The 121,896-nt window shown below is 43.1% G+C and overlaps 1 protein-coding gene and 2 long non-coding RNA genes across 3 annotated transcripts in view; all 3 read right to left on the bottom strand.

The window, feature by feature from the left end:
- Positions 1-3,582: 3,582 nt before the first annotated feature.
- On the bottom strand, positions 3,583-82,137 carry LOC134347330 (zinc finger CW-type PWWP domain protein 1-like). The gene is made up of 11 exons (XM_063049726.1): positions 82,050-82,137; positions 80,468-80,581; positions 76,441-76,650; positions 69,106-69,222; positions 58,812-58,932; positions 49,205-49,280; positions 45,149-45,253; positions 21,322-21,393; positions 9,253-9,343; positions 6,595-6,662; positions 3,583-3,693 (listed from the first exon to the last, which is right to left on the bottom strand). Exons 1-11 carry the CDS (start codon positions 82,135-82,137, stop codon positions 3,583-3,585), a joined length of 1,173 nt encoding a protein of 390 aa, XP_062905796.1.
- A 6-nt stretch (positions 82,138-82,143) lies between these two features.
- On the bottom strand, positions 82,144-109,327 carry LOC134346264 (uncharacterized). Its single transcript, XR_010017883.1, has 3 exons — positions 109,260-109,327; positions 82,435-82,492; positions 82,144-82,180 (listed from the first exon to the last, which is right to left on the bottom strand). It is a non-coding gene; the product is annotated as an uncharacterized LOC134346264 (long non-coding RNA).
- Positions 109,328-112,662: 3,335 nt separating this feature from the next.
- Positions 112,663-121,896, bottom strand: part of LOC134346263 (uncharacterized) — a 16,306-nt gene continuing 7,072 nt past the window's right edge. Inside the window, exon 3 of the long non-coding RNA XR_010017882.1 lies at positions 112,663-112,701. This is a non-coding gene — a long non-coding RNA (uncharacterized LOC134346263). The remainder of the gene's footprint in view (positions 112,702-121,896) is intronic.

The following is a 121,896-nucleotide window of genomic DNA, read 5'->3' as shown; positions in this document are numbered from 1 at the left end:
TGGCTTATAATGGGGTCATCAGTGTCAGAAACAGTAGGATTTCTGGCAGATTCAATGCAGGAATGCCAAAAACTATTTCAGCTGATACATTTGCATCACACTCAATACTTTACTTAGGCCGGAGCTCAGCAAAATTCACCCTCTGTTTATCTGACCTTTCCTGGTGTTCTTTCTTTTTAATGTTGGGTCTCTGAATTCCTTGGGCCGAGTCAGACGATCTTTCTTCACCAACTGTACTGGAGATTCTTGCTTCCTTCGCCGCTTTAGTTCACTTTGAATTAGGTCCATGTCTACATTTTAAAACAAGGTTATCATTATAGTTTGTGTTGTTAATGAGGCAAATTGGTTTATTATTGTCAAATATATCAAGGCACAGTGAAAGACTTTGTTTTGCATGACATCCGTACAGATTATTTCATCATATCAGCACACTAAGGTAGAACCATTATTATTATTATCATTATTATTATTGTGATAGAGCACGCAATAGGCCCTTACAGCTATTTGAGCATCACCACCTGGCAATTCCCTGAATTTAACTCTAGCTTCATCAAGGGATAATTTACAATATCCAATTAACTTACCAACCAGTACGTCTTTGGACTGTGGGAGGAAACTGGGACACCCAGAGAAACCCACATGGTCATGGGGAGAACGTACAAACTCCTTATATACAGTGACGGGAATTGAACCTGGGTCACCTACACTGTAAAGCTTTGTGCTAACCACTTTGCTACTGTGCCACCCCAAAATTATTATAGAAGTAATGAGCAGATCTGTAGACAGAAGCTTGCAATAAGTTGCCACGCTCCAGAACTTGAAGCCCTTGTTACAAATTTTATAAGGCACTTTTTAATCTGTCCCTGGCCCAGGAAGTTGTCCCCACAAGCTTCAAGATTGCCACCATCGTGCCAGTGCCGAAGCATTCCACTGCCATGGGCCTGAATGACTTCCGCCCAGTTGCACTCACCCCCATCATTGCAAAGTGCTTTGAAAGACTGGTTCTATCACATCTGAAAATCTGTCTGCCCACTGCCCTGGACCCCCATCAATTTGCCTATCGCATCAACAGGTCAACAAAGGACGCCATCTCCATGACAGTTCATTCTGCCCTGACCAACCTGGACAGGCCCAACTCTCACGTCAGAATGCTGTTCATTGACTTTAGTTCGGCATTCAATACTGTGATCCCCTCCAAGCTGATCGCCAAAGTTCGCCAGCTTGGTATCAGCTCATCCCTCTACAACTGGACCTTGGACTTTCTGACTAACAGACCCCAATCAGTTAAGTTAAACAACCTCTCCTCCTCCACTCTCACCCTGAACACCAGCGTGCCTCAAGGCTGTGTGCGGAGCCCTCTTCTGTACTCCCTTTTCACCTATGACTGCATTCCCTTACATGGTTCTAACTCCATAATCAAGTCTGCAGACGACACTATGGTGGTTGGCCTGATCAGAGAGGATGACGAGACGGCTTACAGGGACGAGGTCCAGCACCTGGCCGTGTGGTGTGCCGACAACAACCTGGCCCTTAACACCCAGAAAACCAAGGAGATCATTGTGGACTTCAGGCATGCTAGGAGCCACACTCACATCCCCATCTATATCAACGGAGCTGTAGTGCAGTGTGTATCAAGCCTCAAATTCCTTGGTGTCCACATTTCCGAGGATCTCACCTGGTCCCTGAACTTCTCCATCCTGATCAAAAAGGTGCAACAGCGCCTTTATTTCCTGCGGAGCATCAAGAAAGCTCACCTCTGTCCCAGGATACTGACGGACTTTTACCGCTGTACCATTGAGAGCATACTCACCAACTGCATCTCAGTGTAGTATTGCAATTGCCCCGTATCGGATCGCAAAGCACTCCAGCGTGTGGTGAAAACTGCCCAGTGGATTATCAGCATCCAATTGCCCACCATTGAGAACATCTACTATAAACGCTGCCTGGGCAGGGCGAAAGGCATTATCAAGGATGCATGTCACCCTAACCATGGGCTTTTTACTCTTCTCCCATCCCGTAGGCGCTACAGGAGCCTCTGCTCCCTCACCAGCAGGCACAGGAAGAGCTTCTTCCCTGAGGCTGTGACCCTGCTGAACCTCACATCACAGCGCTAAGCAGTATTGCACACATATTGTACTGTCTCAGTAGTTTTATATTTGTGTGCTGTAGTACTTACTTTTTATTCACAGTTATTTTGTAAATAACACTATACTTTGCATTTCTGGTCAGATGCTAACTGCATTTCATTGGCTTTGTATCTATACTCGGCACAATGACCATAAAGTTGAAGCTAATCTAATCTAACACATGTGGTGGAAGGACACTCCTCTTCCTGTTTAACATGGTGTGGGGTGAAATTCAACTTCATGGTGATGCAAAATGGCTACTGGTATCCGTCAAATGATCTGGCCGGTATTTAGTGTCGTTGTTTTCATACCTTCAGACTGGGGTGTTAATCATTGACGCAAATGATGCATTTCAATGTTTCAAACAAAACAAATAGAGCTAATCCTTAAATTTTACAATGTACTATTGTGGAAACTCATGCCGGTTAAATATTTTTAAAACCATTGTTGTAATGTAAGAAATACACACAGCAGGATCCCACAAACAGCAATGTCACAATCACAATATAATCTTTTGCAGTGATGTTGGTTAAGTAATTATTTGCCAGGATGCCAGAGGGAAAATCCCTGCATTCATTATGTCATGGGATCTTTTACATTGACCTGAAGGGGAACTGCATCTCAGTTTATTATCTCACCTGAAAGAATATAACTCTGACAGTGCAGTGAATCTTTATAATACACTGAAGTGTCTGCCAAGATTGCAGGCTCAAGATGCTGTAGTAGAATAACAGATACTAAAATCCCATGAGAATGTTTTCTTCACCATTTTACTTTCCCTCTGAGTCTTGCCAGACACACTTAAACTGGATCACAGAATTGCAGCAACTTTTACACCTTGTGTTAATGCTACTAATTCAGGCAATTGAATCTGGCACACAATAATAGAGCTGGATTTAGCAGTGGAGAGTGTTGGGACAGTCTTCAAACTAAAGATGTGTCAATGTAGAGATATTTCCAGACTGAATAGGTTTGGACTTTATTCCTTGGAACATAGAAAACTGAGAGGAGATTTGATAGAGGTATACAAAATTATGAGAGGAATAGATAGGGTAAATGCAAGCAGGCTTCTTCCACTGAGGCCATGCGTTAAGAGCGAAAGGTGAAAAGTTTAAGGGAAAATGAGGGGAAGCTTCTTCACTAAGGGGGTGGTGAGAGTGTGAAACGAGATGCCAGTGCAAGTGGTGCACGCGAGCTCGATTTCAACATTTAAGAGAAGTGTGGATAGGTACATGGATGGGAGGGGTATGAAGGGCTATGATCTCAGAGCAAGTCAATGGGAGTAGGCAGCTTAAATGGTTCAGCACGGACCTATTGGGCCGAAGGGCCTGTTTCTGTGCAGTACTTTTCTATGACTCTATGACTGCTCTTAAATTCCCTTTAATCAAAATTTCTAGTTATATCTTGCTTTTTTAAAACTTTTTTTTTGACACTTGGTTGCACCACATACTGCTGCTCATGGCACATCATCCAGATTTTTCAACGTATAAACTCGATACTTCCCTTCTTCCTTCCTGGTTTTCTGCTGATGACTTCCAGTCGCAATAGGCACCCTGTCTGCACTATCCTATAAGTAAATATAAATTTTATTTCACATTTATATACCGTAAAAAGATTTTGAATATATTAGGACTACATGACATTCCATGTTATTGCAATTTTTCTCCTAATTATATCTTATGGATAGTCACAAATAGAAATGGATGGGGAACCAGAACTTACTTTTTGGAACTGAAAGCAGCAAGCCTTTAAGACTGCATTGGAAAAAAAGAATACTTTAAGTAATATAGGATCACTCAGAAACTACAAGTAGCAGATTACTCCTGGGGCTGAGAAAGTAACCTTTTAGATCTCATCTTCTGTCCCATCTATTATCACCCAACTTTGACCCCTCAACAAGATAAAACCAAAATTTTTACTTCCTACTTTTTGCCTTCTGTTTTAAAGGAACACTAATTACAACAGTTACAATACTACCCTCAATGTACTGAATTCACTCCTGCCCACTGGTACTGGAAACTCACCAGAAGATTTATGGATACCATTTGTTCTCTCTTTAGGAACACACGGCACAGGTGCATCCTTAGAAGAGGAGGCAGTCTGCACAGATGGACCATTCAAAAACCACTTAATAATGCCATTTACATTGTAAAATACATGCTGGCATTTATGCACGTTTTATTCCATATCTGCACTTTAATCTCTAACTTTAAGTTTTATATAATTCTTTATTCTTTATAGTTATTGAATGTTGCTGTTTTGTTTTACACTTTGCCCCCGACACACCACAGTAAATTCCAAATACATGTAAACGTATACGGTGAATAAAGCTAATCCTTGATCCTTCAAAGGCCCACTACAGACCCAGGAGTGAATGATCAAAGAAGTCCCCAGGATTGAATAACCCCCCCTACAACTGGGTGCCCAAATATCTGGCTAAAGTGCTGCCAAAACCTGAGGACCAGCAGCTTAAAATAATTAAAGTGGTGCTGTAATCTCTTACATTTTGCATACACATGGGGTACAGAAACAGCAGGCAGCCCAGGAGTCAAGAGAATCAGCTTAAAAATCTTCTGCAAGGCACTGTTTTGTGCAGTGCCCTCCACTCCAGATCTCCAGTCTAAATGGGAGGGACTCCCACACAAAGGAATCTCCACTGACGATACCCTTCTCTCTAAGTGGGACATCCTTTTGCAAGGGTTTCCAACCTTTTTTTATGCCGTGGACCTCTACCATTAACTGCGGGGTCCATGGACCCCAGGTTGGGAACCCCTGGCTAAGCACCAGTTGAACAGACTGACACAGTATGTGAGATGTTAGACAAGGGTGAAGAAGTGGAGAACGACATGGTCAGAAAATGCCTCTGTGCGATTTGAAATGGCATCGGGAGGTGGCTCATGTTGTGTGACAGGTACCCAAGGAGGCTTTCAAGGACTGGAACTGACAAACATGTAGAACAGAACAGAGATCAGCTTATTCAGAACTGTCCAAATAGCCCTAAGCCATCGTAACTCCTATTGCAACAGGACTGTCAACCATGAGATTCAGTGGCATGCAACTTACTCCTCCAACACCTTGTCCGTTCCTATATCCAGTCAGAGTGTCCTCCACCGTGAAGGCCTAAACACGAGGACTGTTAACACCTTTACAACTTCCAGATGTGACATTTGTTCTCCTGGATAACTTTAAAACCACTCCTCTTCAAAGATTCAAACTCATTGAATACTTCACTGTCTCATTTATTAATTTACCTCCAGTTTTGTTGTTCTTGTATTCACTGATCTGCACCAAATCCTGACTCTGGCAGTTTAAATTTTGTCTAGAATCCTTCATTGGTCTGATCTCTCCCTTTCTTTAGAACTTTCCCCAGATCTCAAAGGTCTCTGCACTATGTAATTCTAGTGCAAGACTTACTCCCTTTTTCCACCAGTACTGCCAAATCCCTCAGCCCTGGGCTTGCAATTCTCACCCTGACCCTTAATGCTTCTCCACCACTCTTTTAAATAAGTTTTGACTACTTGTCCTGATTACTTCCAACAAAGAAGCTTCAACCGGAGATATGAACTTGGTTTCTCATTCCACAAATTCTGCCTGAGCTGCTGAGTGTTTCCAGCATTTTTAGTTTTATCTTCTAAGATCTCTCTACATCACTTAGTAACAATTTGCTTACTGTTAATGCTCTTTGATCTGCTGTGTTAATAGTGTCACGTCAAAGCAAAGTGTTTTTACGTTCAAGATTCAAGATTGTTTATTGTCATTCTTCAGTACTTACTTACATACTGCCTGTTACATCGTTGGCACTTAGGGCAGCAATGAAGTTCGACCATCACACACAGATATAGGATTCTTCATTGATGTTTCTGTAACAATTTTTTTGACCAGTCAGTGATGTTACCCCTCACCTGAACCCCTGAATCCAGAAAGCCAGTGGACCACTCGAAGTCTGGCATCTATCCTTTGACCTGCCTGGCATGGGTGATGCTACCAAGAGCCAAAGCATAAAGTCCTGACTCCAGCCTACATAGCTTTCTAGGTCACTGAGGCATGCAAACCTCCAAACCCTACGACAAGCTTGTGGTCCGCTCGGAGGTCTTTCTTCGGTACAGGAGCGTAAAGGGGTATGAGATGATTGTTACTCCGGATTCAGTCATTTCGCTCTGTACTGAAGAACAACAATAAACAACCGTGAATCTTGATTCTTGCTTTCAGAACATTCACAATCACACAATTTCCAGCACAGATTAATTAAGCATCACCAAAGGTGAGTACTATATGCTGGAGCACAAACAATCTGCTGGAAGAACTCAGCAGCATCTGTAGGGGGAAAGGAATGGCTGAAATTTCAGGCTGAAACCCTGCATCATGAATATCCTAACCCAGAGATGCTAAGATCTAACTGCAGTATTCATACAGCAATCTCCACAGAGGTATTTAGCTCGGACAGGTGATATTTTTTGCTATAACTTACCTCATTCCAATCATCTTCAACGTTCTTGGATTTGGATCTTTTTGTTTTCTTGTTGTTACAAGGAGCTTCTATGGAATGAAACAAATATTTCAGTGGTGGTGATTCATGACATTTAAATATTGAGTAAGAATAATCACGTTCTGACTGCGTCATAGCCAATCAGAGTCTTGTCCTCAATTTTCATCACCTAAATTAGCACAACACTTTACAGTACCAGTGACCCAGATTCAATTCCCGCCGCTGTCTGTAAGGAATTTGTACGTTCTTCCCATGACCACGTGGGTTTCCTCCAGGTGCTCCAGTTTCCTCCTGCAGTCCAAAGGTTGGTAGGTTAATTGTCCTGTGATTAGGCTGGGGTTAAATCGGGGATTGTTGGGTGGCACGGCTAGAAGGGTCGGAACAGCCTGGTCTGCACTGTATCTCAATCAATCAATAAATAAATACAGGAAGACATTTAGTCTAAGCTGATTCCCAATAGTGTTAGTTATAAGAAAAGACTGGTCACATTTGAGCATCAGTTCAACTTGTAAGTAATTATCTGTGATCCTTTTCCAGGTAGTCTCAATTCAATGAATCAGTATGTAAATGATCTACCCTATAAACAAATAAATAAAGTCTCATGAAAAAGCTGAAGATATTAAGGTGAAATTGTTCTCATCATATTCACATCACATTTTAAAAATCCTGCTACAAACAGTGAATGGAGGCATTATTGAAGATGCATTGTCAGCGGAAGAATTTTTATCCTGTTATCAGTTTTTATCCCCAAAAAATTCCCAAGATCTAACTTAATAGATGCGTGAAAAAAAAATCTGATTCGTACTTCGATGGAACGATTTCTTGGGGCATAGGCAAATTAAGCAGATCTCTTACGTTAGGTCTTTTAGGAGTTTGAGAATTGGTATGTCACCAAAGACACTTCCAAATTTCTACAGATGTACCATGGAGAGCATTCTAGCTGACTGCATCACTGTCCGGTATGGAATAGAAGTGCTACTGCACAAGATTGAAATAAGCTGCAGAGAGCTGTAAACTCAGTCAGCTCCATCATGGACACTAGCCTCCCCAGCATCAGGACATCTTCAAGGAGCGGTGCCTCAAAAATGCAGCATCCATTATTAAGGATCCCCATCACCCAGGACATGCCCTCTTCTCATTGCTACCATCAGTAAGGAGGTACAGGAGCCTGAAGACACACACTCATTATTATTATTATTATTATTCAGGAACAGCTTCTTCTCCTCTGCCATCTGATTTCTGAATGAACATTAAACCCATGATCACTACCTCACTACCTTTTTTAATTTCTGTTTTTGCACTATCTATTTAATAGAACTTTTATACATATACAGCATGTCACTCACTTCAATTGTTTGCATGATTTGTCTTTTTTTCCCCTTTCACTTGTGCATCCGGTGTTGGTCTTTTATTTTTTAATTAGGTTCTTTCAGGTTTCTTGCTTTGTGGCTATGTGTAAGCAAACAAACCTCAAGGTTGTATAATTTATACATTCTTTGATAATAAATGTTCTTTGAATCTTTGAATATATATATGTGTGTGTGTGTGTGTGTGTGTTTCTCACTGTAATTCACAGTTTTTATTATTATGTATTGCATTGTACTGCTGCTGCACAACAAGAAGTTTCACAACATATGCTGGAGATACTAAACCTGATTCTGACTCTACTTGTTCAAGCAAATGAGGAGTTGTGTGCTTGTTTTGAAACATCCTGGCAAATTGATGTACAGCTAGCTCCAGACCACTTTCATCAATTTCATTGTTGTGGTCGTGGCTTAAAAATCATCCAAGATTGAAATGGTCAACTTTAGTAATTTTCTTTTAAAATTCTTCACTTTATTTTTAGCTCACATTCTGTCTATACTAATGGACACATAAGTGACTACACATGCTGGAATATGAAGCAACAGAACAATCTGTTGGAGGAACTTAGCAGGTCAAGTAGTAACCGTAGAGAGAAAGAAAATGTTGATATTGCATTTCGAAACCCTGATGGGTTTCTGATGCAGGGTTTGTCCCAAAACTTCAATAACCTGTGGAATTCATTGCCATAGGTGGCTGTGGAGGCCAAATCACTAGATATATTTAGGCAAAGATTGATAGATTCCTGATTAATCAGGGCATGAAAGGATATGGAGAGAAGGCAGGAGATTGGGGCTGAGAGGAAAATGGATCAGCAAAGATGAAACAGCAGAGCAGACTCGATGGGCGAAATTTAATTCTGCTCCTGTATCTTATGGTCTTATGATCTTAATTCACTTCCTCCCACAGATGGTGTTTGGCTTTCTGAGTTTCACCAGCAGCTTGATTTTTCTGTCCATAACAAGGCATTTCAACAAGATTATTTATATAAGACCCATCCTTCAGCAACTTTTTAGCCTCTCAGTTTGGGTTTATTTGAATCCTGCATCGGCACTTTCTTTCCCAAATGTTGGTGCTGACGATTGCCCCACTGTCTTCATTATTGGTCATGTTTGTTTCTGTTATAAACCTACTGCCTTATTTAATTTAAAATGTCACACCTTTGAATAAGGGTGATTTGTAGAGAATGTATGTACCAAAGAAAATATTAACTTCTACTTGTTCTGATACGTTGGAGAAGCTGTGAATTTTGTCAAATTGAACACAACCAACAGTTACCTAGTGATCCTTGACTGGAATTATGTTCGGAAAGTTCAGCACCTCCATTTCTCTTGTATCGAACAGCAAATCCAAACAGAGAAAGGCGTTCCTGCCACAAAAGACAAGGATTGAAGCCAGAAGTGCTTTAGTATTGTATGCTCCTTCGTATGTGAGCAACTGACACATTTGTATTCTCACAATGATTATACAATCCAAATATACTTCCATCAGAAAGAACTTCCCATACTGCAGGTACATCCTTGCACTGTGAAAATTAATGCCATATCACACACTAATAGTATGTAAGCCAGCAATGTTATGCCACGCAATATCACACAAACACACTCCCACTCTGCTAATTCACTCCCAAACCGCAGAATACTGTCATTCCAATTACACATTTTTCTCTATTCCGTCTTTCTCTGACTCCTTCATCATCTGAACTTTTATAGTCCGTGTCTCTCTTGGATTATGAGGCTATCAAAATTATGGCCTTCACCCTGCTTTGTGCAGCTAGATCCTGGACTTCCTGTCAGATCACCGACAGCTGGTAAGAGTGGGCTCCCTCTCCTGTGTCCCTCTGACCCTCAACACAGGAGCCTCCCAGGGCTGTGTCCTAAGCCCCCTCCTTTATTCTCTGTATACCCGTGACTGTGTCACCACCCACAGCTCCAATCTGCTAATTAAATTTGCAGATGATATTACATTGACTGGCCTTATTTCAAATAATAACGAGGTAGCCTACAGAGAAGAAGTCATCACTCTGACCCAGTGGTGTCAAGAAAACAACCTCTCCCTCAATGTCACAAAAACAAAGCAGCTGGTTGTGGACTGTAGGAGGAATGGAGACAGGCTCATCTCTATAGACATCAATGGATCTGGGGTTGGGAGGGTGACCATTTTCAAATTCCTCAGTATATACATCATCGAGGATCTAACTTGGTCCGTACATACCAACTGTGTCGTGAAAAAAACACAGCAGCACCTCTTTTATCTCAGAGAGTTGAAGTTCGGCACGAGTCCCCAAATCATAAGGTTTTTTCTACAGGGGCACAATTAAGAACATCCTGACTGGCTGTATCACTGCTGGCATGGGGATTGGCTTCCCTCAATCAGAGGGCTCTGCAGAGAGCAGTGTGGACAGCCCAGTGCATCTGTCGACGTAATCTTCCCACTATTCAGGACATTTACAAAGACAGGTGCATAAAAAGGACCTGAAATATCATGGGGATCTAAGTCACTCCAACCACAAACTGTTCCAGCCGCTACCATTCTGAGAAAAGGTACCGCAACATTAAAGCCAGGACCTACAGGCTCTGGGACAGCTTTTTCCACCAACCCATCAGACTGATTAATTCATGCTGACACAATTGTATTTCTAAGCTACATTGACTGTTCTATTGTGTATCTTGCTGTACATACTATTTATTACAAATTACTATAATTTGCACATTGCACATTCAGATGGAGATGTAACGTAAAGATTATTACTCCTCATGTATGTGAAGGATGTAAGAAATAAAGTCAATTCAATTCAATGCAGGGAAGATATGTTACCCACTCTCACCCCACAGTTCCATTTCTACTTCTGCCTCTCACTCTCTCATTATCTACATTCTATCTGAACAGAGGAATTTTCAATTTCTCTTTAACCATCTATTTGTTGGTTCTTTTGGAATTCCTGATGTACCTGCCTTTGTTTTCCATCACTCTCCCTGGTCCTGCTCTCTGCTGACCTTCATTCTTCCCTTTGAGTTCACTTCACCTGTCTCTCCACACTCTTTCACACTCTATCTCAAAGGGTGGGATTTCACTTCATGCCATAGTGTGAAATGACCGAGAAAGGTATAGGATTTTGTCCTTATATTACCCTTAAGTTTCATTATTAATATCGTACAAAGGGGTAGAGATAAAATATCAATTGTTTAAAAGTAATTGAACACAAAAGTGCAGAAACAGGCCCTTCAGCCGATCTATTCCATGCCAAACGATTAATCTACCTAGTCCCATCGGCCTGACCAAGACCACAGCCCTCCTTACCCCTGCCATCCATGTGCCTATCCAAATTTCTCTTAAATGTTGAAACCGACCTGCATCCACCATTTGCGCTGACAGCTCATTCTACTCTCATCACCCTCTGAGTGAAGAAGATCCCCCTCACGTTCCCCTTAAAGATTTTATCTTTCATCCTCAACCCAAGTCCTCTGGTTGTAGTCCTACGCAACCTCAGTGGAAAAAGCTGCTTACATTTAACTATCTATACTCCTCGTAATTTTGTATACCTCTATCAAATCTCCCCTCTGTCTTCTATATATATGTACATACATATATTATTCAAGGAATAAAGTGCTAACCCATTCAAACTTTCCCTATAACTTAGGTCCTCAAGTCCTAGCAACATCCTTATAAATTTCCTCTGCAGTCATATTTTACATCTTTCTTGCAGGTAGGTAACCAAAACTACACGTTACCAGAATCAGAATGAGGTTTATTATCACCGGCATGTGTCATGAAATTTGTTAACTTTGCAGCAGCATTTCAATGTAATACATAATATAGGTGTCCCGCTTGGTGGCGCAATAATATCAGTGCCGGACTCCGGAGCAAAGGTTCCCGAGTTCCAATCCAAGTCGGGTTGAGCGTCAAGCTAGCAACTCGGCCTCGTAAAAACAAGAATAGCTTGCTATGGAAACACCATCATGACAGTGCCCCGATAACTCCACTGCTGAGATAAGGGCTATTCTTCTTCTTCTACATAATATATGAAGAAGAAAAAAAATAAGCAAATCAATTACAGTAAGTATAGAATAGATTAGAATAGTGTAAAAACAGAAATAGTATATATTTTTAAAAAGTGAGATAGTGTTCATGGGTTCAATATCCATTTAGGAATTGTATGGCAGAGGGGAATAAGCTACTCCTGAATCACCGAGTGTGTGCCTTCAGGATTCTGCACCTCCTTTCTGATGGTAACAATGAGAAGAGGGTACGTCCTGGTTGATGAGGTCCTTAATAATGGATGTCGCCTTTCTGAGGCACCACTCCTTGAAGATGTCTTGAGTGTTATGGAGTCTAGTACCCAAGATGGAGCTGACCAATTTTACGAATTTCTGTAGATTCTTTTGGTCCTGTATGGTAGCCCTCCCCGCACACCATACCAGACAGCAATGCAGCCTGTCAGAATGCTCCTGTGGTACATCTACAGAAGTTTTCAAATGTTTCAGTTGACAAACCAAATCTCTTCAAACTCCAAATGAAATATAGCCAGTGTCTCGCCTTTATAGCTGCATCAATATGTTGGGACCAGGTTAGATCCTCAGAGATCTTGACACCCAGGAACTTGAAATTGCTCACTCTCTCCACTTCTGGTCCCTCTATGGTATGCGTTCCATAGTCTTACCCTTTCTGAAGTCCACAATCAGCTCTTTTGTTTTACTGACATTGAGTACAAGGTTATTGCTGCGACACCACTCAGCTAGCTGGTATTTCTCGCTCCTGTACGCCCTCTCATCTCCATCTGAGATTCTACCAATAATGGTTGTACCATGAGCAAATTTATAGATGCCATTTGAGCTATACCTAGCCACACACCCTTGACGTGCATGCCAGTGTTGATCGTCACCGAGGAGGAGATATTATCACCAATCCACAGAGACTGTGGTCTTCCAGTTAGGGAGTAGAGGATCCAACAGCTGAGGGAGGTACAGAGGCCCAGGTTCTGTAACTTATCAATCAGGATTGTGGGAATGATGGCATTAAATGCTGAGCTCTTGTCAATGAACAGCATCCTGACTATGACAGAACAGATTGGCAATGCTAATTCTCCTGCTAACCTTGCCACTTTGCCCGGTTAGTCACCCCTCTTCGTTCTGTCCCTGGTCTAGTTTCCTCAGTAGTTCACACAACTTTGCCCTCCCATTCTGCAATTCTTGGGAGTTCAGCATTTACACACCCCATCAGCAAAACAATCGCTAGCTTGGCTAATCAAAACAATCCCTTCAGTTAATGTGCTCTTACTGGTTTATAACTCATAAAAATGAGGATTCTAGACACAGACATTCCAAACAATTTCATTTATTTTTACTCACACCGGTTTATTTCCATTGGTTTGTAGACTGCAGAACGGTCCCAAAAGACCCAAGGGCCAGCTTGGGGCATCCTAAATTAATGCCTGGGTTAAACAGGCAACACCACCGGTGGGGAGACAATATCCTTTTATATTCATCTGAGCATGTGGGTTTAACTAAGGCATTTGTTGTGGAATAAAACTATAACTGTAGGATGTTAGAATCCCTGTTTAAAATATTCCAGTTCTGCATCTGAAGTAATTATTATGGTCTGGTCACTTGATTATCATTCCCACACCCCCCCCCCCGCAGACAATTAGTAGAATTCCTTGGTCCTTCTAGGCCAGGAAGTGACAGATTTAAACCCTCAGTCAGACTTTGCTAGAGAGATATGGAGGTTGGAGTTGATGTTTAGTGGGTAGTTATATTGGAAAATTAAAGACAAAGTGTGTCGTGGGGAAAGCCTCTGCATATTTGTAATTTTTTGTTCATACATGTTTGTTTTGAATTTGTCTATTTGTAAATATTTTTCTTCTTCACAACCTTTGGGCAGTTTTTGCACTTTTTCCACCTGGCACCTTTGCACTTTGTGTTGTTGCAACTTACTAACCGGTGACCCTCATCAGACATGCTTACCTGCACCTGATTGTCCAGGTGTGACACTGAAAGAGGTGCTTGTATTGTGCATATAATCTAAGGGTGTGTGAAGAGCCATTGAGATTGCATCTGCTGTAGATCTGTTGTGGCGATAGGCAAATTGCAGTAGGTCCAGGTCCTTGCTGAAGCAGGAGTTCATTCTAGTCCTGACCAACCTCTCAAAGCATTTCTTCACCGTAGATGTGAGTGCTACTGAGCAATAATCATTCAGGCAGCTCATGCTACTCTTCTTAGACACTGCTATAATTGTTGCCTTTTTGAAGCAGGTGGGAACTTACAACTGTAGCAGTGAGAGGTTCAAAATGTCCTTAAATATTCCCGCCAGGGACTTCCGGTTGGCAGCCATATGGAGTAGTCGCAGAGAACGGGCGCTCCATCCTACTTTTTATCTTCACACTCCTTCTTCCCCCTTTTCTCATACCACGCTGTTGAACTTCTTGCTCTTCCCCCTGCCTGCGACTATGCTCGCTTCACAATAACCTCAAAGAGTACTAAATCCAGGAAAAAAGACGATTCAGCGGCTGGCTTAATAGTAGAGGCTATCTCCACGCTACTAGACCAACACCATGAGGCGTTAGCGACCGAATTTAAATCTTCTTTCAGCCTGCTGGAAACAAAACTCAACCAAATCCAATGCAAAGTGGAGGACCACAGCCAACACCTACCCTCTCTCGAGCTCACTACGGACGACCTGTGCCAGTGCGTCAGTGAGCTGGAAAACATCTGCTCCAGCTTATGTGAAAACAATATCAAGCTAATGGCTAAAGTTACTGACCTGGAGGGCCGGAGCAGGCTGCAGAACCTACGCACCCTGGGCCTGCGGAATCTATTGAAGGCGGGTGTCCTACTGAATTTTTTTCCAGTCTGCTTTGTGAGATCTTCGGGAAGGAGATGCTCCCATTCCTGCTGGAGATTGATAGCAGCTAAACCAGCCCCAGGACAGAGACCGCGCCCGGTCATTCTTCGCCTGCACCGCTACCAGATTAAAGATCTCCTGGTTAGAGAGCCCCGGCAGAGGGGGAAGCTAGAACACCACGACCAGCAGATTCGGGTTGTGGAGGACTACTCTCCCGAAGTTTTGAGCCTGCGAGCCGAGTACAGAGAAGTAATGATGGAGCTATACAACTGAGGACCCAGGCCTTCCCTACTATACCCTGCACGGCTCCGTATCACACCTCCCGGTGGTGACAAGAAGTAGCTATGCTCGTTAGACGAAGCATGGAAATGTATCGACAGCCTCCCCACTACACCGAATTCTTCATAAACTACTTTTCTCCCATACCCTCTGCCAGGTAATGTTAGTGGTGCTTGGATAGCGAGGTCTGGTCTGACTTGGCCAGGTTAGGTACTGACTACTACGATAAGTGGAACAATATTCACTCTGACTGCTCTCTCAAGAGAGTATTTCCTTTTACCTCCAATTCAGTGAACTCTACAACCTTGTGTGGGAAGAGCACTGGGTGAAGTCTGTTTATTTTTTAAATTTTTTTTCAACTATCAGTTTATATTTCTGTCCTATGGTTCATTTTTCAGAGCCATGTTTAATAAACTTTGGGGGAATTGTTTTGTCTCTCACTAAGCACAATGTCAGTTTAGGAGTGTTAAATGCTTACTGTTTCCTTTAAGTATCAATAATGGAGTTGAAGATGACACTACGAATGGCAGGAAGTTGTACTGTTGGATGACTATTGTTCTTAAGAGCTTGCTGCTATGCTCTCTGGCAGCTGTCTTGTTGTGAGTTGGGTGGGGGTGGGGGGAGAGTACTCCATTGCCAGTACTGTTTTAAGAACCCTTAGTAGTCCTTGTTATACAGGATTTATTTCTGTCCTGTTTCTCTTTGCTTTACATTTTTGCCTCAGTGCTGATACCTGAAATCTTGACATTGCTTATGCCTATCAACCTGTATCTCTTTTAAAGAAGAATGGTTAGTTCGTTAAATTTTGTGAGCTGGAATGTCAAGGGGCTGAATCACCCTGTTAAAAGAAGGAAGATGTTCTCACATTTCAAACAGTTTAATACAGCAATTGCATTTCTACAAGAAACACACATTCGCAGTTCTGACAATTCCCGTTTTATGTCACAATGGGCGGGGCAGCACTTCCATTCCACTTTTCAGACTAAAGCCGGGGGGGGGGGTCTTAATTCTCATAAATCAAAACGTTCCGTTTGAGCTCCACAATACAATATCAGATACAAACGGCCATTTTGCCATTGTCTTGGGGAAATTACATAATACATTGGTAGTATTGGCTAACATATATGCTCCTAACTCGGACAATGTGGACTTCTTTGAACGTTTTTTTACTGTTCTGCCTGATCAGAGATCACACTCTCTCATACTAGGTGGAGACTTCAACCAACACACATAAAAGTTGCTGGTGAACGCAGCAGGCCAGGCAGCATTTCTAGGAAGAGGTACAGTCGACATTTCGGGCCGAGACCCTTCGTCAGGACTAACTGAAAGAAGAGCTAGTAAGAGATTTGAAAGTGGGAGGGGGAGGGGGAGATCTGAAATGATAGGAGAAGACAGGAGGGGGAGGGATGGAGCCAAGAGCTGGACAGTTTCGGATCTCCCCCAACCCCTCCCACTTTCAAATCTCTTACTAGCTCTTCTTTCAGTTAGTCCTGACAAAGGGTCTCAGCCCTAAACGTCAACTGTACCTCTTCCTGGAGTTGCTGTCTGGCCTGCTGCGTTCACCAGCAACTTTGATGTGTGTTGCTTCCAATAATTTACCCACTATTGATGTCAGGTTCACTGGGCCTATAATTTCCTGGATTATTCTTAAGAGTTTTTCTTAAACAACGGAACAACATTAACTATCCTCCTGCACCTCACCATGGCTAAGGATGATTTAAATATCTCTGTGTGGGTCTTGGCAATTTCTGCACTATCCTCTCACAGGGTCTGACGGAACATCTTGTCAGACTCTGGGAATTTATCCACCCTAATTTGCCTCAAGACAGCAAATACCCGCTCTTCTGTAATCTGTATATAATCCATGACCTCATTGTTGCTTTGCCTCACTTCTATAGATTTTGTGTCCATCTCCTGAGTAAATAAGATGCAAAAAATCCATTTAAGATCTCCTCTATCTCTTTCAGCTTCATGCATAGATGACCACTTTGATCTTCCAGAGGACCAATTTTGTTGTTTGCTGTCCTTTTGCTCTTAATATATCTGTAGAAGCCCGTGGAATTCCCCTTCACTTTGTCTGCTAAAGCAACCTTATTTTAGCCTTCCTGATTTTCTTCTAAAGTATCCTCTTGCCTATTGGCATACAGAGTGGAATAGGCCCATCTGGCTCTTCGATCCTCACTGCCCAGCAATCCCCAATTTAACCCTAGCCTAATCACAGGACAATTTACAACGACCGATTAACCTACCATCTGGGTACGTCTTTGGACTGTGGGAGGAAACCCACAGGGAGAATGTACAAACTCCTTACAGACAGCGGTAGGAATTGAACCTGGGTGGCTGGTACTGTAAAGTGTTGTGCTAACCACTACGCTACCATGTTGCCCCTCCTCAAGTGTCTCATTTGCTCCTTTCTGCCTATACCTACTATGCTCATCCTTCTTATTCTTTACCAGCGCCTCACTATCTCTCAAAAAGCAAGGTTCACTAAACCTGTTAACCTTGCTTTTTTATTCTGACAATACGCTATGCAATTGTACTCAAGTCTTTTGTAGTGTGCTCTCCCATTTCTCAGCTCTCTATAACTTTTCAATAGCAGGTAAATGAAGTTGGAATACAGCCATGATTTAAGACTATTGGAAAGGCTTGAAGGGTTGAACGGCCTCCTCTCATTCGTGTGTGAACCAGAGATCCTAGACAGAATAGAGAGTGGCTCATGAGTTTGGTCAAGTTGCAGCTCTCAGGTTGGTGCTGAGACGTGAATGTAAGCACATTACAGAGATAGTTTAGCTTGATACCTAACCTGTTTGGTAACTAGCTTGGGTGTGTTTTATTCTGCAACTGGATGCCCGAAATAGCTGTCTCCTTCACCTCCTCTAATATCCCCTATTTCAATTAATACATGTTAAAAGATTTAAAAGGCTTGCTGCTGCTGTGATCAGGTCAAGGAAAATGTTTTAGTTTAATTTAGATAAGTTCTTTTTTGCAATGACTTACTCAATGAAGTTCAGATCTTATCATTATTGTGTGCAGTTTGGTCACACCGTTACAGAAAGGATGTATGGAAAAGGTGCAGAAAACCTTCACCAGAAGATAATAGATATAAGGCGAGGTTGGACAAACTTGAATTGTTTTCTCTAGAGCACTGGAGGCTCACAGGAGACCTGATAGAAATTTACAGTATAACATTATGAGAAGTATAAACACAAGAGATTTACAGGTGCTGGAATTCCAGAACACACACGAAATGCTAGAGGAATTCAGCAGGTCAGGTAGCTTCTATGGAGAATAATTAACAGCCAACATCTTGGGCTGAGACCCTTCATCAGGGTTGAAAAGGAAGGGGGAAGAAGCCAGAATTAGGAGGTGGGCAGAAGGGGGAAGATTACAAACTGGAAGGTGACAGGTGAGGAGGAAGGTAGGTGGATAGAGGAAGTGGGGATGAAGTGAAAAGTTGGGAGCTGATAGGCAGAAGAGATAAAAAGCTGAAGGAGGAGGAATCTGATAGGAGAGGAGCATGCACCATAGAAGAAAGTGAAGACAGAGGAACACCAGAGGGAGATGGTGGACAGGTGAGGAGGATAGGACGGACAGTCAGAATCTTTGTCCCAGGGTAGAAAGTCAAATATGAGAGAATATACAGTTAATGGGGGGTGGGGGGGGGGAGTTTAAAGAAGATGTGTGTGGCAGGTCTTTTTTAAACATACTGTATAGTGGTGATATAGTGGCATCAGTGCCAGACTTCGGGACGAAAGGTGCCGAGTTCGAATCTAGCCGGCTCCCCTGCATGCTTTCCATCCGTGCTGGGTTACGAGCTGGTAATCTCTTTGGAAACTCACCCAGCAGAAGGCAATGGCAAACCACTGATGTAACTTGCCTCGTACGTGGTCCACTTCAGAGAGGCGTGGAGGGAAATCGTCCGCTAACCGGAGAAACTCTGGATGCAATGTACCTTTCTTTTCCTTTTTGTATAGTGGTAGGTGCATGGAAGGCACTGGCAGGGGTAGTCATGGAAGCAGATAGGATATCAGCTTTCAAGAGGCGTTTAGATAGGCACATTGAATTGAATTGACCTTATTACTTACATCCTTCATATACAAGAGGAGTAAAAATCTTAACGTTACGTCACCATCTAAATGTGCAATGTGCCATTTATAGTCATTTATAATACATATTATGAACAACAGGACAGTCAATATCACATAGAAATACAACTGTATCAACATGAATTAATCAGTCTGATGGCCTGGTGGAAGAAACTGTCCCGGAGCCTGTTAGTCCTGGCTTTCATGCTGTGGTATCGTTTCCCAGATGGTAGCAGCTGGAACAGTTTGTGGTTGGGATGACTCAGTCCCCAGTGATCCTTCGGGCCCTTTTTTACACACCTATCTTTGAAAATGTCCTGAATAGTGGGAAGTTCACATCTACAGATGTGCTGGGCTGTCTGCAACACTCTCTGCAGAGTTCTGCGATTGAGGGCAGTACAGTTCCCATACCAGGCAGTGTTGCAGCCAGTCAAGAAGCTCTCAACAGTGTAGAAAGCTCTTAGGATTTGGGGGCCCATACCAAACTTCTTCAACTGTCTGAGGTGAAAGAGGCACTGTTATGTCTTTTTCACCATACAGCCGGTATGCACACGGTATTGGGGGTAAGGTATTGGTGTGGGTGGAGAATTGGTTAGCAGACAGGAAGCAAAGAGTGGGAATAAACGGGACCTTTTCAGAATGGCAGGCGGTGACTAGTGGGGTACCGCAAGGCTCAGTGCTGGGACCCCAGTTGTTTACAATATATATTAATGACTTGGATGAGGGAATTAAATGCAGCATCTCCAAGTTTGCGGATGACACGAAGCTGGGTGGCAGTGTTAGCAGTGGGGAGGATGCTGAGAGGATGCAGGGTGACTTGGATAGGTTGGGTGAGTGGGCAAATTCATGGCAGATGCAATTTAATGTGGATAAATGTGAAGTTATCCACTTTGGTGGCAAAAATAGGAAAACAGATTATTATCTGAATGGTGGCCGATTAGGAAAAGGGGAGGTGCAACGAGACCTGGGTGTCATTATACACCAGTCATTGAAAGTGGGCATGCAGGTACAGCAGGCGGTGAAAAAGGCGAATGGTATGCTGGCATTTATAGCGAGAGGATTCGAGTACAGGAGCAGGGAGGTACTACTGCAGTTGTACAAGGCCTTGGTGAGACCACACCTGGAGTATTGTGTGCAGTTTTGGTCCCCGAATCTGAGGAAAGACATCTTTGCCATAGAGGGAGTACAAAGAAGGTTCACCAGATTGATTCCTGGGATGGCGGGACTTTCATATGAAGAAAGACCGGATGAATTGGGCTTGTACTCGTTGGAATTTAGAAGATTGAGGGGGGATCTGATTGAAACGTATAAGATCCTAAAGGGATTGGACAGGCTAGATGCAGGAAGATTGTTCCCGATGTTGGGGAAGTCCAGAACGAGGGGTCACAGTTTGAGGATAGAGGGGAAGCCTTTTAGGACCGAGATTAGGAAAAACTTCTTCACACAGAGAGTGGTGAATCTGTGGAATTCTCTGCCACAGGAAACTGTTGAGGCCAGTTCATTGGCTATATTTAAGAGGGAGTTAGATATGGCCCTTGTGGCTACGGGGGTCAGGGGGTATGGAGGGAAGGCTGGGGCGGGGTTCTGAGTTGGATGATCAGCCATGATCATAATAAATGGCGGTGCAGGCTCAAAGGGCCGAATGGCCTACTCCTGCACCTATTTTCTATGTTTCTATGTTTCTATGCACAGACCACATGAGAACCTCAGTGATGTGTAAGCCGAGGAACTTAAAGCTGTTCACCCTCTCAACCCCAGATCCATCGATGACAATAGGGGTTAGCCTGTCTCCATTCCTCCTGTAGTCCACAACCAGCTCCTTTGTTTTTGAAACACTGAAGGAGAGGTTATTTTCTTGACACCATTGTGTCAGGGTGATGACTTCTTCTCTGTAGGCTGCCCCATTATTACTTGAGAATATGAGGGAATGGGGGGGAATATGGATCATGGAATATGGATCGCAGGTAGGAGAGATTTTAGTTTAATTAAGCATTGTGTATGGTGCAGACATTGTGGGATAAAGGACCATTCCTATTCTGTGTTCTGTTATGTTCTGTGATCACTCCCTTAAGTATCTCCAAAACATACAAGAGATGACAGTCAAGACAACTTTAAAGCTCAAGTATCAGAGAGTTTAAAGTACCTGTACTTTCACCCTCTGAGCTTCTTCCGCCATCTTCTTTCCAGCATTTATTCTCTTTTTGAAGTCATGTTTCTGGATGTAAGACAAACAAAAGTATGCCAAGTTCTCGTTATACAGGTTCACAATCCCTTATCTGAAATCCTTGCAAATGCACGTGTAACCAGTACGAGCGCTGAGCCACAACTGACATCTGGCGGCCTCTGCTCGTGCTGCCTCGTCACACCTAAGTGACGTCAGCTGTTGGCGAAAAAAACTGCGGTTTTCAGAGCTTTTTGGATTTCAGAATTTCGGATAAAGGAATAGCACATGTACTTGGGGGGGTTAATGGAAAACATTTCAAATTAGCTCCTCTCATTTATACCCAATCCACTCCCCCAAATTAACATAAATATGCCCTACAGTATTCTAAAGGAAATAATAAGGATATTTAAATGTTTAAATAGTGAAAAGGAAGTGACATTATCTCACAAGCTATTTCTTTTGAAGCTTATAATCAGAGATAGGTTTTGAAATCGCAAGATTATTGTTCCTTTTTGCACCTTGTGGTGCATTAGGCAGCATATTTTATCATTTCCTTAACTTTTTTTATGAGGCCAAGTTGCAAGCTCAACGCTCAACCCAGCATGGATGAAAAACCTGCAAGAGCCAGCTGGATTCGAACCCAGGACCATTTGCCTTGAAGTCCAGTGCTGACGCCACTACACCACAGTAGGGTAAAATCACAAGATGCTGCTGTGTAAACAAATACAGCTGTCCATCAAAATTACAGACGTCTCAAGTCAAGTTTTCTGTCACCTAACTATATACCACACATGAAGACAAAGTTTCTCTAGACCAGGGTGTAAAGCACAGTAGTACACATAACACACAATAATTTAGGAAAGTAAGGATAAAATCTACAGATGAATTACGTATAAATAAACAAACTAATGTGCATACATTAAATATTGTCAGGTACAGAACAACCAGTGACACTTTGAATGTGATGCGAAGGGGAATTCAGAAGTCTAACGGCCTGAGGGAAGAAGCTGTTTCCTATCTTATGCACACTACGTCCACACTACGCCGGATAATTTTGAAAACGCCGGTTTTGTGTAAAAACTACGTGCGTACACACTAAGCGTTCTTCAAAGTATCTCTGTCCACACTAACACGGATATTTAGGCGAATCTCCTCTACCGGGCATGCGCAGGACACACACAGAAAACAAGTGAAGAGGAAACGGTATACTTAGTGCGCATTTGTCCAGTTACAGAGTAGAAAAACTTCAAAGGAATTGCTCTTGGCTCTTGCACAGGAGGACTTAAAACTGAAATGAAAAAACAAATACTGGAGCGTATGGAGGCAACCGACAGGGAGTTCACGGACAGTATGACCCAGTTGACGACGAACATTGAAAAACTAACTAACTCTGTTGCATTAATAAAGCACCTTGTTAAATGTATAAAACATGTCTGCATCAGTGTTATCTTGTATTTCCATACAATGTTACATTAGGCTGTTACACATCTATTGTCAGAGAAGTACTTGCATAAGTAGGTAAACCACCTTCATACAAGCAAGGACACAAAACAGGGCAAAGTGAGTATACTTATTTACTCAGTAAGCTATGGGTCAAAGTATTTGGTGAGTACATTTCTAACTCTTCTGGCTTCAGTCTCGTTGCCGTCTGTTCTGAAATTGTTTGGTTATGTGGGGGATTGCGTTCAAGAAAACAACAAAATGCTACGCTGCGGCCGTCTGTTCCGGCACGTCATGACAGCGTTCTTAAATAGTTAAAAAAGCTCACTTTACAATTTCACTCTCGCACCGTTCACACCGACTGCGCGTTATAACAGCCATATGGCAGTGCTTGCGCAGTACCAAGCAGAAGCAGAAAAAGCATTGTTGTTGTGGTGTTGTCATGACAGCGTTTTTAAATCTCTCCGTTTACCCCGTACACACTACAATGGATATTAGGCGTTTTCAGATTTATTCACTCTGGAGACCATTTCTGAAAATCTCCGTTTTCAGGGGATGAAGACGCCACTTTAATGTGGACGGAGGGTCAAGAAAAAGCTTCGTTTTCAAAATTATCCGGCGTAGTGTGGACGTAGCCTCAGTCTCCTGCCTGATTGTAGAAAGCCAAAGAGGATGGGTGAGACTCTTAATATATCTAAGGGCCCTGTGTACACAGCACTCCTGATAAGTGCTCCTGATGCTCACTGTTCCCATAACAGATGGAGATGCAACTTGTCAGGACACTCTCAGTGGTGTTCCTATAAAATTCAGGAAACATGTGGGGGTTGGGCGAACCTCATTTGCCTCATTCATTGCCTTATTCAAAGAGCTGATATTGAGGGACCAGCTGAGGTCATCTGTGGCATGAACTCCCAGGAACTTAGTGCACTTAACTCTCTCTATGTGGCAGTCATTATGTATCTGTAACTGATCATCATATCTGTATAATAACTTGTTTTTCAATGTGTGCAAGTATGTAGACATATTTGCTAGTTTGGGGAATGTAGGTCATATGTATGCAGATCCATAGGCAGCAAATCAACAGATAACAAAAACTGAGTGAAAAAATAGGCTGGATTATTATTATAAAAGTCTTTTTCTGTTCAACAAATAATGCATATGTATATGTGTCATATTATACAATCAATAAAATGTCTTAAAGCATTTCAAAATCAAAATGAAACTAAAAGCAATACTCTTCTGAAAGTAGGATGTACTTTAACCCATGCCTGCTATATAGAATGTAGGCAGACCACTTCATGCTTGCCCTTTCACTGTTGTGATGACGCGGTCCAACTTATGCTGGCCATCAGTTGCACACGTTGGGCTGTTGGTTGGACACATTGGCATGAAGCTAACAACATGAGTCATCAGCTCAGGTTAAAATCCACCTGCAATTCTTGGAATGACTGGAGCCACTGTTAGGAGTGGTGAATCTGACTTGGGATCACTAACAAATACCTAACACATGGGACTCCAAAGCTTTCAGATGCTGTGCTGTATATTTTGGTAGAAGAACTGAAATGAAGAAGAATTTATGAAGAATTCGCCAGACACAAACTCTGAAGGTAGTGAAGCAGAGAGTCATAGAGGCCAATGCCAAGAGCCATGGACCTGAATGTCGTACCCTGAGAAGTTTAGTAACTTCACAAGTGTCACACTCAATGAATGCATCTTCAAGTGATATATCCGTGAGGCCCTTCATTGGTCGAGGTCATCCACAGATGTTGCGTCCTGGCTGTCTACGTGGTACATAAACCAGAGCAGTATGATAGGGAGAGCAAGCTGTTGTCCATGCAGCAGGCTCCCCCTCTCCACGCACCTAACAAACCAAAAGGAACGGCAGAGACCAATACAGGAGTTGTCAGTGTTACGTACCCCGTAACTGGGTTGCCAAACCAGCAGAAATGGATCACTCAGTTGGAGTCTGGAGTACTAGAACTAAGAAAGTTTTATTAAAGAAACAAGCAACACAGTAATCGAAAGGATAATAAATGCAACAGTTCAGCGATGATAAACACACATGTGCACAGAATTAAGATAACAGCATCAATCAAGCTCTATCGTTGTCTAGGGGGTAAATGACCAAATTTCAAAATGACTCAAAGTTCAGTCCAGTTCAGTTCGCAGTAATCGTTGCCATGGCGAGGGACAACGTGGGGGGAGAGAGAGAGAACAGGAACAACTGATCATTCAGAACACTGCTTCACTCACAGACCGGCGAGATTGCTCACAAGCAACTTTTTGGGCGGGTCCTTGGTGATGTCACCTGAGGTCACCGACTGTGACCCCTCCTCCAGATGCGGTCGATCCTCTGCAGTGAACCCGGCACCCAGGCAAGGGCGGACACACATCGGGTTCCCGCTGATCGTACCTTTCCACCCTTGTCGTTGTCTGGCACTTCTCACCCACTCGTGAGAGGCGCACCGCTTCCAGGGTCTCGTTACCTCGGGTGGCGTGTGTGTCTGTCTTAGCGAACCTGTCCCTTTTTATCCCCCTGCTGGGGTATCGCCTGTCCATCACTTCAAACAGTTCAGGGTTCAAAGGGGGAGCCGCTCCAGACAGCTCTCTTTCTCCCACGTCCCTTCATTACACATCTCCAGACGCTGCTCCATTGTTCCTTATCTCTCCTTCCCCTGAGGGCAGGTGGCAGACCAACTGCTGATGTCACTGATGCTAACCCAGGCCAGCAAACATCTTAATTTTATGTGTATTCTCGTAACATCAGTCAGCACTGAAATCAACGTAGGACTGCCTTAGGGACTCCAGCTATGTTTTTATCCTCAAGATTTACCTCCAAAGCCTTCCCCATAAGTGGGTATAGCCGCAAGGCAGCGGAGGTTTGAGATCAAAGTTTTCCTTTTCCTAGCTGAGCTGCCAACCACGGCTGATGAGCCCTATCTGCCTGAAGCAACAAGTTTTAAAGTACCAGTAACATACCTTTGCCCCTACTAATTATCAGTAGAAATGGTTCCACCGGGCTTAGTAGCTAAGCCGCACATGAAGGTCAGGAACTGGACTTGTTTGTCAGAACACAAACGAGAAAATTTGCAGGTGCTGGAAACCAAAGTATTACACAGAAAATGATGGAGGAGCTCAGCAGGCCAGGCAGCATCAATGGAAAAGAGTAAACAGTCGTTTCAGGCTGAGACCCTTGGTTGTCAGGGGCAGTGGTGCAGTGCTAGCCAGAGCGCATCCGGCACCTCTTTAAGAAAAAAGCCAAAAAAAACAAGCTAATTAATTAGGTGCTACCCAGGGTGATTTGAGTAACTCAGAAATTGCTGATCTCCTGGGATTTTTACACACAACAGACTCTGGGGTTTACAAAGAATGGTGCCAAAAACAAAAAAAATCCTGCGAGTGGATTTAACAAGATGTTTTTGCTCACAGAACAGCCTTTTCTTCGGCTTTTTTTTTAAGAGCTGCTGGACGCGCTCCAGCTAGCACTGCAACCCTGGTCAGGGGCTATTTGAGACACATACCATTGGGAGAATTTAATAGTTAACAGGAGCATATCCCCATTAACACCCCCAGCTACAACTATTGCAAGTCTATGACTTGCAATACTACTCAAAAACAATATTCAGCTCACAATGCCCAATACTCACTATCAATTAGGATTTTGATCTAACATCTATATGGTGCAATTCACCCTCATACATTTAGTACTACACAAACCTCAAGATCACATTTCACAACTTGCAAATGCTGTCAATTTTTCAGTGGTGACAGCTAGTTCACCCAGCTTGATTACCCCATCATTTGCAAGACAAGGTGGTACGCGATTTGAAGCCAGCCAATGAGATGGGAACAGGTGTATTGAACATAAAATATAGCAAGGTGTAGCACAGTCCAGGCCCTTCAGCCCACAATGTTGTGCTGACCTTTTTTTATTTTTTATTTTAGAACTATAGCACGCAACAGGCCCTTCTGGCGCAACGAACCACACTGCCCAGCAACCCATCTATTTAATCCTAGTCCGATCGCAGGACAATTTACAATGATCTTTTCATTGCCAACTGCCCACGGGACATCAACTGTCTCCACTCCATCACTTCTCTCTGCAACTCCAACCTTACTCCTTCTGAATGCTCTGCTCTCCACTTCCTCCACACTAATCCTAACCTCATCATCATAATCCGCAGAAAAGAAGGGGGGAGGATAGTGCTGTCATAGTCTGGCGGACTGACCTTTACCTTGCTGAGGCCCAGCAACAACTGTCAGACACCTCCACTTACTTATTTCTCGAACAAAACCCCACTAAGGAGCACCAGGCCATTGTCTCCCACACCTTCACTGAATTTATTAACTCTGGGGATCTCCCATCCACTGCCACTAACCTCATGGTTCCCTCACACCTTCTGTTTCTACCTCCTATCCTAGGTCCACAAGCCTGCCCATCCAGGTAGATCCATTGTTTCAGCTTGTTCTCGTCCCACTAAACTCATATCTGCATACCTCAACTCAGTTTTATCTCCCCCTGGTTCGGTCTCTTCCTACCTACATCCGTGACATTTCATACACTCTGGATCTTATCAATTATTTCAAGTTCCCTGGCCCCGAGCCTCTTATTTTCACCATGGATGTCCAGTCCCTATACACCTCCATCCTCCACCAGGAAGGCCTCAAAGCTCTCCCTTTCTTTCTGGACACCAGGTCCAACCAGTTCCCCTCTACCACCACCCTCCTCCGACTGGCGGAACTTGTCCTCACTCTCAATAATTTCTCCTTTGGCTCCTCCCACTTCCTTAAACAAAGGGTGTAGCCATAGGTACTCACAGGGGTCCTAGTTATGGCGGCCTTTTTGTCAGCTGCGTGGAACAGTGTATGTTACAAGCCTACACTAGGGTTACTCCCCAATTTCTCCTACGCTACATCAAAAACTGCACTGGTGCTGGTTCCTGCACCCATGTGGAGCTTGTTGACTTAATCAATTTTGGTTCCAACTTCCACCCTGCCCTCAAATTTACCTGGTCCATTTCCAAAAGCTTCCCTCCTCTTTCGCAATCTCTCTGTCTCTATCTCTGGAGACAGGTTGTCTACTGATGTCTATTATAAACCCACTGACTCTCATAGCTACTTCTTCCCACCTCATTACTTGTAAAAGTGCCATCTCTTTCTCTCAATTCCTCCGTCTCCGCCGCACCTGCTCTCAGGATGAGGCTCTTCATTTCAGTATGATGGAGATGTCCTCCTTCTTCAAAGAAATGGGCTTCCCTTCCACCACCATCAACGCTACCCTCAACCACATCTCGTTCATTTCACACACGTTTGCCCTCACCCCATCCTCTCGCCACCCCACCAGTGATAGGATTCCTCAAGTCCTCACCTACCACCCCACCAGCCTTGGCGTCCAACACATAATTCTCTGTAACTTCTGCCATCTCCAATGGGATTCCACCACCAAGCACATCTTTCCCTCCTACACCCACCCCAACTTTCTGCTTTCCGCAGGGATCGCTCCCTAGGCAACTCCCTTGTCCATTCATCCCTCTCCACTGATCTCCCTACACCTCCTTCCTCACTACCATTCAGTGCCCCAAACAGTCCTTCCAGATGAATCAACCTGTGAGTCTTCTGGGGTCATCTACTGTATCAGATGCTCCCGGTATGGCCTCCTGTATATCGATAAGACCCAACGTAGATTGGGAGACCACTTCGTCAAGCACCTAAGCTCCATCCACCAGAAAAAGCCGGCTCTCTCAGTGGCCATCCATTTTAATTCCACTTCCCATTACCATTCTGACATGTCAGTACATGGTCTCCTCTACTGTTGGAATTAGGCCACACTCAGGTTGGAGTAGCAACACCTTATATTTCGTCTGGGTAGCCTCCAACCTGATGGCACAAACATTGATTTCTCGAACTTCCGATAATGGCCACCACCCCCACCCTTTCACCATTCTCCATCCCCTTTTCTCTCTTTCACTTTATCTCCTTGCCTGCACTCTCTGGTGCTCCTCCCCTTTTTCTTTCTTTCATGACCTTCTGTACTCTCCTATCAGATTCCCCCTTCTCCAGCCCTGTATTTATTTCACTAATCAATTTTCCAGCTCTTTACTTCACCCCTCCTCCTCCCAGTTTCACCAATCATCTGTGTTTCTTCCTCCCCTCCCCCACCTTCTAACTCTGACTCTCATCTTATTTTTCTTGAGTCCTGATGAAGGGTCTCGGCCCGAAACATCAACTGTACTCCTTTCCATATAGACGGTGGGAGAAAACCGAAGCACCCGGAGGAAACATACGCTTTCATAGGAAGGATGTACAAACATCTTACAATGGTATTGAAATTGAACTCTGACACCCTGAGCTATAATAGTGTCGAGCTACAGCAGTGCCCCCTTAAACCTACTCTAAGATCAATCTAACTCTTCCCTCCCACATAGCCCTCAATTTTGCTATCATTATGTGCCTATCTAAAAGTTTCTTAAATACCCATAAAGTACCTGCCTCTACCACTACCTCTGGCAGGTTGTTCCACGTACACACCACTTTCTGTGCAAAAAAACCTTACCTCTGACATCCTCACTATACTTACTTCCAATCACCTTAAGATTATGCCCTGTTGTATTAGCCATTCCCACCCTAGGACATATCTCTGGCTGTCCACTCGATCTATGTCTCTTATCATCTTGTACACCACTATCACGTCACTTCTAATCTTCCTTCTCTCCAAAGAGAAAAGTCCTAGCTCAGTCAACCTTTCCTCATAAGACATGCTCTTTAATCCAGACAGCATTCCGGTACCCATGTGGAGGAGAAGTTACTAGTTTTCACTGAGATTATTACCAGAGGCAGACAGTGGGAAATGGAGGGGCTGCAGTGGTTCTGAAGCTATTAATGATGCTCTCATGCCCAATTTTCCTTCTCAGATTCCATTTCCCCTTCACAGTCCCAAGGCATTTTGTGCTGGCTTGGCAAGCATATTTTACTTCCATTGCAACCTTTTACCACCTCGGGAATTTTACTTCAAATTGGTCAGTCAGTTCTGCACCACTTCACTCTCACAACCAACAGCTCAAATAACAATACTTTCTGTAATAAATGATGACGAAAGAGAGGCTGGATTCACGGATGGAAGACCGTGGCCACAACTGGCCTTGAACCACAGAAGGGGCAAGCTTGCTAGAAAACATGGAGGCAGATCATACCTTAAAGTGGGGGAGTGGTTCTGTAGAGAACCAGAACCCATCTACCATTTCCTTTTCAACATGTCTTTGATTTCTAGCCTGCCTACTGCTCTGCCACTGAACTTAGCACTGAATCCAGGCATGAAGTTCTGACACACTACGCTGGAGAACTGGACACACTTCTTTCCTGGCCCATCAACATTTACAGCAGCCATGGCTTGAGTACTTAACATGCCTCCATTCAGTGGATCATTAACCAGAATATAAGTGAAGATGGAGACAAGAGACTGCTAACGCTGGAATCCACAGGGTTCTGATGCAGGATTTCAACCCAAAATGCTGACAATTCTTTTCCACTCACAGATGCTGTTCAATCCACTGAGTTCCTTCAGCAGGCTCATACAAAATGCTGGAGGAACTCAGCAGGTCATACACCTTCTATGGAGGGAAATGAACATTCAAAGTTTCATGCAACCCTTCATCAGGCTCAGCCTGAAACATCGACTGTACTCTTTTCCATAGATGCTGCCTGGCCTGCTGAGTTCCTCCAGCATTTTGTGTGTGTTGCTTGGATTTCCAGCATCTGCAGATTTTCTCTTGTTTGTGATTCAATGTTTCATATTGAGGCCCTTCAACAGACCTGATGAAGGATCTCAACCAGAAGTATTCACTGTTATTTACACTCTACAGATGCTGCCTGACCTACTGAGTTCCTCCAGTATTTTATGTGTACTGCTCCATATTTCTAACATCTGCAGAAACTCTCTTGACCTCCAGCACACTGCTGATTATTCATGATACAAAATATTCACAGCTTCTTTTCTTTATTTTAATTAATATTATTGGCTTAATTTACTTATGTGGGTAGTGGGTAGTGGCTCCATATGTGACTACTACAGGGCATGAAGACCCTGCCTTACACGAGTCCTGGGCTCAGCGAGCTCCGGCTGACAGTACCCGGTATGGGCCCCTATCCAGGGTTATGGATTCCACTGCCTTGTGGGTATCTTCAGGAGAAGAGAAGGCTAAGGAGTAAACCCTACACAAATCCAGAGTGGAGCCCCTAAGGCGGTTGGATGACGTATTATGTCACCTCCCGGCAGCTCCTACAGCCAAGCTGATGCCAAATGTACTGCTTTGCCTTCCTTTGGACCACATCCTCAAGGCCAAGAGGGGGATCTTGATGTCTGGGCAGCCCAGGATCTCCATATTCATCCCCCAAGTCTGCACCCCAGAGAGGTCACTCCGGTACTGCTGCAAAGCAGCAAAACCAACATGGGAGGCAGCAGTTACGAGTTATAAGTCCAACCTGATTGGTGTAAGGTACGGGCGCTACGGGTTGCCTCCGACGGTGGAGGAGGTCATTGCATCTCACTGATCAGCTACCGCCCACCTCCATCCGGGCAGCCCCCGGACAACAGGGTGCTGACTCGCCACTGTCTGCCTGCTTCATTAGGTGCTTAGAGCTTAGATTTGCATCCAAAAGCAGACAGCTATAACTGCACCAGGCAAACCACAAAGAAAGAAGAAACCACCAGTCATGCAGCTGGCCACCTGGAACATTAGGACCATGTGCCCTGGCCTCTCAGACGACCTGCAGCAGAACAACCACAGCAGGGAAAAAAGCAATCATTGACTCTCAGCTGAGGAGGCTGGACATCGACATAGCAGCAATGCAAGGGACCAGGCTTGCTGCAGATGGCATGTTGCGGGAGAGGGACTATACCTTCTTTTGGCAGGGCAGACCACCTGAGGAACCCCGACTGCATGGCACCGGCCTTGCTGTCAAGAACAGCCTGCTATCCATGATAGTTCTTCCCACCGGCAGGTCAGAATGCATCCTTTCCCTCAGCCTTTCAACGTCGTCTGGTAAAGTGAACATCTTGAGTGTCTACGCTCCAACGCTAGGCTCACCTCAAGAAACAAAAGATCAGTTTTACGAGGACCTCGACGCTACCATCAGCAAAATATCAGAATCTGAACACATCATTCTGCTTGGTGATTCCAATACTAGAGTCGGATCTGACCACAGCTCATGGCCAGACTGCCTCAGACGCTTCAGCATTGGCAAGATGAACGACAATGGCCAGAGACCGTTGGAGCTTTGCTCCTATCGCAAGCTGTGCATCACCAACACATCCTTCAGGACAGAGCCTTCCATAAAGTCTCCTGGAGACACCCAAGGTTCGGACACTGGCATCAGCTGGACATGATCATCACCAGAAGAGCTGCCCTCAACAGTGTGCTTCTAACACGCAGCTTACACAGTGCAGACTGTGACTCGGACCATTCCATGGTGTGCAGCAAAGTCCCACTGAAACCAAAGAAGATCCACCACACCAAGCAGAAAGGATGTCCACGCATCAACACCACTAAGGCAGTGAACCCAGAACTTCACACGAAACTCAACGACCAAATGGAACAGGCTTTCAAAGCAAATACAGCCACAACCATGGAGGAGAGGTGGCAATTCATTTGTGACACCATCTACAACACCGCCATGTCATCCCTCGGGAAGAAGGAGAGGAAAAACCAAGATTGGTTTGAATCTCACCTGTCTGAGATGGAACCTGTCATCGATGCCAAGAGAGAAGCTCTGATCAACTACAAAAGAGACTCATCAGAAAAGAATCTCACTGCACTGAGAATGGCATGAAACAATGCTCAAAGGACAGCTAGACGCTGCGCAATTGACTACTGGCAGAACCTGTGCCAGAACATCCAGACCTGCGCCGACAATGGCAATGTTCAAGGCATGTATGAGGGAATGAAGAAAGCCTTCGGGCCCACCGCTAGCAAGATCGCTCCGTTGAAGTCCAAGGACGGTGAAGTCATCAAAGCCCGTGCCAAGCAGATGGAGAGGTGGGCCGAGCACTACCAGAACCTGTACTCTACTGAGAACATGGTCACTGAGTCAGCCCTTGCCAATATCCCTGCCCTACCTGTCATGCAAGGTCTGAACCTACCCCCAACAGAGGAAGAACTCAGCAAGGTCATCGACTCACTTGCTCACAGGGCACCAGGCAAAGACAGCATCCCTGAAGAAGTGATCCAGTGCGGGAAACCAGTGCTCCCAAGCCATCTTCACGAGCTGCTCTGCCAGTGCTGGGAGGAGGAATCAGGTCACCTAGACATGCGAGACGCAAACATCATCACATTGTTCAAGAATAAGGGAGACCGCAACGACTATAACAATTACAGAGGCATATTCCTGCTCAACATCATTGGCAAGGTGCTTGCCCGAGTGGTTCTGAAGTGACTGCAGACACTGGCAGAACGTGTCTACCCTGAGTCCCAGTGTGGCTTCAGAGCAGAGAGATCCACTATCGACATGATCTTCTCACTCAGGCAGCTACAGGAGAAGAGCCGGGAACAGAGACAGCCTTTGTATGCTGCCTTTATCGATCTGACCAAGGCTTTCGATCTAGTTAGCAGAAGGGGCCTCTTCGCACTCCTGAAGAAGATCAGATGCCCTTCAAAGCTGCTGAGTCTCATCGCCTCTTTCCACGACGGCATGCAGGGGACAGTACAACTCAATGGATCATCCTCAGAGCCCTTCCCCATCCAAAGTGGAGTGAAGCAGGGTTGCGTCCTTGCCCCGACGATCTTCGGGATCTTCTTCTCCCTCGTACTGTTGTACGCTTTCAGGACATCTGATGACGGAGTGTACCTACTCTTCAACTTTGCATGTCTCAAAGCAAAGACCAAAGTGCATCAGGTCCTGATCCGGGAGATACTCTTTGTTGATGATGCCGCCCTGATGTCACACACACAGTCTGTTCTCCAGAGGCTAGTCAGTTCCCTGGCACATGCTTACCAAGAGTTTGGCCTCACCATCAGTCTGAAGAAGACAGGGATCATGGGCCAGGACGTCAGTGAAGCCCCCGGCATCAGCATCAGCGACCACATCCTGCAAGCGGTAGATGAATTTACCTACCTAGGATCAACAGTCTCCAGCAACCTGTCCCTCGATCCAGAGCTCAACAGGCGAATAGGGAAAGCCGCCGCTGCTATGGCCAAGCTGTCAAAGATGGTGTGGAAAAACAACAAGCTCACCACAGCCACCAAGATTGCAGTGTACAGAGCCTGCGTACTGAGTACTCTTCTCTACGGCAGCGAGAGTTGGACAACCTACGCACGCCAAGAGCACTGCCTCCACAGCTTCCACCTATGGTGCTTGCGTCAGATCCTGGGCATTTCCTGGGAAGAACGCATGCCAAACAAGGACGTCCTGGACCAAGCCAACATGCCAAGCATGACTTGGTCCAGGACGTCCTTGTTTGGCACGCGTTCTTTCCAGGAAATGCCCAGGATCTGACGCAAGCACCATAGGTGGAAGCTGTGGAGGCAGTGCTCTTGGCGTGCGTAGGTTGTTCACACAGCGATGACTGCGCTGGCTTGGCCATGTCTGTCGCTTGCAGGATGGCTGCATCCCCACGGACATCCTATACGGAGAACTCGCCACAGGATCGTGGCCCATAGGGCGCCAACTGCTGCGTTACAGAGACGTTTGTAAACGTGACCTCAAGTCTGCTGATATCAGGGTAGACACTTGGGAAGAGACAGCTGTAGATTGCTGCACTTGGCGACAGGCTGTACGTACAGGCATTACCAATTGCAGAGGAAAAACGAACTCGACTGTGGTCGGAAAGAAGAGAGAGAAGGAAAGCTGTGGCAGTGACTACCCAGCCGCAGCCATCAGCTTTCGTGTGCAGCAGCTGTGCCAAGCACTGCCGCTCAAGAATCTGCTTAATTCAGCCACAGCCAACGCTGTTCCACACCCAATTGAGTTCTAAACCAGGCGCATCCATTGTCTACTTAGACAGACGGAGCCATTATAATTTACTTATAGTACATCAGTTAAATGTGTTTTAAGAACATCGCTTTAAAATTTTGGCGATATGTTTGGATATTAAAATATCTAAATCCGTTTCAACTACATGGTGCTTTCAGAGATATTTTTAAAATGTTGAAAAGAGCCTTCAACTGGTCAGCTGCTTGAACTGAAGGGTGTTATCACTGATTTAGATTTGAATTTTAAATCCAACATAAAGAAAGTGACCAGAGCAACATTTCTACGCTTAAGAAATATTGCAAAGGTACATTCGTTTGTCAAGTGATGATGCTGAAAAACTAATTCATGCCTTTGTATCAAATGCACTTTTTATAGGCCTTCCCAAATAATTTATTGACAAACTTCAACTCATTCAGAACACAGCTGCTAGACTTTTAACCAAAACCAGGATGAGGGAACATATCACTCCTATACTAGCTACTCTGTATTGGCTTCCTGTATCTCTTAGAATTGATTTTAACATTTTCTTACTTGTTTTTAAAACTCTCAATGGTCTGGGACCGGAGTACATCACAGAATTGTATTTGTATTATAATCCTGCTCGAGCTCTCAGGTCCTCTTCTGCCGGTCTCTTAAATTTAAACAATCTCCCTCAAATGATAATTGCTACGCGCCTAAACTGTGGAGTTCAAGACCTAAAATTATAAGGAATGCAGACTCAGATGACACTTTTAAATACCAGCTCAAAACCTATTTATTTAACCTTGCTTTAAACTAACATATTTTTGCCTTTTGTCTATTTTTACTTTTTATTTTATTTTCTTGTTTGTACTTTTATCCCATTGTAAAGCACTTCAAGCAACATTATCTGTTTGAAAAATTCTCCATAAATAAAGTTACTATTATTATTACTCACAGACCATTCCACTTCATGGTACAAATACAGCAGAATAGGCAGCCGTCGATCCTAAGGATCATGAGTTTGCACCTCTGGTGGACTGGGTTAAGCAGCTGTGACTGTGGAGTCCAATGCGGGAGTGACAGTCCTTGCCACACTGTGTACAGCAGAACACTGAGGCAGCTCTGACGTCTTGTGCAGCTTGGGCACAGAACTTTCAGCAGGCTCACTTTTCCTCTGCGTGCTACATCAGAGTGGTCTTATACCTCAAGAGTCCCTTTTCCACCTCCTGCTTCCAGGCACACCTGTCTGAGGCAAGTGACTACCCCATATTGGTGCTAATTCCAAGGGCCTTGAGGTCACACTTACAGGTGTCCTTGTAGCGTAGCTGTTGGCCTCTTTCCAGACTCTAGCTCCCCAGAGAGAAGGTTCTTCGGTATGCGCCCATCTGCCATGCGCAAGACGTTTCCTAGCCAGCACATACGCCTGATTGAGGAAGGTGAACATGGAGATGGTGCCTCCTCTCTTGAGCTCTATGTTGTTGGAAACCTTGCCTTCCCAGGTGATACCAAGTATGCGTCTGAGGCAGCGCATATGGAAAGCGTTGAGTCGCTGCTCTTGTTCTGTGCGCAGAGTCCAAGTTTTTTTGGCATAGAGCAAAGTGTTCAACACTCAGGCTGTGTTCACTTGGACTTTGGTGTTCTTGGTAAGTTTGTTGTTGGCCCAAACTCTCTTAGTTAACCTTCAGAAGGTTGTGGCTGCTTTTCCGATGCACTTGTTGATCTCGTTTTTGAGTGACTGGTTATCCAAGATCATGGAGCCCAGGTATGTGAATTCGTGGACGACTTCCAGCTCTTAGTCAACAATGTTAATGGAAGGTTTGTCGTCAACGTCTTGCCACATCACCTGTGTCTTCTTCAGGCTGAGAGTCAGGCTGAACTCTCTGCAGGCTTCCTCAAAGCAGGTCATGAGATCTTGTAGCTCCTGTTGTGAGTAAGTTGCGACAGCCAAGTCATCGGCAAACAGGAAGTCTCTGAGGAGCCTTATCTGCACTTTGGTCCTCGCTTAGATCTTGGCAGTCTGAATGGAGATAAATGCCTTCAGTGGCCTCCCCAAAGGTGTACTTCAGCAGGACTACAAAGAAGGTACTGAACAGCTTCAGTTCGAGGACACACCCCTGTTTTATCCCACTAAGGATGTTAAAGAAGCCATCGAACACTATTGCCCCCTTCATGTCGTCATGAAATGAACTGATGATTAGATTAGATTAGATTCAACTTTATTGTCATTGTGCTGAGTACAGATACAAAGCCAATGAAATGCATTTAGCATCAGAGTAGAATTGGGGGCAGCCAATCTTGGCAAGGATCTCAAAGAGGCCCTTTCAGCTCACAAGGATGAGCGCCTTAGCAAGATCGATGGAGGCGATGTAGAGTGGTTTCTGCTGTTCTCTGCACTTTTCTTGCAGTAGACAGAGAGAGAAGATCAAGTCAATGGTGAACCGCTCAGCTCTGAACCCACACTGAGACCTGGGATAGACCCTTTCTATGAGCAGCTGGAGCCTCTTCAGGGCGACTTGAGCAAAAAGCTTCCCCACAACGCTGAGAAGAGAGATGCCGTGATAGTTGTTACAGTTGCTCCTGACACCCTTGTTCCTGCAGAGGGTGATGATGTTTGCATCCCTTATGTCTTGGGGTATGCTGCCTTCTCTCCAACACTGGCAGAGGATTTGGTGCAACTCTGGGATGAGGGTGGCCTTGGCACATTTGAGAACCTCAGGAGGGAAGCTATCTTTTCCCGGTGCTTTTCCAGAAGGAAGTGCTTCCAGTGCTTCTCTGAGTTCCTTCAGTGTGGGGTCTACATCAAGTTGGATCATGGTGGGCAGAGGTTCAATGGTGTTCAGAGCTTTTTCTGTAACGACAGTCTCTCTGGCATACAGCTCTGAGTAATGTTCTACCCAGCATTCCATTTGTTGTGTTTTGTCCTTGATGACCTCTTCCATTGATAACTTTAGTGGGGCAGTCTTGCTCTACAATGGACCAATGGCTTACTTGATTCCGTCATACATACCTCTGATGTAGCCCATCTCAGCAGCATTCTGGATCTTGGAACACAGCTGGAGCCAGTAGTCATTGGCACAAAGCCTGCTGAACTTTGTTCCAGGTAGACCAGAGCACTTGCAGGTTCTTCTAGCTAGGAGAGCACTTGTACGCTGTCAGTGCTTTTCTCTTCTCCTCAATCACAGGCAACAGCACTTCAGAGTGGGCCTCAAACCAGTCAGCAGACTTGGCTGTCTTTTTTCCAAAGGTAGGTATGGTAGTGCTGCAGATGGTGTCCAGCAGATTTTCCCATTTCTTGCTGACATTGGCCTTGGGAGAGCCAGGCAGAGCTTCCTCCAGGGCTTGCATAAACCCGGCTATCTTTACAGGGTCACAAGCATTGCTGGTGTCAATGCGTGGCGCCTTCCCTCCCTTCTGAAATAATGAAGTCTTTTCGGCTGAAGTTTTACCTTGCTGCACCCTAGGGAGTGATCAGTGTTGCAATCTGCACTCTGGTAACTGCGTGTCACCTTGATAGTCTGAAGACTGCTGCATCTTGCAAGGATGAGATAAAATTGGACTTCGGATGTCTCCATGACACTTTGTGCTGAGGCTTGGTGTAGAGTAAAGTATTAGTGATACAGAGGTCATGTTGGCAGCAGAGCTCAAGGAGTCGCTGGCTATTTTCATCCACCTTTCCAGTACTGAACTGTCGCAAACAGGAGAGCCAGCTGTGGTGGTCACTGCCAACTCTTGATTTAAAGTAGCTGAGAATGAATAGTGGCTCTTGAGAAGAGACTTCTTTGATGGCAGCGCTGAGTTCATCCTTAGTTTGCTGGGTAGAGGTTAATGTATGCACAAAAGCACTGATAATGCTAACCAGGCCCACAAGATGTTTGAAGCTGAATCCTGAGTAGTCTTTCAGTTTGTTCAGTTGGTGGTATGATGGCGCCAACTAGGCTGTTTCTTATGGCGAAGCCAACACCATGCTCCCCTGGCTCTTTTGGTGGCTTTCCATGCCAGATGAAGGAGAAATCTTCCTCTCGAAGGCTTCCAGAGGAAGAGAGCCTTGTTTCTGGAAGGGAGATGATGTCTATCTGCAGTCTGCTTAGTTCGTTATTGATGACTGCGGTTTTGTGGGTGTCACTCATATCTCGCAGGTCTTCGGAGGTATGTTCCAAGTACCTATCTTGAGGGCTGGATACTTTTGATGTTTCCTTTCTTTGCCAGGCGTAAGGTTATTGATCCACCTGTAAGGGGTTCCCCGAGCCCCACACACCCAGTGAAGCAAATGGACCGTGGCAAATCAGCACCTATTTGACTGGGGACCGCCCAGCTTGAGGTGGGCAGTAGCTGCCCAGTGAGGTCCTAGGACCTCTCCCACCATTAGAAGCAGCTCCTGGCACCTCACTCTATGCCAATCGAGTGCTGCTGTTTCATGTGTTGTGTCATCGCTGAGTAGCGATGCTGGAAGTGTCCTCTCCAGGGTGCAAGCCTGGGCAGGAAGATTTGAAGAATCGGCTGTTGCCCATGCAACGGGTTCCCCCTCTCCACGTCACTGATGTAGTCCAAGGGAAGGGCAAGTGCCGATACAGCTTGGCACCAGTGTCATCGCAGAGGTTGCCAGAGTGAAGTTGTAAACAATATCAAACTGCTTTAGGGACCCCGGCTCTGGATTTCTTCCTCAGGGTTTACTCCCAAAGTTTTTCCTATGGGTGGGTATGGCCGCAAGGCAGTGAAGGTTTAAAATCATTAAGTTTTCCTTCTCCTGGGTGGGCTGCCATCCAAGGCTGATGGGCCCCAACTGCCCTAAGATGCTGGTTTTGAGACACCAGTGGTCTGCCTTTACCCCTTCCCTTGTCAGTAGAAATTGTTCTGCCGGGCCTAGTAACTAAGCCACACTTGAAGGCCAAGAGTTGGACTTGGTTGTCAGAGGCTGTTAGAGACACATGCCATTTGGAGCTCTTATAGGTTCCTAAGTTGTCATAGCCAGGGATGATAGTGGGGATAAGCTCTCACAAATACAGCACTAAGCTTTAATTTGACCTGTAGGATTGCTGTTACAGTGATCCCCTGGGTGATGGGGTTAGGGAAAGCATTGCATGGGCTGGGTCAAGAATAATTGGGCCCTCAGAAAATAGTGCAGAGGGCCAAATGAAAACTTCCAGGGGCAACCTAAACATGAAGGCTTACAATACCCACTGGTAAATTTAAAAACCTCAAAGTTCAAAGTAAATCTATTATCAAAGCACATATACTGCACCATGAAATTTGTTTACTTCCATAATGAAATAGTAACCACAATAGAATAATTAAGTCTGTCAGAAAGCCTGCATTCAAACAGCACAGGAGTGGCAGCTATACAGACAAAATGCTGGAAGAACTCAGCAGGTCAGGCAGCATCAATGGAAAAGAGTAAAAGTCAATGTTTCAAGCTGAGACTATTCTTTAGACTGGAAAAAAAAACAAGATTAAAAGTCAGAACAAGAAGGTGGGGAGAGAAGAGGAAGAGATACAAGGTAGAGGTGGTAGATGAAACTGGGAAGGGGGGAGGTGAAGTAAAGAGCTGGGAAGTCGATATGTGAAAGAGATAAAGGGTTGGAGAAGGGAGACTCTGATAGGAGAAGACAGAAGGCCATAGGAGAAGGGGGAGGAGCACCAGAGGGAGGTGATGGCCAGGTAAGGAGAAAAGGTGAGAGAGGGGAATGGGAAAATAGGATGGTGGGAGGGGGGCCATTACCAGAAGCTCGAGAAACCGATGTTCATACAATCAGCTTGGAGGCTACTCAAACGGAATATAAGGTGTTGCTCCTCCAGTCTGAGTGTGGCCTCATCGCAGCAGTAGAGGAGGCCATGGATTGACATATTGGAATGGGAATGGGAAGTAAAATTGAAATGGGTGGCTGTCAGGAGGTCCCACTTTTAGTAGAATTGAAATGAGTGGCCATCACGATACACTGATTTTAGTAGAATTAAAATAGGTGGCCACAGAGAGATCCCACTTTTAGCAGAATTGAAATGGGTCACCATCAGGAGATCCTGCTTTTAGAAGAAATAAAACGAGTGGACACCAGGAAATCCCGCTTTTAGAAGAATTAAAATGGGCAACTTCTATTTGGCACAATACTTTGTGCAGAATTGAACTGCATGCTTTCCATTTTGGGAAGTGGTGTAAAACTCAATTATCACATCATGCAACTGTGATATTGTATCTGATGGCCAACACAAAACTTCTTAAAGCTGCAATGCAAGCGCAGACTCACAGACTGCTGTTATACAAGGTCAGTTTCTAGCCTGACAGTGTGGAAAGGAACTTCTAGGGTGCCAGAGCAGTGCAGTAATCTGCACTCCAACAGATAGCAAAATTGGCAAGTGCTACCCTGCAGTGAAGATGAGTCTAATTGGGTGCTCGATGGTAGGTGCCAACTCTGAGCAGAAAAGCCTGCTTCTGTGGTAAATGGCTCTGTGACTCATTGAATAGGGGATGGGGTGGTGCAGGTGCTACAGAGAAGACATATGATTGCTGTTACTTTTCAGGAATCAGAATTAGGTTTAATATCCCCAGCATATGTCCTGAAATATGTCGTTAACTTTGCAACAGCAATACAAAATAATGGAGAAGAAAAAACTGTGAATTACAGTAGATGTGTGTGTACGTGTGTGTGTGTGTGTGTGTGTGTGTGTGTGTGTGTGTGTGTGTGTATATAGTTAAATAAGTAGTGCTAAAATAGAAATAGAAATAAAAAAGTAGTAAGGTAGTGTTCATGGGTTCGATGTCCATTCAGAAATCCAATGGCAGGGGAAGAAGTTGTTCCTGAATCACTGAGTGCGTGCTTTCAGGCTTCTGTACCTCCTTACTGATGGAAGCAATGAGAAGAGAGCATGTCCTGAGTGGTGGGGGCGCTTAATGATGGATGCAGCCTTTTTGAGGCATCACAGGCTAGTACCCATGATGGAGCTGACTGAAGGCCAAGTTATACTTGTGCGTCAAATCGACACCATAGCCGCGTACCCTACGCCATAGCCTGAAGCGCACCTCCCCAAAAATGTAACTACAAGTTGCGGTGATGCACACTGCAACAACTGTGATTGGTCCGCTTGGTAGCATCGCATTTCCTACTACGCTGCAATAGCTTCCCATTGGGCAACTGAAGGGCAGGGAAGGAACTCTGACTGCAATGCTTTCCATAAAGCTTTACAAACCTTCGAAATTATGGAGGACCCTGTGCTTGACACCAGTTTGTAGCTAGCTGCTACAGCCTGTTGACTTTCACCTGAAGGTAAAACTCGAATGGTGATTGGCAATCTCTGAGTATACTGTGAGTATACTGTGCGTACACTGATGCATAATAAATGGTAGGAGACCATGAACCAAATCATCAAATCTACCTGCCGACATCCAAAAATATTTGAAATGCATTTCTTCATCCATGTCTCTCAGTGTCCGGACAAGCACAGAAAATTCACCCTTCTTCAGTTTCAGTCACCACTGTTTGAAGTTTGAGTTTCTTTGTGTTGAGTTTCAACATGAAGAAACTCAACACAGTAGCATAGAAACCCCACCGTCAACTAGCGTTTTGCGGTGGATTGCAGAGCGACGCAGACACACCAACGCACAAGTATAAATACTCACAACAACATAGGCCACTTGCGTAGGCTACGGCGTAGGCTACTATGCAGAAGTACAGGTTTCTCCCACCATCCAAAGGTAGAGCTTTCCTATGAAACAGTTCGTAAGCCGAAATGTCGTAAAGCGAAGAAGCAATTACCATTTATTTATACGGGAAAATTTTGTGAGCGTTCGCAGACCCAAAAATAACCTACTAAATCATGACAAATAATACATAAAACCCAAAATAACAGTAACGTATTGTAAAAGCAGGAATGATATGATAACTACACAGCCTATATAAAGTAGAAATACTTTTCTACAACGATAGCCTGCACAGATCTCCATAGCGAAAATCTCACGCAAGAGCTCTTGGCAGAAAATCTCACATAAGCACTGCTGGCATAAACACACTCTCCAGTAACCTTTAAGCTATGAGGCTGCCAAATCTACCAAATAACGTGTAAAAATACACAGCCTATATAAAGTAGAAATAATGTATGTACAGTGTAGTATCACTTACCGGAATCAGGAAGACAGCTTGCCGAGCAAACTGATGATGGTGTGTTAGGCTGAGTCGTCGCAGGTTGGGTGGTGCAGTGGCCCCCACCCTCCGGGCTGCCGACCCGATACATTGCCGCGAAGAACGCAGCAGTAGCCGGGAGGCACACAGCACATCTTTAAGAAAAAAGCCGAAATAAACAAGCTAATTAATTAGGTGCCGCCGACACGTAATTGTTGGCCCAGATCAGAGGTGATGCAATCGGAAATCGGCACTGATCTGGGCCGACAAGTATGTGTCAGCGGCACCTAATTAATTAGCTTGTTTATTTTGGCTTTTTTCTTAAAGATGTGCTGTGTGCCTCCCGGCTACTGCTGCATTCTCCATGAATTGGTACAGTATCTGTCTGGGGCCCGAGGGTTGGGGTGGTGGGACACAGGGGGTGTCATCTCATCGTCAATCAGGGCAGGCAGCTCATCTTCTCCTATGACGGTCCGCCTCGATGTCGAAGATCGAGGTTCATCGTCTGCTGTGGCTGATGTGGAAGGCTTGCTTGACTGCTGAGCCTCGCTCATCTTTCTATCATACAGTTGTTTGTAAGGACTCAAACCATCCTGCAAATATCCCCTAAACCTATGTACTCTTTCAAAATTAAAGTTGTACTTTATCATTGCAGCGAAAATCTCATGTAGTTGCTTCACTTTCACTATTGCATTCAGTTTCAATTGTTATCCTTTCCTCTTCCAATTGCATCAGCTCTTCATCTATCAGTTCTTGGTCATGGGATGCCAAAACCTCTTCAACATCATCTTCGTCAGCTTCCACAAGCCAAACTCACTTTGTCCTTGCTTCGTTCACCACGATCGAAACGCTTAATTATGTCTAGTTTTACGCTAAGTGTAACACCCTTACGAGCTCTTTTAGGCTTTTCCAATATCTCAGAATTCATCTTGCTAACAGCTGCTCACAGGCACGTGTTTAAGCAATGCTGTTCCAAATCCGGGGAGAGCGGCTGCTCGGGACACGCGCTGCCTTTTATCGCGTGCTGATTTTTTATCACACGCTGACTTTCTTCGTAACAGTGAAAACATCTTCTGAAAGCGAAAACAGGGTACCAATGTAGGTCTTTCATAATAGTGAGGTTTCGTAAAGCGAACGTTCGAAAAGCGGGTGACACCTGTATAAATCAGCCTTAAGTTTAAAGATCCCCGCAGCTTATTTCGATCCTGTGCAGTAACTTCCCACCCTATACCATACGGTGATGGAGCCAGTTAGAATTCTCTCCACAGTACATCTGTAGAAATTTGCAAGTGTTTTAGGTGACATACCAAATCTCCTCAAATCCCTAATAAGAACACTGATAGTCACAGAGTCACTAAGTTATACAGCATGGTAAATGGCCTTTTGGCCCAACTCATCATGCCAACCAAGACATCTATCTAAGCTAGAATTGTTCACCTGCATCTATAACTCCCTAAACCAGCGGTTCCCAACCTTGGGTCCATGGACCCCTTGCTTAACGGCATTGGTCCATGTTGTAAAAAAGTTGGGAACCTCTGCTCTAAACTTTTCCTATTCAAGAAACTGTCCACATGCCTTTTAAATCCTTGCCTCAGCCACTTCCCCTGGCAACTTGTTCGATATACTATGTACCACCATTTGTGTGAAAAAATTTCCCCTTAGGTCCCTTTTAAAACTTTCCCCTCTAACATTAAACCTATGCCCTCTCCATCGCTGATCCTCCGTTGAGGACTGTCTCATGGACCTCTGGTTTCCCTCTCTTGAAGTCTACAAACAGTTCCTTGGTCTTGCTGACATTGAATGAGAGATTGTTGTTATGACACCACTCAGCTAAATTTTCAATCACCCTCTTGCATGCTGATTCATCACCTCCTTTGATACAGCCCACAACAGTGGTGTCATCAGCAAACTTTAGATGGTGTTGGAGCTGTGCATTGCCACACAGTCATAGGTGTAAAGAAATGTCAAGTTAATGGTTGAGACTCTGATGTTAGCTAATGCTCTAGCCAGAACTCACTGACTCTATAGAAGACAGCATCAGTTTAACATCTCATTCTAAAGACAATGCCTATGACTGTACAGAGCTGAACACCCATCTAAATTTTTTTATGTTCTGTTCTCCAGAAGGGCCACTGCTAAATCACAATACCAAAAAGCCAGTTAAAACAACAAAGAAGCAAATAAGTCGAGTAAATTTTAACTTTTCTGCAACAGGTGGAAGCACTTGGAGCATCTGATGTTAATCCCATTTTCCTCATGGAGACACTAATTTAAAATATCTTGAAACCAAAATATTACGTGTAATAGAAATTTCGCTAATTAATTTTACTCACTGATATGTTTTTCTCCTGTGGAAGTTCTTGGAAATTCTTTATGTGTGATGCAGCAATCCAAGCATGGCTTACAGTATTGTCAAAAAATGTAACATGGTACTTTGACTGAAAAAGTAACAACAGGTTTTTAGTGGTACCGTAATCGAAGTATTAACTTCACATTATTCAACAATGATACTTTTCAACAGTTCCTTACAGTGTGTCTCTCTGAGTTATACACTGGGAAGGAGCTCTACTATCGGAGAGGATGTATAAGAACCTGAAGACGCACACTAAATCTACCTTCAGCCTAACAAATCTGCACAGATCACTTACAGTAATCCTACTATAACCTTATTTTCATCCATCATTAAGAACCCTCATCATCTGGGACTTGCCCTCCTCATTATTATCATCAGGGAGGGGGTACAGGAGTTAGAAGACCCACACTCAAAGACTCATGGACAGCTTTTCCCCCTCCATCATCCGATTTCTGAATGGACATGAACTCTACCTCACTCTTTTTTCCTCTCACTTTGCACTGCTTATTCATCTTTTATCTATATAAAAAATATACATATTATATTTATGCAAACAACAGGAATTCTGCAGATGCTGGAAATTCAAGCAACACACATCAAAGTTGCTGGTGAACGCAGCAGGCCAAGCAGCATCTATAGGAAGAGGCGCAGTCGACGTTTCAGGCCGAGACCCTTCGTCAGGACTAACTGAAGGAAGAGTGAGTAAGGGATTTGAAAGCTGGAGGGGGAGTGGGAGATGCAAAATGATAGGAGAAGACAGGAGGGGGAGGGATAGAGCCGAGAGCTGGACAGGTGATAGGCAAAAGGGGATACGAGAGGATCATGGGACAGGAGGTCCGGGAAGAAAGACGGGGGGGGGGGTGACCCAGAGGATGGGCAAGAGGTATATTCAGAGGGACAGAGGGAGAAAGAGAGTGAGAGAAAGAATGTGTGCATAAAAATGAGTAACAGATGGGGTACGAGTGGGAGGTGGGGCCTAGCGGAAGTTAGAGAAGTCAATGTTCATGCCATCAGGTTGGAGGCTACCCAGACGGAATATAAGGTGTTGTTCCTCCAACCTGAGTGTGGCTTCATCTTTACAGTAGAGGAGGCCGTGGATAGACATGTCAGAATGGGAATGGGATGTGGAATTAAAATGTGTGGCCACTGGGAGATCCTGCTTTCTCTGGCGGACAGAGCGTAGATGTTCAGCAAAGCGGTCTCCCAGTCTGCGTCAGGTCTCACCAATATATAAAAGGCCACATCGGGAGCACCGGACGCAGTATATCACCCCAGTCGACTCACAGGTGAAGTGATGCCTCACCTGGAAGGACTGTTTGGGGCCCTGAATGGTGGTAAGGGAGGAAGTGTAAGGGCATGTGTAGCACTTGTTCCGCTTACACGGATAAGTGCCAGGAGGGAGATCAGTGGGGAGGGATGGGGGGGACGAATGGACAAGGGAGTTGTGTAGGGAGCGATCCCTGCGGAATGCAGAGAGAGGGGGGGAGGGGAAGATGTGCTTAGTGGTGGGATTCCGTTGGAGGTGGCGGAAGTTATGTGCACCTAATCAGTTCCCCTCTACCACCACTCTGCCCTAATCAGTTCCCCTCTACCACCACTCTGCTCCGTCTAGTGGAATTAGTCCTTACTCTTAATAATTTCTCCTTTTGCTCCTCCCATTTCCTCCAAACTAAAGGTGTAGCTATGGGCACCCGTATGGGTCCTAGCTATGCCTGCCTTTTTGTTGGGTTTGTGGAACAATCTATGTTCCGTGCCTATTCTGGTATCTGTCCCCCACTTTTCCTTCGCTACACTGACGACTGCATTGGCGCTGCTTCCTGCACGCATGCAGAACTCGTTGACTTTATTAACTTTGCCTCCAACTTTCACCCTGCCCTCAAGTTTACCTGGTCCATTTCCGACACCTCCCTCCCCTTTCTAGATCTTTCTGTCTCTGTCTCTGGAGACAGCTTATCCACTGATGTCTACTATAAGCCTACTAACTCTCACAGCTATCTGGACTATTCCTCTTCTCACCCTGTCTCTTGCAAAAACGCCATCCCCTTCTCGCAATTCCTCCGTCTCCGCCGCATCTGCTCTCAGGATGAGGCTTTTCATTCTAGGACGAGGGAGATGTCTTCATTTTTTAAAGAAAGGGGCTTCCCTTCCTCCACTATCAACTCTGCTCTTAAACGCATCTCCCCCATTTCACGTACATCTGCTCTCACTCCATCCTCCCACCACCCCACTAGGAATAGGGTTCCCCTGGTCCTCACCTACCATCCCACCAGCCTCCGGGTCCAACATATTATTCTCCATAACTTCCGCCACCTCCAACGGGATCCCACCACTAAGCACATCTTCCCCTCCCCGCCTCTCTCTGCATTCCGCAGGGATCGCTCCCTACACAACTCCCTTGTCCATTCGTCCCCCCCATCCCTCCCCACTGATCTCCCTCCTGGCACTTATCCGTGTAAGCGGAACAAGTGCTACACATGCCCTTACACTTCCTCCCTTACCACCATTCAGGGCCCCAAACAGTCCTTCCAGGTGAGGCATCACTTCACCTGTGAGTCGACTGGGGTGATATACTGCGTCCGGTGCTCCCGATGTGGCTTTTTATATATTGGTGAGACCCGACGCAGACTGGGAGACCGCTCTGCTGAACATCTACGCTCTGTCCGCCAGAGAAAGCAGGATCTCCCAGTGGCCACACATTTTAATTCCACATCCCATTCCCATTCTGACATGTCTATCCACGGCCTCCTCTACTGTAAAGATGAAGCCACACTCAGGTTGGAGGAACAACACCTTATATTCCGTCTGGGTAGCCTCCAACCTGATGGCATGAACATTGACTTCCCTAACTTCCGCTAGGCCCCACCTCCCCCTCGTACCCCATCTGTTACTCATTTTTATGCACACATTCTTTCTCTCACTCTCCTTTTTCTCCCTCTGTCCCTCTGAATATACTTGTCCATCCTCTGGGTCACCCCCCCCCCGTCTTTCTTCCCGGACCTCCTGTCCCATGATCCTCTCGTATCCCCTTTTGCCTATCACCTGTCCAGCTCTCGGCTCTATCCCTCCCCCTCCTGTCTTCTCCTATCATTTTGCATCTCCCCCTCCCCCTCCAGCTTTCAAATCCCTTACTCACTCTTCCTTCAGTTAGTCCTGACGAAGGGTCTCGGCCTGAAACGTCTGCGCCTCTTCCTATAGATGCTGCTTGGCCTGCTGCGTTCACCAGCAACTTTGATGTGTGTTGCTTATATTATATTTATGTATTGCACTCTGCTATTGCCACTAAACAACAAATTTCACGACAAATATCAGTGATAATAAACCTAATTCTGATTCTATCTCAGCTTGATAATATAAGGAGGAGAACATTGAGTGATGTGTAAGGATGAGGTTTGGAGAAGACTGTTGCAACTTCCAAACACCATTCAGTAACAACAGCGTTGAAGTACATGCTTACTGTCGCAAGATGTAAGGCAGCAGAATGCATTTAAATAGGACCCTTAATGTTACTATTTTCCATGAAGCTGCACAGATGAATTGTTAAAAAGACTCACACCAGTGCCACATAGGAAATAACCACTGTTTTATCATCACTGTGCTCACCGAGTCATTCAAGTTCCCAGAACAGCTTGGCTGTATTTTAAAATTCATAGATAGGAGATAATTTCTTGTCCTCCCATTTACTTTTCACCACTGTGACTCCAAAACAACATTAACTCCTAAAGTGGCACAGCCTTGTTTTACAATCTTAAACCTTCACTTCACTCAGTTACCTCGACTGTGCCTAAGATCTCTGCAACCCTTCCAACAACCCTCCAGAGATGCTCCCTGTCTTGCTGATTACCTCCAACTTTTTTGCATGTTGCTTTATTTCGGACTTCCTGTACCCGAATTTTTATTATTTCAAATATCTTATCCAAGGAAACCGGGGCAGGCAAAAAAGTACAACAGCCAAACACTCTCCAAAGATTGAGAACAGAATCCATTATGTTTGGTGGCTGTGGCGCAATGCTTTGCCAGTTAATACAAGTATACTAACCGGAAACTGATCTGAGTCACTTGTGAACATAAAGTATTTCCCAGTCTGAGGATCATGTTCCACCATCGCTGGCCACCTAAACGCAATAACAGAACAGTTGAGCTCAGTCTTTAAAAGCTTAAAAAGGATTATAAGTATCAACATTGCCACAGATGTGGCTAGTCAGCAGTTTATTGAATAACACTGGTCTAACAACTCTGTGCCTTCCGGAGGATGAATTCCACAGTTGATAGCGCTGTTATAAAGATAGCGTTTAGTTAACCTACTCCAGTGGACAATAACAATTGCTCATTAAGGTTGACTGAGAAAAACAGATGGGAATTAATTATTTAAAGAAAACAGAAATTACTTGAAAGGTCAAACAGCTTTTGAACCATAAGGAAAATTCAAACTTCAAAGCAAATTTATTACCAAAGTACATATATGTCACCATATACTATCCTGAGATCCATTTGCTTGCGAATATTCACAGTAGAACAAAGAAACATAGTAGAATCAATGAAAAACTACACACAAAGAAAAATAGGCATACAACCAATGTGCAAAAGAAGACAAACTGTGCAAATAAAACAAGCAAACAAACAAACAAATAAATAACAATGAATACTGAGAACATGAGTTGTAGAGTCCTTGAAAATGAATCTGTAGGTTGTGGAATCAGTTCAAGTCAAGTCAAGTCACTTTTTATTGTCATTTCGACCATAAACTGCTGGTACAGTACACAGTAAAAATGAAACAACGTTCCTCCAGGACCATGGTGCTACATGAAACAATACAAAACTACACTAGACTACAGACCTACACAGGACTACATAAAGTGCACAAAAAACAGTGCAGGGCAGTACAATAAATAATAAACAAGACAACAGGCACAGTAGAGGACAAATTACGATATAATAATAAATGATGCAGATGTCAGTCTAGTCTTTGGGTATTAAGGAGTCTGATGGCTTGGGGGAAGAAACTGTTACACAATCTGGTCATGAGAGCCTGAATGCTTCGGTACCTTTTGCCAGATGGCAGGAGGGAGAAGGGTTCATATGAGGGGTGCGTGGGGTCCTTCACAATGCTGTTGGCTTTACAAGTGCAGTGTGTAGTGTAAATGTCTGTACTGGCGGGAAGAGAGACCCCAATGATCTTCTCAGCTGACCTCACTATCTGCTGCAGTGTCTTGCGATCCAAGGCAGTGCAATTTCTGAACCAGGCCGTGATGCAGCCCTCGATACATCCTCTGTAGAATGTGGTGAGGATGGGGGTTTGGAGATGGACTTTTCTCAGCCTTCGCAGAAAGTAGAGATGCTGCTGTGCTTTCTTGGCTATGAAGCTGGTGTTGAGGGACCAGGTGAGATTTTCCGCCAGGTGAACACCAAGAAATTTGGTGCTCTTAACGTTCTCAATGGAGGAGCCGTCATTGTTCAGCGAAGAGTGGTCGCTCCGTGCTCTCCTGAAGTCAACAACCACCTCTTTTGTTTTGTTCACATTCACATTTTGGAGGAGGAGAAGATGGCGACGCGACGCAGCTTGCGCGGCCACTCCGGTGAATGATATCTGTAATCTGGCAAGTAGGGTGCCGTGCACAATCCTGATTTGATGGAGACAGACGTGAGAGAACGGAGAAACATCTGGAGAAACTTCTGAAATGCCTTTTTCGCTGCCGCTGTTACTGTGTGATCCAGAATCTCTGGAAGGAAGGCCCCGAATCCTCGGCTTTGCTTGTTGCTCAGCGGCCGGTACGGGGTCGAAGCACTTGGCAGAGATGACGCTCGGTGCTTGGTGTCAAAGGGCTGGTCGGAGGCTCGAAGTTTTCAGACGGATTCAGAGTCTGCTGTGGTCAGGTGCTTCCAATGCATCGACAGTTGTTGGTGCCTGGAGGTTTATGGCAGAGAGAGTTTCTCCCTCTGCCGCCTGCTATCGGGAGTCAATCAGAATTTTGAGACTTTTTTTTAACCGTTCCCATGGTCTGCTCTTTATCAAATTATGGTATTGCTTTGCACTGCTGTAACTATATGTTATAATTATGTGGTCTTGTCAGTGTTAGTCTTTGGTTTGTCTTTTTTTTTGTGATATCACTCTGGAGGAACATTGTATCATTTCTTAATGCATGCATGCATTTCTAAATGACAATAAACGAGGACTGAGTGTCCTCATAATCTAATCTAATATAATTCAGACAGGTTGTTGGCTCTGCACCAGTCCATTAGCCGCTGCACCTCCTCTCTGTATGCTGACTCATTGTTCTTGCTGATGAGACCCATCACGGTCATGTCATCGGTGAACTTGATGATGTGATTTAAGCTGTGTATTGTTGTACAGTCGTGGGTCAGCAAAGTGAACAGCAGTGGACTGAGCACACAGCCCTGGGGCGGCCCCCATGCTCAGTGTGATGGTGTTGTAGATGCTGCTCCAGATCTGGACTGACTGAGGTCTCCCAGTCAGGAATTCTAGGATCCAGTTGCAGAGGGAGGTGTTCAGGCCCAGAGGTTTCAACTTTCCAATCAGGTGCTGAGGAATGATTGTGTTGAATGCTGAACTGAAGTCTATAAACAGCATTCGAACGTACGTGTCTTTTTTGTCCAGATGGGTGAGGGCCAGGTGGAGGGTGCTGGCGATGGCATCGTCTGTTGAGTGGTTGGGACAATACGCGAACTGCAAAAGGTCCAGTGAGTGGGGGCAGCAGGGTCTTGATGTGTCTCATGACGAGCCTCTCGAAACACTTCACGATGATGGATGTGAGTGCAATGGGACAGTAGTCGTTGAGGCAGGACACTGAAGACTTCTTCAGCACGGGAACGATGGTGGCAGCCTTGAAGCACATTGGAACAACGGCTCTGCTCAGGGAGATGTTGAAGATATCAGTGAGAACATCTGCCAGCTGGTCTGCACATCCTCTGAGCACTCTGCCAGGAATATTGTCTGGTCCAGCAACCTTCCGTGGGTTGAACCTGCATAGAGTTTTCCTCACATCAGCCACAGTAAGACACAGCACCTGGTCATTGGGAGGAGGAGTGGTCTTTCTCGCCACCACATCATTTTCCGCCTCGAAACAAGCGTAGAAGTTGTTCAACGCATCTGGGAGTGAGGCAGTGTTGAGGTGAGAAAGTTATGCGTAGTGGTTCAGGAGCCTGATGGCTGAGTGATAATAACTGTTTTTGAACCTGCCTAAAGCTCCTGTCTCTCTTTCCTGATGGCTGCACGTGAGAAGAGAGCATGGCTTGGATTGTGGGGTAGTGTGGGCTTGATGACGGATGCTGCTTCCTTGTGACAGCTTCCTTGCAGATAATTAACATTTCAGCTGCAAATCTGACAGAACTTTGAACCAAATCCATGTCAGCACTTACAGACCCTACAGAACGAACGTTCTAGCTGCAAAACTAAACTGCATCACCAGAGGTCTTCCTTTTTATACCCATGGTGAACATGTCATCACGTGACCTCACATGGGTGGGAAAATTACATCAGGTGACCTCCAAAAGACCATTACATCATTCTCAGAAGAAAGTCACAAGATCTCCTTGAGGTATGTAACACCTCCCTCCAAAAAAAAACTTTTTGGTCTCTTACAGAACAGAATTTTAACAATTAACAATTTACACAAAAAATTACAAAGGTATAAAATTTACAATATACACAGTATTATCTTTCAGCACTTTACAAACTAATATACAGTAGGAGTGTTACAAATGTTAAAATACCACTTTATAAAAGCAATTTACATTGTACATTTAACATCTAGATAGACAATCAGCGATCACATTATCTTTACCTTTAATATGAGTGATCAAAATATTATATTCCTGTAACATTAAACTCCAATTTAATAATCTTCTATTTTTGTTTTTCATCTTACTCAAAAACACTACCGGATTATGATCGGTATAAACTGTGAGTGGTTTATGAGTAGTACTAACATACACCTCAAAATGTAAAGCCAAAACAAGGGATAATACTTCCTTTTCTACTGTTGAATAATTTCTTTGACAGGCATTAAATTTCTTAGAAAAATAAGCTACCAGATGATCAATTTCATCACCATCATCTCTTTGAAGTTACACTGCTCCTGCAGCTTCATCACTAGCATCTACAGCTAACGAAAATGGTTTTTCAAAGTCAGGAGATTTCAGTATAAGTTGACTACATATTATAGTTTTCAATTTATCAAATGCTTCCTGACAAGGCTCTGTCCAAACAAACTTTTCATTTTTCTTCAAGAGATTAGTTAATGGAAGAGCAATACTCGCAAAATTCTTACAAAATTTTCTGTAATATCCTAGCATACCCAAGAATCTTCTAAGAGTTTTCTTACCAGTTGGAGTGGGTACTTCTAAAATTGCCTGAATTTTTGCTTGAACAGGAGCTAATTTTCCTTGACCCACAACATAACCAAGGTAAGTCACTGTGGCATGGCCAAATTCACTTTTAGCTAAGTTAATAGTTAAGTTAGCTTTTGAAAGTCTCTCAAATAGTTTCTCCACTGCAGCAATATGTGCTTTCCATGTATTATTTCCTGTAACTAAATCATCTATATAGGCATCTGTATCTTTTAATCCCTGAATCACACTATTAATCAACCTCTGAAAAGTACCTGGTGCATTCTTCATCTCAAATGGAAGAACATTATATTCATATAACCCAGATGGGGTAACAAATGCAGATATCTCTCTACCTCTATCCGTCAATGGAACACACCAATGACCTTTTAACAAATGAATTTTTGTAAGGAATTTGGCTTGTCCAACTTTATCCACACAATCATCTACCCTAGGGATTGGATATGCATCAGTTTTTGTCACAGCATTCACCTTCCTGTAATCTGTACAAAACCTAATACTACTGTCAGGCTTAGGCACATAACACACAGTGAACTCCAATTCGAATCAGAATGTCTAATAATATCATTCTCTAACATATACTTAATTTCTTGTTTAGCAAGTTCACATTTTTCCCTGTTCATTCAATACGAATGTTGTTTTTGGGTTTTGCATCTCCAACATCTACATCATGCATAGCTACGGTGGTTCTTCTAGGGACGTCTAGAAATAAATCTCTGTATTTAAAAATTAACTGTTTCATCTGCTCTCTCTGCTCTGGCTGTAAATGAGCTAATTTCTCATCAATATTTTCCAGAATTTTTGAATTTGGTAACCTGGCTGAAATAATGTTGGGTTTAAAAAGAGTTTCAGATGAATCATCCATTAAGTTTTTAGAAAGGTCAGACTCATTATTGATCACACAGTCATAGTAACAGCTTCTCTCTCATAATACGGTTTTATCATATTTATATGACACAGTTGTGTTGGCTTTCTTTGATCTGGGGTTTTTAATCACATAATCCACATCATTTACTTTAGATTTAATCTCATAAGGACCACGAAATTTAGCTTGTAATGGGTTCATTTGCACCGGGAAAAGAACCAACACCTTATCTCCAGGCTTAAATAACCTCATTCTAGCTTCCTTATCATACCAAGTCTTCATTTTCTCTTGAGCCAACTTTAAATTTTCCTTTGCCAAGCTACAAGCTTTATATAATCTTCCTTTAAATTTTAAAACATAATCTAGCAAATTAGTGTGTACCTCTTTATTAATCCACTGTTTCTTCAACAAGGTCAAAGGTCCTCAAACTCAATGCCCAAACACAAGTTCAAAAGGACTAAAACCTAATGTTTCCTGCACTGCCTCTCGTATTGCAAAAAGTAGTAAACGTACACCTTCATCCCAGTCCTTCTTATTTTCCACACAGTACGTCCTAATCATAGTTTTTAATGTAGAATGGAATCTCTCCAAGGCTCCTTGCGATTCTGGATTCTGACAAGATAACCTGTTTTGCCCCCAGTTTATAAACTATCTGCTGAAACAATCCAGACATAAAATTACTACCTTGATCCGACTGTATTTCCTTAGGCAACCCAAAATAAGTAAAGAATTTTATAAGAGCTTTTGTCACAGTTTTGGCTGTTATATTCCTAAGAGGTATTGCCTCTGGAAACCTAGACACTGTACACATAATAGTTAACAAATATTGATGTCCAGTTTTAGTTTTTGGCAAAGGACCTACACAGTCTACAATGATTTTTGAGAACGGCTCACCAAATGCTGGAATTGGTTGCAGTGGGGCCACTGGAGTAACCTGATTAGGTTTACCCACAATTTGACAAGTATGACACGTTCTGCAAAATGTCACTACATCTTTTCTTAAACTAGGCCAATAAAAATGTTTAGAAACCTTGTTCATAGTTTTCTTTACCCCTAGTTGGCCACCCAAAGGTATACTATGAGCCATAGTTAAAATCTCATTTCGATAAACTTTAGGAACTACTACCTGGTGATTAACTTCCCATTCCTCACTAGCAGGAATTGTAGGCGATCTCCACTTTCCCATTAATACTCCCTTTTCAAAATAATATCCTACTGGCACTTTTTCAATTTCACTATCTGGAAGAACTTGCTCCTTTAATTTAACTATCTCAGGATCCCTACTCTGCTCTGCTATCATCTCCTTCCGAGATAAAGACAAATCTTCATGATCAGTCTTACTACCAAAATCCTGATCAAATAATGTAGGTAAGAAAGTTTCTGATACATCCTCAAAATTCGCATCCCAAGTTGAACAGTCTTCGGTAACAACCTCATCCTGTACATCAGTTTTTTTTAGCCATAGCTCTTGTTACAACACAGGAACAATCTGTATTAGAATCCCTCTGTGGTTCCTCAAAATTAAGATTTATTATCAAATACACTTCAGGAAAAACTTGTCCACCTGCTAAGTCATTCCCTAACAAAACAGAAGCATCATTCACAGGTAAACTGGATTGTAGTCCTACTTTAACAACCCCTGTAACTAATCCTGACCTTAAATTTACTCTATGTAAATGTACTGGCATAAGGGCACTCCCAACTCCTCTTATATAGTTTACCTCACCAGCGTCAGACTCATCACTAAACTTTAGCACACTGTCTAATATTAGTGATTGAGAAGCTCCAGTATCTCTAAGTATTCTTATTGGTACTGAATTGGATCCTTCTTTCAAGGATACAAATCCTTCTGTTATAAAAGTTTCATATCCCCTCTTAACTTGGTCAGAACTCTGACACATCTTCGTTAGTATTTCCTAAACCCTGTAGATTTACAGGCGTTTCAATATGCTGCACACAAGCATCTGGGACTGCTTCCTTCTCTTTCTTTTCAATCGAAAACAGTTAGCTATCACATGTCCAGGTTTCTTACAATAATTACAAATAATACCAAAATGTCTTTCCTTCACATGTCTCCCGTCATCTTTACTTTTCTCACTAATTTCAGATTTAACTTCTGGTTTACTTTGACTCTCTGTGCTATTTTTCCTTTTAAAAGTTCTACTCGGAGAAAATTTATTCTTATGAATTAAAGCATACTCATCAGCTAATTTAGCAGTCTCCTGCAACGTAGCAGTGTCCCTTTCATTTAAGTATGTCCTCACTTCAACAGGAATGCTTCTATTAAACTCCTCCAGTAAAATCAACTCGTTTAATTTATTATACTCCCCATTCACATTTTTAGAGGAAACCCATCTCTCAAAACACACAGATTTCTCATAGGCAAATTCCACATAAGTTTTTTCCACAGATTTCTTCAAATTTCTGAATCTTTCTCTATACGCTTCCAGAACCAGCTCATATGCCTTTAATAAATGCTGTTTAACAATATCATAATCCAGTGCTTGCTCAGCATTTGAAGCTGTATAAACGTTGCGCTTTGCCTTTAATAACACTTTGTAACATCACTGGCCATTGCTCTTTCAGCCATTTTAAACTCAGATCAACAATTTCTAAATGCTGGAAATATTTGTCCACTTCAGCTTCATTAAATGGAGCAGTCAAAATAACCTCACGACTAGCAATAACCTGTCTCTTAGAACCAGAAGACTAATTTCCCATCTTTAATTTCTCCATCTCTAACTCAAATTTCCTCTGGTTTTCAGCTTCTCATTCTTTAAATTCCTTTAGTTTACTTTCCTCTCTTTCTTCAAATTCCCTTTTTCTATTTGCCTCTCTTTCGGCCATTTCCACTTTAAATCTTTCAAACTTTATCTGTTCAAGATGTAACTGCATTTCCAGATTACTCATTGGAAACCTATCTAACACCTTATCATCAAATTTTTTCAAACTAATATAATGCTCAGCGATTTTTCTTTGAATTAAGGCCTTTGTTGTGCCCTTCGTAATTCCTTGACAGAACCACATAATTATAACATATTGTTACAGCAGTGCAAAGCAATACCATAATTTGATGAAGAACAAACCATGGGCATGGTAAAAAGAAGCATCAAAAGTTTCCCAGTCGACTGACTCCCGAGTCCCCAATAACAGGCGGCAAAAGGGAGAAACTCCCTGCCATAAACCTCCAGGCACCGTCAACTTGCCGATGCCTTGGAAGCAGCCAACCACAGCCGAAACTGAGTCCATCCATCCAAAAACTTCAGGCCTCGCACTAGCCGTCCGATACAGCCTCCCGAGTGCCATCCTCTGCCGAGTGCCTTTGACCTCACCTTGGCCGCTGAAACAAGCAAAGCCGAGGTTTTGGGGCCTTCTGCTCCGGAGATTCTGGTTACCACACAGTAGCAGCGGCAGCGAAGCGGGCATTTCAGAAGTTTTCCAGATGTTCCTCCGTACTCTCACGTCTGTCTCCATCAAATCAGAATTGTGCACAGTCCCCTACTTGACAGATAATAGACATCATCACCGGAGAGGCCGCGCGCGCTGCCATCTTCTCCTCCTCAGATACAGTCCTGAGACACCAGGTAAGGTGATTTGATTGCAAACAATTAGTTTATTGATCATTACAGAATGTCTCTCTGGTGTTTCCCACTCCCTCCTCTCTCTCAGTCCACAATAGAGACCCCTATTAGAATCAGGTTTATCATCACTCACATATGTTATGAAACTTGTTTTTTTCTGTGGCAGCAGAACAGTGCAGTACATAAAACTACTACAGTATTGTGCAAAAGTCTTAGGTACTCTAGCTACATACGTATATGTTATATGTGCGCCTATGACTTTTGTGTAGTACTATGCACTCAGTGATCACTTTATTAGGTACCTCCTGTGCTTAATAAATTGGTCACTGAAAGTATGTTTATGGTCTTCTGCTGTTGTAGCCTATCCACTTCAAGGTTCAACATGTGTGTTCAGAGATGCTCTTCTGCACACCACTGTTGCAATGCATGGCCAGTATGGCTATTCTCCTCTGACCTCTCTCATTAACAAGATGCAAACTCTAGAGACTTGCTTGTGAATATCCCAGGAGATCAGCAGTTTCTGAGATACTCAAACTACCCATCTGGCACCAGCAATCATTCCATGGTCAAAGTCACTTAGGTCACATTTCTTACCCATTATGATATTTTGTCTGAACAATAACTGAACCTCTTGATCATGTCTGCATGCTTATATGCATTCTTTTATGGCTGATTAGACATTTGCATTAATGAGCCGGTTTACAGGTGCACCTAATAAAGTGGCAACTGGGTGTAAACTTATTCCTATGATCTTAATATTTCAGTAAACAGGAAAAAGAATGAGAATAAAAAAATACTGGAAAAGAGTGCGTACACCGCACTCATGCACCCACCATGGATATCCAAACTGCTTGGCCCACACAATGGAGCCAGGAACCAACTCAGCATAAATGACATCATTTTCTCTTCCTTCCCAGGCTTCTTCTGGCAAGTCACACATATTGAACAGCGGGTCTGCAACACACAATTCAAAGTTATTTGTGATAAATTCTATTGCAAGAGTAGCCACGTAATCAGGAATTCAGTATTTCTTTCTTGTAGAACTAAAGAGAGATCTCAATTTGCAGAGAGCCTTCCAAACCTTTATAACATCCCAAATCAGTCAAATGTAGACTCTGCTCTGAGATAGGAAATGTGGTAACTAGTTTCTGCACAACAGGATTCCTCAAACTGTTACCCACTAATGCCAAGATTATTTTATGTCATGTCCACTGAGGAACAATTATTAACTAGTAAGAACTCCTTCCTCTTCTTCCAGCCCATTGAACCACACCACTCAGCAACCATCTATCTAATCTCAAGACAATTTACAATAATGACTAACCAGTGTGCCTTTGGACTGCTAGAGGAAACCAGAGCACCCAGAGGAAACACACCCAGTCAAGGGCAGAACCTACAAACTCCTTACAGACAGTGCCAGATTTGAACTTTGCACTCCAGAATGCCCCGTGCTGTAATAGTGCTGTGCTAACCATTACACCACTATAGCAACCCTGTGCTTTTATACCCAGTTGAAGGCTGACAACACCTCAGTTAACATTTCCTTTGAGGAGCAGGAGGTTTTTGCACTATAATGCTCCCACAAGTGCATCAGCATTCTTAAGTATCTGGAGTTGGGCTTGAACTCACAATCCCTAAGGCTTGTGTCAAGGCTTGACCCACTGAGCCACAGCTTAAACCTACTCATAATCAAAACTACTTTACTTTTGTATTTTTCTATACTGAACCATTCACTCCCTGTTATTTATGGGAGATTTGAAGAATCATGTATTTTGGGAAATTCACAATATGGAGATGAGCAAGACATAAGAGACTGCAGATTTAGGAATCTGGAGCAACAAGCAATTTTCTGGAGGAACTCAGCGGTTCAAGCATTGTCTGTTGTGGAGAAGGAAACTGCTGACATTTCAAGTCAAGACCCCACATTAGGCACCTTGCCTATAGTTAATCCTGCATACAAGGATTAGATAGAGAATTGTATCCAATTCTGCATTCAACTTGAGAAGATATCAAAACCTTGAATAAATTGTTTCTTACTCACGTGATTCCCATTCGTGTTTTTTATGACTTTGTCTAAGCTAGGATGTACTGCTAAGGCTTTATAAGGAGTTGGTCAGAATGTTTTTGAAATATCAAGAGCATTTTAGGGCTGTGCTGGCCCTGGAGAGGGTCCACAGCAGATTAACAAGAATGATCCTGGGAAGAAAGGCTTCATATACAAGTGGCATTTGATGGCTCTGGGCCCATTGTTGATGGAGTTCAAAAGGATGAGAAATATCTCAGTGAAACCTCCTGGATACCAAAAGACCAAAATAGGGTGAACATGGAAAGAATATTTCCAAAAGCAGGAGAGTCTGGAATTGGAGGGCACACCCTCTTAGTAAAGAGATGTCCCTTTACAAGTAAGATGAGGTATAATTTCTTTAGCCAGACAGTGGTAAATCTGTACATTACAATGCTACAGAGGCTTGTGGTGACCAAGTTGTTAGGCATAATTAAGGCAGGGAATGATAGGTTCTTGATTGGTAGGGTTACAGGGAGAAGGCAAGGATTGAAAAAAAGAGCCATGCTTAAATGACAGAGAACTGATGGGCTGCATGGCCTAATTCTGCTCCTATATTTTACAATTTTATGGCTCAGAGTAATTTCATCTATGCTGTTTTAGACTTATTTCCCAAACTTATTCTCACACACCTGCCCATCAACTCCCTATTTTCCTACCAACTAGCTACAAGAGGGGCAGTTTATGGTGGCCTTATTAACCTACCAGCATAGAGTCACAGGGTCCAGATGTCTTTCAAATGTGGAAGGAAACCAAGGCACATGGGACAGCAGCACTTCCTGATATATTCACATCACACCTCTCAGCCAAACAATCTCAAATCTTGAACTAATTTGCCAAAAAACTAATCCATCTTCAACTTTGTTTATAGAAACATAGAAACATAGAAAATAGGTGCAGGAGTAGGCCATTCGGCCCTTCGAGCCTGCACCGCCATTTATTATGATCATGGCTGATCATCCAACTCAGAACCCCGCCCCAGCCTTCCCTCCATACCCCCTGACCCCCATAGCCACAAGGGCCATATCTAACTCCCTCTTAAATATAGCCAATGAACTGGCCTCAACAGTTTCCTGTGGCAGAGAATTCCACAGATTCACCACTCTCTGTGTGAAGAAGTTTTTCCTAATCTTGGTCCTAAAAGGCTTCCCCTCTATCCTCAAACTGTGACCCCTCGTTCTGGACTTCCCCAACATCGGGAACAATCTTCCTGCATCTAGCCTGTCCAATCCCTTTAGGATCTTATACGTTTCAATCAGATCCCCCCTCAATCTTCTAAATTCCAACGAGTACAAGCCCAATTCATCCAGTCTTTCTTCATATGAAAGTCCCGCCATCCCAGGAATCAATCTGGTGAACCTTCTTTGTACTCCCTCTATGGCAAGGATGTCTTTCCTCAGATTAGGGGACCAAAACTGCACACAATACTCCAGGTGTGGTCTCACCAAGGCCTTGTACAACTGCAGTAGTACCTCCCTGCTCCTGTACTCGAATCCTCTCGCTATAAATGCCAGCATACCATTCGCCTTTTTCACCGCCTGCTGTACCTGCATGCACACTTTCAATGACTGGTGTATAATGACACCCAGGTCTCGTTGCACCTCCCCTTTTCCTAATCGGCCACCATTCAGATAATAATCTGTTTTCCTATTTTTGCCACCAAAGTGGATAACTTCACATTTATCCACATTAAATTGCATCTGCCATGAGTTTGCCCACTCACCCAACCTATCCAAGTCACCCTGCATCCTCTTAGCATCCTCCTCACTGCTAACACTGCCACCCAGCTTCGTGTCATCCGCAAACTTGGAGATGCTGCATTTAATTCCCTCATCCAAGTCATTAATATATATTGTAAACAACTGGGGTCCCAGCACTGAGCCTTGCGGTACCCCACTAGTCACCGCCTGCCATTCTGAAAAGGTCCCGTTTATTCCCACTCTTTGCTTCCTGTCTGCTAACCAATTCTCCACCCACACCAATACCTTACCCCCAATACCGTGTGCTTTAAGTTTGCACACTAATCTCCTGTGTGGGACCTTGTCAAAAGCCTTTTGAAAATCCAAATATACCACATCCACTGGTTCTCCCCTATCCACTCTACTAGTTACATCCTCAAAAAATTCTATGAGATTCGTCAGACATGATTTTCCTTTCACAAATCCATGCTGACTTTGTCCGATCATTTCACCACTTTCCAAATGTGCTGTTATCACATCCTTGATAACTGACTCCAGCAGTTTCCCCACCACCGACGTTAGGCTAACCGGTCTATAATTCCCCGGTTTCTCTCTCCCTCCTTTTTTAAAAAGTGGGGTTACATTAGCCACCCTCCAATCCTCAGGAACTAGTCCAGAATCTAACGAGTTTTGAAAAATTATCACTAATGCATCCACTATTTCTTGGGCTACTTCTTTAAGCACTCTAGGATGCAGACCATCTGGCCCTGGGGATTTATCTGCCTTCAATCCCTTCAATTTACCTAACACCACTTCCCTACTAACTTGTATTTCGCTCAGTTCCTCCATCCCACTGGACCCTCTGTCCCTTACTATTTCTGGAAGATTATTTATGTCCTCCTTAGTGAAGACAAAACCAAAGTAACTATTCAATTGGTCTGCCATGTCCTTGCTCCCCATAATCAATTCACCTGTTTCTGTCTGCAGGGGACCTACATTTGTCTTTCCAGTCTTTTCCTTTTTACATATCTATAAAAGCTTTTACAGTCCGTTTTTATGTTCCCTGCCAGTTTTCTCTCATAATCTTTTTTCCCCTTCCTAATTAAGCCCTTTGTCCTCCTCTGCTGAACTCTGAATTTCTCCCAGTCCTCAGGTGAGCCACTTTCTCTGGCTAATTTGTATGCTTCTTCTTTGGAATTGATACTATCCCTAATTTCTCTTGTCAGCCACGGGTGCACTACCTTCCTTGATTTATTCTTTTGCCAAACTGGGATGAACAATTGTTGTAGTTCATCCATGCAACCTTTAAATGCTTGCCATTGCATATCCACCGTCAATCCTTTAAGTGTCATTTGCCAGTCTATCTTAGCTAATTCACGTCTCATACCTTCAAAGTTACCCCTCTTTAAGTTCAGAACCTTTGTTTCTGAATTAACTATGTCACTCTCCATCTTAATGAAGAATTCCACCATATTATGGTCACTCTTACCCAAGGGGCCTCTCACGACAAGATCGCTAATTAACCCTTCCTCATTGCTCATTATATATTTCAATTTACTACTAACTTATTCCTAGATTGTCATTTCTAGAACTTTCCAAAAACTGAGAAGCTAACCAGCCCAAACATCTTGTCGTCAGCAGAAGAAACAACAGAATATTGGTGGGAAAGCCAGAGAGGAAATGAAACTCTTCACTTAGTTAAGAATTTCAATCCAAAATGTGGTTGACTACAGACTTCTGCGGCATTCGTGAAATCAAGTTTTGGACTATTACATTTATTTTTGCGTGGTGGTAATTTACTGATATCTTACATATGTTCGCTATCTTATATATGCGAAGACTAGGCCTCAAGCCATGGTGTCACATGCTTACAGCAGCCAGGGGTGAGGCATTGGAGCCAGTGTACTCCACTGGGGGCGGTATAGTGCAATGTCTAGGCTGAAATTGGTGCTGCCTCCTCCCAGTGTTCGCTCGGCAGAAGACAAGCTGTATTGTGCTCAACTGCAAATTTCTACGGCATTCGTGGCTTGAGTCTGGACTTCTTTATTGCATGGCTGTATCTTACAGATACCTGTATGTGCTTGTCGTTTTGTATGTGTTATGTGTGCTACGTGTATATGTGTGAGCTTTGTGCTCTGTGAGACTATTGGTGCTGTGTTTGGCCCCAGAGTAACGCTGTCTCATTTTATTATATTCATATATGGTTGAATGACAATTAAATTTGAATTAATTGTTTATTTCCCTCCACAGACGCTGCCTGACCCATTGAGTTCCTCCAGCCCTTTGTGTGTAGCTCCAGATTTCCAGCACCTGCAGTCTTTTCTATCTTCTCTTTACTCAATTCCAATGGTCTGGAATGGACTCCCTAAAATGGTGTTAGAAGCCAATTTAAAAGTGGATTTGAAAAGAACTCACTGGGGGACTTTCCACAGACAGCTGACAAAAGCACAACAGGCTAAATGATCTTTTTCTGGTCATTGGTCCCGTTATGCCCACAGACTGAATATTGGTTTTAACCCACAATTTCCTACCCTGGAGGAATAGCTTCCAGGCGAAAATCTCAAATATCCAGTTTTTCGTTTTGTCCTCATGGCCGAGATAGACTGGATGTGGAAAGGATGTTTCCTGTAGTGGGAGGAGGGTCTAGGACCAGAGGACACAGTCTCAGTATGGAAGGACATCCCTTTACAACAGAGATGAAGAGGAATTTCTTTAGCCAGACAATGGTGAATCTGCAGAATTCGTTGCCACAGAGGGCTATGAAGGCCAAGTTATTTGGGTATATTTAAAGCAGAGGTCTGATACGTTCTTTGGATGGCGGGGTAGAAAAACAACTCTACTGAAGGAGGTGTAAGGCACTCCTTCCCTCCACTAGACTGCAGGTCACCCTTGGGCAAGGTGTGGCAACTGCTTAGCCCCTCCGATCAGGGTCACGTGAAGCCACTGGACCAGATAGTAGATGGTCATATGAGCAGATGGTTCCTGGTTATGCAACCACTGACACCAGGCAGACAATCGCTGAAGAGTATTGATATGGGTGGGATCACCCATCTTGCCCAAAAGAAGGCAATAGCAAACCGCTTCTGTAGAAAAATTTGCAAAGAACAATCACGGTCATGGAAAGAGCATGATCGCCCACATCATATGACTCAGCAGATAACAAATGAACAATAGGTTCTTGAGTAGTAAGGCATCAAAGGTTACAGGGTAAAGGCAGGAGAATGGGGTTGAGAGGGATAATTAATCATCCATGCTGGTGTAAGGGGGTTTCGACTTTAATGTTACTGCGGAGGCTAATTAAAATGGTGTCTTTGTTATGTTAATCTGGGGAATGCGGCTTTGTTGTGTTAAACGCTGAGAAAGTTTGCGCTAGCAGCTTGTTTTTCCTTTAGAGTGTGATAAGTAAGTGCTATTAACCAATTGGGATAGTTGTTATGGTTTTGGTGTATTTGAAGATACTGTATGCGCGGGGTTTTGGGGCAGAAGGCGGGAGAGCAAGACAGAGGATGGACGAGGTGCTGTGAGTCCGCTAACGGGGTCGGACCCCGAGTGGGACATTCGGCGAGGAGACGGAGGCGGACTCATGTGGAGCGTCTGGTCGACCACCGTTGTTGGTCCCAGGCGGCCGGTCGAGGTGGTCCGAGGGGGTCGCAGGGTGAAGAAGAAGGTCCTTGAGCTCCAACGGTTTTTGTGCACGAAGAGATTGAACTTTGATAAGTGTGGCGCCTTTATTTTCCTTTTATATTTTATTCTCTTTTAATTATATAGTTCCAGTAATATCTATAAACTGTAAATCATTTAATTGCATCTGGTGTATTGTCTGTTATTTGGGCGGGGTGGGGTACCTCACACAGCATCCACACAAACAAATTACCCAGTTTGCCAGAGCCGAGGCTGTTTCCCTAGACGACAGCGAGCCGAGCGACCCTGAGGGTGGCCGGGGGGGCTATATTGTGTGGGCTTTGTCCGGGATTGAGTCTGCTGGTATGCTGTGTTTAAATCTGTAATGTGTGTCTCTGTGGGTTATTTGCTGGTGATTGCTGTATGCGTGGTGAGTGAGGTCTTTGTTCGAGTTCGGGCTGGCATTGACGAGTTGGAGGTGGTACTCGGGGCTGCCCATGCAGTTGGGAGAGAGAGGGAAGAGTGGTCTGATTTGGAGGTAGGGTCTGTGAATAAATGTTCTAGCTCTGGCAGGCTCCGCCTAGCACTTGGGATAGCGTCCACCCCAAGAGGGGCGGAGACGTGCGAGACGTGGGTAGAGCGGATCTCTCAGTTGTTAGATGAGTGGCAGTGCTCGGTTGAGGGAGAGCGACAGGGATTGGTTGAAAGTTTGAGTAGGCGGGCTGGTGACGGTGTTAGAGCTGTCAGGTTCACTTACACTGTAGTGACAGCTGTCAGTTATTTGAAAGAGGGGGGAAAGTTTTCAGTCTGTCTTCTCTGGCTAGGAGGGCGGCTAAGTTGCTTGCAAGGCCAGGGAGATCATTTCAGGGGGTCAGCCCCTCCTTCAGTTGTTCAGCTGATCAGAGAGGTGTCGGGAAACTTAGTGGAGGCCCAGTGGGGGAACGGCTTGGGGTCTCTGGGGAAGCACGTTCCCAGCAATGCACCAATGTACTTCCGAAAGGAGAAGATGATGATTGGTTAATGACCCTGGAGGTCATGAAGGCATTTTCTGGGCACCCAGCGTGTCAAGTTGCTTCTGAGCACATGTGTAGCAGCCTTGAGCCAGTACCGAATTTAAACGAGACCCAGCGGTGGTACGGCCTGGGGAAAGTAGCTGAGGATGAGACCCTCTTAGTAGATGCTCCTAACTACCATGAGGGAGGGGAGTTGACTGCTGAAGACACCTCGGTGAGAGAGAGGTCGCGGCAACTGGACCCTGGCGGCGTGGAAGATGAAGGCAGCGTGTGTGTGGATTATGCGATGTGGTTTAATGTGCTGCATCTGAGGGGTGGATGTTGCCAGATCCTGAGGAGTGCGGCTGTTGAGCTGAAGATGGCCTTTACTAGTTCCCTAGGATTCTTCGGATCCGAAAAGATGCCCAAGGGCATATCCAGAGCCCCTGCATCCTTCCCGCGGGGCATAAGGAAGACCTTGGGGGAAGTGAAGGTGTGTGGAGTTTTGACATATGTGGATGACCGCCTAGAGCTTGGATTCGCCTGGGGGGACTATGAGGCGAGGCAAGTGGCTAAGCCCAGGCGACCAAAGCGAAGTGTCAAATGTGGAGGAGTTTTTGGCCGGAGGAGTTTGGTGCAATGTGAGGAAAATGACCCGACATACCAGTTGAACTTCTTGGTGTTGGGACAGACAGTGGTGGACTGGGGGATGGAAACCCAGGTCATCAATCTGAATGAGACACAGGGAAGAGAGGGGATTTGCACCGCACTGCGGTCATGTACTGATGAATTAATCCAGTGAGAAGAAGCAATGACCCACCTTCGAAGGGATCAACAAGACGTCGATTCAGAACAGATTGGAAGACTTGCAAGTTGGGGAAGATCAAGGAAGTGTTCTGACTAAGGTCAACAGAAAACCGAGAGCCCAGGGAGGGGAGTTTGACTACACTCCCGAGGAGGTAAAGAAATGGAGGACAGATCTCGGAGAAGGGAGGCGGACGCTTGAAAGGAACCTGAAGGTGACTATCGCGAGTTTAAATGAAGTGGAAAAACTTAAAGTTGACCTGGAAGACGTCCTCAGGAAGAAACAACCGGAGGCTGAACATTCTTTAACTGCTGCTTTTCAGGTCAGTGTGGAAGAAGCTGCTGGGGTAACTGCGTCCCAGATTGAGATGACCAAGAACCCTGAGTCAGAATTGCTGAGGCTGTGGCGAGAGTTGAAGGAGTCCCCGAAGAAGCTGACGTCTCGACTGCAGGAGGCTGAAGGGGTAGCCCCGGCTAAATGTTTCAGTTTGGAGAAACTTAAACAGCAGCTACCGATCGAGGGAATGAGGAAGGATACGGATTCGAAGGATGCTGTGCTGCACATGTGGTACATGCTGCCTTTCGCTAACTTCCCCGTGATTGAGGAAGAGACATTTGGCCCTTCTCCCACTGAGTCAGGTGTAGTGGGGAGGGCTAGCTGTGGGCAGTCTGAGTTACGGCAGGATCAGGAAGGAAGACAGGCGGGGCCCCGGACACGGGACGGGGGCTCCGAGCTGTAGTGGTGGCCTGAGTGAGAGAGGAGTTGGCAAGCAGGCCCGTGGTATCCCTAGTAGTGTCTGAGCCTTTTGGGTTTAGGTGAGGGGGTACGGAGGTCTCGGAGGGTTAAGAAGCTCCCAGATAGGTTGGCCTATGTAGCGCCCGTGGGACGGGAGTAAGGTCCACTGTTTGGGGAGCGCTGTCACTGTGTGTATCTGTGTATGTGTGTGTTGTGTGTCTGCAGGACTGGTTGGCAAGTTATTTAGAAGTCATGAGGACATGACTTTATTTGGTGGGGGGGAGAGTGTAAGGGGGTTTCGACTTTTATGTTACTGCGGAGGCTAATTAAAATGGTGTCTTTGTTATGTTAATCTGGGGAATGCAGCTTTGTTGTGTTAAACGCTGAGAAAGTTTGCACTAGCAGCTTGTTTTTCCTTTAGAGTGTGATAAGTAAGTGCTATTAACCAATTGGGATAGTTGTTATGGTTTTGGTGTATTTGAAGATACTGTATGCGCGGGGTTTTGGGGCAGAAGGCGGGAGAGCGAGACAGAGGATGGACAAGGTGCTGTGGGTCTGCTAACAGGGTTGGACCCCGAGCGGGACGTTCGGCGAGGAGACGGAGGCGGACTCGTATGGAGCGTCTGGTCAACCACCGTTGTTGGTCCCAGGCGGCCGGTCAAGGTGGTCCAAGGGGGTCGCAGGGTGAAGAAGAAGGTCCTTGAGCTCCAACAGTTTTTGTGCACGAAGAGATTGAACTTTGATAAGTGTGGCGCCTTTTATTTTCCTTTTATATTTTATTCTCTTTTAATTATATAGTTCCAGTAATATCTATAAACTGTAAATCATTTAATTGCATCTGGTGCATTGTCTGTTATTTGGGCGGGGTGGGGTACCTCACACAGCATCCAGACAAACGAATTACCCAGTTTGCTGGGGCCGAGGCTGTTTCCCTAGACGACAGCGAGCCGAGTGACCCTGAGGGTGGCCAGTGGGGGCTACACTGGAATGCAGGAGCAAACTCAATAAACCGAATGGCCTAATTCTGATCCTATGATCTTATGGTTGACTAAATTCAACAAACAACAGCCTTTAACACAAGAAAATGCCTCAATGCTTTTTGCATACATTTCTAATGATAACAATTAAACATTCTTTCAGCAATGATTTACAATTTGATGGTCCCTGCTGTGAAAGACCAGCCAATCAGGAAAATAATATCGCCATGTTTATTATGGAAAGATTTTTCAGTACCTGGATTCTGACTGCAGATCCAGTCTTGTGGCAGAGTCGCTGGATCCACATTGTCTTTCAGCCTTCTCCACTTCCCACATACCTTCCTGCTGCATTGAACCCAAGCAACATAATTATCTGGAAGGAAACAAAGAACACTGAATAAGCGGAGGTACCTTCAGTAAACAACTGGCTGGCCCAGAGTGAAGAAAGTCCACATGCAGCAATCATAAGTTTGCATTTCATAAATAGTATTTTTATATATATCCAAGTATTTTTATGGCAGCAGCAACTAAATCAGAAACAGCCATTGCTATTATTTAAGCTGAGACACCATTAACACAGAATGTTGTGGTAAATCAGAAGATTATCACAATCCCCATAGTAAGGCCAGCATTCCAGTCATTGGGTAATCGCAGAAAAGCGAAGGTCAGCAGAGGTAAAAGGGTAAGGAAATCAGAGGTCAATTCAGTCCACAAATTTTGCAAGGGCCTTAAAAAAATTTGCCCATCTGCCAACTCTTTGGAGGTTGCAGCAGGAAAAATAACCCCTACAGAACAACAATTTGAGTTTTAAAAGGGCCTTTAAAAAATAAAATTTTCAAGGCACTTTATGCTGAACAAAATTTAATATTGAGCAACTTAAAGGGGCATCAGCAAGGTGGCTAAATCTTGGTAATGGATCATTGCATGGTGAAGGAGCATTCTAAAGGGGAGCAGAAAGAGAAAATTCCAGAATTTAGGGCCTTGTCAACTGATAGCAAGTGATCAATGATGTAGATTGTGGAGCAATAAAAAATAAGTATCCATGAGCCAAATGAATTTCATATTAAAGCAAAAGGACAGATTCTTGCTATATTATGTTGTAACAGGAATGTGTTATAACAATGCACATGGACTTTTCCTGATGCAATATTGGGAATCTTCTTGCTTTACTTCTTCATTTTTTGACTTTGCTCATATTGCACAGCCCCTTTAAGAAGCAGAGTCTATATTAATTCAGCATTAGTTTTCAGACACAATTAGGGCAATCTTAACACTTATGAAATACTTCATGAAAGAAAGAGTGTAATTAATTAATTAATTGTCTTAATTTGCTTTAAATTTTCCATAAAATTAGTTCCTTAAAAATATTTTAATTTCATGAATTTTAAAATTGTACGATTTGCCCATTCTATCCAAAAAAAAGGAAATGATCTCTGAATTTACAACTGCCCTGGTCATTTCCTTCCTGATGCCCGAGCAATATTTCAGTGCAACAACACAAAAACACTGTGCTCTCCTTCATGTTGGCTCAGGATTGAAAGGCCAGTATTTTACTCAGCGAGTTGTCCATAACTAGACGGCACTGCAAAGAAATCAGTATTAAATTCAGTGGTCAAAAAGCCAGGAAGGATCTAGTTAAATTTTCCTTGTCTAAGGGTTTTATTTAATGCAACAGTATAACCAGCAGATGACTATACTTCAGTTCAAGATTGATGCATGTATTTTGCATAAAACAATATTATCTGTTGGGCCTCCACTCTTAAAGCTGAAGGTAAACCTACTTCACCCGTAACTGGTAGTTCAACACCATAATATACTAAGTCCAAAGTTCAATCATGAAATTATATACAGCCCACTTAAAAATGGTGAATCAGCACAGGCTGGAATTTGAAACAAAACAACAGATCTTGGAAAATGGTAACTGCAAAAGCTACGGGCCGGGTGATAAAAAATATCTGATTCACTCATGTAGTTCAGGGGAGGAAAATCTGCCATCCTTACCTAGTCTGGCCTTTACATGACTCTGGATCCACTCTACATGTTTAACTCTTAAATGCCTTCTGAAGTGGCCTATCAAACCTGAGGTTAGAAGCTTAACTGGGCACAGTTAGGGGAGGAAAATATAAATGTTAGCCTTGCCTGGAATGCCCAGATCCTAAAACAGTTCTTAAAATAAAAGAGGAAAAATAAAACTCCAGAATTTATTTGATTCAGGATTTTAATAAGTTCATTCAGCTGTTGAATCTGCTGCATTTAATTTAGAATGTTGACTTAATGGTGTACATTTGCATTTTTACTTGTTCTGCTCCAACTAAAGTGTTTTGTCTAAATATCTCACTTTGTAACTGAGTTAGAAGATTGTGGGTTTACACTCGGCTCTGGTGCCTGAGCACAGCACAGTTCACACAACGCTTTACAGTACAGGCAACCTGGGTTCAATTCCTGCCACTGCCTGTAAGGAGTTTGAATATTCTCCCAGGTGATCATGTAGGTTTCCTCCAGGTGCTCCGGTTTTCTCCCAAAGACCTACTGGTTGGTCACTGGTCATTGTAAATTGTCCTATGATTAGGCTAAGATTAAATTGAGGATTGCCAGGTGGCGCTGCTCGATGGTCCAGAAGAGCCTACTCCACGCTGTACGTCAACAAATAAAATAAAAAACCTCTGCTAATAGGTCACTGCCATAAAAGCGGAACCTTGAAGGAAATATTAAACAATGTTCCTTTTGTCCATTCAGGTATACATAAAAGATCCCATAACAGTGGCAAATCACAAACACGAGAAAATCTGTATATGCTTGAAATCCAAAGCAACACACGCAATTTGTTGGAGGTATTCAGCAGGCTGGGCAGCACCTATAGAAAAGATTAAACAGTCGACATTTTGGGTCAGAGACCCTTCATCAGTCCTGCATTTTACATTAAGTCTGAGGTTCAAACATGAAATTATAAACAACAGCCTACTGCACCTTGTGTGTGTCCCATAACAGTAGTAACTGGTTATAACTTTCACTGCAGTGTGTGGGCCTTTAGCTGTTGTATTGCTTATGCAAAAGAGTAAAAAATGGCTTTAAATAGTGATAAAGTCATTTAAAGATGTGAAATATCCTGGCATTTGTCAGTCCAAACTACTTGGCAGGAATAAAAACTTGTCCAGCTTCATCAATTAAAATGAAAGAAAGTTGAATATTGCCAGTAACAGTGAAGGTTTCTCCACCTAACTAATAGCTCAGTCTCACCAGCAATAGTGAACACAGCACAGATCCATCTGTAATCATTCAGATGGCCCTGCTGGTAACATTCAAGGGCCATCCAGGCCTGGTAGTAACAACAAAGGCCAGGACAGTTTTGGCAACAATGGTGCTGAGTCTAACTTTTGTCAGTAAAGTGAAACCATATCTAGCAACTGTACATTCCTTTTTAGACTCACAAATAACTGATGACTAGTCCCACCTTTAAGCAGTAAATATGAAGATCAGTTCAGCTTGCTAGTAATGTATGAAGACCAGTTATGCTTCTGGTCTCAGACTGGGTGTGATGAGAACTAGATTTAGGTTGAAGAGTTAAAAGCAATGGAGGGGAATCTGAGGAAGAACTTCTTCACTCAGAGGGTAGTGCGAGTGTGGAACAAGCTGGCAGTGGGAAGTGGTGGATGTGAGGTCAACTGTAACATCTAAGAGAAGTTCGGACAGGTTCATGATGAGAGATCTCTGGTCCAGGGCAGGTAGATGTGACTAGGTAGAAGACTGGCTGGCATGAACTAGATGGACCAAGGGGGCTGTTTCTGTGCTGCAGTGCTCTATGATTCTAAACACAATGTCCAGTTTAACTTCATAAGTAGCTGGAAAGATCACATTAGCCTCAGTCTGACTGGTCCAGCCTCACCTTTGGCAAATCTAACCTTACCTTTAACTTCCCCATCACCAGCACCAATGAAGCTAAGTTCAGCAGAATTAGGGAATTTGGCCCATCAAGTCTGTTCCACCATTTCATCATGGCTATTCCATTTCCCTCTCAGCCCAATCTCCTGCCTTCTCCCCACATCCCTTCATGCCCTGACTAATCAAGAATCTATCAACCTCTCTGCCTTAAATATACCAAATGTCTTGGCCTCCACAGCCTCAACAATGAGTCAGCTTGGCTCAAACAAGGGATAGTTACTTCTGAATCTGAATTTTGTTGCTTTTAAGTACCACATGTGCTCAATATAGAACTGAATATCTGTGCGGCATTGAGTGCTACAGTGTACATTAATATCAAGGTTAGATGATTTGTAGTTTTCTTCTCCAAGCTGAATTTTCCTGTGATTGAAATACAGAAAGAATGGAACCTGCTTATAAGAGAGCAGGAAGTTTATTTGGAATCCTAACTAAAATTCCTCAAAAGCCAACATAATCACAGCCACTAGATAAAGTGATTTTGCAGATGCCAGAAATCCAGAGTAACACACACACACAAAATGCTGGAGGAACTCAACAGGTCAGACAGCATCTATACAGGAGAATGAACAGTTGCGTTCCAGACAAAGATCCCTCATTGGCTCTTTATTCCTCTCCATAGATGCTGCCTGACCTACTAGTTTCCTTCAGCATTTTGTGTGTGGTTACACTGGATGAAGTGATTACTTCCCATGTGCGCAAGTTTGCTGCTGCTTCTGGCTTCTTAACAGCCACCACAATTGATCACTCACAAATTTCTACAAATGTATCATGGTGAGCATTCTGACTGGCTGCATCACCATCTGGTATGGGGGGAAGGAGAGGGGTACTACACAGAATCGAAGTAAGCTGCAGAGATTTGTAAAGTCAGTCAGTTCCATCATGGGCACTAGCTTCCAGGACATCTTCAAAGAGCGATCCCTCAGAAAAGCAATGTCCATCATTAAGGGCCCTAATCACAAATGTTACGCCTTGTTCTCATCACTACTATCAGGGAGGAGATACAGAAGCCTGGAAGGCACACCTTGAACAATTCGGGAATAGCCTCAGCTTCTTTCCCTCTGCCAACCTATTTCTGAATGGACATTGAACCCAAGTACACTACCTCACTACGGTTTTATTTTCTATTTTTTGCACTACTTATATAAATATAAAATTCAGTCTTTTTCTCTATAATCATGTATTGCAATGTACAGCTGCAGCAAAGGTAAACTTCATGACATATGCCAGTGGTGTTAAAACTGATTCTGATTTGAAGCAGTACTGTAAATTTCTGCGAGACTAAATGGCTTTAGATAAACAAACATTGGTTTTTCTTTCATTAGCATTTGAGCTTCACCAACCACTCCTTTCTGAGTTTTGTAGGTAACATCACAGGACAGTTCACAATGTTAAATTGTATAAAGCAGGCAATAGCTGTGCCACCAATGCAGACAACATGCCATACCTGTTCTTCAGACAAGAACAATGCTTTTGTTTACCACTGGCTTCCCCAGGGTCTTCAACTGCACACAACGTTGAATCATGCACTGTTGTTAGTCTAGAGTGAGCAGCATCTATGGCCATGCACGCACTATAAAGACTCATGTTTCTCATCTGTTTGCCTTATGAGTATTCAGTATTTTATGTTGGTACGAGTAGATATGATAATAACATGCCCAATCGAAGGTATAACTTTCTCACTCAGAGGCAGTAGTGGCTGGCGGGGGTCTGAAACACCACTGGCCCAGTCATAATAATTAGCAAAGGAAACAGGGATGAAAATTTATTTTGATTAGTCACTGTTCTGGAGTTATGTACGACCTTAAATTTAAAGCTTTTGCCGTGGATAACTTAAGAAAAGAATTTCTTTAATTGTGAAATAATGGCATATTTGTCATTTCACCTATTCTCTCCAATTTTTGTTTATTTTCCTTTTTAGGGTATACTTACTTCATCATTTATATTAATTTTGTATCTTTAAGGCACCTTCCACCATCCCCCAAATGCCACTGACTTCATTCAAATTGTGCTTCGTAATTCTGAGGTGAATAATTGCAATTGTCCCAAGTCAGTTTCTTCTCCTTCACTAATTATCTCCATTGTGAATCACATTGATTTACATGATGCTTTATTGTGTCTATATATTGAGGTACCAGGGGAACATCCACTTGCTGTGCTTTTCTGAAGACTCAATGTGGTTTCAAGTGTACAAGACGCGAAGCCAGGTCATTGTTAAATCAAGGAAAATATGATTTTCTATTAGAATACGTGATTTGTCCATATTTGCATGCAGATGGTGTAATGAGAAAAATAACACAAAACTGATGGATTGCATAGGCAGTGTTATTTATTGTTTCACATGTGGAAACACAAAAAAGGGTATTTATTTGCTCATTTTACATCCCATTTATTCTTTGCTTTCCCTCATTTTCCTTAAACCAACTCCATACACCTATCAACTGCTCAGAAGAAACAGATGGTTGTCTTGGGGCTTCTGCCAAGGAATCAGCCTTCAGCCTTCAGCCTTCAGAACTGTACATGTCAGTTTGGGTGATTTGCCCACTTGTTCATTATCTTTATTTAATTCCACTAAATAATTTCTTCTAACAGACTGACCAGGTTCAGGAAGTCACTAAGCAGGTATGTTGCTCATAGTAAAACTCATTCTACCATTTTTTATAATAACTCTATAAGATGGTGCATTAGAGCATCATACCAAAGTCTTGTAGTTCCCTTTTAAGCACTTCCACACCTCTGCCGGACATCCCTTGTGAAAAAGGAAATTTAACTGGCTTCTAATGGAAAACAGAAACCCAACAGTTTTAAACAGAAGTAAACAAACTGTGTGCCTTAACCTAATTTGTCCTGAGATATTTCCTTGTCATCTATAATTCTGTGAACTAACAAATAGCTGGGAGGCCTTAACAAAGTGGCACCAAAAGGTACCCCTGCATGTTCAGTTTTAAACAAAGAACAAAACATGAACACGAGATAGCCAACATGGCCAAACTACCTCACCAAATAAAGTATCTTCTCCTTTCCTAAATTATACAAGTATCAAGTTAGCAGAAACAAGTGTTAAAATAACTGGTCATTATACAAATTTCATCCACTGAGCAATAATTTCAACATTTCAGATGAGCTGCACACCAGCCAACAGTCCACTCTTAAACATCCACTTTAACTACTTTTGAAGATTTGTCTTCACTCCTTATCGTAGACAACCGACGTTTTCTGCGTGTTTCAGACTGGAAAGGAGGGCTGGGTACCATGCTGTTGATGGACTCAGGCCCAACCTGCTCTTTGGTGATGTGGGTAGAAGGCTCTTGAACCTCCTTACTGGTAGTTTGACATGCGACTGAAAACTGATCAGAGGAAACAGGAACCAGGGCGGTATTAATGTTACGGAGGAGCTCTACTAAAACTGACATTTGATTGGACATTCTGACCAGCCTCTTGGCAAGTTTGCGAGAAAAGCCACTGATCCCTTCTCCCAAGGTTTTTTGCAGCTGCACCAAATCCCCATGTAGGATGTGAAAACCTTCCTGCTGTATCTCCAAGAATTTGGAAGCAAGATTGTCCCCTACCTCACCCTCTAACTGATGGCCCTCAAATACAGGATTTCTATGCTGGCCAAACTCCTTAGTACCCCTTGAAAGGCTTCTGGAAGTACTTTGTGCTGCACTATCCTGGACACTCTCCTCCTCCTCCTCCTCCTCCGGCTGGTATTCTCTCATGGTCACCGCTGTGGCCCATGAATCGGAGTTGCCAGCTGGCATAACGTGGCTATTATCTCCACGAGAAGGCTCCATGGACCCGCTCCCTTTGGTGGTGTCTGACCTGGATGTGGCGATGAAGGAGGGGCTGAGCTGGTTGCTGAATTCTGAGGACGAGAACCATGGAGATATTTCAATATCAGGTATGAATCTTTGACCCTGTTGTCCTACACACTTAACTAACTAATCTTCATCTCTCAGAAATGAGAATGAAAGAAGAGGCCAGGCAATTACTCTCTTGAACAAGATTTGATGTCCTGATGTCTAAGAAATATGTAGATGAATGATTCTCATAGTTTCAACAAAATATCTACCACTGTCACGCTCTTCCCCTTCAGTTAGTTTATCTATAATTAAAGGTGTGACTGTAATGCACCACATTATACCTCAAACGTGCTACTTATGAGTGTACCCTTAGTGCACCGGAAGTTTTGTATTCTACCCTTCCTTGTTCTTAGTTTATCATCCATCATCAGAGACCCCACCACCCAGGACATGCTCTCTTTTCACTGCTGCCATCATGAAGAAGGTACAGGAGCTTCAGGTCTCACACCACCAGGTTCAGAACAGTTATTACCCCTCAACTATCAGGCTCTTGAACAAAAGGGGATAATGTCTCTCAACTTCACTTGGCCCATCATTGAAATGTTACCACAACCAATGGACTCATTTTCAAGGACTCATGTTCTCACTATTTATAGCTTATTTATTTATTTATTTATTTATTTATTTGTTGTTATTTCTTTCTTTCTGCCTTTGCACATTTTGTAGTCTTCTGCACTCTGGTTGAACACCAAGCTGGTGGCTTCTTTCATTGATTCTGTGATGGTTATTATTCTATGGATTTATTGAGTATGCCCACAGAAAATGAAGCTTAGGGTTGTATATGGTGGTATTTAAGTACTTTTGATAATAAATTTACTTTGAACTTTTGAATTTTGTATTAATTTTCAACTTCTATGCCCTGGTATGCGTGTGAACAGTTTATCTCAATTCATTCAGTTAAAGTGAACTTTCTCCAAACAGGACAAGCCTGAATTCCTCAGTGATTCCTTAAAGGAAATAATGACAAATCAGTATACTTCATCTATCCTGAACTGGGCAAGTGACTTGTGGTAGTCCCACATCAGGAGAAAGTTAAGAACCAACAAAGCAGAGAGTTCTTGTTCCTTTCCAGGCCTTGTGGTGCATTAGGTGGCAACCATGCCATTTCTTTAACATTTATCTATTTTTTACGAGGCCAAGTTGCTAGCTCAACACTCAACCCAGCATGGATGGAAAGCATGCAAGAAGCCAGCCAGATTCAAACCCGGGACCATTAGCCTCGAAGTCCGGTGCAGATGCCACTACAGCACAGGCCAGCTAAAATACAGAGAGTACATGGTAGGTAAACATTCTTTCTGTTGACAACAAAGATGGATGCATCTTTATGTCATAATGTCTTACTTTGTCACATACTCAAGAGTACAAAAAAGAAAAGCTTGCATCCCTATGGTAACTTCTACCTTCTTGTGAAATTCCATGAGATTTGCAGCAATGAAATAACTCTGAATTGCAGCAACAAATTTGTGCACAGCAAGTTTTCACAAAGAGCAATGTGATTACCTGTTTTGCTTTGTAAAGCAGAGTGGGGGATAAGTGGCTAGGATGCCAGGGATATCTCACCTGTTCTTAGAACACAGAACGGTAGAACAAAGGAACAGCCTGCAACGTCTCTGCTGACAATTATGTCAAATTAAAACTAATCTCTTCTGCTTGTACGTGATTCATATGCCTTCATTCCCTACATATTCAGGTGCCTAGCTGAAAATCTGCTTTCACATCCACCCCAGCGGTCCTTTTCAGGCACCTACTATTTTCTGTGTAAAAAAACTTTCCCTGCAGATCCCCTTTAAACTTTTTCCTTCTGACAAAGCTTTGCCTGTAGCATTCCACATTTCAATTTGTGGGGGAAAAAAAAAAGATTCTGCTGTCTGTGTTATATGTCTCATAATTTTATAAACTTCCATCAGGTCTTCCCTCAACCTCTAACCCTTCCAAAGAAAACAATCCAAGTGTGTCCAACCTCTTTTTATAGTTTATACTCTCTAACCCAGGCTGCATCCTGGTAAGTCTCCTCAGCATGGACTCCACATCCTTCCTGTAACAGGGCAAACAGAACTGTATGCAATGCTTCAGTTACGGACTAACCAAAATTTTATACAACTGCATCATGACTTTCTAATTCTTATACTTTATGCCTCTAGTGATGAAGGTAAGCCATGGGTTTGGACCTCAAGATCCCTCTGTGAAAAAGAGAACTATTTTCTAAAGTAACACCACGGGGACCTTTAACATTCAGTTTAAATCTCATTCGATAAAAGGAAGTACCTCAGTGTAAAGATTATAAAAGCCGAAGTCTGCAATAACTCAAACAGCATTTTCTTTCAATTATTCAAAAGAAAAAGGGGGCCTATTGTTTGTTGCCTGTTATTACTTCTGTCTTGGATAACTCAGTGTTTTCCTATATGGCGGGTTATGATTTAGTGACATGAAAAAACACTCCTCAGAACAACTAGCTGCATTACCCTCAACTCCTCGCTTACAGCACTTTCAGAAACAAGTCAACAGTAGACTGGAGGACAACAGCTAAACAAAACATCCAATCATCTTTAATGGTGCTCTAGACTCTAAAGCAATTGCAAGTAGTATCACGTGATCAACTACCTTTGGAAAGAAGTGTCACAAAAGTGACAACTTTGCATTACATATGTCAGCACGGGTACAACAAAATAAAGTATCACACAGAATGGCAATAATCATGGCTATCTCAGAATTTCTGCTTTAAAATACCCAACACTGGATTCCAGGTCAACAAGCTTCAAAGGTTTTTTTGTGGAAAAGAACAGCTGGTTGTACATGAGAAGGGAGAAATGGTCAATCACCTTCTTGCCTCCGCTTAGTCAATCAATAAGATAATACTTAACCCTCCATTTTAATTCCACATTCCCATTTGATCCCTACATGCCTGAATTCTTCAAATATCTATTGATCTCAATCTTTAAGATACACAATAAGTGAATGATCCGCACCCTTCTATATTCACAAGAGATTCTGCGGATGCTAGAACTCCAGCCAGTCCTGAAATGTCTCCTGTTCATTCCTCTCCACAGGTATTGCCTGATCTGCTGAGTTCCTCCGGCATTTTGTGTGTGTGTTGCTCTTCTATATTCTCAGGACTCAAGGCTTTCATGTATCCTTAAAGGTCTACATGACATAAAAGATATGAGGGCCCAGATTTGACTACCAATTATGCCAAATCAACTGGAATGCTGCCAACTCTTTATGTCCTTGAGTTAAGAGGTAAAAATCCAATGGGATTGCTGTTTCTGATTAATTTCTAATATTCTGCTAAAAATGTATACTTTAAGTGAGATAGAAATGAATTCATCTATAATATTGCCATAGTTAAAACAGTGTGCTGAAACTCACATCCGAGGCTCACACACCATCTGTGATCACTTAAGTGTGTAGGAGATGTTACCTGGCACCAGGTTCCCCTACACGGTTGGCTCGGTCAATTGAAATTTTCAAAGCTGAGCTTGGTGGACTTTTTGGTGTTAGGTAAGGGTATTAAAAGGACTGGAATCAAGCCAGATAAAGAATCAAAATAACAATCCATCATGATTTAATTCAATAGCACAACAGGATTAGGAAGCTGAATAGCCTACTATTTGTGCCATAAGCTTACAAGAAAATCAGATGTTTACACTTGTAAAACATATTCAACTAGGAAAACAGAATACTATTCGACTCTGCATATACACAGCCAAACCTGACCCTGTCCTCACCAAGCATATGCACAGCACTTCACACATACAAGCATCCAAGAATGCCAAAGCTCCACATATTTACACTGCTTAAGTGGAAAAATACCAGGCTCACCTAATGTGGTCTCTTCATCATCATCAATGAATCTGGTGTAGTCGGGAACAATTTTCTTTGGCTGGCCTTTTCGTTTATGCTTTCTTCCTTCCTTTTTAGCTTCACTTGCCTCATCTAAAGGCAAAAGAGTAATTCAAAAAGAGTTACTGCCTTGCAGAAATACTACTCACAAACAACTCTCCCATATTTGAAACAACAATGTTTTGGTGGTATTTTTTGCAATAATCATTGGAAACAAAAAATACACCTAGCTCAATAATATTCCAGTTCATGATATGCATGTTTTCATGTCTCACAAGTGGTAAAGAGTATTCCAAGTAACTGATCGACTTTCAAATGCTCCAAAATATTTTAGAAAAATAGCATGCCCCCTTTAGCTTATTGAACTTTTACGTGACTCCAAACTGTCCTTCTAAAGTGGTCTAACCTACTGAGTTGTTCTACAATAAGATGGGTCCAAAAAGCCTATGGGGTAGGAGGTCACTAGTCTACTGGGTACACCAGGTACTGACCCAATATAATTAAGAATTTAATGGTGTTTTTCCTCATTAATACTACCCTGACACAGCTATGATTATACATGAGTGGGAGCGCTGCCACAGCCACTCTTCCACCAGCTTTCCACATCTAGAATCAGTCAGTAATTAACTACTGAACCTTTTTTAAGCAGGAAGACAAAGATAAGTTACTTTCTCAAAGGGAAAGTAGAAAGGGACAGTCAATGCCAGCCTTGCTAATAATAGCAACATGACATGAACCTAGACATACCAGAGCAACCCTGCCTCCCATTCCACCTCATTGTTCAAGTTTGGCCAGTCATGCCCAAAAGGGCATTGTGTGCTCTTGAATGTCCCACTGGCGAGCCCTCAAATAATACATCAGTTGGTCTATCATGAACTGAAAAAAACATTCAATTATGGGCACTGGCTAATTTGTAGCCAGAAATATTCTCCCACAGGTTGTAGCTAAGACAAGGGTAGCTACCAACAGAGAAGCTGTTAAGTATTTGAACAAGATCCAAGAGTCACAGTCATAGAAGAATACAGTACAGAAACAGGTCCTTTGGCCCAACTAGTCCATGCCAAACTACCTACTCCCATTGACCTGCACCCAAACCATAGCCCTCAATACCCCTACTACCCATGCACCTTTCCAAACCACCTGAACATTGCAATTGAACTTGCATGCACCACTTGTGGTGGCAGCTCATTCCACATTCTCACGACCCTCTGAGCAAAGAAGTTTCTCCTCATGCTCCTCTTAAACTTTTCACCTGTCACCTTTAACCCATGACCTCTGGTTATAGTCCCACCCAAGAATCTGCAAATATTATTGAATCTCTTTAACCAACAAACCAGGACAAACGCAATGATCTTTTTGATTATCCTCCATAATCTACTGGAAAACTCATGGTGTTGAGAACCATGCTCAAACACAGAGCAAACCAATTCTTGTCAACTCCAATGTAACAAACCATTTGTGTGTTTATTAAACACAAGAAACCCCGTACATCCCATGTACTCTAGCTTCTCTATACCATGTATTGTTTGCTTAATCCATACAGGCTTCATTTATTGCTTACTTATATCGGTGATAATTTTATTTTTCCGAGACAATTTGTTAACTTTCTTGTCCTTTGCTTTGGTCTTTACTTTCCGAACTTCCTGCATCTCTATGGAGGGTTCAGTGTTTATAGAGAGTTCGATGTTCTCACTATGTGGAGATAAATACTTCACATGAGCACAGATGAAAATAAGCCAGCAATAGTGTTTTACTACATTGAGGGTTATAATTATTACTTTGGCAGAAGTTCTTAATGAATGAATGGAACCAAACTTCAGAAGCTAAATTTAAAAAAACTTCCAACCCTGAATCTTTCTGGGAACCACTTCAACATCAATGTTAATACATGAAATGGTGTAGCAATTATAATTCATTATTTATTACAATGGTATCTGGACACTAACCTGGTAACGAGCAGTTCACTGTCCTGAAAGCTTTGCATTTCATGCCTCTTACAACTAGCTGTTATAAAAATAAATAAATTAAAGTCAGTTTCAAAATTCTAGAGGTCTAGTTTCAAGACAGGACAAAAGGTTATATTTATACACTCTTTGATAATAAATGTACCTTGAATATACTTTGAAAAGCAAAATTAAAAGCAAAACTCAATCGTCATTCAATTTTTCATTCAAATGTAATCTTCCTTGCTGATTTTCTCCTCGTTTTTCTTCTGATGAGGAGTTTGACCCCCTGATGACTGTAAGTCTACAGATGTAGGTTGCTGTTGTTTCCTGTTAAGTGCCCATTAATCATGTCTGAACGTCAACAACAAAGCCTGATTTTAAATAGTCATAGAACACTACTGCACGAAAACAGGACATTCATCCCATCTAGTCCATGCCAAATTATTATTCTGCACCCAGGCCATTGCCCTCCACACCCATGTACTTATCCAAATTTCTCTTAAATGTTATAATTGAACCCACATCTACTTCTTCTGCTGGCAGCTTATTCTACACTTGCACCACCCTCTGAGTGAAGACATTCCCCCTCATGTTCTCCTCAAACGTTTCTCCTTTTACCCTTAACCAATGACCCCTAGTTATAGTCTCACCCAAACTCAGTGGAAAAAGCCTGCTTTTACTTACTGTATAATTTTGTATATCTCTATCAAATCTTCCCTCATTCTCTGATGCTCCAAGTAATCGAGTCCTACCTATTCAACCTTTCCCTATAAAACAGGTCCTCAAGTCCCAGCAATATCCTTGTAAATTTTCTCTGTAATCTGCATTTAACAGATGAGACATAATTCTGTGTCATACATTTCATCCCAGAATCCTCATTTAAATCAGATGCTTTTCCTCCCTCACAGCAGTTCTTGAAGTGAATAGGAGCTACCACCTAATCAGCTGATAATGTAACAGTGAGCTGAAAGAAAACTTCTTGACTTTAAGATAAGAATAGGATCAGGGAGGGAATTGAGTGTAGAAAGAACCTGAAGCAAATAGATTTGGGGTAGGGAAAACTAGAGTAGAAAAGGGTCATGGTTCCATGTATATCCTAGAGGAAAATTACTACCCCTTCTAGCCCTCACAGAAACCTTAATGGTCTGAAGGCAGTTTTTATTAAGAAACATCTGCATCAGGAGTAGCTTCGTAGGAATGGTATGGGAAAAGAGGAAGGTGAGTAACAGCGTTGAACCACAACAGCCTTGTAGTTGAATCAAATGGTTCATTTTGTAACGTCATAGAACAATTCAAAACAGAAACGGGCCCTTCAGTTCATGTTGTAGTGCCAATGTAATTAAAAGCCTAACTGAGCTAATCCTTTCTCCCAACACAATGTCCATATTCCTCCACCATCAACTCTGCTCTCAAACGCATCACCCCCATTTCACGCACATCTGCTCTCACTCCATCCTCCCGTCACCCCACTAGGAATAGGGTTCCCCTGGTCCTCACCTACCACCCCACCGGCCTCTGGGTCCAACATATTATTCTCTGTAACTTCCGCCACCTCCAACGGGATCCCACCACTAAGCACATCTTTCCCTCCGCCCCCCCCGCCGCTTTCCGCAGGGATCGCTCCCTACGCGACTCCCTTGTCCATTCATCCCCCCCATCCCTCCCCATCGATCTCCCTCCTGGCCTTGTAAGCGGAACAAGTGCTACACGTGCCCTTACACTTCCTCCCTTACCATTCAGGGCCCCAGACAGTCCTTCCAGGTGAGGCGACACTTCACCTGTGAGTCGGCTGGGGTGATATACTGCGTCCGGTGCTCCCGATGTGGCCTTCTATATATTGGCGAGACTCGACGCAGACTGGGAGATTGTTTTGCTGAACACCTACGCTCTGTCTGCCAGAGAAAGCAGGATCTCCCAGTGGCCACACATTTTAATTCCACATCCCATTCCCATTCTGATATGTCTATCCACGGCCTCCTCTACTGTAAAGATGAAGCCACACTCAGGTTGGAGAAACAACACCTCATATTCCGTCTGGGTAGCCTCCAACCTGATGGCATGAACATTGACTTCTCTAACTTCCGCTAATGCCCCACCTCCCCCTCGTACCCCATCCGTTATTTATTTTTATACACACATTCTTTCTCTCTCTCTCTCTCTCTCCTTTTTCTCCCTCTGACTATACCCTTTGCCCATCCTCTGGGTTTCCCCCCCTCCCCCTTTTCCTTCTCCCTGGGCCTCCTGTCCCATGATCCTCTCATATCCCCTTTGCCAATCACCTGTCCAGCTCTTGGCTCCAACCCTCCCCCTCTTGTCTTCTCCTATCATTTTGGATCTCCCCTTCCCCCTCCCACTTTCAAATCTCTTACTAGCTCTTCCTTCAGTTAATCCTAACGAAGGGTCTCAGCCCGAAACGTCGACTGTACCTCTTCCTAGAGATGCTGCCTGACCTGCTGCGTTCACCAGCAACTTTGATGTGTGTTGCTTGTATTTCCAGCATCTGCAGAATTCCTCGTGTTTTTGTGTCCATATCCCTCCATTCTTTACATACTCGTGTTTATCTAACAGCCTCTTAAACATCTCTATTGTATTTGCCTTCGTCCATGCTGGGCTCCCACCATTCAGTGCAAAAAACTTGCCCTGTACCTTTCCTTTGAACTTAACCCCTCTCTTCCTATAAATTCCTCTAGTGTTAGACATTTCAATACTGGGGAAACGATACCAGCTGACCACACTGACTATGCCTATCATTTTCTTTAAAATTTCTATCAGGCCTCCCCTCAGGCTCTACGGCTCTAATCAGGGCAGCATCCTGGTAAACCTCTTCTGCACCTTCTCCAAAACCTCCACATCTTTTCTATAATGGGGCAACCCACAGGGTTCCGAACAATCTTGAAGAGATTCAAATTAACTTTTTATATTGTTTTATAAGGATACAATTACAGAATGATTCTAAATGTGGTGGGTCAGAGAAAGAGTGGCTCTTGCACCACTCGTATTGTTGTACAACAAGAACCATATGAGGACATGTTTAATGAGGGAAAGCTCCATTAAGCTCAGATATATTGACTGCGTTATGCCTGGAGCTCCCACAGGGCTCCTGACCTGATACTTTAGGATTTCTGGGTTTATTTGCTTGAGTTTATTTGTTTTACATATAAGAGCACCCTCTAGTGGTATACTCCCTTATTGCACACAGAGTAATGCTGATAAATTTCACCCAGGAAGACTTTTTACCCTAAATCAATGCTCATCTAAACAGATTCATGCATGTTAATTATTGCAGAGGATGTGACTCTCTGAGACTCTCTACCCAGGATGATTGTTGAGGCTACATCATTTAAAGACATAAAGGATTGGTGAATTGGGGGCAATGGGGAACTGGGATAGAAGAGAGAATGAGGAACGTCCTGGGCAGATCAGTCATGATTATGTTGAATGGCAGGGCAAGTTTGAGGGGCTAAGCCACCGACTGCTGCTCTAGTCTCACCTATTACTCCTGTGTTTTGCTGAGCCACACTGGCTCTGAAATTCCCTTTGGATCTATCCTCAGCATATTTCTATTTCTTAGCTGTTTGTTAGCCAACTGTACTATGATTAAAACACTTCATATGATATTAAGTGCATAGACTGAACACACTCAGCCTTGTCACACCATTAACCCTCTTGCTCACTCCACTCTGTCTCAGTTTTAACTTTTCAATATTCCATGTCAAGTTTTCTAAGGCCTTGTTCCTTTCCTACTTCTGAGACTTCTAGAATTCTTATGTTCTTCCATCCCTGGCATCTTGGCACATTACCTTAGCTGTAAGTTTGGTAATTCCACCCTAAAACTCTGTGTTCCATTCATCAAGGCAGCATCCATCATTAGGGACTCCCATCGCCTAGGTCATGCCTTGTTTTCATTGCTACCATTAGGGAGGAGGTACAGAAGCCTGAAGACACACGCTCAATGATTCAGAAACAGCTTCTGCCCCTCTGTCATGCAATTCCTGAATGGACAATGAGCCCAGGAACACTACCTTACCATTTTTTAATTTCTGTTTTTGCACTACTTCTTTAATTAAACTATTTCAAGTATACAATAGGTACATATATATGTATGTATGTGTGTGTGTGATATAGACACACACATATACATATACAAATGAAGCAGATTTTGAGTTTCTAACTTCTAACGATGAAGCTATTTGCCCAGGTAATTCCTTTTAGCAGCTGTTCAGTGGTTTTGCTGAGCTGAATACTTGGTGAGCCAGCAGTCTCTCAGCATTGAGAAAATCTTACAATTTATATTTCAGATTCAAACTACATGAACTCAAACTTTCCAACAACTCTTTTCTGTCAAGCTTTTTCCCAACCTCTACATCTGTCATAACATCCTGCTCTGCTTCACAATATTTCCTGTATCTAACAGTGCCATCTGCAGACTAGAATATAAAAACCACATCACTCATCCAAGTTATCAACGTATATTGTGAAAAACTGAAGCACCAGAATAGATCCCTGGGAAGTATCAGTTGTCACATCCTGCCCAGCTTAGATATCATATTCAGAAGTTTGCTACAGAAGATTTAAGGTTCCAATTCCCTAGTACCACTATACACAAAAATTACACACTTAAATCGGCTTCTCACCCAACTAGTCAGTGTTCATTCTTTATGCACAAAAAATTCTTACATTTACCCACTTTGTTCATAAATCCTTTGCCTCCATTCACTTCTCCGTTCTAACTTTGAATGCTAGTTCTGTTTTCTAATCTGGAAGTAATTCCACAGCTTCATATGTAAACTTCTTTTGTGCTCTTTTTCACATCTCTTGACTTATCCAGTGTTTTGTTCTAAACCAGTGGGCTTTTGTTTACCCATCTATTTTTTAAATAATTTCATCATATTCTTTGTAATCTCATTTATTTAATTAAAATAAAGATCAGTCATTCTGAAATGTCAATGTCTAGCTTTGTTTTGTCATAACCAGCACCATTTTAGTAATTCTGTTCTGTAATCTAAAAATATCCTTTTTAACAACCCACCATTGCAATCAAAGTTGTATTAAAATTTTGGATAGATTCAATGTCTTTTACACTTTAAGGACAAAACTCAAATTTCAATTTGTTTTTTGTAATATATTCTTATTTATCTAGTATTGTCATTAACCCACAAAGTGTCTCTACTCATTTGAAGCACTGAGCTTACTGCCACTCAGACTATAGTTGTGCTGTATTATTAACCACAAACTGATGCTGAGTTGCATTTTCAAATATTTAGCCCATCTCCTCTTTCTTTTTTACAGCTTTTCTGGGTCACTTCCTATCTTGGCATCAACTGTACATTTCAACATCATGCTCTCTAAATCATTAATCAAAACTGGCTTCAGAATTGCACCCTGTGGGACACTACTTCCAGTCATTCGAAGCAGCCCGACCTTGGCTCCGAGTCTCTATTCTCTCCCTAACCCACAACCTCTATCATCAAAAAAATTACAGGCAGTAAGCAGGTGAAACAATCATACTATTCCATGTCACATTATACATCTATATTATTAAATTGTCATTTAATTATATACATGTATGTAACATACAGTATATAACCATATAATGTATATAGAAAGACATTTCTCCAAACCAGGATGTAAAGCACATAACACATGATAATTTATGAAGGTAAGGATAAAATCTACAGATAAATCATACATAAATAACAAATGAAAATGCATAAATTAAATATTGTAAGGTACGGAACAAATTAACCAGTGACACTTTGAAGCCAATGCGACAGGGAGTTCAGAAGCCTATGGCCAGAGGGAAGAAACTGTTTCCCATTCTGACCATTTGTTTTTTTATGCATCGGAGTCTCCTGCCTGATGGTAGAAAGTCAAAGAGGATACTATCTGTATGGGTGTGATCCTTTACAATACTAAGGGCCCTATGTACACAGCACTGCTGATAAATGTTCCCAATGAATACTAAGGACTCCTATAATCCTCTTGGCTGTTCTCACAATCCTTTATAGTTACTTTCGGTCTGATGCTCTGCTGTTCCCATACCAGTTGAAGATGCAGCTAGTCAGGATGGTCTCAATGGTGCTCCTGTAAAAATCAGTTAAGATGGGGGAAGGGAATCTCACTTGCCTGCCAATCTCCTTAGGAAGTGGGGGCGCTGCTGTGCTTTCTTGTTCAGGGAAGATGACATTAAGGGACCAGGTAAGGTCATCACTCGGACTCATAAATATTTATTTAGAGATACAGCACAGTTACAGGCCCTTCCAGCACAACGAGCGTGTGTCGCCCTTGTGTCTAATTAACCTCCTAACCTTTACTTCTGTGGAATGTGGGAGGAAACCCGTGCATTCACAGGGAGAATGTACAAACTCCTTACAAACAGCGGTAGAAATTGAAACCAGGTCGCCGGTGTTATAATAGCATCACACCTTCACTGTTACTGGGTCTAAATTCTGGAATTGTAGGAATTCCTTTGCCAGAAGGACTGCAATGGTTTAGGAAGACAAGCCATCACCAGCTCTCAAGGGAATCAGGGACAAACAAGAAATGCTGGTTTTGTAAGAATTAATCATATCTTGAGAAACTATTTTTAAAATACATACATAGTTAGTTGTTTTGTGAGAAACGCAGCAGCCAATCTGTATGCAAGATATCCCACAAGTAGCAAAGTTACATTGATCCAATCAACAGTTCTCTTTGTGGTACTGGATGATGAATATTCACCATTATTATCATTATTTGTATTTATTTTATTTCTTACATCCAAGGTAGTAAAAATCTCTATGTTGTATGTCTGTTGCAATGTACAAGCAATAAGGAGAGGAAATGTGGGAAGATATTGCCCAAGCACTATAATAGTATATGTAATTGTTTTGTATACATATCTGTACAGTCCTTACAAGCATCTTGCTTTTACATGGCCGTACCTTATCTTGAAGCTATGTCCACTTGTTCTAGAATCTCCAACAAGGGGACATAATCAGATCAATATGTATTGATAAATCTGATAGCCTGGTGAAAGAAGCTGTCCTGGAGCCTGTTGCTATGATAACGCTTGCCAGACGGTAGCAGCTGAAACAGTTTGTGATTGCGGTGGCTGCAGTTCCTGATGACTGTCTGGGCCCTTTTTACGCACCTCATGTACCGTGTTGTATGATATGGACAATCATGGTCCCGTGACCATGATTGGTCTCGGCAAATTTTTCTACATAAGTGTTTTGCCATTGCCTTCTTTCCAGGCAGTGTCTTTACAAGATGGGTGACCCCATCCCCAGCCATTATCAATACTCTTCAGAGATTGTCTGCCTGGCGTCAGTGGTTGCATAACCAGGACTTGTGATATGCACCAGCTGTTCATATGACCATCCAGCCCCTGCTCCCCATGGCTTTACATGCCACTGATTCAGTCGTGGGGGGGGGGGGTTGCATCACCTTGCCCAAGTGCGACCTGCAGGCTGGCAGAGGGAAGGAGCATCTTACACCCTGCCAAACCCAATAAAGATTAGTCTAGTCATTGAAAAAAAAACAGAATGGCTGCCTTTTATGGGATCTCTTATGTCCACTGAAGAGGACAGCAGGCTTCTGTTTGATATCTTTTCTTGGTAGGTCAGCACTGGATCTTCCCTCTAAAGTTTCCCACTACTTTCTTGTCTCAGAGGCAAGTATGTTTGATTTCATTAGGACCAATCCATCACAAAAGGACAGAAAAAAATAAAAGTGAGAATAGGCCACCTGGCCCCCTCCTCTGTCCTACTATTCAAGCTCATCTCAGTTAATCTTCTCCAGGCCTTCTCTGTGCCAGATGCTTGTAGCCCTTGATGTACTGATCTTTCAAATATTTATCTACTTGTAATGTCCAACTGTAATGATCAGGCCTCCACAACTCTCAGGGACAGAGAGTTCCAGAGATTCAGCACTTTCTGTGAAAACAAATTTTTGTGCATCTTGCTTTTACATGGCCATACCTTATCTTGAAGCTATATCCATTTGTTCTAGAATCTCCAACAAAGGGACATAGTAAATCACAACCTGGAATTCCAAAAGTGAGGAGAGAATGACCATCCTTGACATTGAGGCAACATGTGACCAAGCGTGACATCATGGAGATCTGGTAACATGAGATTACTGGACATCGAGTCAGAGACTCATCTCATACTGAGGTGGCTGTAGTTATTGGAAGTTAGTCATTCCAGCCCCAGGATATCACTGCAGGAGTTCCTCAGGGCATAACTCCCAATTTTTTCATCAATGATGGTCTTCCTATTGTGGGGATGTTTGCTAATATTTGCTCTATATTCAACTCCATTTCCAAATCATGCTGCAAGATTAAGGCAATGTTCCGGCATAGAATAATGTGAAACAAATATTAGTGCCAGAAAGTGCCAGTTAAAAACCATGTCTGGCAAAAGATGGCCTGACCATGGAGGTTAGGTTTCCACAACATCAACATCCTGATAGGTCCCTATTAACTGGAAATTCACATGGACCAACCCTATCAAGAGTAGGATAGAACCTGTTGACATGCCCAAACCTGTTAACCATCTACAAGTCAGGACCATGATGGAACACTATTTATATGGATAAGTGTAGCTCCAACAACTCTAACAGGCTCAGCATCACCCCAAACAAAGCAGCCTACATGATTGATACCCTACTCCCTACATTACCAGGGAACTGTGACTATAGTATGTCCCATCTACAATTTCTTTTATTCATTAAAGGGACAAGGGTTTTGCACGCTGAGCAGCCCATCCCTCATTGCCCTTAAGAAGTTGCTCGAATAGCCTATTCCAGCAGAACCTCACAAACCAAGGGCAAGGGCCAAAGGCAATTTGAATCATAACCATTTTAACAAGCTCCCTCCAAGTCACATACCATCCTGATTTCAAAATGTACTGTAGTTCCTTCATTATCACTGTGTCTAAATACTGTGGTAGTAACTTCACTGGGAGGACTGCCCAACACCAACCTTACAGGAGGCACAGACATTAAATGTGACATATGTATCTGAAGAAAAAATTCCAACTAATGATACGTTTGACACTTGATAAAGATTTCTGGTGCTGTTATCTGTATTACAGCATCTGTTTTTCTTTATCCAGATACCTAAGAATGTGATTCTTAACTTGGTAACTAAATTTTTCCTTACCATGACTAAGAAATAACCATCCTTGAAGCAGATGCTAAAGAGTACCCCAGTAGCTGTCCCCCTTAACAATAAATACTCCTGTTTGAGTACTGTTGGGGGAAACAGCCTACCTGGGGGGAAACAACAGCCTCTGGCACAGAGTCTGGCCCTGTGGCTCGGAAGGGTAGGGAAAGGAAGAAGATGGCAGCAGTGATGGGGACTCTATAGTTAGGGGGTCAGATAGGTGATTCTGTGCACTCAGGAAAGAAACACGGATGGTAGTTTGCCTCCCAGGTACCAGGGTCCGGGATGTTTCTGATTGCATCCACGATATCTTGAAGTGGGAAGGAGAATAGCCAGAGGTCGTGGTAAATATTGGTACCAATGACATAAGTAGGAAAAGGGAGGAGGTCCTGAAAACGGACTATAGGGAGTTAGGAAGGAAGTTGAGAAGCAGGACCTCAAAGGTAGTAATCTCCGGATTACTGCCTGTGCCACGTGACAGTGAGTATAGGAATAGAATGAGGTGGAGGATAAATGCGTGGCTGAGGGATTGGATCAGGCGGCCAGGATTCAGATTTCTGGATCATTGGGACCTCTTCTGGGGCAGTTAGGACCTGTACAAAAAGGACAGGTTGCACTTGAACCTGAGGGGAACCAATATCCTGGCTGGGAGATTTGCAAAGGTTATTGTGCAGAATTTAAACTAGAATTGCTGGGGGGTGGGAACCGAACTGAAGTGATGGAGGAAAGGGAATTTGGCTCCGAAATAGAGAAAGCTTGGAGACAGTGCAAAAGGGAGGCTAGGGAGGTGATAGAGAAGGGACGCACTCAGACCAATGGTTTGAGATGTGTCTATTTTAATGCGAGGAGTATTATGAATAAAGCGGATGAGTTTTGAGTGTGGAACAGCACTTGGAGCTATGATGCTGTGGCCATTACAGAGACCTGGATGGTGTAGAGACAGGAATGGCTACTTCAAGTGTCAGGCTTTAGATGTTTCAGAAAGGACAGGGAGGTAGGCATAAGAGGTGGGGGCATGGCACTGTTGATCAGAGATAGAGTCACGGCTGCAGAAAAGGAGGAAGTCATGGAGGGGTTATCAACGGAGACTCTGTGGGTGGAAGTTAGGAATAGGAGGGGTCAATAACTCTACTGGGTGTTTTTTTATAGACCACCCAATAGTAACAGGGACATCGAGGAGCAGATAGGGAGGCAGATTCTGGAAAGGAGTAATAATAACAGGGTTGTTGTGGTGGGAGATTTTAATTTCCCAAGTATTGATTGGCATCTCCCTAGACGGAGGGGTTTAGATGGGGTGGAGTTTGTTAGGTGTGTTCAGGAAGGTTTCTTGACCCAATATATAGATATGCCTACAAGAGGAGAGGCTGTACTTGATCTGGTATTGGGAAATGAACCTGGTCAGGTGTCAGGTCTCTCAGTGGGAGAGCATTTTGAAGATAGTGATCACAATTCCATCTCCTTTACCATAGCATTGGAGAGGGATAGGAACAGACAAGTTAGGGAAACGTTTAATTGGAGTAAGGGGAAATATGAGGCTATCAGGCAGGAACTTGGAAGCATAAATTGGAAACAGATGTTCTCAGGGAAACGTATGGAAGAAATGTGGCAAACATTCAGGGGATATTTGCGTGGGGTTCTGCGTAGATACGTTCCAATCAGGCAGGGAAAGGATGGTAGGGTACAGGAACTGTGGTGTACAAAGGCTGTTGTAAATCTAGTTAAGAAGAAAAGAAGAGCTTATGAAAGGTTCAAAAAACTAGGTAATGATAGTGATCTAGAAGATTATAAGGCTAGCAGGAAGAAGCTTAAGAATGAAATTAGGAGAGCCAGATGGAGCCATGAGAAGGCCCTGGCGGGCAGGATTAAGGAAAACCCCAAGGCACTCTACAAGTATGCAAACAGCAAGAGGATAGGACATGAGAGATTAGGACCAATCAAGTGTGACAGTGAAAAAGTGTGTATGGAATCGGAGGAGATGCCAGAGGTACTTAATGAATACTTTGCTTCAGTATTTACTACAGAAAAGGATCTTGGCGACTGTAGGGATGACTTGCAGCGGACAGAAAAGCTTGAGCATGTAGATATTAAGGAAGAGGATGTTCAGGAGCTTTTGGAAAGCATCAAGTTGGATAAGTTATCTGGACTGGACGGGATGTACCGCAGGCTACTGTGGGAAGTGAGGGAGGAGATTGCTGAGCCTCTGGCAATGATCTTTCCAACATCAATGGGGACAGGAGAGGTTCCAGAGGATTGGAGGGTTGCGGATGTTATTCCCTTATTCAAGAAAGGGAGTAGGGATCACCCAGGAAATTATAGACCAGTGAGTCTTACTTCAGTGGTTGGTAAGTTGACGGAGAAGATCCTGAGAGGCAGGATTTATGAACATTTAGAGAGGCATAATATGTTTAGGAATAGTCAGCATGGCTTTGTCAAAGGCAGGTCATGCCTTACCAACCTGATTGAGTTTTCTGAGGATGTAACTAAACACTTTGATGAAGGTAGAGCAGTAGATGTAGTGTACATGGATTTCAGCAAGGCATTTGATAAGGTACCCCATTTAGATTTAGATTAGATTATTTAGATTATGAGGACACGCAGTCCTTTTATTGTCATTTAGTAGTGCATGCATTAAGAAATGATACAACATTCCTCCAGTGTGATATCACAGAAACACAAGACAGACCAAGTCTGAAAAACTGACAAAAACCACATGATTATAACATATAGTTACAACAGTGCAAGCAATACCATAATTTGATGGAAGAACAGACCATGGGCACGGTAAAAAAAAGTCTCAAAGTCTCTCGAAAGTCCCAGCATCTCATGCAAACAGTAGAAGGAAAAAAACTCTCCCTGCCATGAGCTTCCAGCGCCGCAAACTTGCCAATGCAGCATCCTGGAAGCATCCGACCACAGTCCGACTCTCGGTCCGTCCGAAAACTTCGAGCCTCCAACCAGCCTTCCGACACCAAGCACCGAGCACCATTTCTGCCGAGCGCTTCGACCCCAACCCCAGCCGCCAGCAACAGGCAAAGCCGAAGATTTGGGGCCTTCCCTCCGGAGATTCTCAATCGCACAGTAGCAGCGGCAGCGAACCGGGCATTTCAGAAGTTTCTCCAGATGTTCCTCCGTGCTTCTCACGTCCGTCTCCATCAAATCAGGATTGTGCACGGCCCCTATTTAACAAATACGATATCATTTCACCGGAGAGGCTGCGCGCACTGCGTCGCCATCTTCTCCTCCCTCCTTTAGATTTAGATTCAACTTTATTGTCATTGTGCCAAGTACAGATACAAAGGCAATGAAATGCAGTTAGCATTTAACCACGAAATGCAAAGAATAGTATTATTTATATAACTGTGAATAAAAAGTAAGTGCTACAGCACACAAATATAAAAGTACTGAGTCAGTATGCAAGTCTTATTGAGAAAGTAAGGAGGCATGAGATCCAAGGGGACATTGCTTTGTGGATCCAGAACTGACTTGTCCACAGAAGGCAAAGACTGGTTGTAGACGGGTCATATTCTGCATGGAAGCTGGTGACCAGTGGTGTGCCTCAGGGATCTGTTCTGGGACCCCTACCTCTTTGTGATTTTTATAAATGACCTGGATGGGGAAGTGGAGGGATAGGTTAGTAAATTCGCTGATGACACAAAGGTTGGGGATGTTGTGGATAGTGTGGAGGGCTGTCAGGGGTTACAGCGGGACATTGATAGGATGCAAAACTGGGCTGAGAAGTGGCAGAAGGAGCTCAACCCAGATAAGTGTGAGGTGGTTCATTTTGGTAAGTCAAATATGATGGCAGAATACAGCATAAATGGCAAGACTCTTGGCAGTGTGGTGAATCAGAGGGATCTTGGGGTCCCAGTCCATAGGACAGTCAAAGCTGCTATGCAGGTTGACTCTGTGGTTAAGAAGGCATACGATGCATTGGCCTTTATCAATCGTGGGATTCAGTTTAAGAGCTGAGAGGTAATGCTGCAGCTATATACGATCATGGTTAGACCCCACTTGGAGTACTATGCTCAATTCTGGTCGCCTCACTACAGGAAGGACATGGAAACCATAGAAAGGGGATAGAGGAGATTTACAAGGATGTTGCCTGGATTGGGGAGCATGCCTTATGAGAATAGGTTGAGTGAACCTGGCCTTTTCTCCTTGGAGTGACGGAGGATGAGAGGTGACCTGATAGACGTGTATAAGATGATGAGAGGCATTGATTGTGTGGATAGGCAGAGGCTTTTTCCCAGGCTGAAATGGCTAGCACGAGAGGACATAGTTTTAAGGTGCTTGAAAGTAGGTACAGAGATGTCAGGGGTAAGTTTTTTTACGCGGAGAGTGGTGAGTGCGTGAAATGGGCTGCCAGTGGTTGTGGTAAAGGTGGAAACGATAGGGTCTTTTAAGAGACTCCCGGATAGGTACATGGAGCTTAGAAAAATAGAGGGCTATAGGTAAGCCTAGGTAGTTCTAAGGTAAGGACATGTTTGGCACAGCTTTGTGGGCCAAAGGGACTGTATTGTGTTGTAGGTTTTCTATGTTTCTATGGTTAACAGTTATTGCAGACAAGAGTCTTATCGGTGAAAGGTAGTATACTTTTCTTTCAACCCTTACCGATGTTTTTGTTGGATTGGGGTGTAGAATTGTTATTTTTCTTGTAGTTTAAATTCCCAATACTTGTATTTTTGTATAATCACCTATATACATCTAATTGTTCAGTGAATCTTCCAATAATTGCGGTACAGTTACCTCTGTATTTTTCAAGAAACTTTTTTAATTTTCAGTAGGTGTCACGCCACATGAATCCAGCTATTTTATAGATTAATTGCTGTCAATGGAATTTTGTTATCTCTTGTCTATACCATGACTACTTTTTAGTCTCTTCTCTGCTTTGCAATCTTGACACTTCTTCTTTTTCTCTTTCTTGTTCTTCTTTTCTATTGTAACATTAGCAAACTGAAAGCAATAAGCTTTATTTCTTACTCTTGACTTCAAAAGAACTTTTGGATTGCAAAAATATCAGGATCCAACAGTTTCCATCTGCTAAAGCTGACATAGGTTTGATTTTGACCCCTGGTGTCTGATGAATAGACCGGTGTGATCATCTTTCCTAGGTGTAAAACAGTTTCAGCCATTGTGTACAGTGGTGCAGCACAGTTCCAGTGACCTGGCTTCCATCATGATCTCTGGTGCTGTCTGGGTGAAGTTTGCATGTTCTTCCTGTAATTGTGTGGGCTTCTTCTGTTTCCGCCCACATTCCTAAGACATGCTGGTAAGTTAACTGGCCACTGGAAATTGTCCTCAGGATAGGTGAATTGCAGGTGAGTTAGGGTGGAGCTGAGTGGCACATGGTAGGAAAATAAGTGGGCCATTAGAACTAATAGAACTGCCCTGAGAGCAGGCATAGCCTTGATGGGTTGAACAATCACTTTCTCTGTCATAAGAAAATATACAGTGGATTCCAGTTAATTTGGCCATTGGTTTACCAAGGCACCCTCTTATGTGGGATGACTCTTAAAGATCAGAAACTAATTGAAAAAATAGCCGAAATTCCCTTCATTTCTTTCATAGACTGCCACTTAATTGGGGCAGGAGACTTTAGCCGAACAGTTTCTAACTGGCATCAGTCACGTGACCGTTAAAAACAAAGTGATTAAAGCGAACAGAATTTGAATACATCAATTGTGTGTGTTTATATTCAAAATACAGTGATCATTGTCACTGATAGTTAGCAAGGAACGAGCAGTAAGAATTCAGACACGAGGAAATCTGCAGATGCTGGAATTTCAAGCAACACACATAAAAATTGCTGGTGAACGCAGCAGGCCAGGCAGCGTCTATAGGAAGAGGTACAGTCGACGTTTCGGGCTGAGACCCTTCGTCAGGACTAACTGAAAGAAGAGATAGTAAGAGATTTGAAAGTGGAAGGATGAGGGTGAGATCTGAAATGACAGGAGAAGTCAGGAGGGGGAGGGATGGAGCTGAGAGCTGGAAAGTTGATTGGCAAAAGGGATATGAGAGGATCATGGGACGGGAGGCCTAGGGAGAAAGAAAGTGGGAGGGGAGAGGCCCAAAGGATGGGCAAGGAGTATAGTGAGAGGGACAGAGGGAGAAAAAGGAGAGAGAGAGAGAGAGAGGGAGGGGGGAATAAATAAATAACGGATGGGGTACAAAGGGGAGGTGAGGCATTAACAGAAGTTAGAGAAGTCAATGTTCATGCCATCAGGTTGGAGGCTACCCAGACAGAATATAAGGTGTTGTTCCTCCAATCTGTGTGGCTTCTTGACAGTCGAGGAGGCCATAGATAGACATATCAGAATGGGAATTGGACGTACAATTAAAATATGTGGCCACTGGGAGATCCTGATTTCTCTGGTGGACAGAGCGTAAGTGTTCAGCGAAAAGGTCTCCCAGCCTGCGTTGGGTCTCGCCAATATATAGAAGGCCGCATCGGGAACACCGGATGCAGTATATCACCCCAGCCGACTCACAGGTGAAGTGTCGCCTCACCTGGAAGGACTGTCTGGGGCCCTGAACGGTGGTGAGGGAGGAAGTGTAGGGCATGTGTAGCACTTGTTCCGCTTACGAGGATAAGTGCCAGGAGGGAGATTGGTGAGGAAGGATGGGGGGACGAATGCACAAGGGAGTCGCATAGGGAGCGATCCCTGTGGAAAGCGGGGGGGGGGGAGGGAAAGATGTGCTTAGTTGTGGAATCCCATTGGAGGTGGTGGAAATTACAGAGAAGTATATGTTGGACCCGGAGGCTGGTGGGGTGGTAGGTGAGGACAAGGGGAACCCTATTCCTAGTGGGGTGGCAGGAGGATGGGGTGAGAGCAGATGTGCGTGAAATGGAGATGCGTTTGAGAGCAGAGTTGATGGTGGAGGAAGGGAAGACCAACAATCCATGTTCCAAGCCTATACTGATATCTTTCCCCCACTTTTCCTTCGCTACATCGACGACCGCATTGGCACTGCTTCCTGCACGCATGCTGAGCTCGCTGACTTCATTAACTTTGCCTCCAACTTTCATCCTGCCCTCAAGTTTACCTGGTCTGTTTCCAACATCTCCCTCCCCTCTCTTGATCTTTCTGTCTCTGTTACGGACTCCCACAGCTACCTGGACTATTCCTCTTCTCACTCTGTCTCCTGCAAAAATGCCACCCCCTTCTCGCAATTCCTCCGTCTCCGCCGCATCTGCTCTCAGGATGAGGCTTTTCATTCCAGGACGAAGGAGATGTCCTTCTTTTTTAGAGAAAGGAGCTTCCCTTCCTCCACCATCAACTCTGCTCTCAAACGCATCTCTCCCATTTCATGCACATCTGCTCTCACCCTATCCTCCCGCCACCCCACTAGGAATAGGGTTCCCCTTGTCCTCACCTACCATCCCACCAGCCTCCGGGTCCAACATATAATTGTCCATAACTTCCGCCACCTCCAATGGGATCCCACCACTAAGCACATCTTTCCCTCCTCCCCCCCAGCTTTCCACAGGGATTTCTCCCTACACGACTCCCTTCTCCATTCGTCCCCCCCATCCCTTCCCACCAATCTCCCTCCCGGCACTTATCCTTGTAAGTGGAACAAGGGCTACACATGCCCTTACACTTCCTCCCTCACCACCATTCAGGGCTCCAGACAGTCCTACCAGGTGAGGTGACACTTCACCTGTGAGTTGGCTGGGGTGATACACTGCGTCCGGTGTTCTCAATGCGGCCTTCTATATATTGGCGAGACCCAACGCAGGCTGGGAGACCGTTTCGCTGAACACCTACGCTCTGTCCGCCAGAGAAAGCAGGATCTCCCAGTGGCCACATATTTTAATTCCACGTCCCATTCCCATTCTGATATGTCTATCCACGGCCTCCTCTACTGACAAGATGAAGCCACACTCAGGTTGGAGGAACAACACCTTATATTCCGTCTGGGTAGCCTCCAACCTGATGACATGAGCAGTGACTTCTCTAACTTCCATTAATGCCCCACTTCTCCTTCGTACCCCATCCCTTATTCATTTATTTATTTACTATTGTTAATTTTTTCTCTCTCTCTCTCCTTTTTCTCCCTTTGTCCCTCTCATTATACTCCTTGCCCATCGTCTGGGCCCCCCCCTTTCTTTCTCCCTAGGCCTCCAGTCCCATGATCCTCTCGTATCCCTTTTGCCAATCAATTTTCCAGCGCTTAGCTCCATCCCTCCCCCTCCTGCTCCTCCTATCATTTTGAATCTCCCCCTCCCCCTCCCACTTTCAAATCTCTTACTATCTTTTCTTTCAGTTAGTCCTGACGAAGGGTCTCAGCCCGAATCATCAACTGTACCTCTTCCTATAGATGCTGCCTGGCCTGCTGCATTCACCAGCAATTTTTATGTGTGTTGCTAGCAAGAATTCAGAATTGCTTTTCTCACTGCGGTTTCAAGCATTCAGGCTTGGAGATGCCAGATATGGCCAGAGTGAAATGAAAAAATTTCACGACTTCAACAAGTTAGGTACTACAAAGAATTCGAAGTACCGACAATCATCTTGAATGTTACAATAAAAATTAAGATTTAGAGGATGCAATCATCGAAAGCATTGTATTCTCACCGCCCAGATCTCCTTTTCTCACTGCTGCCATCAGGTAGAAGGTAGAAGAGCCTCAGGACTCGCACCAACAGTTCAAGAACAGTTACTACCCCTCAACCATCAGGCTCTTGAACAAAAGAGGATAACTACACTCATTTATTGAGATATCCCCACAATCAATTACCTTACTTTAAGGACTCTTTATCTTGTTATTTCATGCTTTCAATTATTTATTGCTAGTTGTTTAAATCCGCATTTGCAGTTTGTTTTCCTCTATGCTATTGTTCTTTCATTGATCCTGTTTACAGTCACTATTCTACAGATTTGCTGAGTATGCCACAGGAGAAAGAATCCCAGGGTTGTATGTGGTGACATGTATGTATCCTGGTAAAAAATTTTACTTTCAACTTTGGCAGTCCATTATCTACACTAGGTGTCTATGCTGATTGTGTTTATTTACAATCAATCAAAAGAATGCATACACTGGATGAATTCATCTATTGTTAAATATCAACTATTAAAAAATGATACATAGTTTTATAGTACCATAGTAATATTGATAGTGTCCTAATTTTGTTCTGTATTAAATTTAAACACGTAACTTGTTACTGACAAGCGGTAGTTTGTCTTTTTTATACCTTTTTAACTATTTCCATGTAACTTCACTAATTGGAGCAATCACTTAATTGTGCCAAAATGTATTGGTCCCAGTGTCCCAATTAACCAGAATCCATTGTGTATGAAATATTGCTCAATGCCATTAAAATGAAACCCCTTATTTTGCCTTCTTTGAGTTGCCAACGCTTTTGTTCACTTTGAAACTTAAATGTCTTTAACTCTTCAAAAAAAGTGAATTCCAATTAGTGAAGTGCATCTAATGCACTTGCTTTGTAAAATAGATTTGCAGAACATGACCAGAGAGCGCTAGGTGGTCATTTCCTCTCTACTCTAATGCTAATTCCAAAATTATGGTAACAAACTAAGAACACACACAGAATACAAAATAATCTATTAGCCAATTACCTATCTCTCTCGCTCTTTATTCTGTAGTCATGGGCTCTGAAGACACACACTCAGCTTCTTCCCCTCCTCCACCAGATTTATGAACAGACAATGACCCATGAACACTACCTCACTATATTTGCTCTCTTTTGGCACTACTTTATTTAATTGTATACAAAACTTATTATAATTTATACTGCAAACAACAGGAATTCTGCAGATGCTGGAAATTCAAGCAACATACATCAAAGTTGCTGGTGAACGCAGCAGGCCAAGCAGCATCTATAGGAAGAGGTGCAGTCTACGTTTCAGGCTGAGACTCTTCGTCAGGACTAACTGAAGGAAGAGTGAGTAAGGGATTTGAAAGTTGGAGGAGGAGGGGGAGATGCAAAATGATAGGAGAAGACAGGAGGGGGAGGGATAGAGCCGAGAGCTGGACAGGTGATAGGCAAAAGGGGATACGAGAGGATCATGGGACAGGAGGTCCGGGAAGAAAGACGGGGGGGGGGTGACCCAGAGGATGGGCAAGAGGTATATTCAGAGGGACAGAGGGAGAAAAAGGAGAGTGAGAGAAAGAATGTGTGCATAAAAATGAGTAACAGATGGGGTACGAGGGGGAGGTGGGGCCTTAGCGGAAGTTAGAGAAGTCAATGTTCATGCCATCAGGTTGGAGGCTACCCAGACGGAATATAAGGTGTTGTTCCTCCAACCTGAGTGTGGCTTCATCTTTACAGTAGAGGAGGCCGTGGATAGACATGTCAGAATGGGAATGGGATGTGGAATTAAAATGTGTGGCCACTGGGAGATCCTGCTTTCTCTGGCGGACAGAGCGTAGATGTTCAGCAAAGCAGTCTCCCAGTCTGCGTCGGGTCTCACCAATATATAAAAGGCCATATCGGGAGCACCGGACGTAGTATATCACCCCAGTCGACTCACAGGTGAAGTGATGCCTCACCTGGAAGGACTGTTTGGGGCCCTGAATGGTGGTAAGGGAGGAAGTGTAAGGGCATGTGTAGCACTTGTTCCGCTTACACGGATAAGTGCCAGGAGGGAGATCAGTGGGGAGGGATGGGGGGGACGAATGGACGAGGGAGTTGTGTAGGGAGCGATCCCTGCGGAATGCAGAGGGGGGGGGAGGGAAAGATGTGCTTAGTGGTGGGATCCCGTTGGAGGTGGCGGAAGTTACGGAGAATAATATGTTGGACCCGGAGGCTGGTGGGGTGGTAGGTGAGGACCAGGGGAACCCTATTCCTAGTGGGGTGGTGGGAGGATGGAGTGAGAGCAGATGTACGTGAAATGGGGGAGATGCGTTTAAGAGCAGAGTTGATAGTGGAGGAAGGGAAGCCCCTTTCTTTAAAAAATGAAGACATCTCCCTCGTCCTAGAATAAAATAATTTATACCGGCCTGGCTTGTGTAGACAGCTGGGACACAACATCCACGGTCGACCCTGATCAATGGAGGGTCTACTATTTATAACATATATTATACAGTATTACAGTTTACAGTATTATTTTATGCATTGCACTGTACTGATGCCGCAAAAACAACAAATTTCACCATGTTGACGAGAGGGCGTACAGGAGTGAGATCCATCAGCCAGTTGAGTGATGTCTCAATAACAACCTTGCACTCTACATGAGTAAGACCAAAGAACTGTGGACTTCAGAAAGGATAAGATATGGGAATACAAACCAATCCTCAAAGAGGATCAGAAGTGGACAGAATGAGCCATTTCAAGTTCCTGGGTATCTATATCTCTGAAGATCTAACTAGATTCCAACATACCAATGCAGCTATAAAGAAGGCAAGACAGCGACTATATTTCATTAACAATTTGAGGAAATTTGGAATGTCACCTAAAACACACAAGAACTACTACAGATGCACCATGGAGAGCATTCTAACTGGCTGCATCACTGTCTGGTATGGGGGGGGGGGGGAGGAGGGTTACTGCACAGGATTGTAGCAAGCTGCTGAGAGTTGTAAAATTAGTCAGCTCCATCATCAAGGACCCCACCACCCAGGACATGTCTTGATCGCATTGCTACTATCAGGAAGGAGATACACAAGCCTGAAAGTACACACTCAATGATTCTTCTTCCCCTCTGCCATCCGATTTCAAAATGGACATTGAACTCATGCACATTACCTCACTATTTTTTAAATTTTCTGTTTTTGCACTATTTATTTTAACTCTGTATTTTATTTATATATATATATACACACACACACACACACACACACACACACACACACACACACACACACACGGGGTGATTGATAAGTTCATGGCCTACAGTAGAAGGAGTCAATTTTAGAAAACCTAGCACATTTATTTTTCGACATAGTCCCCTCCTACACGTACACACTTAGTCCAGCGGTCGTGGAGCATATGGATCCCTTCTTTGTAGAAGTGGTCCACAGCAGGGGTGATTGATAAGTTAGTGGCCTAAGGTAGAAGGAGATGAGTTATACAGCTCTCGTTACATGCACGTGCAGTTCAACTCTGAGTGAAAATGCAGAAAGTTTGAAGTTAATAATTCATTTCCTTCTACCTTAGGCCACAAACTTATCAATCACCCCGTGTGCGCGTGTGTGTGTGTGTGTGTGTGTGTGTGTGTAGATATACATACATACACACACACACGAGACAACTGGGTGACCCGTTGGGGCACCCTTTGAGAGAAAGGTAGTGCAGTCTGATGTGCTGTGCTTTGGAAATTAAAGAAGAAAAGCTCAGTTTATTAAAGAAGAAAGACGCATAGCAAGACAAATATTGCTCCTCCTCGTTTAACGAAGGACACTTTTGATGACATTTCTGGTTGATCTGCCACCCTTCAAGAATACTTTAATGTTTTCATTTCTTTTTCCCCAGCTTAAAGCCACATACAGCTGACCATGCTGGAATACCGGTTTCTCCAAATAAATCAACACATTCTCCATGGTCCGGCCTTGCGCCTTCTGTATAGTCATAGCAAAGCATGACTGTATCGGGAACTGACTCCACTGAAGAGGGACATCTTCCCCTTCTGATAAACTGAGGGTAATTCTTGGGATCAATGCAATGTCATTTTTGAACACACCAATGTTTATCTTTGCTACGATGAGATTGTCGTGCAGTTCTTCCACCATCATTCGTGTTCCATTCCAAAGCCTTGGTGGATCCAAGTTCCTCATTGAAATGAGAGAGAACCATTGTATCAAAGTGGGAGCAGAGGCATCTTTCCATTTTAATAAAATAGCCCTTCTAGCCAATAATGTGACAAATGCAATTACGTATTGGTCAGATATAGAAATACCGTGAATATGTTGAGGAATTATACCAAACAAAACTGTCAATTTATTAGGTTGTAAATTGATTCTTAAAGCTTTAGAGATTATAGAAAAAATAGATTTCCAAAATTGTTTCAATACAGAACACGACCAAAACATATGTGTCAATGTAGCTATCTCAGTTTTGCATCATCGCACTGACTATTTACATTAGGAAATATTTTAGACAATCTCTCCAAGCATGTGATGTTATGTCTTAGTTTAGAAAAAATTAGAAGTCGAACTTTTGATCCTAAATTTGACTTTGAGAAAAGGTGGGGTTCTTTTGCCCGTTATTATCATTTGACTTGAGTTAATTAAGATGGTCCTTTTCTGATGCTTGGTTATAAGAATTTGGTTGGCGGTTTGATGTCTTTTTTTATGGAAGCTTGTATGGCGCATAGCTCCGGGTTTGTGCTCTTAATACTTTGTTTTTTGATTATTATTGATACACTGTTCAGCCTGGTTGTTAGTTTAACTTTTACTATACATATGGATATGTTATCTTGATTATTTTGATGTATTTTTCTCTGTTGTTGATTTTCAATAATTAATAAAAAGGTTTAAAAAGAAAAAAGAAATGATGAGAGATCCCCTTTTCAATTCCAGTTTATGTGGGGGCAATCCAGAGAGTTCGACCGAATCAAGGAATTCTGTTGGAAAATGAGTGGCATTAGCTCCTTCACTTACGGCACTGAAGGAACAGAATTCTTTCATGATTCCAGGGAAGCGTCTAATGAAGTTTATTTTTCGCATCATTTCATTGAGAGGAACCAAGATAGAATTCCTCAAGAACAGTTCTGTAGGATTGTCGAATGTCAGGTAGATGAAATCAGTGCACTCTTCCATAGTTTTTGCTGGCAGAATCATATCTTCAGGTAATTCGATTTCATCGTTTTCATTTTTTTCTCAATCTTGTCTTCTCCAACATCCAATAAGAACTCAGAATATCGTCCTTCTCCCTCACTCAATCGCATGTTTCTCTTCAATTGAAACTTAATGAAGCTTCTCCATAAGTAAGATTTTTTTATGCATGAATTCTCCACATTAACATCATTTCCACATTTCACAACTGCTAGAAGCTGACGGAAATCGCCACAGCAAATGGTTAAAATACCCCCGAAGGCCTCATTCTTGCCGCATACATCACGAAGAGTCCAGTCCACAGCTTCGAAGCTCTCCCTCCTAATCATGGGGCACTCATCCCAGACAATAAGCCTCGCATTTTGGAGTAAGTTTGCAGTATTGGTGTTTTTATCAATGTTACAAAGGGCACCTTCATTGACTTTGAGGGGTATTTTGAATCTTGAATGTGCTGTTCTACTACCAGGCGTCAATGTTGCTGCAATACCTGATGATGCTACAGCAATAGCAACACCTCCATCTCCTCTAACTTTAGCGAGAATCAAGTTGATGATAAATGTCTTGCCTGTTCCTCCTGGTGCATCAATGAAAATTATTGAAGAGAGATTCCTTTCCAAGCAGTCGCACACATATTCATATACTTCTCTTTGCTCATTATGCAATAGGGTACTCTTTGCCGCATATTCTGGAGTTGATCTTTCCTTTTCTCCTCTGTCTCTTCCTTTCTCCTCCTTCTCTCCCTTTTTTTGTCATACTGGAGACGCGCAGCCCTTTCATCCTTTGTCTCTTCATCTCTTCTACCATTTGTTCTTTCTCTCTGATCCTGGAGTTGTGTGGCCCTGGCCTGATCCGATTCTTGTTGTCTCCTCCTTCTGTGCCTATTGTTGTCATTTTGGAGACGTGCATGCCTCTCCTCCTCTGTCTCTTCTTCTCTCATCTTTTTTGTCCTGACTCTTTGATCCTGGAGCCGTGCGGCCCTGGCCTCAGCTGATTGTTGTTCTCTCCCTCTCCTTGCCGCTTCCGGAGGTTTGGCGTCATCTCTTGACCATAATGATCCCCTTCTCTTTCCACGCCGCGTAATTAGGCTGTCCGTATTTTTTTATCCTAACGTTTGATAGAAGATCTGAAGCAATAACACCAAAGCCTCCAGGACGCTGATTCTTCTTGATGATGTGGTTAGCGCTCTCCTAAATGGACGTGTTAGCTCTGCCCTTTTGCTGCAGTTGGTGTCGCTGCTGTGAGCATCATGAGGCGCTGCAGAGGCTGGCCGTGCGCATGCGTCGTGGTGTTGCATCGCAGTTTCCATGAAAGGTGGAATCGTCTCTGTGAGCATCGTGAGGCGCTGCTGGGGCTGGCCGTGCGCACGCATTGCGGTGTTGCATCGTGGTTTCCATTAAAGCTGGAATCGGCTCGGGTTGTGGAAAGCGGGGCCTGTTGATTGACCAGTGAGCAATTTTATACAAATATATAACCCTGAACTTTGCATGCATTGTGTAAGTTAGCGCAATTTAAGTCCATTTAGTCAAAAAAAAGTGCCGCTGTAATGCACCGTTTGGGCTAATTGGAGGTCACAAACAGACAAATAGAGCATGAGAATTTTAGTGGTATATAGATATAGATATATATATATACACACTCAGTTTTTTTTATATTTATTATGTACTGCATTGTACTGCGATCGCAAAGTTGACAAATCTCACAACATACGCCAGTGACAATAAACCTGATGCTGATTCTGATTCTTTCTGTTGCATTTGTGTCATAAAATTCCTCTCCTAACAAAAAACAGCACTGCCAACTTTTCTTCCATAACTAAATAGAGGACTGATGTATAATTCTTAGAATACAACTAGACAACGGGGTGACCCGTTGGGGCACCCTTTGAGAGAAGGGTAGTGCAGTCTGACGTGAACAGAATGAACATTAAATTTTCCTGAATGCTATTGGTATCGTTTTGCTTTGGAAATTGAAGAAAACCTCAGTTTATTAAAGAAGAACGAAGCGTACTAAGGCAAAATATAGCTCCTCCTCGTTTACAAAGGACACTTTTGATGCCATCATTTCTGGTTGATCTGCACCCTTGTGCCTCTCGTTGTCATTCTGAAGACGTGCAGTCCTTTCATCCGCCGTCTCTTCATCTCTTCCGCTGTTTATTCTTTGTCTCTGATCTTGGAGATGTGCATTTCTCTGTTCCTTTGTCTCTTCCTCTCTCCTCCTTCAGTGTCTGTTTTTGTCATTCTGGAGATGTGCAGTCCTTTCGTCCCCGTCTCTTCATCTCTTCTGCTGTTTGTTGTTTGTCTCTGATCCTGCAGACATGCATTTCTCAGCTCCTCTGTCTCTTCTTTTCTCATCCTTTTTGTCTTGACTCTCTGATCCTGGAGTTGTGCGGCCCTGGCCTCATCTGATTCTTGTTCTCTCCCTCTCCTTGCCACTTCCCGATGACGTTTGGCGTTATCTCGACCATAATGTCCCCCTTCTCTTCCACGCAGCATAATTAGACTGACCATATTTTTTTTTACCCTAATGCTGGATAGAAGATACGAAGCAGTAACACCAAAGCCTGCAGGATGCTGATTATTTTTGATGATGTGGTTGGCGCGCTCCTAAATGGACGTGATATAGTCACCGCTGTCCTTTGACAGCAGCAAAGGGTTTGATGGGTGTCTTGAAGTACATCATTACAATAAGATTTAATTATCTCTTATTGATGGGTCTCAGTTTGATCGGTCCCAATCCTGCACATGCTGGTGGTGATTAGCAGAAAGTAACTGCTCGAAATAGAGCTGCCCTGCCCTTTTGCTCCGGTTGGTGTCGCTGCTGTGAGCATCATGAGTTGCTTCTGAGGCTGGCCATGCGCATGCGTCGCGGTTTCCATCATGGCTGACATCGGCTCTCGGGTGAAAGCGGGGCTGATAATTTTGGTGAGTGAGCAATTTTTAATGAATATATAACCCTGAACCTTGCCTGCATTCTGTAGGTTAGCGCACTTTAAGTCGATTTAGCCAAAAGTAGTGCCACTGTAATGCACCGTTTACGCTAATTGGAGGTAACAAACAGACAAATAGAGCATGAGAGTTTTAGTAGAATATAGATTTCGACAGTGAATTAGTCATTATTCCGATTGTTTTCTTTCATCCAAACAGGAATTTCATCTTCTGACAAAGTCCAGTGAAAAGACAACCAAGTGACCAGCTACAATTCCATTTCCACAATATGAACTTAATACATGTGCACTGTACAATTTCTCTCAATTACTTCACAAAGATATCTTGATTATCCCCAAAGATACACCTATCATATCTTGGTAAAACTGGCCTTAGAATAAATTTCAAATTCTACCAGTCCCAAAACACCCCCATAATTAAACAAGCATTTTTAAAAGCACACACTAAGAGAGGCACAAGTATAAGAGATGAGCAAACAATCACATATAAATCAGACCAGCATATTAGTGAACTAAATGGACATTTTTCTGAAAGTTTTGTGATTCATTTATCACTATTATATAATTATTTAAAATGAACTTCTCATTTGCCAACAAGTGATTCTGACTCTTATCTCTAGTTACTACCCTCAACCATCAGGCTCTTGAACAAAGGGGATAACTATACTCACTTGCTCATCCACTGAGATGTTCCCACAACTAATGATCTCATTTTAAGGACTCTTTATCTTGTTATTTCATTTTCTGCTTATTTTTTGCTATTTATTTCTATTTGCATTTGCAGTTGTTTTCTAAACTCTAATCATTCATTAATCCTGTTATAGTTACTATTCCATAGATTTGCTGAATATGCTCACAAGGAAAATAAATCTCAGGGTTGTATACTGTGACATATATGTACTTTGATAATAAAATTCACTTCGAACTTTGAAAAAATGAATGAGAATGAAAAGAGATACGAGTCTGGGTGGTAGCCAACTTAACAACTTGGTACAATACCTATGCATTCCTCTAGAGTCTTGTCTATAACAGACTGGAAGAGCTTTTCATATTGACTGTCACTGAGTGTTGGAATCTCCTGAAAAGTCAAGCAAATTCAGCAATTTAGAAAATAATCCAACAAAATATTCTGCAGGGGCAAGATTAAATATAATTAGTGTATAGCTGAAACTACAAAACAGATGACTGATACAAAAATATTAACTACTGTAAAAACCCATTTACCAACCAGCACACTCCTGGGACCAACACTTCAGATGCCGAGGGAGCACCCACATTGACACTGGGATGGCATGAGAGAGCCTCCAGTGAGACACCACGCTGACCAAAACAATGATGAGAGTGCTCATGGGTAGACATCAGGACAATGCTAAGGGAACACATCTACAAGGAGCACCATCGCAGGAAAACAGCATCTATCATCAAGGGCTCTCACCATTTTAGGCCATGCTCTCTTTTTACTGCTGTCATCAGGAAGGAGGTAAAGTAGCCTTACGTCCCACACCACCAGGTTCAGGAACAGATGTTACTCCTTAACCACTAGGCTCCTGAACCAGCGTGGATAACTTCACTCACCCCAACACTGAACTGATTCCACAACCCATGGACTCACTTTCAAGGACTCTATAACTCAAGTTCACAATATTATGTATTACTTATCTATTTATTACCATTATTTTGTTTTACTTTTACATTTGCACAATTTGCTGTCCTTTGCACATTGGTTTTTGCCCATCTTTAAGTGTAGTTTTTCATTGATTCCATTATGTTTCTTTGTATCTAATGTGAATGCCCGCAAGAAAATGAATCTCAGGGTTGTATTTGGTGACATACAGGTGTCCCCTGCTTTACAAAAGTTCGCTTTATGCCACTTCGCTTTTACGAAAGACCTACATTAATACCTTTTCTCGCTAACCAAAAGAAACCCGAAGAGGATTTCGCTTTTACGAAAAAAGGCACCCACCTTAAACTTGTGTTTACCCCAAGAAAACCTACCACGTCTGTGAAGCCTTGCGCGGGCAGGTGTGTACGTGCCGATTTTTTTCTACAAATCTGTTTTGGCTATGTCTTTACGATTCTGGTAAGTGAAACTACACTGTACATACATTATTTCTACTTTATATAGGCTGTGTATTTATCATATCATTCCTGCTTTTACTATATGTTAGTGTTACTTTAGGTTTTATGTGCTATTTGGTATGATTTGCTAAGTTATTTTTTTGGGTCTGGGAACGCTCAAATATTTTTCCCATATAAATTAATGGTAATTGCTTCTTCGCTGTACGCCATTTTGGCTTACAAAAGGTTTCATAGGAATGCTCTACTTTCGGATAGCGGGGGAAACCTGTATATGTACTTTGACAATAAAGTTACTTTGAACTTCCATTACTGGCAGCATTAAGCACATTTAAAAACATCATCCGGTCATTGTATTCACTTCAGGACGTTCAGTTCCATCCAGGTCTGTACGGAACAGAATCCGGGATGTTGAGGACAAACTGTTGCCAATATTTGTACATACTTCTAACAATTGAGGCCAAGGACAAATTTCTACATTTTACACTTTTTTCTTCGTTTAATATGAAATTTGCCTCTCTCACATCTGATTTGGCCCTGTTTTATACCAATCTCCAGCTATCTTTTTGAAAATAAATCAAGTCTCTGCTTCTCAAAAAAGTTAAATCAGACTGAAGTTGCAAATCTTCCAACATTGTCTTTTGATTTTCATGAATTAAGGACTAATTTGAATGATTAATCCAAGAGATGAATTATAAATGCATGAAAAAGATTGTCAAGAGTTGAGGAAAAAGGGTCACGAATAATCTAAATCAAAAGCAGAAATTGCTTGAAATCAGGCTGTGTCTGTGGGAAGAGAAACAGAGTCAATACTTAGGTTGGACCTATTGGGTTTTTATAGTATTTTCTGTTTTTCCTTTGGATATCAAGACATTTTGTTCAATTAGCTGAGGAAACGAAAGGAAATGAGTTGAATAGACGTATGGGGAATTAGGTCAAGTAATAAAACTTCCATAAATATGCCAAAAAGAATTAACAACCTTTATAGTTTTTAAATTTAATTTTTCAAGGTATGTTCTCACCTCTAATTTACTTTGCGGAAATGATTTTGAGCCTTCTGGTGAAGATGCTTCGGTGGAGGGCCAGAAGCAGTGGCAGCACTTACACTAAATAGTGATGAAACAGCAACATTTTACCAAGTCAGGATTTTATGCGACCTGAAGGGGAACCTAAAGATACTGGTGGTCTATGATCATCCACACTGATCTCTGGGACACTAATCCTATTTCTAATGCAATCATTTCATACAGTGAGTAACAAACCCATATATGAAATTTCTATTTAGTTCAAATTAGGCTCCAAAATCCATTAGAAAGCAAAATGAGCTCATTAAATGTTTAAATACTGCAATGTCACTTCATGTCTTTCACTATTTCCTCCACTAAGCACCACTGTCTTCATGATCATCAACATCTTAAACTTTTCTTTACCTACAATTATATGTCATTGTTCAAATTTAAACATAAGTGATTCTGGGGTTGAAGGGCTTGTCATATGAGAAGTGTGTGATGGCTCTGGGCCTGTACTCACTGGAATTCAGAAGAATGAGGGGTGACCTCATTGAAACCTATCAAATGTTAAAAGGCTTCGATAGAGTGAATAAGGAGAGGATATTTCCTATGGCAGTGGAGTCTAAGACCACAGGATAGAGCCTCAGATTACAGAAGTGTTCTTTTAAAATGAAGCTGAGGAGGAATTTCTTTAGCCAGGGAATGGGGTATCTGGGGAATCTGTTGCCATAGGTGGATGTGGTGACCAAGTCCTTGGGTATTTTTAAGGCAGAAACTAATAAATTCTTGATTAGTTAGGGTAGGAACGGATATGGAGAGAAGGCAGGAGATTAGGTTTGAAGAGGGAAAATAGATCAGCCATGATGAAATGGCGGAGCAGACTTGATGGGCAAAATAGCCTAATTCTCCTCCTATATCTTATGGTTTTATGGTATTCCAGCCAAGCATAATAGTATCAGTACTCATTATAACATTTAGTTCATCGATTAAGGTCTGAGGTAGTATATTTCAGAACCACACCTTATTTGTTTTAATTGTGCATCCAACACCTTTGGTCTTGTGCTTGGCCTTCTCTTCAGTGTTCTTATTATTGATGTTTCCTGGTTTGTTGACATACCCTTCATCAAGACATGTCTTGACCTGTTTCTGCTCCAGAACAGATCTCCCTTTTTGTGAAAAGTTCTTCTGGCCTTTCCTTTCCACTTCCAAACACAGATTTTCTGTGCTTTCTCCATTCTGGCCCTTAATCACAGCGGATAAATTTTCACGCACCTCTTTCTTCTTTTTCAGTTTTAGGATGCCCTTCCCAGTCTGGAGTATAAGGTTTCCGCCCTTCTTTATGTCCTTCTCAATACCTGAATATAAGAAAAAAAGTTTTGTGACTTGCTATTTTTTAGTTTTCCAGTAATCATTCTTAGAAAAATAATCTACACAGTCTGACAAGACCATTGTGTACTCTGGATCCCCACTCAGTTCAGATAAGTATAAACATTTCCCCAAAATCATAGGGAGGAATATTGAAAGGCTAGAAAGCAAAAAAGATACTGTTACCAAGAGTGGGGTTGAGTTGGACATGAATAGCACTAAAAACAGGTGACATTGCCTGGGATGATTGAGATACAGGTCATATCTCCCTACTTTTCAATAATTGAAAATCAAAAATCTGCAGGTGCCAGAAATCTGAAATAAAAACAAAAAGTCCAGATTAGGCAACATCTGTAGAAAGAGAAACACCCTTGTTCAGTGGGGCACTTTCTCCTGCAGAATTGGATTTAAAATAGTTTGGATTCTGGGGGAATTGTCAGGGTGTTCTCTGTCCAGGACTTTTGATTGCATAGTTCCACCAAATCAAAACAGAAATTCAGGAACACTCAGCAAACAAGAGTAACAGACCTTTAACAGTTTCTCTTCTCAGATTCACCTGGCCTGTCAAGCCTTTCCAGCATTTTCTGTTTTATAATCCCTGTATTTCAGTTCAATTAACATTATTCTTTAGGCCTATTCTACATCACACAACCCATAAATGACTGCAGATGCTGGAATCTGGAACAAAAGGCAGCACCTTGGGAGAACTCAGCAAGTCAAGCAGCATTGGTGGAAGCAAAAGCTGAATGTCAATGCTTCAGGTCAAAATTCCCGACTCACTCAACCTGAAATGTCAATGTGTACCTTCTGCTTCCATGCAGTCACTTATGGGTTGTGCGACTTCTCCCAGTGGCTTAAGTGGTTTTTAACCCATAATGAATTACTGGCAGTGAGATGGCTACAGTTTATTTAAATCTCATTTTATAAAATGAGATAGGAGTGGATAAATTTACCCAATATGGTAACTTATTTTAATTTTCTAAGTGCACATTTAACAAGAACTCTTTTGGAAAATATTAATTAATAGTTTAGCAGTTGTTTCTTACTTGAAACAGAAAGTCAGTATTCAAATAGTACTGAACTAGTGAATAAACCTCTGAAGGAGTACTTTACTTTACTTTATACTTTATTGTTGCCAAACAATTAGTACTAGAACGTACGATCATCACAGCGATATTTGATTCTGTGCTTCTCACTCCCTGGATTACAAATATTAAATATTAAAAATATTTAAAATAGTTAAAATTAGTGAATATTAAAACTTTAAATTATAAATCATAAATAGAAAATAGAAAAATGGGAAGTAAGGTAGTGCAAAAAAACCGAGAGGCAGGTCCAGATATTTGGAGGGTACGGCTCAGATCCGGGTCAGGATCCGTTCAGCAGTCTTATCACAGTTGGAAAGAAGCTGTTCCCAAATCTGGTCGTACGAGTCTTCAAGCTCCTGAGCCTTCCCCCAGAGGAAAGAGGGACGAAAGGTGTGTTGGCTGGGTGGGTCGTGTCTTTGATTATCCTGGCAGCACTGCTCTGACAGCGTGCGGTGTAAAGTGAGTCCAAGGACGGAAGATTGGTTTGTGTGATGTGCTGCGCTGTGTTCATGATCTTCTGCAGCTTCTTTCGGTCTTGGACAGGACAACTTCCATACCAGGTTGTGATGCACCCTAGAAGAATGCTTTCTACAATGCATCTATAAAAATTAGTGAGGGTTTTAAGGGACAGGCCAAATTTCTTTAGTTTTCTCAGGAAATAAAGGCACTGGTGGGCCTTCTTGGCAGTGAACTCTGCTTGGTTGGACCAAGTCGGGTCATTTGTGATATTGACCCTGAGGAACTTAAAGCTTTTGACCTGTTCCACTTGCACACCACCGATGTAAATTGGGTTGTGCGGTCCACTACTCCTTCTGAAGTCAACAAGCAATTCCTTCGTCTTGCTGACATTGCGGGATAGGTTATTGCCTTCGCACCATGCCACCAAGGTTCTTAATTTCCTCTCTGTACTCAAACGCATGATTACCCGAGATACGGCCTACAATTGTTGTGTCATCAGCAAACTTATATATTGAGTTTGATGGAAACTTGGCTGCACAATCATGGGTGTACAGTGAGTACAGCAGGGGGCTGAGTACACAGCCTTGTGGGGCACCAGTGCTCAGAGTGATTGTAGAGGAAAGCTTGTCCCCTATTTTTACAGCCTGGGTCCTGTCTGTGAGGAAGTTGAAGATCCAGCTGCAGATCTGAGTGCTAAGACCCAGGTTCCGGAGCTTAGGAATCAGTTTATTTGGAATGATGGTATTAAAGGCAGAGCTGTAGTCAATGAAAAGGAGTCTTACGTATGCATCTTTATTCTCCAGGTGTTCTAAGGAGGAATGTAGAGCGAGAGAGATGGCATCTGTCGTTGACCTGTTGCTCCAGTAGGCGAATTGCAAAGCGTCGAGGCTGTGGTTGATGTGTGCCATAACCAATCTCTCGAAGCACTTCATAGCAATTGATGTCAGAGCCACAGGTCGATAGTCATTCAGGCATGTCACCTTGCTCTTCTTCGGCACTGGGATTATCGTTGCCTTCTTAAAACACGAGGGGATCTTAGACTGAAGCAAGGAGCAGTGGAAGATGTCCTGGGACGCCATCTGGGCCCATCGCCTTCCTTGGATTTATCTTTAGGAAGGCCTTTCTAACGTCCTCCTCGGTGACGATGAATCTCGATGCCACCAGGTCCGGTTCATCCGGAGGGAGCGGGACACTCTTCTGTTCGAATCTTGCGTAGAATATGTTAAGTTCGTCAGGAAGAGAAGCGCCACAGTTATTGATATTCCCAGCCTTTTCTTTGCGCCCAGTGATCTCAATTAGACCCTGCCATAGTCTACTGGCATCCCTCTGGTTAGCCTGGGCTTCCAACTTGGCTCGATATTGCCTCTTGGCGCCCTTAATGGCTTTCTGGAATTCACGCCTGGATTCCGTGTAGCGACTGGTATCCCCAGACCTAAAAGTCGCAGCTCTAGCCTTTAAAAGGGACCTGACCTCATAATTCATCCAAGGTTTCTGGTTAGGGAATACCCGGATCGTCTTGCGAGATACACAGTCCTCCATGCATTTCCAAATAAAGTCCCTGACATCTGAGGCATACTCATCGATGTTAGCTGCCAAGTCCTTAAATACTAACCAGTCCACTGATTCAAAGCAGTCACGGAGGACCTCATCCGTTACCTCCATCCAATGCGACACTACTTTTGACACCGTGACCTCCCGTTTCAGTTTCTGTAAGCCGGGAGGAGGAGTACAGCCTGATGGTCTGATTTTCCTAAGAGAGGTCATGGGATGGAACGGTAGGCATCCTTGACTGCTGTGTAGCAGTGGTCAAGTATATTCGGGCCTCTAGTGGGGCAGGAGACATGTTGATATAACTTTGGCAGGGCCTTTCTGAGGTTGGCCTGGTTAAAGTCCCCGGCTGTAATGAGCAAAGATTCCGGATACCTGGTCTCAAGTTCACTGATGTTGGCATATAGTATGTTCAGAGCACACTCCATGTCCGCCTGGGGGGGAATGTAGACTGCTGTCAGTATGACCAAGGTGAATTCCCGTGGCAGATAGTAGGGACGACACTTCACCGACAGATGTTCCAGGTCCGGGCTGCAGGAGCTTGTCAGTGCCACTGTGTCCGAGCACCACCCAGTGTTGATCAGTAGTCAGACACCACCTCCCCTCGTCTTGCACGAAGACGCCGTGCGGTCCATCCGATGGATCGAAAATCCCTCCGATGGCACAGTCAGGGGTGGCAGGGGAGAGCCAGGTCTCGGTGAAACAGAATACACAGCAGTTCTGCATCTCCCTGCAGTAGGTGAGTCTCCCTTTAAGATCATCCATCTTGTTCTCTATGGCTTGCACATTAGCTAGTAGGATGGTGGGCATAGGGACCCTGAAGCCCCTCAGCTTCAATCTGACCAGCAGCCCAGCTCTTTTCCTACGCTTCCTCAGTAAATAGTGCATCTTTTCAGGCTTCCATCGATGCAGTGTGTTGTTGTCAGCTCTTTGAGGTAGGCGGACACGTCCCGCGGGAATCAATCGGCAGGTCGCATCGTCATGCGCTCTGGGTCGGACCGAGTAACGGGGGAGGCTCCGCTGCCACTTCCAGCTGCCGAGGGCCCGGGCTATCAATTGGGTCTTGAATACTTCAAGTGAACTGAAAATACAGGGCCAAACAGAGAAGGTCTGATTCCTGATTCCTGATCAATGCCAAGTTAGGTGATTTTAGCCAGAGAATCACTTTGAGAGGAACTATTTCTCTCATGCTTCAAGCGCAATAAAATAGGTATTAGGAAAGGAGCAAGATAAATTATTATAGTCATATGGAAAACAAAGTCAGTACCTTAAAACAACAGAAATTGGAAGAGGGTAAGCTAAGATCCAAGAGATTCTACAAAATGTTAAATTCAAATCATCACACCTGCAACAAATTTAAAGGCACAGGAACACCTCCCATTGAATAGTGCACACAGTTGTGTTGTGTACATAATCATACCTCACTGAAAAAAAAAGACTCAATAAACTTGTCTTCAGAATCAGAATCAAGGTTTAATATCATTAGCATACAGTATGTCATGAAATTTGTTGTTTCGCAGCACAATGCAATATATAATAAAAACAATAAATATAAAATAAATACATATAAAAAAAGAAAATTAAAGTAAATAAGTAGTGCAAAAAAAAGAGAAAAAGTAGTGAGGTAGGGCTCATGGGTTCAATGTCCATTCAGAATCTAATGGCAGAGGAGAAGAACCTGCTCCTGAATTGTTGAGTGTGTGCCTTCAGGCTCCTGTACCTCGTCCCTGACAGTAGCAATGAGAACAGGGCATGTCTTGGATGAAGGAGGGTCTTTAATGATGGGTGCCACCCTTTTGAGCAACGCCTTTTGAAGATATCCTGGATGCTGGGGAGGTTAGTGTCCATGATGGAGCTGAGTTTACAACTTTCTGCAGAGATTTACATTCTTGTGTAATAGCTCCCCCCCCACACACCATATCAGATGGTGATGCCAACAGTTAAAATGTTCTCCATGGTACATCTGTAGAAATTTGTGGGTGCCTTTGGTAACATAACAATTCTCCGCAAACACCCAAAGAAAAATAGCCGGTCATGCCTTCTTTGTAATTGTATCAATATGTTGGGCCACAGATAGATCCTCAGAGATGTTGACACTCACGAAGCTGAAACTGCTCACCCTTTCCACATTTGTTCCCACGATGACAACAGGTGTGTGTTCCCTCGACTTCTCCTTCCTGAAGACCCCAATCTGTTCTTTGATCTTACTGACATTGAGTGCAAAGTTGTTGCTGCGACACCACTCAACTAGCTGATCTACCTCACTCCTGTATGCCTCCTTATCACCATCTGAAATTCTGCCAACAATTACTTATGCAGTCAGCAAACTTATAGTTGGCATCTGAGCTGTGCCTAACCACGCAATTGTGGGTGTAGAGAGAGTAGAGCAGTGGGCTAAAGCACGCATCCTTGAGGTACAGCAGTGTTGATTGTCAGCGAGGAGATGCTATTTCGGATCCACACAGACTGTGAGGAATCAAGGATCCAGTTCAATCTAGAAATTAATGTGAGGTAAAGATACTGGTGGCAACTTTTAAATACTCAATCTGTTTTGGCGCTCCATTTTAATTGCAACTTTTGCGAAAGATCGAATTGCAAAGTTAAGAATGGAATGGCGATAAGATTTTGACTTTAAATTTAATGAGGTCCAAATATTCTGTCTTCAATTTAATCTCGGAAACAGTTAAGGTAATTGTAACTATGGGCCCTAATCATTTGACAGCTAGAGGAACTATTCTAATGTTTGCAACAGCAAGGCCTTCAGCTGAGAATGGGTTACAAATCCATTGATTTTCTCTCTGTGGATCAGAAGCAGAGAGGAAATATTCAAATTCTTGGAGAGATGATTTTAGATTAGATCATACAATTTCACTTTGGAGAGTGAGATTGATATCTTTGTAGTCATCAATAGCCAATTGACGTAAAGATTAGAAAGATGTATAAACAATTGTGCCCAACACATTCCACATCTTCATAGTATCATTCATTTTATAGTTTCCTCAAATAGTTTTTATTTTATCTCTCTTGATTTTACCTCCATTTTAAGTGGAAACTTAGTCATGTTTCCAAGCCGACTTTTGTGCCTTAGTCAAACATCACATCTTTACGTGCTAGTTTGAAAAAGATTCTGTCATTAGAATATATTAGAGTGACAGTTATTACCACCTAACAACACTAACACACTACACCTCCACAACCTCCCTTAGCAATCAAATACACACTGCCTGATCTAGGGCTCATGGATTCAAAATATTAAGTAGTTGTAATTGAAATGGAAGCTTATTAATTCAAATAATTATGGGCTTTGGAGTTCTCTGTCTTTGAAAGATCTGAACAGATAGTTGTTAATTACATTAAAGACTGAGATTAATAAATTTATAGATCCTAAGGAAATAACCTGATAAGGTATCGATGGGAAACTGATGGTCAAGTTAAGGATTGAAGGCAGAACAGAATCAAGGACTGTTAGGCGAGAACCTACACACTGGATAGAAGCTTCCTTCACTGTGCTATCAGAATTTGGAACAGCCTTCCAGATGCTGTGGTTGGAAACATCTGCAACGATGGGGTCCAAGCTTTCAAGAGTCGAGTGCACAAACACCTATCATCTCTGGGAGGGAAGGCACATGCTTCTTCATAAGCTATCATGAAGGGGACCAAGATGGCAATGCTTGGTTGTTAGTAGGTAGGGTTAATAACTGACTTTCAAGAGCACTTGTGAGTTATGTTCCGGCTGGACTTAGTCGTTAAACTGCTGGAGAACAGTGTGGAAAGAACAGGTGTTGTTTTCTCCCGGTAGGGATTAGTTTTTAATTCCAAGTGCTCCTGGCACGTTTTGTCACTCTGCAACCTTATCCTTCAATCTCTTTGAAATATGGAGGATGGCATGTATATAAATGTCTCTCTCCAGTAGAGTTCATCATGATCATCATGACTCCAGTATTTCTACCATTTTTTAATGTTTCTTAATTGTACATGATTTTTTTGTGTTCTGTCGCTGAGCAGCAGTGAACCATCTGATTGGACTATCAGAGTTCTCTTTGGGAACTAGTTGACTTGGTCAGCATTTCTGATCTGGCTATTGTTCACGATGGCACATACATACATACATACATACATACATACATACATAAATAAAGGCCCTCCCCCCACCCCCATTAGGTTTCACATAGATACAAAAATATAATCAATATAAACAGTTATTTCAACAGCATATAGGACATTTACATCCTGTGGTAAACAAAACACTCTGTTAATTAAATAAATAGTCCATACAGTTAATAAGAGGCTAAACAAGGGACTAAAAATACAAAGGATTTAAAAACTGATTACACTGTATTTAACCAATTTCTAAAAGAGTACAAGAAATCTGTTTACTCTGTTTCAATAAAGATCATGTTTTATCAGCATAATGCTTTCATACAATCTTCCATATCTTCATAAAATAACAACTTCTCTTTATTTATAATACCTTGGAGTTTGAGATGTGGTAATCTAGACAAGCAGAACTGCAGATTACATGTAAGGAATAAGATTTTATTCAAAAGCTTATGTTACACAGTTACATAAATACTTTGGAATACTGCACATTTATCTGGGATCTAAGCAATGCATTCTTAGAGACAGCTCATACTGAGGTTTTACTTTCCTAAGTTTTGGGGTTATTTTATTTTCCTGTGGATTACTTTCTGAACAATCTGCAGAGTAAACTATCTTATATCACCAGAGCAAAATGCACACTGATTGTATTCAGCATTGTTGAATTAAAGGGGATTAAATGTGAGATGATGAGTACATTCAACAAAGAATATTTAGGTACAAAGTGACTGCAGATGCTGGAATCTGGAGCAGCATGTGCGATATTGGGGGTACCCAAGCAGCACCTGTGGATAGGTTCACACACTTTATATGGACTGAAAAATACAGTATGTTCATATACATTGAGCACTGGTAAGCAAAGATATGTTTTACATTTTCTAATAACTCTTGATGGGATAACATGCCAGAGATACATATGTATGGGATTTAATGCTAAGTGTTACTCGGCCATTTCAGCACAATGACATCATGGTCTATCAAACAGTGACTTCATCTCTTGGCCAGAGTTCCTTGATAGTGATCTAAAATGAGGTCTTTTCCATTTACAATGGCACAATCCAGCACTCTAGTTGAGGTTAACAAATACAGATCGGTAACAATATGGACCTTCTGGCCTCCAAAGCAGTACCTTTACCTACTAAGCCATTTGAGCAGAAAGTACAAATCAGGGTAGCATTGCTTTGCTCATTGTCTGAACATTCATCTAAGGAAATGAGCAGTAAACAGTAAAAATTGCTTTGTTGTTAACACAGATAGAGTGAATATACAGATTACTTCATTACTACAATGCTTTGAGATCAAGAGTCCATCTTATCATAATAGTCTTATAACAGCACGATGGAAGCTGTCCTTGAGACTGATGGTTTGTCTTTCAGATGTTTGGATCTTTTACCCAGTGGGAAAAGGGAGAAGAGAGAGTGTCCAGGATTGGTGGGAGTCTTTGATTATGTTGGCTGCTTTCCAGAGGTGGCAAGGAGCAACGACAGAGTCCATGGAGGGGAGGCTGGTTTCTGTATTATGCCGAGTTAGAGCTGTGTCCACAAGTTTCTTGTGGCAGCTATTGCCCAAATGAAATGCATCCAACCTTTGCTTTGTTGTTAGCAACTACTTCTACCATGGACAATGAAACCATACTCTGATCCACTGGATCCTGCATCTCTCCACCGCCAAATGTGCCATACCAAGCCCAGAAATTCAAAACTCTGCCGTACAAGCTGCATAGTAACCCTGAGGAAAACATTTCATCACAAAGAGTTGGAGGAGCAGAAAATATATTTAGAAATAAGGCTACATATATGATGTGAAAACAATGCCCTCAGAATTCCGCAGCACACAAAATATTCAAAATTCCTTAGTCCATTATTTTAAAGGATCAATACACTGGTATTTAACGTCAGTAAAAATAATTTACTATAAAAGCAGCAATCTATCTTCAGTGTAGTTCTGACTGATGTCACATGATAGAGATCCATGCAGCAAAATTGGTCAGAA

This window comes from Mobula hypostoma, chromosome 5 (genome assembly GCF_963921235.1).
Source record: "Mobula hypostoma chromosome 5, sMobHyp1.1, whole genome shotgun sequence".
In the NCBI taxonomy this organism is placed as follows: Eukaryota; Metazoa; Chordata; class Chondrichthyes; order Myliobatiformes; family Myliobatidae; genus Mobula; species Mobula hypostoma.
This window is presented reverse-complemented; position numbering and strand designations above follow the sequence as displayed.

Bases quoted from the DNA above. Each gene is read 5' to 3' on its own strand.
- LOC134347330 (XM_063049726.1), bottom strand. From the start codon at position 82,137: ATGCAGGAAGTTCGGAAAGTAAAGACCAAAGCAAAGGACAAGAAAGTT. The intron at 69,223-76,440 runs GTACTTCCAGAA...GTTTCCTTCCAG, and splicing joins CCAGGATAGTGCAGCACAAA to ATAATTATGTTGCTTGGGTT. The intron at 49,281-58,811 runs GTGGGTGCATGA...TATTGCGTTTAG, and splicing joins AAGCAGTTTGGATATCCATG to GTGGCCAGCGATGGTGGAAC.